Raw genomic sequence first — 141,057 nt, 5'->3', positions numbered from 1 at the left:
GTGACATCACGCCTCCTCCATTCATGTCTATACCCTTTAAGTGCTTCACTCCCCAGCTTCTCTGGAAGTCTATGGACTATCATTACCTTTTCTTTTTATTTCTATACTTTACATGGGATAGCACCTCCTCTTTCTGTATAGCCACTCCCCCTTCCAGTACGGGAACTGTTTTATATATATACAACCAGTATATAATTTCTAGATTTTAGAGATTTATTATATAATTTTTGTGAAATCATCTTCTTTTTAGTTCTTCTGTGTTCTGAGAATTATACTTTTACATTATTTTGTTTTTTTTAGTAGAACAATTTTAGTTGTGCTTCTGTAGAACTGTGAATTGGATATAAAACGGCAAAAAAAAAAAAAAAGCATTAGTGTCCGGCCTATAGGACTGGAGGATTATAACATAAGTGTATAAAGCAAAGTGGACTTAACCAGTATATATATCTCTTATTTTATTATCGAAATCTGGTAAATTTTGTTTATGGGGTAATTAATTGCTCCCTTTCACTTTAAAAAAAATACAAAAAATTTGGGAGGATTTATCATTTTGCATGAACATTTGTGAAATTTTTCATTTCATTTGCCCCTCCCCTAAAATTTTACATAAAATTTGAGTAACTTTGCAAATTATCAGCTGTATTGTATTTGTACCGGTTTTGAGTTATTTTAAGTAGATTTTTCTCCGGAGCTGTCTTCAAAATTCTGCTAGTTGCTCTGTAGTTTGGCTCCACCCCTTTGTCAGACATGTGATCGAATCTTATCCCTGATTTGTCATCAAGGCTCCCACAATGCACTTCTCTCTGGTCTCAGGAAACTCCAAATTTGAATTTTTTTTGCTTTGAAAATAACTGTAAAATTCAGAATTTTTGCTTTGAAAATAAAACTCTTATTTCCAAATCAAAAATTTTGAATTTGAGTTTTATTTTCAAAGCAAAAATTCAGATTTTTACATTTTATTTCCAAATCAAAAATAACTGTAAAATTCAACATTTTTTGCTTTAGAAATAACTCTATAAATCAAAATTTTGATTTGGAAATAAATATAAAATTCAAAACTTTTGCTTTGGAAACTACTGTAGAATTCAAAATTTTGCTTTGAAAATAACTAGAATTCTAAATTTTTTTCTTTGGAAATAACTGTAAAATTAAACATTTTTGCTTTGGAAATAACGGTAGAAATCGAAATTTTGCTTTGAAAATAAATTTAAAAATTTTTGCTTTGGAAACTACTGTAGAATTTCTAAATATTTGTTTTAGTATTAAACGAAGGAGAAATAAAACGTAATTGTAGCTCTGAATCGGTACAAAATTTGTAAAGCAAAAAGTTTACGTCACTGTTTTTTTTTTTCCATTTAGCTTTTTACTTGTGAAAATAAATTTTACTTGTGAAAATTGTTATTCTTAAGCTCTGTCCCGGTTTCTTGGAATTTTTGGATCACCCAGTGGGTGGAGTCTATACAAGAAAGTGGGGCTTCCTGGATAGTTCAGCCATGGCTTAAGTGGGAGGTATGGAGTTCCCCTTTAATGCCTTTTGTCCATATATTTTTTTGTTGTAAATAAAGCTTATTGAAACAAGCACTCAACTTTGATTCAGTCTCTAAGACCGTGGTCTTCGAACTGTGGACCTCTAGCCATTACAAAACTACAACCCCCATCATGCCCGGACAGCCAACGGCTGTCCGGGCATGCTGGGGGTTGTAGTTTTGCAACAGCTGGACGTCCGCAGTTTGGACAGCACTGCCCTAAGGGGATATTCCGGGGAGTACCGCTACATAGACGACTATTTTCTTATTTCAATAAACTTTATTGAAAAGTAAATGGACAATACTCTCAATTGAATTCCCAGGAAGGGGCAGGGAGGGTTTTAGCGTTCCTCATAGGCCAAAATGCTGTATATATTGTTTGTTGACCTACGTTGTTCCACCGTTACCTTATAATTCACGTGTTGCATCTGGTGCTGTGTTTTCGGGTTTTTTTGGTTTGTGGTACAAACCTGTGAAAATTCAGACGGATTTGTGTATTACTCTCGAGTTGCTGCGAAAACAAAAAGTTCTGTTCACGCCCTCAGGCAACTTTAACTGTATCATCCGCAACCTGTGAAGTCATTCATCTGCTGTGCCCGTCAAAAACTGCGCCAACCCTGCGTTACAGGTTGTGAATGGTATTGCGGCTTAGCCACATTCACTTCAGGGGGGCGGAGCTGGGCTGCGGTACCTTGCACAACCTGTCCCGTATTTTGCTGGGACAGTTCTGGGATTTAGGACACTGTCTTGGGCTATTTAGGTGTTCCGGCACAGTTACAAATGTACTGCACCCACGTCCGTAACATGGCGTCCTATGGAGGAGCATGTGACAATACACGTCGCCCTGCCTCTTCCACTCTGTTGGTCCTATTTACAAGGGAGTTACTACTTAAAGGGGCTTACTACATACAGGGGGCCAGCTACATACAGGGGTCAAAGAACCTACAGAGGGGTCCTACATATTGGGGTGTCATACCTACAGGGGATTTTACATTCAGGGGGTTAACTATATATAAGGGGGTGTTACATACATGCAAACTATATCCAAGGGGGATACTACATACAGGGGAGTCCTACGTACAAGGGGCAAGCCACCTACAGGGGGATTCTACTTACAGGGGAGTTCTGCATAAAGGGGGTCTTTCATACAGTGGGCATACTACTTACAGGGGTGGCCTACAACTTAAAGGGGGGTCCTACATATAGGGAGTCCTACCTACAAGGGGCAAACAGCATACATGAGGGTTCTGCATAAAAGGAGGTCCTACATACAGGGGGGGGGGGCAAACTACATACAGGTAGGTTTTACATATAGGGGCCAACTACATGTAAGGGGGGGGGTTCCTACATATGGGGCAAACTACATGTAAGGGGAAGGGGGGTCCTACATACAGGGGCAAACTACCTACAGGGGGGTCCAACAAACGGTGCAGACTATATACAAAATGGGTCCTATATACAGGGGACAAACTACATGTAAGAGGGGGTCCTACATACGGGGCAAACTACATGTAAGGGGGAGGGGGGTCCTACATACGGGGGCAAACTACCTACTTCTATTCTGGTTTTCTCGATGAGATAACACTGTGATGTGATGTCATACTGTACGTGGAATTGTATGACGTCACTTTCTGAGGTGACATTAGTCCTGGAGGGCAGGGGTAAGGTGGGCTCCTCAGTGTAGAGCGGTGAGGGCAGCTTCTTGTCGGCTGCTTGGCGTCCTGTCGCGGGTGGGAGACGTTCCGTGATCTGGATACTAAGGTTTCAGAGAGGTGCAAATATATAAGCTATAATAAGCTCCATAAATCCCTCGCCTTAAGTAATTGTCTCTTATTAGATTACGCAGAAGTTCTGGGTTTAGCCGACAGCTGACGGACTTTACTACAGCCGGTGGGCAAATGTCCCTCACCCGCTCGTGTGCCCGCTGTCCTCACTTACCATCAGCAGTCGCCTTATTGCACCTCAGGTTGTTTACCGCTTAGCAGTGGTCTCAAAGTGCGACCCTGCAGATGCTGCAAAACTACAACTCTGCATGACCAGTCAGCCAAAGCCCATTCTGCCTCCTCCAGAGGATCCACACTGTCCATGAAAGGTAAATTAAGGCTTCCCTCTCATCTCATCCCTTTGTGCAGTGGTCTCAAACTGTGGCCCTCCAGAGGTTGCAAAACTTCAACTCCCAGCATGCCCGGACAGCCTTTGGCTGTCCGGGCATGCTGGGAGTTGAAGTTTTGCAACCTCTGGAGGGCCACAGTTTGAGTCCACTGGCTCAGGGTGACTTGGAACGCCTGGGCCCCAATGCAGTATCTATAACAAGTGCAGTATCTACAACGGTGTTATTTATAGCAGTGGTCCTCAACCCAGTCCTGGACTATTGGTGTCCTCGAGGACTAAGTTGGGGACCTCCTGATTTATAATGGTCTCCTTCTAGGAAGTAGTGGGGCCTTTTTGACCTGGATATGACAACAACCTCGTCACTTGCTGTAGTTGCGCCCCCTGGCTGTGGAGTCATTCCGACTACATACCGGATTAATACGATTGGTAGATTTTTTAAAGTGGCACCCAACCTAATAAGAGGCTGCCCTAGCCCAGGCCCTCCCATCACCACATAGTATTACCTTGTCCTGAAGGCAGCACCCTCTAAATCTGCATATTATGACATCACATCCTGTCGTAGATCATTGACAGGAAATCTGCTTTACACCTGTTGGCATGAGGAGGTTTTTCACAAATATTTTTTGGGGAAAAAATTTGATGAATAAAGTCGGCTGAGACGTAGAGATGTACGGCGTCCAGCTGCTTATCTCTTCTTTGGTGGTAGAACGAGACAATCCAGCTTTGAAATAAACATCTAAGTCATGTCTGACAATCTGGTTGCTATGGGTACGCTGCCTAACAACCACAGTCACAGTGCCTGTCCCTAGCAACCAGTCTATCCTAGGGTACTCTTTATTAAAGCTGAACATCTAAGTGATGTCTGACAGTCTGGTTGCTATGGGAACACTGCCTAACAACCACAGTCACAGTGTTTTAAGTAGCTTGTAGAAACCAGTCTATCTTAGATTACCCACCGTTGGTGCTAAACTGGGTAGAAAAAGGAAAAGTCCCTAGCAACCAGTCTGTCTTAGAGTACTCCGAATTAGAGCTGAATATTTGAGTCATGTCTGACAGTCTGGTTGCTATGGGTACACTGCCTAACAACCACAGTCACAGTGTTTTAAGTAGCTTGTCCCTAGCAACCAGTCTCTCTTAGATTACCCACCGTTGGTGCTAAACTGGGTAGAAAAAAGTAAGTAGCTTGTCCCTAGCAACCAGTCTATCCTAGGGTTCTCTTTATAAAAGCTGAAAATCTGAGTCATGTCTGACAATCTGGTTGCTATGGGTACGCTGCCTAACAATCACAGTCACAGTCTTAAGTAGCTTGTCCCTAGCAACCAGTCTATCCTAGGGTGCTCTTTATAAAAGCTGAACATCTGAGTCATGTCTGACAATCTGGTTGCTATGGGTACGCTGCCTAACAACCACAGACACAGTCTTAAGTAGCTTGTCCCTAGCAACCAGAGTACTCCCTATTGGAGCTAAACATCTCAGTCATGTCTGATAGCCTGGTTGCTATGGGTACACTGCCTAGCAACCGTGGTCACAGTCTTTGTTAAGTAGATTGTCCCTAGCAACCAGCCTCAGATTAGTGCTAACTTGGGTAGAGACAGGATAAAACCCTAGCAACCAGTCTGTCTCAGACTAGAGGTGAACCAGGATAGAGAAAGTGTAAGGGGGCCTGGTGTGGTGGTCCCATTACACTTCCCAATGTCTCAATTTGCCTTATTAATCAGATTTTTTTAAATTTTTTATAGATGATATTGAGCCTCTTCATTGGGTGCGGCGTGGGTTCTAGATGGGAAGCAATGGCCTTATGTCTTCGGTCCTTCATGCAGTCCTGTGATTTATACTGTATAACCTTCTCAGGGTCACTATTTGGTCACTTAAATGCCAACTTAAGGCTGACCTGTCCATGTCAGTCCCATCCATGATGGAGGGCCGTGCTCTGACTCAAAGGTCTGGTCTCCAAAATCCAAAACTCCACATCCGTTCTATCTGTGCGATTCCTTGAAGAGTCTATATTGCTGAGAGAGTCAAAAACCCTAACTCCACGGCAGTATCCATATAATCCGGTAATCTCCAAAGTGTAGACCCCCAGATGTTGAAAAACTACAACTCCCAGTAGGCCCGGACAGCCGATGGCTGTCCGGGCCTACTGGGAGTTGTAGTTTTGCAATATCCAGAGGTCCTGAGTTTGCGGACCACTGATATAGTCATACTAACATTAGTGCCCCCCCATATCTTTTTCATGATATGATGCTTTGGGTGTCCCAACAAACTCTTGACTTCCTGTTGGAGTGACCACCATTTGTGATGACAGGAAGTTCTATCCGCCGTACAATAGGCTGCCTCTACATGCTGCACAGACTTCTTTAGGTTCCTTCTACTCAGGCAACATGAAGACAGATACAGATGGCACCAGAGCTTATCTGTGAGAGTTTCTCAGGGGCCAGGGCATCAACATGGCGGTCATCATCTGTATTAACGAAAGCAATGGTTCCTCTACATGGCCTCTCTGGGTGTCAATCGAAGGGCTGAATTTCACTTTGTCCCAAAAGACCATTCTTGTGTTTAAGGGCTGCGAGGAAGTGCATCCCTCTGATGTCCCCACCGACAAAATGTCCGCCTCCACTGTTCCCAAGAAACTTTATTTTAAGGGGATATATAAGATAGAAAAACATGGCTGCTCTTTGACTTTGTTCATAGGCTGTGTGTGGTATTATTGTATTCCAGCCAACGGGGTTGCGCCGCAACCATACTTGACAAGTTTTGAGACCTGACATCAGGGAGATCCCACCGAGCGATGTATTAGGTCTTGTAACTAAACAAAAATAGACACAAGACCAAACCAAACAAATTAATACAGACTCCAGACCAGACCCATAAACTAATATCGGCTCTAGATCAAATTTCCTAAACAAATACAGACCCCGGAGCAGACCCCTTCACTACTACAGGCCCCCAAACTAATATAGACACCAAACTCACTAAATGAATACAGACTTCAGACCAGGCCCCCAAACTAATATAGGTCTCTGACTAGACACTTGAACTTCAACGTTTCCCAAAGAAATACAGACCCCAGACCAGACCCTTAACTGTTAAAGGCCTCCTAAACTAATATGCACACGAGACTTCACCCACTTAATGAATAGAGACTTCTTACCAGACCCCTAAACTAATAAAGGCCCCAGACCAAATGTTCTAAACAGATACAGACCCCAGATCAGACCCCTAAACTAATAATATACACAATACCAAACCCACTGAAAAGAGACTCCAGACCAGGCCCCTAAACTAATAAAGACACCTAACCCACTAAATGAATACAGACTTCAGACCAGGCCCCTAAACTAATATAGACACAAGATCAAACCCACTGAAAAGAGACTCCAGACCAGGCTTCTAAACTAATAAAGACACCTAACCCACTAAATGAATACAGACTTCAGACCAGGCCCCTAAACTAATAAAGACACAAGACCAAACCCACTAAATACATACAAACCCCAGTTCAGACCCCCTAAACTAAGATAGGTCTTTGACTAAACTCTTGAACATCTAAGTTTCCCAAAGAAATACAGACCCCAGACCAGACCCTTAACTATTAAAGGCCTCCTAAACTAATATGCACACGAGACTTCACCGACTTAATGAATAGAGACTTCTTACCAGACCCCTAAACTAATAAAGGCACCAGACCAAATGTTCTATACTGATACAGACCCCAGACCAGACATCTAAACTAATAATATACACAATACCAAACCCACTGAATAGAGACTCCAGACCAGACCTCTAAACGAATTAAGGCCCCAGACCAAATGTCCTAAACAAATACGGAACCTAGACCAGACCCCTAAACTAATATAAGCCCCCCTAAACTAATGTTACACATGACCAAAACCACTCAATAAAGACTCCAGACCAGACCCATAAACTAATATAGGTCCCAGACCAAATTTCTAAAACAATTACAGACCCAAGACCAGATCTCTAAACTAATATAAGCCCAAAAGTGTTCTAAACAAATCCACACCCCCAGACCAGACCCCCTAATCTAGTGTAGATACAAGACAACCCCCCAATGAACACAGACCCCATTCTCATACGGACCCCAGACCTGACCCCCTAAACTAATATAGATAACAGACTACCCCGTTTCAATTAATAAAGACCCCAGACCAGACCCCCTAAGCAAAAATAGATAGAAGTCCCCCCACCCCTCAATAAATACAGGCTCCAGATCCCATTTTAATACAGATTGTTCTAAAAAAAATAATATACAGACCCCTTAAACGACAGCTCTTCCATAGTCTGCCCTTTTTTGAGGAGCCTCATGGACGTTTCTGGAGAGTTTACAAATATGGCTGCAATACCAGACCCAGCCCATGGACAGGGGGGGCACTGTTTCTGTGGGAGAGCAGCCATGTTCTTGAAGCCTTACTCGCTCCGTTTCATCAGTTATTCTTGACATTCCAGGCTGTATGTTGGAGGGTACAGATGACATCATCATTTGGGGTGCACCCGCTTTATAATGGGGATCATCTGGGGTGGTGGCGGGGGGGGGGGGGGGGGGGTTAAGACCGTGCAGGGATCGGGGACATCCAGGGCAATACTGTTTATATGAAAATGTTAGAAAATAATGCAATGACAATGCAACGTGTCACCGGCCGGACGTGAACTCATGATTGTGATTTATCAATTATCTAATAAAGATTCCTGCTGCCTGATCCTCTGCATCCAGTGGTTTATAATGTATTCATACAACATACTGCCACCAAGCTTTTCTAGAAGCCTGAACAGCAAATCTGCCCAGTGGTTCCACAACTCCGACATTACTGCATTTGTAAGCCGATGTACCGTTTCGGAGTCTGGAAAAGCTTAGTAAATCCCTCCTATGGTTGTCATCCAGCTTTCCCAGAAGATCTTGTTCTTTAGTGTCATTGTCACTGGTATTGAAACCTATTATGGGGCTTATCATAAAACTCTGGAAGATTTGCCATTCAGGGCTTTTAAAAAGTAAACACAGTTCCTTCCATTGTGTCTACCTAACTGCATATTTTGATGGATATGCCTTCCAAGAATCTGGGAAAGCTTGGTGACAGCCTGTCTATGACATCTATACAATAACATAGATAGCTATGAGATAGATAGATAGATAGATAGATATGAGATAGATAGATATGAGATAGATAGATATGAGATAGATAGATATGAGAGCGATAGATAGATATGAGATAGATAGATATGAGTTAGATAGGAGATAGATAGATATGAGATAGATAGATATGAGATAGATAGATAGATAGATAGATAGATTTTAGATAGATATATATGAGATAGATAGATAGATAGATAGGAGATAGATAGATAGATATGAGATAGATAGATAGATATGAGATAGATAGATAGATAGATATGAGATAGATAGATGATAGATAGATAGATATGAGATAGATAGATAGATAGATATGAGATAGATAGATAGATAGATATGAGATAGATAGATAGATATGAGATGGATATAAGATAGATAGATAGATGAGTTAGATAGATATGAGATAGATAGATATGAGATAGATAGATATGAGTTAGATAGATAGATATGAGATAGATGGGAGATAGATAGAGATAGATATGAGATAGATAGACATGAGATAGATAGATATAAGATAGATAGATAGATATGAGTTAGATAGATATGAGATAGAGATATATGTGAGATAGATAGATAGATAGATAGATATGAGATAGATAGATAGATATGAGATAGATGGATAGATATGAGATAGATAGATATGATATAGATAGATATATCTCATATCTATCTATCTATCTCATATCTATCTATCTATCTCATATCTATCTATCTATCTAACTCATATCTATCTATCTATCTCATATCTATCTATCTATCTCATATCTATCTATCTCATATCTATCTATCTCATATATATCTGAGATAGATAGATAGATATGAGATAGATATATATGAGATAGATAGATAGATAGATAGATAGATAGATATATATGAGATAGATAGATATGAGATAGATAGATATGAGATAGATATGAGATAGATAGATATGAGATAGATATATATGAGATAGATAGATATGAGATAGATATATATGAGATAGATAGATAGATATGAGATAGATATGAGAGATAGATAGATATGAGATAGATATATATGAGATAGATATGATATAGATAGATATGAGAGAGATAGATATGAGATAGATAGATATGAGATAGATATATATGAGATAGATAGATAGATATATATGAGATAGATAGATATGAGATAGATAGATATGAGATAGATAGATATGAGATAGATATATATGAGATAGATAGATAGATAGATATGAGATAGATAGATATGAGATAGATAGATAGATGTGAGATAGATAGATATGAGATAGATATGAGAGATAGATAGATATGAGATAGATATATATGAGATAGATATGATATAGATAGATATGAGAGAGATAGATATGATATAGATAGATAGATATGATATAGATAGATAGATATGAGATAGATAGATATGAGATAGATAGATATGATATAGATAGATAGATATGAGAGAGATAGATATGCCTTTTTTTTTTTTTTTTTAAAGAACGAGTCATGTGACAGCAAAGGTGGCTCTAGACTTTGTGAGGCTTTAGGAGAAAGCCGAACTTGAGGCCATCACTGACCCTCGTAATTAAGATATGCCTCCAATAGTAAGATAGGGAATTCACCCCTATTAGGTAGAAGCCCCCAGTGGGTAGGTAGGGAATCCCCCCTATTAGGTAGAAGCCCCCAGTAGGTAGGTAGGGAATCCCCCCTATTAGGTAGAAGCCCCTAGTAGGTAGGTAGGGAATCCTCCCTATTAGGTAGAAGCACCCAGCAGGTAGGTAGGGAATCTGCCCTATTAGGTAGAAGCCCCCAGTAGCTAGGAAATCCTCCCTATTCCGTAGAAGCCCCCAGTAGGTAGGGAATCCCCCCTATTAGGTAGACGCCACCAGTAGGTAGGGAATCCCCCCTATTATGTAGAAGCCCCCAGTAGGTAGGAAATCCCCCTGTTCAGTATAATCCCCCAGTTGGTAGGGAATCCCCCCTAATAGGTAGAGGCCCCCAGTAGGTAGGGAATCCCCCCTATTAGGTAGAAGCCCCCAGTAGGAAGGGAATCCCCCCTATTAGGTAGAAGTCCCTGGAAGGTAGTTAGGGAATCCCCCCTATTAGGTAGAAGCCCCCAGTAGGAAGGGAATCCCTTCTATTAGGTAGAAGTCCCTGGAAGGTAGTTAGGGAATACCCCCTATTAGGTAGAAGCCCCCAGTAATTTGGCATTGCCCCCTATTAGGCTGAAGCCCACAGTAGGTATGTAGGTAGGGAATCCCCCCCTACGTAGAAGCTCCCAGTAGATAGGAAATCCCCTTTATTATGTAGAAGCCCCCAGTAGTTAGGTAGTCATGTAGATAGGGAACCTTCTATTAGGTAGATGCCCCCATTAAAAAGTTTCCCCCAATAAGTCCTCTCCACTCACCTTCCCTCCACTCCTGCACTGAGGCCTCTGCATCCTCCGTTCTTTTAGTGGTGCAGGACCTCCTGGGAAATGCATAAGTGGGAAGGTTTGACGTTGAGGACTCTCAGAAAGCTGGGTGACAACTCCTATAACAACTTTCACTAAGCTTTCTCAGATACAGAATTAAAGGGGTTATCCAGGAAGAGAGAGCTGCTTTTTGTTTTCCAGAAACAGCGCCACTCTTGTCTTCAGGTTGTGTGTGGCATTGCAGCTCAGTTTCATTGAAGTGAATGAACCACATAGAACCTGAGGACAGTTGTGGCGCTGTTTTTGGGAAGAAAACAGTGTGGTCTTTCTAACTCTGGATAAACCCCTTTAAGAATTATGGAAAAAAAATGGAAAAATGTCATCAGCAATGACACAAGGGGACATCGGGAAGTGCGCAATCTCAGCATCTGCCAAGACCGTATAACCCACAACCACAGAGACCCTGAAAAATATTCGCTGTTGCTTGGATCGGTCAGCGCGCCCTTGAATCATGGAGATAAGGACAGAATTGCGCAGCCCAATGAGCGATTCTTAAAGAAACACACACCAAGAGCCTTTCTTCACATAGGGTGTGTATATTTTTGCAAAAGACGACTCTATAGCAGTATTTTACCCAACCAGGATGCCTCCAGCTGTTGCAAAACTACAATTCCCAGCATGCCCGGACAGCCGAAGGCTGTCCGGGCATGCTGGGAGTTGTAGTTTTGCAACAGCTGGAGGTTGGGACACCATGCTCTAAGGGGTATGTAAACTTTTGCAATGCACTTATTGTATAAATGTATCTGCAACAGAAAATACCACCAAGGTGTCTATGGTTTTGATTAAATAAATAAAACAATCAATCCCTGTTTTGTGTCCACAGCTTCTATGCAGACCTATGTGTCTCCATGGTAACAGACTACAAGCAAACTGTGTGTAGTCAGAGTCCGTTGTTTTCCTTCCCTTCTAGAGTGATCAGACTACACACAGGCGACATCCGCGTCCTCAAAGATGTATACGCGTCTGCCGCTGTTTACACCGTTACAACAGGGTCAGACGAAGGCAATATGGCCGCATATTGTCACGTCCATATTGTACCTGCAAGGCCCGGTTGTGGCTAGAAAGACCCATTAGTGCTTTCATTTCGGGTCTCTAGATGGTCAGGGTGGAACCTGGGGCCATATTGCGGGCACAAAAATTCTACCATATCGTCTCAAACCAGCGCTAAGATATAAACATCTCATCTAGATGGTGATTCGGAACCAATGTTTCCATGGCAACACCGCAGGCCCAGAAGGGGGACGAGGTGCTGTCATCAGAGTCTCTCAGTAGTGCAGCCTCAGGCGGCTTCGGGCCTGTGGCGCTATCTGAAAATGTCTGAAAAAAAAAAAAAAAAAAAGTTGTGCCGAAACCCAGGATCTCAATTGATCAAGGATTTAAAGTGTTGACGGTGACCCCGGGTTTCGGCACCACATTCAACCATGCAACACGTCAGGACATTAACCAGCCGCTCCTTGTCACCCGCCGCTCCTTGTCACCCGCCGCTCCTTGTCACCCGCCGCTCCTTGTCACCCGCCGCTCCTTGTCACCCGCCGCTCCTTGTCACCCTCCGCTCCTTGTCACCCGCCGCTCCTTGTCACCCGCCGCTCCTTGTCACCCGCCGCTCCTTATCACCCGCCGCTCCTTGTCACCCGCCGCTCCTTGTCACCCGCCGCTCCTTGTCACTCGCCGCTCCTTGTCACCCTCCGCTCCTTGTCACCCGCCGCTCCTTGTCACCCTCCGCTCCTTGTCACCCGCCGCTCCTTGTCACCCGCCGCTCCTTGTCACCCGCCGCTCCTTGTCACCCGCCGCTCCTTGTCACCCTCCGCTCCTTGTCACCCTCCGCTCCTTGTCACCCGCCGCTCCTTGTCACCCGCCGCTCCTTGTCACCCGCCGTTCCTTGTCACCCGCCGCTCCTTGTCACCCGCCGCGCGCAGTGTTTTTTTTTTTTTTTTTTCTTTCCACATTTAGACTGACATTGCATCAATAATTAAATCTGTAAAATTTACCAGAAGTCTGACTTGGGAGAAGGGGCGGGGGGGGGGGGGGTTGTGTTTTTCTTTCGGCGCAGCTGTCGCATGTCGATACAAGTGGGCGTCGTGCAGATGGTGTGTGAATTGTGACTCCTTTTTTTTTGGGGGGGGGGGATCTGTTCCGCGCTGTCTGTTTGGAAGCAGAGTCTGATCCCTGCCCTGTCTGTACGGGATCAGCCGTAACATTTGAATATCCGAGTGAAGGGGACAATGCGGATTATCTGGTCACAATAGCGCCTCTCGGTGGCCGCAACCTTTGACTGGACCGTTGTCTTTCACAGTGTTTCCCAACTAACAGCTGAACCCTATTGGAATGAATCAAACCTGCATCCAAAACTGCAGTATAGAGAGACAGATTGGACCAAGCTGCGGCTCCATCCACCATGCTTTATACTGCAGCTTTGCATATTAACTCCTGCGCAAGAAATCAGTGCAGGGAGCTTATGGAAAATGGCAGAAAACTGCACTAGGTGGGGGTGGGGGCTCAAAAAGAGGCGGAGACATTCTGAACTTAGGGGAGGAGCCTCCACCTTCCTTCATTTAGGCAAAGAGCCTTAATTAGGGGAGACGCCTTCCTGTAATCAAGAGAGAATTCTTACTGCACTCAGGGGAGGAGCCATAATAAGGGGAGGGGCCTAGATAAGGGGAGGGGTCTTTCCGTTCTTAGTGAAGGAGTCTGATAAAGGGGAGGGCCCTTCCTGCACCCAGGAGAGATACCTAAATAAATGAAGGGGACTTTGTGCACTCAAGAAGGAAAGGAGCATCCATAAAGGGATAAGTCTTCCTGCTCTCAAAGATGGGGCCTCAATAAGGGGAGGAGCCTTGCTGCACTGAGGTGAGGAGCTGCAATAAGGGGAGGAGCTGAAATAAGGGGAGGAGCTGCAATAAGGGGAGGAGCCTTTCTCCACTGAGGTGAGGTGCTGCAATAAGGGGAGGAGCCTTTCTGTACTGAGGTGAGGAGCTGCAATAAGGGGAGGAGCCTTTCTGCACTGAGGTGAGGAGCTGCAATAAGGGGAGGAGCCTTTCTGCACTGAGGTGAGGAGCTGCAATAAGGGGAGGAGCCTTTCTGCACTGAGGTGAGGAGCTGCAATAAGGGGAGGAGCCTTTCTGCACTGAGGTGAGGAGCTGCAATAAGGGGAGGAGCCTTCCTGCACTGAGGTGAGGAGCTGCAATAAGGGGAGGAGCCTTTCTGCACTGAGGTGGGGAGCTGCAATAAGGGGAGGAGCCTTTCTGCACTGAGGTGAGGAGCTGCAGTAAGGGGAGGAGCCTTCCTGCACTGAGGTGAGGTGCTGCAATAATGGGAGGAGCCTTCCTGCACTGAGGTGAGGCGCTGCAATAAGGGGAGGAGCCTTTATGCACTGAGGTGAGGCGCTGCAATAAGGGGAGGAGCCTTCCTGCACTGAAGTGAGGAGCTGCAATAAGGGGAGGAGCCTTTCTGCACTGAGGGGAGGAGCTGCAATAAGGGGAGGGGCCTTGCTGCACTGAGGGGAGGAGCTGCAATAAGGGGAGGAGGCTTCTTTTACCCAAGCGTGGAGCTACAATAAGAAGAGCCTTACCCTTTCACCACTCAGGGAGGAGCCTAAATAGGGGAAGGGGTCTTCCTGCACCCAGGGGATTCTTAATAAGAGGAGGAGCCTTAATAAAGGGGAGGGAATTTACTTAGGGAAGGAGCCTTGATAAGGGGAGGGACCCCCTTGAACTTGGAGGAGGAGCATAAATAAAGGGAGGGGCCTTAAGCTTCAATCACATATTATATCATCAGCCTCTGTGTCTAAAACCTGGCATAAGAGGCTCCTGGAAAGGCTATGATCACACAAAGGAATTTCTGTGGGGAATTCCGCATGGAGATTCCCCAGCAGCAGGCTCCCATTGATTTTACATGGTAGAATTTCCGCACAGGAAAACATCTGGTGCAGAAAGAATAGACGTGTCTATTCTTTCTCCGGACAATGCACGGAATGCACTGCAGTCTAAGAGACGGCGCATTCCCATAATTTCACTGAAATCAATCATTTTCTTTTCTTTTTCTTTTTTTAAACGCCAGTAAAACTGTTCCATGGACGTTATTCACACCGACCGCCAAGTGTCCTGCACGTTATCCCTATTATTGTGCACTTATGTGAAAAAGCGAATGTTATTTTATTTATATTTTTTGAAACATAAATAGTTATATAAAAAAGGACTGTGATAGCTGAGACTTTAGTCTGGTATGAATATAGTTCAGTACTTTGGCTCCATCTAGTGGTGGAATTTGATCACTGCAGATATATTGAGTATTAAATCAACAAAAAAGGTTAAAGAAATTATTCAAAGTGAATTGGGACAATTGCTCTTGGAACCTACACGATCTATAGATTAACCACAGCCTGATTCGGGGGTGCAAAGGCCAGCGAGTCCAGACTGTATCAATAGACTTCAGCGCAGACTGTGCCAGTTGTCAGGTCATGGCCATAATAAGCGCGGGCACCGTACGGTGATGTTCTACAGATTTTGCTGCAGATACGGCACCATATTTGTTCTAATATGTATTATCAACACACGGGGCGGCACGTCACACTGTGGCGGCGTTTTGAATTTGAACACAACCGGTATGAAAAGTTGTGGACTGGGGACCAGCTCAAGAGAAATCAATCTTTTTGGTCAGAATAGAAAAATGGGTTTTATTCTCCTGTTTTCACTTTTTGGGAGATGCCTGGATTTTGGACGACCCCATTTAAGATCAACAGTGATGAAAATGTCTGCCTTACAGGCACTGCTGTACATGGATGGATACTGCTAGTAAAGGAAGTTTCTGTAAAGATCTGTGTAGAGAGCTCCCCTTGTGGTGGTGATGAGCAAACCCTGTGATTGTATAAAGCAGTGTTGCATAACTACAACTCCCAGCATGCACTCTCCATCTCCGTATACACCAGCACATGTATTCTACAGGGGGACACTTGTCCGACCCTTCTCTCCTCTGACAAGAGTTGAGAGGCCATCGTACACATAGATCAGTGTATCCCAACCATAGTGCCTCCAGCTGTTGCAAAACTACAACTCTCAGCCTTTACCTGTCCAGGCCAAATATCATGGTGGGACAACATGCAGCAAAGGTTTCCCTACACTATACATTACACCATGTGCTACACTAACATTCCAGCAAACGTAAAAAGGTTATCCCAATATTACAAGTCATCACGTACCCACAGGATAGTTGATAAGTGTCTTGTGATTGGGGGGGGGGGGTCCTATTTCTGACCCCCACCAATCGAGAAAACAGGACTCCCATGCCTTTTCATGTCAATGGAGTGGCAGCCGAGCATGGTGCTGTTGCTCCATTACTTTTTATGGCGCTGACAGAGATAGCTGAGTACAGCGCTTGGCTATCTTTAGCAACCTCATAGTAAGTGACCCCCAAGTTCGTCGATTTCTTGACCGATGAGGGTCTGAACACTGGATCCCCCACTAATAATAATAAAAGGGGTCCTGTGTCATTTGAAAGAGTGTGTGTGTGTGTGTGGGTGGGGGGGGGGGGGGGGGGGGGGGGGCAGGGGCGTAGCTTAGGGCTTATGGCCCCTGGAGCAAATGTTTAGGTTGCCGTCCCCCCCATGCTCCTAATGATCTGTAGATCAGAGGGGAGGGGCTAACTAGTAAAGGGGAGGAGCTGTTCTAGGCTTTAGCAGCAGGGGGCAACGCCCAGTGGGCATCAAAGCCTAATATGCTAATCTTTTTACACTATGATATCTCGGCGCAAGAAGGGTTAATCAACTAATAAGAGGTCAGTATGGATTCAGGGTCAAATGCCCTATACAGCCATGTTCTTATTTGGTCTGAATTGGGACTGATGGAGATAGCGGAGTACAGTGCTTGGCTGTCTTTTGCAGTCCCATAGCAATGGATAAAGCGGTAAGCCATACTTGAACGTCACTTCATTCAAACAGCATAATTTGGGACCCCCATTTTGGGATCCAGTGGTTGGACCCCCACCTATGAGACATGATGAAAAGTTATAATGAAAAGGTAATCTTTGGATAACCCCATAAAGCATTACAGACAGAGATGGTGGGTGGGGAGGATGAAGAAAAGGATAGGACGGGTAAATCACAGGGCCCGAAGCTGTATTGCACAACATGGGATCGGGGGAAGCACATGGGTCTTTGTCCTCTTCCTCATCAACGTCCGAGATGAAATGATCTCTGATCAGACTGTAGCTCCGGACATACTCCTACTTCTTAACAGAAGGTGATTCCAGGCTAGCCATATAGTGATTCCGGGCCTCGTCAGTCGCCTTTACAGTGTGGACCCCAAATGGCTGCTCCTGCTTTCAAATGTAGTGTCCCAGTACTAATGGTCCAGCTACTACACCAAGAAGTTGTTGTGAGGCTGAAAGAAAAGGTTTTGGCATATTGCCTAAATGTGTATGAGGAATGCTGAGGTATTACAGAGTGTAAAGGGTTAACATTTGTACATTACTGTATAACAGGTGAATGATGCCTTGGTCACGTGAGCTTCCCAACCGACGGTTGTGGCAGATGTCTCCTAGCCCTGCTCTTACTAGGCATACCTCCCCCTAGTGGTATGAAGAAATATGTTCTGGATCCAGCACTTCCAAAGCATTAAAAACCTTGCAAGATAGCACTCACGACATACCACCTAGCCAGTGACGCGTTTTGAGTGCATGTGCGCGCTTGATCACCATTCCACCTGTGCACACCTTCCCCTCTATGTACGCAACTCAGAGGGAGGAGCCACCAGTTGTGAATTAAAATATACTCCTATATAAAAATGTATTTAATTCTCAACTGGTGACTCCTCCCTCTGAGTTGCGTACATAGAGGGGAAAGGTGTGCACAGGTGGAATGGTGATGAAGAAGCGCGCATGTACTCGAAACACATCCATGTTGCAGTATATCACTGGCACTTTGCATACGGGAACAACCTGTGGGTCTTCAGCTGTTGCAGAACTACAACTCCCATCATGCCATGACAGCCTTCGGCTGTCATAGCATGATAGGAGTTGCAGTTTTGCAACAGTTCGAAAGCCACAGGTTGTTCCCGTATTCAAAGTGCAGGAATGAGACCTCTGGACACTAGGATTCCTTGAAACAACTTGGATTTTTGGTCACTGTCCCTTAAAGGAGATATGCGGGGTCTGAGCACGGGAAGTCCAACCGTTGGGACCCCCGTGATCTCCCATACAGGGCCCCGGCTCTGCTCCTGAAATGACGTGTCACTCCCAGTACAGAAGCTGGTCGAAACACGCCCCCCTCCATTCATCATTATGGAACGCTGTGTTTCCTCCTCTCCCATAGAGATAAATGGAGGGGGCGTGTTTTGACCAATTTCCATGCTGGGTACGACACACGCATTAGAGGAGGAGAGCCCTGTATGGGAGAGTCAGGGCCCTGTACGGGGGGTCGGACCCCCAGTGATCCTGCGGATAGGGGATACGGTTTTTCCGCCGCATATCTCCTTTAAAGGGGTGCTCCGGGGGAGTTAAGTAAAATAAATATGCCCCAAAGCCACCACAATACCTCTTCTGTGTCCCCTGTAGTTATCCATGGGATTTTGCCAGCTCCTGTGGCCCCTGTTGTTTCCTAAATATTCCTTTTCCTTGTTTGCAGACCTGACTATAACTCCTAGAAGTCAGAGCAGCTCTGTGTAATGGCTGCCAGCCAATTGCTTTCACTATCTGTGTGCATGCTGTGTTGTTGTAAACACAGTGAGCAGCATCCAGCAATAAATCATTCTATGGTCTGAATGTCAGCAGTCAGTGATTAGATCTACAGCAGGCAAAGAGCAGCGTTATGTGCTGAGTTGTGACTGAGAATCTTGACGTCTTTCTCTCACTCCCAGCATGTAAGTGACAGCTGAAAGAGGGAAACTGCTCTATATAGATAATTAATGATATTTAGACAAATACATAGGTTGGTGAGAGTGAAAGGATGGGCTATGGGTTTAGTTCCCTGGAGTACCCCTTTAATGTCTTATAATGACTACTGTGTAGAGAGCCTTGGAAAGTCTGCAAACTATTACATATAAACTATAATTCCAATCCAATTTGTCCACAGATTCTGACAAGGAGACACAATATATATAAAAAAAGAAGAAGCAGGATTTCTGAAATCTGCCTTTATTTGATGCAAAAAAAAAAATCACATCTGTTTACAGCAATAAAAATGACAGTGGAAACATCTCGGAGGTGATAGATCTATCACATTCATACAAATGCTAAAAATGCCCATGCTATGCTGTAGGTTGTAATTGAAATTTGTTTCAAAAATTATAAACCCCTCCCCCCCCCCCCCCCCCCTCCTTCTCGGCTGCCGGCGATACATATCAGATCGGGCGGCTGTGCTGGCAGCAAATCCCCCGCCCCCTATTTACATACATATCTTGTTGGAGGTCATGACGGAACAATCACTCACCATCCTTTCCTGGTCTGATGCACATGGGTGGACTTGGGTGAGATGCACATGGGTGGACTTGGGTGTGATGCACATGGGTGGACTTGGGTGTGATGCACATGGGTGGACTTGGGTGTGATGTAAATAGGTGGACTTGGGTGTGATACACATGGGTGGACTTGGGTGTGATGTAAATAGGTGGACTTGGGTGAGATGCACATGGGTGGACTTGTACTAGAATATCCTGGTCACTAGAGGCTGAGGGAGAGGGCAGGCAGAGGATATATAGATACATTGCACATCTGCATGTCTAGTTTGGAGCCGCCCCTATTAGGGGTTTTAGGTCCCTTTTTGCTGGTATGAAAATATTTACCCCGGAGGCTTCTCCTGATCTCCATGTGTGGACCTGTGACTGTCCATCCCTGTAAGTGGCTTGTTTTTCTACTCATTGTACAGGGCGCACATCTGCTTGAGATGGGCCCTGTACAACAATGGTCCCCATTCCAAATCCATCCAGTCTTCAAATCTAATTTGTTTTTGAAATGTTTCAAATCTGGCCCTAAATGGCTTCACAACTCTGGCCTAGTCCATAATATTCCATACATGATGCAACTATTACCAACCCTGGTGCTGGTACTAATGGCCCTAAATGGCTTTACATTCTGCCTTGTCCATCAAGTTCTATAGTTGTTGCAACTACTACTGGCCCTGATGACGCTACTACTAAATGATATAACATCTCCAGCCTTGTCTATCATGTTCCATTGATAATATAGCTACTACAACCTCTGGTAACGCTACTTTTAACCGTAAATGACTTCACATCTTCTGCCTTGTCCACCAGGTTAATAGGGTTGAAGGTGCAGGTTTTAGGGCACATTGCTGCCGGGCCCTGAGAGGATGGAAGACGCCTCCAAGACCTTCTAAGACCAGACTTACCAGTGGGGATCTGACCCAAACCAGGAGGTCGATGGGACGAACAGCTCAGAAAACAAGAAATCTATAACCGTCAAGAAGTTTAGTGGGTTGTTGGCCTAAACTCCCCATCTCCTGCACTTTGTTCTCTGTTAATGTGCACCATCACCATCTACCAGGGACAGTAATGCCAGATATGTCCTATTTATTCTCTATTTGGAATGGGAGGTCCAGTCTTTAGGGGCCTATTGACAGAGCAGTGGTGACCAATGTGTGAGGAGAATTGGCCCCATCTTTAGCCTATCTTTCCGCCAGACTCGGCATACCACCTATATACAAAAATATTTACAAACTACATATTTATATAACTGCCTCCTATGTACAAGAATATAACTACTATAATACTGCTCCTATATACAAGAATATAACTACTATAATACTGCTCCTATATACAAGAATATAACTATTATAATACTGCTCCTATATACAAGAATATAACTACTATAATACTGCTCCTATATACAAGAATATAACTACTATAATACTGCCTCCTATATACAAGAATATAACTACTATAATACTGCCCCTATATACAAGAATATAACTACTATAATACTGCTCCTATATACAAGAATATAACTACTATAATACTGCCCCTATATACAAGAATATAACAACTATAATACTGCCCCCATATACAAGAATATAACTACTATAATACTGCTCCTATATACAAGAATATAACTACTATAATACTGCCCCTATATACAAGAATATGTCTCCTATATACAAAAATATAACTACTATAAATCTGCTCCTAAATACAAGAATATAACTACTATAATACTGCTCCTATATACAAGAATATATCTACTATAATACTGCTCCTATATACAAGAATATATCTACTATAATACTGCTCCTATATACAAGAATATAACTACTATAATACTGCTCCTATATACAAGAATATAACTACTATAATACTGCTCCTATATACAAGAATATAACTACTATAATACTGCTCCTATATACAAGAATATAACTACTATAATACTGCTCCTATATACAAGAATATGACTACTATAATACTGCTCCTATATACAAGAATATAACTACTATAATACTGCTCCTATATACAAGAATACAACGACTATAATACTGCTCCTATATACAAGAATATAACTACTATAATACTGCTCCTATATACAAGAATATAACTACTATAATACTGCCCCTATATACAAGAATATAACTACTATACTACTGCCCCTATATACAAGAATATAACTACTATAATACTGCTCCTATATACAAGAATATATCTACTATAATACTGCTCCTATATACAAGAATATAACTACTATAATACTGCTCCTAAATACAAGAATATAACTACAATAATACTGCCTCCTATATACAAGAATATAACTACTATAATACTGACCTATATGTCCAAGAATAAAACTGCTATAATACTGCTCCTATATACAAGAATATATCTACTATAATCCTGCCTCCTATATACAAGAATATATCTACTATAATACTGCTTCTATATACAAGAATATAACTACTATAATACTGCTCCTATATACAAGAATATAACTACTATAATACTGCCCCTATATACAAGAATATAACTACTATAATACTGCTCATATATACAAGAATATAACTACTATAATACTGCTCCTATGTACAAGCATATAAGAATATAATTATTAAAATACTGTCTCAGATGTACAATAATGCAACTACTATAATACTGCTTCTATGTAAAAGAATAAACCTACTATAGTACTGTCCCTATGTACAAGAATATAACTAAAATAATTCTGCCTCCTATTTACAAAAAATAACTACTATAATACTGCTCCTATATCCAAGAATATAACTACTATAATCCTGCCTCCTATATACAAGAATATAACTACTATAATACTGCTCCTATATACAAGAATATAACTACTATAATACTGCTCCTATATACAAGAATATAACTACTATAATACTGTCTCCTATATACAAGAATATAACTACTATAATACTGACCCCCTATGTCCAAGAATAAAACTGCTATAATACTGCTCCTATATACAAGAATATAACTACTATAATACTGCTTCTATGTACAAAAATATAACTACTATAATACTGACCCATGTCCAAGAATAAAACTGCTATTATACTGCTCCTATATACAAGAATATAACTACTATAATACTGCTTCTATGTACAAAAATATAACTACTATAATACTGACCCCTATGTCCAAGAATATAACTACTATAATACTGCTCCTATATACAAGAATATAACTACTATAATACTGCTCCTATATACAAGAATATAACTACTATAATACTGCTCCTATATACAGGAATATAACTACTATAATACTGCTCCTATATACAAGAATATAACTACTATAATACTGCCTCCTATATACAAGAATATAACTACTATAATACTGCTCCTATATACAAGAATATAACTACTATAATACTGCTCCTATATACAAGAATATAACTACTATAATACTGCCTCCTATATACAAGAATATAACTACTATAATACTGCTCCTATATACCAGAATGTAACTACTATAATACTGCTCCTATATACAAGAATATAACTACTATAATACCGCATCCTATATACAAGAATATAACTACTATAATACTGCTTCCTATATACAAGAATATAACTACTATAATACTGCTCCTATATACAAGAATATAACTACTATAATACTGCTTCTATATACAAGAATATAACTACTATAATACTGCCTCCTATATACAAGAATATAACTACTATAATACCGCCTCCTATATACAAGAATATCACTACTATAATACTGCCCCTATATACAGGAATATAACTACTATAATACTGCTCCTATATACAAGAATATAACTACTATAATACTGCTCCTATATACAAGATATATATGCGTTTCAGCTCACCCTGCAGCAGGCGCACGGAGCTGACGTGGACTGCGTCCCAGGCAATTGCACAAGAAACAGGGACGTCTAGCGCCAAACTCAGGAATGGTCCTTTATTAAATAGCCATAGAAGACATCACAGGAACTCAGTTAACGACGTGACGCGTTTCGGCTTCACTTGAAAGCCTTAGTCATACAAGGGTTAAACACACATGGATCTCCTTATATATGGGGGGGGGGGGGGGACCGGTGGCGCAATCCAAGGAAATCAGGTTGCGTCACTGGGACCGCCCACATACAATCACATGAGTAATAAATACACTGATTAAAATACAAGTGGGAACAACACAATGTGCAAAAATAAAATAAAAACAGTGACATAAAAAACAGATACATAAAAGTCATACTGCTAATATTGTCCAGTTGTGCCCAAAAAGGTATAAATAAATCAAATTATATATAAAATAAATGGGAACAAAAGAAACACATAGCAGGACGGCCAGGAAGTAGTTGTACGCGCGACTAAACATATGAATGAACGTGGACATGCGATACCAAAAACGCCATAAATAACCGAAAAACACCTAATAATGTACATTATTAGGTGTTTTTTTCTTTTATTTATGGAGTTTTTGTACAGTAGGGAGACATTACAGGACAGGAGGCTGTCATGCCCTCCCCCCCCATAGACATAAATGGAGAGGGGGCGTGTCGTGATGTCACAAGGGGGCGTGACATGCCATCACAACTACGGCCCCCCAAACCAGCATTCTGAACTTAAAGGGGTTCTCCAGGAAAAAAATATTTTTTTTATATATATATATCAACTGGCTCCAGAAAGTTAAACAGATTTGTAAATTACTTCTATTAAAAAAAATCTTAATCCTTTCAGTACTTATTAGCTTCTGAAGTTGAGTTGTTTTTTTCTGTCTAAGTGCTCTCTGATGACACGTGTCTCGGGAACCGCTCAGTTTAGAAGAAAATCCCCCATAGCAAACCTCTTCTAAACTGGGCGGTTCCCAAGACAGGTGTCATCAGAGAGGACTTAGACAGAAAAGAACAACTCAACTTCAGAAGCTCATAAGTACTGAAAGGATTAAGATTTTTTTTTATAGAAGTAATTTACAAATCTGTTTAACTTTCTGGAGCCAGTTGATATATATATATATATATATATATATATATATAAGTTTTTTCCTGGATGACCCCTTTAATATTCACAACACTGGTTGTCTGCACAGAGATTGCGGAGTCCTATTGGCGGGACCCCCGTGATCAGACATCTTATCCCCTATCCCAGTGGTCTCCAACCTGCGGACCTCCAGATGTTGCAAAACTACAACTCCCAGCAGGCCCGGACAGCCGTTGGCTGTCCGAGCATGCTGGGAGTTGTAGTTTTGCAACATCTGGAGGTCCGCAGGTTGGAGACCACTGCCCTATCCTATGGATAGGGGACAAGATGTCTAGGGGTGGAGTTCTGTTTAACTTTCTGGCACCACTTGATTTAAAAAAAAAAGGCTGTAATTGGCAAAGGCGGGGCTTCTGCGGGCGCTGACGTCAGCGCCGGTTAGCCTGCAGAAGCCCCGCCTCTGCCAGTTACAGCAGGATATACACAGAGATTAAAACTACAATTGCGGGCAAACGGCGGCACGGATCAGACCAAGGTAGGGCTCGTTTTAATCAGCGTCTCCTGCACTATCCACCAATACCTGTGGATAGTGCGGGAGAAAATATGTGACAGTTTTCCTTTAATCCTTCCAATGGTTATCAGCTGCCGAAGTTGAGTTGTTCTTTTCTGTCCGGCAACAGTGCTCTCTGCTGACATCTCTGCTTGTCTCAGGAACTGTCCCGGAGCATAAGAGGTTTGCTATGGGGATTCGCTCCTACTCTGGACAGCTTTCCCGAGACAATTGTCATCAGAGAGCAGTTAGACAGAAAAGAACAACTCAACTTCAGCAGCTGATAAGTACTGAAAGGATTAAGATTTTTTTTTTTTAATATAAGTAATTTACAAATCTGTTTAACTTTCTACAGCCAGTTGATACATAAAAAAAAAAAAGTTTTTTTTCCGGGATAACCCTGTAAGACTACTGGAAAAGTACTAATTGTAGTGCCCTTCGACTATATTCTGATACCTGTCCGCCATATCCTCAGCCTCTGGTACCACGGAGTGACCGGGCGTTTCTTGATGGTTGATAACATGATATATGGTGCGTGGTATGGTCTACAAACTGGTACCAATCATATGTATAGAGGTCATTATAAAGATGAGCAACTATGAACTCCTTCCCCTTCCCCCAAGACCACACAGTTTCCCCTTCCCCGACCATCTTGGTTCCATGTGCTGAAGAGATTCACAGCCTGCAGTACTGTGGTCGTGGCCATTTGTGGCTTCCCCTGTGGCACATAATAATCAAGCTTCAGATTATTCGATATGGGGGGGGGGAGGGAATCTGCAGTCTCTGCCTCAGGTTTGCCCTCTGGAGGTCAAGGACGCATAACCATACCGGTCTGCCCGCAACAAGACTGTCCCACCCCTGGATTTAGGCGATACCCTGGCACATGACCCCGTGTCCTAAATCTTACTACAAGTCATCTAAATCTCGTACAATGTGCATTAGATCAACATTAAAGAGGTTCCCCACATTATGATCACTGGGATCGGCTCTTATCTCTAACAATAAGTGTTCAATATCCCTGCAGCTCCTCCACAGGAGAAATGAAGCATTACATGGTTGCCCATTTAAAAACAATGAAGCGTTACATGGTTGCCCATTGAAAAGTTAAAACAATTGTCTGGTTACTAATATTTTATTGGTGGGGGCTGGTCCTACATTGTGGATCCCCATCTATTAGCCAAAGTAGAGAGCAGTTTGTAAGAGTGTCTTAAGGCTGGGTCCTCCAGAGAGACACTCTTACAAAGTGCTCTCTACTTTGGCTAATAGATGGGAATCCACAATGTAGGACCACCCCCGCTTTACGAATTTAGAATTTACCAATAGATAGTAGAGAGCAGTTTGTAAGAGTGTCTCTCTGGAGGACCCAGCATTTAATGCTGGGTCCTCCAGAAAGACACTCTTACAAACTGCTCTCTACTTTGGCTAATAGATGGGGGTCCACAATGTAGGACCACCCCCCGCTTTACGAATTTAGAATTTACCAATAGAGAGCAGTAGATAGTAGAGAGCAGTATGTAAGAGTGTCTCTCTGGAGGACCGAGCATTTAATGCTGGGTCCTCCAGAAAGACACTCTTACAAACTGCTCTCTACTTTGGCTAATAGATGGGGGTCCACAATGTAGGACCACCCCCCGCTTTACAAATTTAGAATTTACCAATAGAGAGCAGTAGATAGTAGAGAGCAGTTTGTAAGAGTGTCTCTCTGAAGGACCCAGCATTAAATACTGGGTCCTCCAGAGAGACACTCTTACAAAGTGCTCTCTACTTTGGCTAATAGATGGGGATCCAGAATGTAGGACCACCCCCGCTTTAGGAATTTAGAATTTACCAATAGATAGTAGAGAGCAGTTTGTAAGAGTGTCTCTCTGGAGGACCCAGCATTTAATGCTGGGTCCTCCAGAAAGACACTCTTACAAACTGCTCTCTACTTTGGTTAATAGATGGGGGTCCACAATGTAGGACCACCCCCGCTTTACGAATTTAGAATTTTCCAATAGAAAGCTGTAGATAGTAGAGAGCAGTTTGTAAGAGTGTCTCTCTGGAGGACCCAGCATTAAATGTTGGGTCCTCCAGAGAGACACTCTTACAAACTGCTCTCTACTTTGGCTAATAGATGGGGATCCACAATGTAGGACCAGCCCCCACTTTGCGAATTTAGAATTAACCAATAATATATTTGTATCCAGACAATTCTTGTAACTTTTCATTACTTTTCAGTTACTCATCACGTTGAAGACTTCAGCCTATGTGGACAACCCCTTTATACCGTAACATTGTATTTGAGATGTTTCCGCCTCACGAACCCCCGACCCCACCCTGCCCCCCATTTTAAAAGCTCATAAAAAATATTCTGTAAACAACTTAAAGTATAATATATTCTGCTTTAAACATATCACCCCTCCGGCACTTGAGGGGTTAAAGGTGCAACTCCATAGCGGAGCCATGTAATACCTGTCCGTAACCCCCCCCCCCACTATGTTTGTCTACAAGATGAGGTATTAAAGCGTAATGCTGTATGAAAACTTTCAAACTTTACAGAGGTTTGACGCGTTCATGAGTCATGTGACACAGTATTCGGTAGATAAAAATGTAAAAACAGTTCAGGAAAAAAAAAAAAAGGAAAAAAAATTACTTGTCGGCATCAATACGATACAGAATTCTGCGTGACGTCGTATTTTTTTTTGTTTTGTTTTTTTTTTGTTTGTTTTTTTAACACTGCAGTCAGAAGTGATTTATTATTCTTACCCCCAGAAAAAATAGTAAAACTTAAAAACACAAATGTAGTTATCTTCATATAATAATCTTGTTACAAACCGTTGCGACCGCTTCTATATACAATAGAAATTCTGGGATTTTTTTTTTTTTTTTTTTTGGTGAGTATCATCCCATTTTGTCCTATGCCAGGTCCCATTTGCTTACATCAATGGCTGCAAAATCCCATTGACCTTCCACTGGGACAGGAAACGTTTCCCCTGAAGTCGGGTGATAAGCGGCACCGCTGATCTTTTTCCTTTAAGTGAAATGTTTTCTTGTCGGGGTTCAGAGACCCTCCCGAAATTCACCGAGTGGTTATTCCTCAACAGTGCTGGAATTCTGTTTGACGAACAAGCTCAGTACATGGTGTACGAACTGGTACTGCTCGCTGGTTTGGATCATTCCTCCCCTACAATAACAAATACTAATAAGTATAAGATATAATACAATAGTAGATTATGTTTAGTTTCTGGTGAATTTTTTTATTTTTTTTATTTGTTATGTAACATATCCAAAAATCCTGCAAAATTCCAGTTTGCATACAGGCTTCTGGAGGAAACAAAATTTGCTAATTAAATTTATGAGCTTTTCTGTGTAGATTGGGGCAGTTCTGACAGAGGTAACAATATACCTGTGGTCATTAACATTATAATCCAGAGTCAACAGAGTCATCTTATTGTTATTAGAGGGCAGAGTAAGTTTCATCTCATCATTAGGTGGTATAAGCTTGGTTGTGTAGACCGGGACAGGAATGACAGAGTCACTTCATTAAAACCAGGCCAGGGGCCAGAATCAGTAGAGTCATCTTATTGTTATAAGAGGGTAGGGTCAGAAGAGTAATTTCATTGTTACTGGAGGGCACAGTCAGCAGAGTCATCTCCTTAGCATTAGAGAATGGGGTCAGTAGAATCATCTCATTATCATTAGAGGGCGGGTCAACAGAGTCATCTCATTGTAGTGTCTCAGCACTAAGGTCTGTCCTGTGGGCTGCGGATCTCCTAGGGCATGCCTGCTGCTCCTGTGTTGGGCCCACTGTGAAAATGTTGGCTATGCTTAGTATGTCCATGCACTTTATAATGTTTCCTATATTTAATATATATTATGTTATTTATGTACTGTACCTTTAAGATAGAGAGATGCAGTGATAGTCAGGTGACCCTGTCTGCCCTGTCTCCAGTGTATAGTGTAGGGGAGGGAGGAGTTGCCCCAGTTTAGTGTGTGCTGAGCTACAGTGTGGAAAGGAGTAGGAAGATGTGTGTGGTGAATACTGAGGGAAGCCTAGGAAAATCTCTAATTCATGCCAGCACCGCCATTCTGCAAGTGTTCCCCGCACAGTGGTGAGTCAAGCCCTGGTGGTGATAGTAATTGGACCTTGTCAGAACCCTGATCACTGTGGGAAATCTTACAGTCTCAAGTCTTTATATATTCCAAGTGGGTGAAAAGCACCATAAGTCCCAGCAAGGCAAAAGGGCTCCCAAGGGTTACACTGCATCCCTCCTACTCTGCTCCGAACTGTGTGTAATACCATCTGCACCTGCTCAGTAAAGACAGTTATCCGTAACCCGACGTCGGTGTGTTTCTTACTCCCGTGTCTGGCCCAGGAGAAGCTGTCTCCACCTCGGACCTTGTATAGGCTAATGGTGTCCTGGCGTCACAGAGTGATAACTATACCTTGCACCCCCGTTGCAACACATCATTAGCATTAGAAGGTGGGGTCAGCAGAATGATCTCATTATTATTAGAGGGTGGGGTCAGTAGAGTCATCTCATTATCATTAGAGGGCGGGGTCATTAGCGTCATCTCATTATCATTACAAGTCACAGTCATTTTATTAATATTAGAGGGAGGGGTCAGCAGTGTTATCTTATTATCATTGGAGGTAAGTTATTACCTTTTCTGGCATAATGGTTTTTGGTTGCTATTATGGGAGCAAATAACAGGAATATTCGGAGACATTTGAGCTGAGTTTTATAATTTGCTATTTTCTTGGCTGAATCTTTGGAGTCCATAAATAGCTCATTTGGCTTCACAGCTATATATGTAACCAATGATTCATTCCTATCCCTGATTATTGTACATTGGCATCAAGTCACTGTTGTGAAGTGCAGTATGATATACTATACCCGCTGCTCATGGAGGAGGGGATACGGCACTGTTCCCCCAATGATGTCCACATCCAGGTCTCCAGCCAACTTCACCCATATCTGAATCCTATCCAAATGCAGAAGATTTGGGCACATGATCCCAATTATTTGGCCATTGGCTTACCTGTCTAACCTCAGCTGGCAGGTTGTCCTCAGAATATCCACCGTCCCTTCATTATTAAGCTGTTTACACAGAATTGTGGTGGCAATAAAACAGCCGGTTCTCCCAATCCCTGCACTGCAAGACAGAAGACATCTGCTATAGCGAAGCCTCATGTACTGGCTTGGCCAACGTGGTTGTAGACACTCATATTAGAAAATCCCATCGGAACAACCACAGAGGTTGTCAAACAGTTCCAACAGACATCCACAAATGGGGTATATTGGGAATACATTGACTACAGATATGTTCAGGAGAACATGGCTCCAATGACACCAGCGTCTGACTCTCAGAGTGTGTAATGAAGTTAACTATCCTCCTGTGTCTGGGTTCAGAGAGCCATCCTCTTTCTACATCTCCTCGTTGGCCTCTACTACATGGTGGTCACAGATGTGAAAGTCCCAGAGGTGGGACCAACAAATGTGACACACGGATATGCCATGAATGTTTATGTTTGGCATACCCATTGATAGGTAAAGAGATTGGCCAATGAGAAGTCTTTGAGATCTAGCCATACCTATAGGGGCAGTAATGGTGGCCATATTGTTGTCATTCAACCTTTCCATTAACACATGCATCATAAAATTACTGACAATTTTGTCCTTTTATAACCTTATTTAGTGGTCTCCTATTTAGGCACTAGAACTAGCCTAACCACCACGGATCCTAGTCCTCACCACCGTGGATCCAAGGACTTACCGCTATAAATCCCACACCTCACCACTGTATATCCTAGGTCTCACCATCACAGATCACAGGCCTCACTACCGTGTATTCTAGGCATCACCACAGCGGATCTCAGGTCTTATAAATCACCGTGGATCCCAGGCCTCGACACAGTGGATCCCAGACCTTATCACCGTTGATCCCAAGCCTTATCACCATGGATCCTAGGCCTCAACACTATGCATTCCATGCCTTATCACCAAGGATTCCAGGCCTCATTAACTAGTATCCCAAGCCTCATCACCATGGATCCCAGGCTCACCACTGTAGATCCCAGGCCTCACCACTGTAGATCCCAGGCCTCACCACTGTAGATCCCAGGCCTCACCACTGTAGATCACAGGCCTCACCCCTATAGATCCCAAGCCTTATGAGCATGGATTACCACAGTTGAACCTTGGTCTCATGACTGTAGTTCCTAGGTCTCACCACTATGGATCCCAAGCCTTACCAGTATGGATACCAATCCTTACTACCATGGATCCCAGGCCTTACCACCATGGATCCCAGGCCTCACCAAAATGGATCCCAAGCCTTACCACCATGGATCCTAGGCCTCACCAAAATGGATCCCAAGCCTTACCACCATGGATATCAGGCCTCACCATAGTGTATTCCAGGCCTCACCATAGTGTATTCCAGGCCTCACCACAGTGTATTCCAGACCTCACCACAATGGATTTCAGGCCTCACCAAGATGGATCCCAAGCCTTACCACCATGGATCCCAGTACTCATGAAGCTGTCATGTGCTTACCTGCAGTGTACAACAATAGGTCCGTTATTATTCTTGGCCTTATTCATGGCTTCCTCCACATCCTGCACAAGCTTTAGGAGTGCTGGAGCCTGATCCGGGGTCTTCTGGTCCGGCCATGACGTGTACCAAAAATGCTTCAGACGCCTTTCTTCCTCACCTTTCTAGACCATTAGCCAAAAATTCAATGAACAGGAAAACAAAATTTCTTGTCAGGGTCAACATATTATGGTGTATTAGTTAGGGTTACATAGTGTCAGAACATGGAGGATCTCAGGCTATTAGTTATATGTTCAATTAAAAACCCCAAAAAAGGCACAACAGAATGTAAATGTATGGGAATGTTAAAATAAACTGGCCCAGGTCAGGGCTGATGCTGGATGTTTCCTCTCAGGTTGGGCAGGACCAGACATCTTCTATAAACCATCTGGGGCCGGGATTTCTTACCTTTAAAGTCATAAGTCTTAATACGTAGTCGTCCTCCTGAATGATGTGATTCACGGTCACCTCGATGTCCTCATAGACGCCATGTTTCTCTGGCCAATACTCTGTACATTTCTGTGTAAAGAAGAACAGAACTGCATAGATATAGATAGTATATAGAGCATGCAGTGAGGCTGCAATGACATATATATATAGGTATAGGGTTGCAGAGGTAGCAGTTGCACCTGGGCCCTTCAGACAAATAAGAAGACGCTGTATTATAAATGGCGCATGGCAGGTTAGGCGTTGAGGCTCAGGAGCTTTAAAGGGGCATTCCGGGCAAAAACATTTTAGCCCCTATCCAAAGGATAGGGGGGATAAGATGTCTGATCGCGGGGGGCCCGCTGCTGAATCTCCAGTTTCGGAAACCTCTGGGTTTCCGGGACTGGGGATGTGACGTCACGCCACGCCCCCTCCATTCATGTCTATGGGAGGGGGCGTGGCGGCTGTCACGCCCCCTTCCATAGACATGAATGGAGGGGGCGTGGCGTGACATCACGTCCCCAGTCCCGGAAACCCGGAGGTTTCCGAAACTGGAGATTCAGCACCCGCATAGAATGTTTCGCTACACCCAATTTCCAACATTCTTTATTAGCATATAAAAGATCCCACTCACTGCAGGGGATTATGCGTTTCACAGTTTTAAACACCCCCTTTGAGCCCCTCAGGACGCCCACACTGGTGAATAGTGAGGTGGATGTAGGCGAGCAGCCACTAAAGGCCTGGGGTGTCCCTTCTCTTCAGGATGCATGCACGTAGGATGATGTGTGCGCCCCAGGACGAGGACGACGCTACAGGCCTCGTAACTAAATATAGAAGGGAACTACCAACTGATGGCTTATATACAGAGGGGAACTACCAACTGATGGCTTATATACAGAGGGGAACTACCAACTGATGGCTTATATACAGAGGGGAACTACCAACTGATGGCTTATATACAGAGGGGAACTACCAACTGATGGCTTATATACAGAGGAGAACTACCAACTGATGGCTTATATACAGAGGGGAACTACCAACTGATGGCTTATATACAGAGGGGAACTACCAACTGATGGCCTATATACAGAGGGGAACTACCAACTGATGGCTTATATACAGAGGGGAACTACCAACTGATGGCTTATATACAGAGGGGAACTACCAACTGATGGCTTATATACAGAGGGGAACTACCAACTGATGGCTTATATACAGAGGGGAACTACCAACTGATGGTTTATATACAGAGGGGAACTACCAACTGATGGCTTATATACAGAGGGTAATTATCTACTGATGGCTTATATACAGAGGGGAACTACCAACTGATGGCTTATATACAGAGGGGAACTACCAACTGATGGCTTATATACAGAGGGGAACTACTAACTGATGGCTTATATACAGAGGGGAATTATCTACTGATGGCTTATATACAGAGGGGAACTACCAACTGATGGCTTATATACAGAGGGGAACTACCAACTGATGGCCTATATACAGAGGGGAACTACCAACTGATGGCCTATATACAGAGGGGAACTACCAACTGATGGCTTATATACAGAGGGGAACTACCAACTGATGGCCTATATACAGAGGGGAACTACCAACTGATGGCTTATATACAGAGGGGAACTACCAACTGATGGCTTATATACAGAGGGGAATTATCTACTGATGGCTTATATACAGAGGGGAACTACCAACTGATGGCTTATATACAGAGGGAAACTACCAACTGATGGCTTATATACAGAGGGGAACTACCAACTGATGGCCTATATACAGAGGGGAACTACCAACTGATGGCTTATATACAGAGGGGAACTACCAACTGATGGCTTATATACAGAGGGGAACTACCAACTGATGGCTTATATACAGAGGGGAACTACCAACTGATGGCTTATATACAGAGGGGAACTACCAACTGATGGCTTATATACAGAGGGGAACTACCAACTGATGGCTTATATACAGAGGAGAACTACCAACTGATGGCCTATATACAGAGGGGAACTACCAACTGATGGCTTATATACAGAGGGGAACTACCAACTGATGGCTTATATACAGAGGGGAACTACCAACTGATGGCTTATATACAGAGGGGAACTACCAACTGATGGCTTATATACAGAGGGGAACTACCAACTGATGGTTTATATACAGAGGGGAACTACCAACTGATGGCTTATATACAGAGGGGAATTATCTACTGATGGTTACAGAGGGGAACTACCAACTGATGGCTTATATACAGAGGGGAACTACTAACTGATGGCTTATATACAGAGGGGAATTATCTACTGATGGCTTATATACAGAGGGGAACTACCAACTGATGGCTTATATACAGAGGGGAACTACCAACTGATGGCTTATATACAGAGGGGAACTACCAACTGATGGCCTATATACAGAGGGGAACTACCAACTGATGGCTTATATACAGAGGGGAACTACCAACTGATGGCCTATATACAGAGGGGAACTACCAACTGATGGCTTATATACAGAGGGGAACTACCAACTGATGGCTTATATACAGAGGGGACTACCAACTGATGGCCTATATACAGAGGGGAACTACCAACTGATGGCTTATATACAGAGGGGAACTACCAACTGATGGCTTATATACAGAGGGGAACTACCAACTGATGGCCTATATACAGAGGGGAATTATCTACTGATGGCTTATATACAGAGGGGAACTACCAACTGATGGCCTATATACAGAGGGGAACTATCTACTGGGGCACCTATATACTGGGGACACTACCAACTGGGGCACCTAGAGACCTGGACAAATTGTTGGTACCCTTCCGTTAAAGACAGAAAAACCCACAATAACTGAAATAACTTGAAACTGACAAAAGTCAAATAAAAATTTACAGAAAATTGGCTGATGAGGACCAACTATTTTGTCCGCGACTGTATCTACTGTGGACACTAGGTACTGGGGGCCTATATACTAGGGAAAATATCTACTGAGGGCCTATATAGTAGAGAAACTATTTACTGTGGCACCTCTATACTGGATAAACTCCCTATTTGGGGGGACCTGTCAACCTACAGGACCTTTATATTGGGAAAACCTACCTAACCCAGTTACCTACCCACTTTATTGTGCAGGACACTTAGGGGGCATTATTACTAGGGGTCAAGTCCTGGGCGAAAAAAAAGTGTGGGAACTCACCCAAGATTTTCACTCAAGGGCTGGTCCTGCAGGACTCCTGCTTATGGAAAAGGTGTTCCTGCTGTGAAAAAAGTGCAGGAACTCAGTTCCCATGCGTTCCCGCAGGAGTTGAACCCTGATTATTACTATTTGGGCCACTATAGATGGGGGAAATATGAGAAGACTGCTGGAAAAGATGTTTCTCTGGCAGGTTCTGCGGAGACGGTTGTGGCTGGAAAAAAAATCACCCTGGCGGTCTGTCCTGGCTCCGATCAGAAAAGACGTCACCTGTGAGTCACTAGATGTAACTGCACTGTAATCACTTATCTGGTCTTGTACTGTGTAGAGCTGGCACCTACCACTGTATGGGCACTATAGTATGGGACTCATAATATGTTGTCATGGTGAGATGGAATTATTTTTACTACCCAACCCCCCCCCCCCCCCCCCATCCTGCCTTCTCTCCCTGCTTACCTCATTGACTTCTTCAATGTTGGTGATCATGACTATAATAGGCGAATGCTGCTGCCAGACCATCTTCCAGAAATCCGCTACGGTGTTCACGGTGGGTCCCTGAGTTGCAATGTAAACTTTTTCTTCTTCTCCGTAACCCTGTGACACAGAACCGAGCAAGATGGAGCTATAGGTAAGACTGTAACTGGAACCATTACTATGGGGGCACTAGGGTTGGCTGTGTGGGGGACTGGTTGAAACCTTTTTGTCGTTGTAATTGCTATGAGGTCCCCGGGTCGGCTTCTTTGGGAGCCAACTTCTGTTTTGCCATTAGTATGGGGGGTAGTAAAGCTGGCTCTGTTATGTGGCCATTGTGGATGTAACCATAACTGATATGGGGTTACCAAGGCCGGCACTGTTACGGGGGAATAGTGGTTGTTGCAGATGGAGGTTTGGGTCCAACCACTAGTAACAATTCACTGGAGTCATTTTTAATATCCCCGGTGAAGAGTTTCCTTATGGGGGCGCCATATTCTCTGTGCCAGGGTAAAGCAATATTATGTTTGCCCTTCATGACCAAAAATTTCTTAATTTGTAGTCAAAAGAAGATTTAGTGACATCACAATCTCCGGCTTCACTCACCCGTATATAGTTGGCGTTTATATAAGAACTCAGAGGGTCGTCCTCCTGGTCTGGTGAGGTAAGGCACACTCTGCTGTGAGGGTCTGCAAAATACAGAGACAAGTTATTATAATCCTTGTGTATAATAGCTACATGAGCTCAGCCCTAAATTTCTGCCTATAATTTACTGCCTGGGTGTAGTTCCCCTCACTGCTGACAGATGGCAGTGACGAGCAGCCCTGTGTCCATTATAAAAATAGATCAGTTACTGCAGGAATTATAGAACTTTCTCTGTCTATTCTGAATCATTGTGGATCTACCTGATCTGTGATGGTTTATTATCAATAACACGGTTTTGTACTGCAAAGGTTCATGGGTAACATTAGATATAAAGTACATATCCTTTAAATCGGTGATCAGTGGCCAGATATGGGCCCAAGGCATCCATATAGATACAATTACCCTTGTGTTACTGGCCCGAGGACTCACTTGGGAGGATGGTTTTGTATCTGTTTTTCCGCACTAGGCCCAGGATTTCATATTCTTTTGGATCAACAAAGTTCATTGGGATTTCCTAGAAAAAGAAAATGCAAAAACAAATTTGAAATGGTTCAATTTCTATAAAATATGTCTAAAAGAACATATAGGATACTATGGTTTTAGGTGGTATAAGGCCTTATGGGCTCTGTTATGGGGGGTCTGTAATGTGAACCCCTCCCCTTTATCTTGACGCTGCTGCCCATAAAATACCCAACAACTTACAAAGAACTCTTTCTGAAGCTCAAAAGAATCCAGGGCTTTCTCATGCAGCTCTTCTGGGGTCAGGACATTGCTGGCGGTCTGAAGATATTCTCGGGTGGACTGTTCCCTCGGGGACATGATGTGGCCATAAGGCTCGGTGCACCCCGGGGTACACATATCCAGAGTGAGAGACACATTGGAGCCCCTCCTGTAGAAACAGACAGGCCATCATACTTCATACTGATCCTGAATTATATCCTGTATTATACCCCAGAGCTGTACTCACTATTCTGCTGGTGAGGTCACTGTGTACATCCATTACATTACTTATCCTGTACTGATCCTGAGTTATATCCTGTATTATACTCCAGAGCTGTACTCACTATTCTGCTGGTGAGGTCACTGTATACATTACATTACATTACTTATCCTGTACTGATCCTGAGTTATATCCTGTATTATACCCCAGAGCTGTACTCACTATTCTGCTGGTGAGGTCACTGTGTACATACATTACATTACTTATCCTGTACTGATCCTGAGTTATATCCTGTATTATACTCCAGAGCTGTACTCACTATTCTGCTGGTGGGGTCACTGTGTACATACATTACATTACTTATCCTGTACTGATCCTGAGTTATATCCTGTATTATACTCCAGAGCTGTACTCACTATTCTGCTGGTGGGGTCACTGTGTACATACATTACATTACTTATCCTGTACTGATCCTGAGTTATATCCTGTATTATACTCCAGAGCTGCACGCACTATTCTGCTGGTGGGGTCACTGTGTACATACATTACATTACTTATCCTGTACTGATCCTGAGTTATATCCTGTATTATACTCCAGAGCTGTACTCACTATTCTGCTGGTGAGATCACTGTGTACATACATTACATTACTTATCCTGTACTGATCCTGAGTTATATCCTGTATTATACTCCAGAGCTGTACTCACTATTCTGCTGGTGAGGTCACTGTGTACATACATTACATTATATAGAGATCATCACCTTTCCTGGAGCCCGACAGGTTTCACGGATAGAGTTCCTAAGTCTGTGTCCCCTCTAATATCCATCAAACAGTCAAAGACGGGGGTGTCGGGCACAGGGTCCAGGTCCAGGAATTCGTCCACCTTCTCATCCGTCCATTCTGAGTAGGTGAAGGAGGGCTGGCGGCTGACGGATTGGCGCCTATCCTCCGACAGAACAGGTTCAGTGTGAGACTTGAGGTACCATATCTGAAATTAGAGGTGGGGGAGGGAGGGGGGAACAAGCTGGAGTTTATTGCGCCATATTCTAGTGTCGCTCCCTGTTCATCTTGGCCCAATGTGCCGCGTTCTCCTGTGTACACGCCGCCCTATTGTGCTCCACTGTTTAGCCTTGTAGATTCTGACTTTTATTCCATTTACTGAAAGCGTTGCAGTAGAACAGTGTGGAAACACACAGCGCTCTGGAACATAACGTGGCAACATGAAGCCCTATTGTTGAGGGGCGAACAGCACAAACAGCAGAGGAAAACATGTGAAATGCTCTGCAGAATGCGATGTGTCCTTGTCTCCAGCCCCGCGCCGGTGAACCCGCTCTGTTCTGCATTATACATACACAGCTCCCTCATGACTGTAATGTTATACTCAAGAGACAACAACACTGTATAAAAGAGCGAACATATAAGAAAAAGCTGTACACGTTATCAGGGCATGGGAACAGAGTCAATAAATCCTGTGTAGAGTTAGTCCAGTCTAGACAATGCTCTGTGAGCTAAACATCCTGGACTCCAGACAGACACATTGTACATATCTAGTCCTGCTCTCAGCTGAGAAGTGATACAATTGTATCCAGTCTAGACAATACTCTGTGAGCTAAACATCCTGGACTCCAGACTGATACATTGTATATAGCTCGTCCTGCTCTCAGCTGAGAAGTGATACAATTGTATCCAGTCTAGACAATGCTCTGTGAGCTAAACATCCTGGACTCCAGACTGATACATTGTACATAGCTCGTCCTGCTCTCAGCTGAGAAGTGATACAATTGTATCCAGTCTAGACAATGCTCTGTGACCTAAACAGCCTGGACTCCAGACTGATACATTGTACATAGCTAGTCCTGCTCTCAGCTGAGAAGTGATACAATTGTATCCAGTCTAGACAATGCTCTGTGAGCTAAACATCCTGGACTCCAGACTCCAGCTGAGAGCAGGACTAGCTATGTACAATGTATTAGTCTGGAGTCCAGGATGTTTAGCTCAAAGAGCATTGTCTAGACTGGACACAATTGTATCCCTTCTCAGCTGAGAGCAAATGTCTTTTCAGCTCTAGCCACAGCCCAGTCTGTGATACAAAAGGGGGGGGGTGGGGTGGGGGGTGCTAAGCAGCAAGAAAAGGGGTTCACAAGCAGAAGCCTATATAACGCGGACGGGAGAGAGAGGCAGGCTATATGAATGAGGGGACCATAAGAGGAGTTTATATGAGAAAAGGCCAAGAGCAGAATCTATGTGAGAGGGGGGCCATAAACAGAAAATTTTGTGAGAGGGGGGGCCATAAACAGAAGACTTTGTGAGAGGGGGGCCATAAACAGAAGACTTTGTGAGAGGGGGGCCATAAACAGAAGACTTTGTGAGAGGGGGGCCATAAGCAGAAGACTGTGAGAGGGGGGCCATAAACAGAAGACTGTGAGAGGGGGGCCATAAGCAGAAGACTTTGTGAGAGGGGGGCCATAAACAGAAGACTTTGTGAGAGGGTGGGCCATAAACAGAAGACTTTGTGAGAGGGTGGGCCATAAACAGAAGACTTTGTGAGAGGGGGGCCATAAACAGAAGACTTTGTGAGAGGGTGGGCCATAAACAGAAGACTTTGTGAGAGGGGGGCCATATGCAGAAGACTTTATGAGAGGGGGGGCCATAAACAGAAGACTTTGTGAGAGGGTGGGCCATAAACAGAAGTCTTTGTGAGAGGGGGGCCATAAACAGAAGACTTTGTGAGAGGGGGGCCATAAACAGAAGACTTTGTGAGAGGGGGGCCATAAACAGAAGACTTTGTGGAGAGGGGGGCCATAAACAGAAGACTTTGTGAGAGGGTGGGCCATAAACAGAAGACTTTGTGAGAGGGTGGGCCATAAACAGAAGACTTTGTGAGAGGGTGGGCCATAAACAGAAGACTTTGTGAGAGGGGGGGGGCCATAAACAGAAGACTTTGTGAGAGGGGGGCCATAAATAGAAGACTTTGTGAGAGGGGGGCCATAAACAGAAGACTTTGTGAGAGGGGGGCCATATGCAGAAGACTTTGTGAGAGGGGGGGCCATAAACAGAAGACTTTGTGAGAGGGTGGGCCAATAAACAGAAGACTTTGTGAGAGGATGGGCCATAAACAGAAGACTTTGTGAGAGGGGGGGGCATAAACAGAAGACTTTGTGAGAGGGGGGGCCATAAACAGAAGACTTTGTGAGAGGGTGGGCCATAAACAGAACACTTTGTGAGAGGGGGGGGGGCATAAACAGAAGACTTTGTGAGAGGGGGGGGCCATAAACAGAAGACTTTGTGAGAGGGCGGGGGCCATAAACAGAAGACTTTGTGTGAGAGGGGGGCCATAAGCAGAAGACTTTGTGAGAGGGGGGGCCATAAATAGAAGACTTTGTGAGAGGGGGGCCATAAACAGAAGACTTTGTGAGAGGGGGGCCATAAACAGAAGACTTTGTGAGAGGGGGGCCATAAGCAGAAGACTTTGTGAGAGGGGGCCATAAATAGAAGACTTCGTGAGAGGGGGGGGCCATAAGCAGAATACTTTGTGAGAGGGGGCCATAAACAGAAGACTTTGTGAGAGGGGGGGGGGGCATAAGCAGAAGACTTTGTGAGAGGGGGACCATATGCAGAAGACTTTGTGAGAGGGGGGCCATAAGCAGAAGACTTTGTGAGAGGGGGGGCAATAAATAGAAGACTTTGTGAGAGGGGGGCCATAAGCAGAAGACTTTGTGAGAGGGGGGGGGGCATAAACAGAAGACTTTGTGAGAGGGGGGCCATAAGCAGAAGACTTTGTGAGAGGGGGCCATAAACGGAAGACTTTGTGCGAGGGGGGGGGGCCATAAGCAGAAGACTTTGTGAGAGGGGGGCCATAAACAGAAGACTTTGTGAGAGGGGGGCCATAAGCAGAAGACTTTGTGAGAGGGGGGCCATAAGCAGAAGACTTTGTGAGAGGGGGGCCATATGCAGAAGACTTTGTGAGAGGGGGGGCCATAAACAGAAGACTTTGTGAGAGGGGGGCTATAAACAGAAGACTTTGTGAGAGGGGGGGGGGCCATAAGCATCAGTCTATGTTCGAGAAAAGGAAAAGGAAGATCTACAGTCAGAGAAGACGTCACCTGTGAGTCACCGCATGAGTTAGATATATGTTGTGTTACCGTGTCTGATTAGTATAACAAGTTCATATTTACTGTCGTCAGAGATCTCGGAAATAATACTGATATTTTATTCTAAATTTAACCCCGGCCAAGGGATGCCCCAAAAACAGACCAGAAGCCGACTTTCTCTTTATGACATGTCTATACATACCATGGTGCCGATCATTGCCACGACAAAGAAAACGATCACCAAGGCAGTGCCGGGCATCTCCACCGTCCAGAATCCACTCTGCAAGGCGGTCAAATCCTAGGGAGAGGAAGAAGTTGTAAAGCCTCAGATTCATACAGAAAAGATGTATATAAAGGTAGTGAGGCTCCCAAAACACCAGTAGATTACACCCAATGTGCCTAAATGTGGACAGGAAATCAATGTAAAGTGACAGTCCAATAGGTAGAATCTGTCCTGTGTACTGGTATAGAAAATGTAGTCCAGTTGTCTCCAACCTGCGGACCTCCAGATGTTGCAAAACTACAACTCCCAGCATGCCCGGACAGCCGTTGGCTGTCCGGGCATGCTGAGAGTTGTAGTTTTGCAACATCTGGAGGTCCGCAGGTTGGAGACCACTGATGTAGTCAATCAATCTAAATATGTAACATAAGATACATTTATTACAAATAAAAAAGATACAAAAGAAATTGTTACCAGGCAGCTGCACTTTCTTATCCCTGTGAGCTCGGCTCCTTTAAAGGGGTACTCCGGTGGAAAAAATTGGTCTTCGTGCTGCTGTTTTGTTCAGTTACGCTCTCTAACAAACTCTGAGGCCTTCGTGGAACAATAGTATTTGTGCTAAGATTAAAGGGGTACTCTGGAATATATATATATTTCTTTTAATCAACTGGTGTCAGAAAGTTAAACAGATTTGTAAATTACTTCTGTATAAAAATCTTAATCCTTCCAGTACTTATCAGCTGCTGTATGCTCCACAGGAAGTTCTTTTCTTTTTGAATGTCTTTTCTGTCTGACCACAGTGCTCTCTGCTGACACCACTGTCCAAGTCCATTTGCTATGGGGATTTGCTCCTGCTCTGGACAGTTCCTGATATGGACAAAGGTGTCAGCAGAGAGAACTGTGGTCAGACAGAAAAGAAATTCAAAAAGAAAACAACTTCCTCTGTAGTATACAGCAGCTGACAAGTACTGGAAGGATTAAGGCTTTTAATTAACTTTCTGGCACCAGCTGATTAAATAAAAAAAATAAAAAAATGTTCAACTGTTGCCAGAAAGTTAAACAGATTTGTAATCTGACAGATTAAAAAAATCTTCATCCTTCCAGTACTTATCAGCTATTGTATGGTCCACAGGAAGTTATTTTCTTTTTGAATTTCCTTTCTGTCTGACCACAGTGCTCTCTACTGACACCTCTGTCCATTTTAGGAACTGTCCAGAGTAGGAGAAAATCCCATAGCAAACCTATACTTCTTCGGACAGTTCCCAAAATGGACAGAGGTGTCAGCAGAGAGCACTGTGGTCAGACAGAAAGGAAATTCGAAAAGAAAAGAACTTCCTGTGGACCATACAATAGCTGATAAGTACTGGAAGGATGAAGAGTTTTTAATCTGTCAGATTACAAATCTGTTTAACTTTCTGGCAACAGTTGAACATTTATTATTATTTTTTTTAATCAGCTGGTGAAAAAGAAAAGAACTTCCTAACTTCCTGTGGAGCATGCAACAGCTGATAAGTACAGGAAGGATTAAGATTTTTTTTTAATAGAAGTAATTTACAAATTTGCTTTAACTTTCTGGCACCAGTTGATTTAAAAAAAAAAAAAATTTACCCCTATAATGATGCCTTGGTCACATGATGCTTCCTAGCCCATGACTATGAGAGAAGGCAAAAATCAACCCCCTTTCCCAGTAGAAGGGGGGACCCATACCAGTTAGTGGGAGTCCGGCTCAGACCTACCTACAACTAGGTCAAAGCAGAATCCTGTTAAGTGCTGGTTCACATCACGTTTTCTCCCATACGGGAGCGCATACGGCAGGGGAGAGCTAAAACCTTGCGCTCCCGTATGCCTTTCTATGCGCTCCCGTACGTAATTCATTTCAATGAATTTACAGCAAAAGCAACCTTTAAAGCAGGGTTTCCCAACCACGGTGCCTCCAGCTGTTGCAAAACTACCACTCCCAGTATGCCCAGACAGCCTTCGGCTGTCTGGGCATGCTGGGAGTTGTAGTTTTGCAACAGCTGTAGGCACCCTGGTTGGGAAACCCTGCTTTAAAGGGGTACTCCGGTGGAAATTTTTTTTTTATTTTTTTTTTATCAATTGTTGCAAGAAAGTTAAACTGATTTGTAAATTACTTCTATAAAAAAAAATCTTAATCCTTCCCATACTTATTAGCTGCTGAATACTAAAGAGGAAATTATTTTCCTTTTGGAACACAGTGCTCTCTGCTGACATCACTGTCCATTTTAGGAACTGTCCAGAGCAGCACATGTTTGCTATGGGGATGTTCTCCTACTCTGGACAGTTCTTAAAATGGACAGAGATGTCACCAGAGAGTACTATGCTCGTGATGTCAGCAGAGAGCTCTGTGTTTCAAAAAGAAAATAATTTCCGCTGTAGTATTCAGCAGCTAATAAGTACGGGAAGGATTAAGATTTTTTTTTATGAGAAGTAATTTACAAATCTGTTTAACTTTCTGGCACCAGTTGATTTAAAAAAAAAAAAACAAAGTTTTCCACCGGAGTACCCCTTTAAAGGGACAGTGACCAAATACTCATCTGCACCGAAGACAGTTATATTTTACGCAACTTCAGCTGGTGCAAAACTACAAATACCAGCATGCCCGGTCAGCTAGAAGCAACAACTCAATTGACAAAAGATACTTGGGCTCACTGGGAACATCACTGCCTTGCCAGGTGACATATCATCTAAAGGACTACTACTCCCAGCTGACCTGCACTGCCATTGTCTCTGTGCGCAACACGGAAGCACTCTGTGCTGCTGGGCACACCATTCACAAGATCCCAGCACAAGGCTGGCATGCGCGGTTATCCTGCATTGGTAAGGTGCCAGCATGTGCCATGTGATGACCTACATTCACAATAAGCTCAGATCTGTGCACTTAATGCAGTCTCACATATATATCGTCATATAAGGTCAATGGAAATAAAGTGCTCTTTACCAACCAGGGTTCCCCCAGCTGTTGTAGAACTACAACTCCCATCAAGACTGGACAGCCAAAGGCTGTCCAGGCATGCTGGAAGTTGTAGTTTTGCAACAGCTGGAGGCCACCTGGTTGGGAAACACTGGCCTAGAGATAAGGAATACTGCTTCGGTTAACTGCATTCAGTGCCCAGATAATGGCTATTGAATCCATTTACTGTATACAGTCCCCAGATAATGTATATATATTCCATTTACTGTATACAGTGCCCAGATAATGACTATTGAACCCATTTACTGTATACAGTGCCCAGATAATGACTATTGAATCCATTTACTGTATACAGTGCCCAGATAATGTATATATATTCCATTTACTGTATACAGTGCCCAGATAATGACTATTGAATCCATTTACTGTATACAGTGCCCAGATAATGTATATATATTCCATTTACTGTATACAGTGCCCAGATAATGTATATAGAACCCATTTACTGTATACAGTGCCCAGATAATGTATATAGAACCCATTTACTGCATACAGTGCCCAGATAATGTATATAGAACCCATTTACTGTATACAGTGCCCAGATAATGTATATAGAACCCATTTACTGTATACAGTGCCCAGATAATGTATATAGAACCCATTTACTGTATACAGTGCCCAGATAATGTATATAGAACCCATTTACTGTATACAGTGCCCAGATAATATATATAGAACCCATTTACTGCATACAGTGCCAAGATAATATATAGAACCCATTTACTGTATACAGTGCCCAGATAATATATAGAACCCATTTACTGTATACAGTGCACAGATAATATATAGAACCCATTTACTGTATACAGTGCCCAGATAATGTACAGTATATAGAACCCATTTACTGTATACAGTGCCCAGATAATGTATAAAGAACCCATTTACTGTATACAGTGCCCAGATAATGTATAAAGAACCCATTTACTGTATACAGTGCCCAGAAAATGTATAAAGAACCCATTTACTGTATACAGTGCCCAGATAATGACTATTGAATCCATTTACTGTATACAGTGCCCAGATAATGTATATATAATCCATTTATTGTATACAGTGCCCATATAATGTATATAGAACCCATTTACTGTATACAGTGCCCAGATAATGTATATAAAACCCATTTACTGTATACAGTGCCCAGATAATGTATATAGAACCCATTTACTGCATACAGTGTCCAGATAATATATATATAACCCATTTACTGCATACAGTGCCCAGATAATGTATATAGAACCCATTTACTGCATACAGTGCCCAGATAATATATATAACCCATTTACTGCATACAGTGCCCAGATAATGTATATAGAACCCATTTACTGTATACAGTGCCCAGATAATGTATATAGAACCCATTTACTGTATACAGTGCCCAGATAATGTATATAGAACCCATTTACTGCATACAGTGCCCAGATAATGTATATAGAACCCATTTACTGCATACAGTGCCCAGATAATGTATATAGAGCCCATTTAGTGTATACAGTGCCCAGATAATGTATATAGAACCCATTTACTGCATACAGTGCCCAGATAATATATATAGAACCCATTTACTGCATACAGTGCCCAGATAATGTATATAGAACCCATTTATTGTATACAGTGCCCAGATAATGTATATAGAACCCATTTATTGTATACAGTGCCCAGATAATGTATATAGAACCCATTTACTGGATACAGTGCCCAGATAATGTATATAGAACCCATTTACTGGATACAGTGCCCAGATAATGTATATAGAACCCATTTACTGCATACAGTGCCCAGATAATATATATAGAACCCATTTACTGCATACAGTGCCCAGATAATGTATATAGCACCCATTTACTGTATACAGTGCCCAGATAATATATATAGAACCCATTTACTGTATACAGTGCCCAGATAATGTATATAGAGCCCATTTACTGCATACAGTGCCCAGATAATGTATATAGAACCCATTTACTGGATACAGTGCCCAGATAATGTATATAGAACCCATTACTGTATACAGTGCCCAGATAATGTATATAGAGGCCATTTACTGCATACAGTGCCCAGATAATGTATATAGAACCCATTTACTAGATACAGTGCCCAGATAATGTATATAGAACCCATTTACTGTATACAGTGCCCAGATAATGTATACAGAACCCATTTACTGTATACAGTGCCCAGATAATGAATGTAGAACCCATTTACTGCATACAATGCCCAGATAATATATTTAGAACCCATTTACTGTATACAGTGTTCAGATAATGTATATAGAACCCATTTACTGCATACAGTGCCCAGATAATATATATAGAACCCATTTACTGTATACAGTGCCCAGATAATGTATATAGAACCCATTTACTGTATACAGTGCCCAGATAATATATATAGAACCCATTTACTGCCTACAGTGCCCAGATAATATATATAGTACCCATTTACTGTATACAGTGCCCAGATAATGTATATAGAACCTATTTTCTGCATACAGTGCCCAGATAATATATAGAACCCATTTACTGTATACAGTGCCCAGATAATGTATATAGAACCCATTTACTGCATACAGTGCCCAGATAATGTATATAGAACCCATTTACTGTATACAGTGCCCAGATAATGTATATAGAGCCCATTTACTGCATACAGTGCCCAGATAATGTATATAGAACCCATTTACTGCATACAGTGCCCAGATAATGTATAAAGAACCCATTTACTGTATTCAGTGCCCAGATAATGTATAAAGAACCCATTTACTGTATTCAGTGCCCAGATAATATATACAGAACCCATTTACTGTATACAATGCCCAGATAATGTATATAGAGCCCATTTACTGCATACAGTGCCCAGATAATGTATATAGAACCCATTTACTGTATACAGTGCCCAGATAATGAATGTAGAACCCATTTACTGCATACAGTGCCCAGATAATATATTTAGAACCCATTTACTGTATACAGTGCCCAGATAATGTATATAGAACCCATTTACTGCATACAGTGCCCAGATAATATATATAGAGCCCATTTACTGTATACAGTGCCCAGATAATGTATATAGAACCCATTTACTGTATACAGTGCCCAAATATATATAGAACCCATTTACTGCATACAGTGCCCAGATAATATATATAGAACCCATTTACTGTATACAGTGCTCAGATAATGTATATAGAACCTATTTACTGCATACAGTGCCCAGATAATGTTTAAAGAACCCATTTACTGTATACAGTGCCCAGATAATGAATGTAGAACCCATTTACTGCATACAGTGCCCAGATAATATATTTAGAACCCATTTACTGTATACAGTGCCCAGATAATGTATATAGAACCCATTTACTGCATACAGTGCCAAGATAATATATATAGAGCCCATTTACTGTATACAGTGCCCAGATAATGTATATAGAACCCATTTACTGTATACAGTGCCCAAATATATATAGAACCCATTTACTGCATACAGTGCCCAGATAATATATATAGAACCCATTTACTGTATACAGTGCTCAGATAATGTATATAGAACCTATTTACTGCATACAGTGCCCAGATAATATATAGAACCCATTTACTGTATACAGTGCCCAGATAATGTATATAGAACCCATTTACTGCATACAGTGCCCAGATAATGTATATAGAACCCATTTACTGTATACAGTGCCCAGATGATATATATAGAACCCATTTACTGCATACAGTGCCCAGATAACATATAGAACCCATTTACTGTATACGGTGCCCAGATAATGTATATAGAACCCATTTACTGCATACAGTGCCCAGATAATGTATATAGAACCCATTTATTGTATACAGTGCCCAGATAATGTATATAGAACCCATTTACTGCATACAGTGCCCAAATATATAGAACCCATTTACTGTATACGGTGCCCAGATAATGTATATAGAACCCATTTACTGCATACAGTGCCCAGATAATGTATATAGAACCCATTTATTGTATACAGTGCCCAGATAATATATAGAACCCATTTACTGTATACGGTGCCCAGATAATGTATATAGAACCCATTTACTGCATACAGTGCCCAGATAATGTATATAAAACCCATTTACTGTATACAGTGCCCAGATAATGTATATAGAGCCCATTTACTGCATACAGTGCCCAGATAATGTATATAGAACCCATTTACTGCATACAGTGCCCAGATAATGTATAAAGAACCCATTTACTGTATTCAGTGCCCAGATAATGTATAAAGAACCCATTTACTGTATTCAGTGCCCAGATAATATATACAGAACCCATTTACTGTATACAATGCCCAGATAATGTATATAGAGCCCATTTACTGCATACAGTGCCCAGATAATGTATATAGAACCCATTTACTGGATACAGTGCCCAGATAATGTATATAGAACCCATTTACTGTATACAGTGCCCAGATAATGTATATAGAACCCATTTACTGGATACAGTGCCCAGATAATGTTTAAAGAACCCATTTACTGTATACAGTGCCCAGATAATGAATGTAGAACCCATTTACTGCATACAGTGCCCAGATAATGTATATAGAACCCATTTACTGTATACAGTGCCCAGATAATGTATATAGAACCCATTTACTGCATACAGTGCCCAGATAATATATATAGAGCCCATTTACTGTATACAGTGCCCAGATAATGTATATAGAACCCATTTACTGTATACAGTGCCCAAATATATATAGAACCCATTTACTGCATACAGTGCCCAGATAATATATATAGAACCCATTTACTGTATACAGTGCTCAGATAATGTATATAGAACCTATTTACTGCATACAGTGCCCAGATAATATATAGAACCCATTTACTGTATACAGTGCCCAGATAATGTATATAGAACCCATTTACTGCATACAGTGCCCAGATAATGTATATAGAACCCATTTATTGTATACAGTGCCCAGATAATGTATATAGAACCCATTTACTGCATACAGTGCCCAGATAATATATAGAACCCATTTACTGTATACGGTGCCCAGATAATGTATATAGAACCCATTTACTGCATACAGTGCCCAGATAATGTATATAGAACCCATTTATTGTATACAGTGCCCAGATAATATATAGAACCCATTTACTGTATACGGTGCCCAGATAATGTATATAGAACCCATTTACTGCATACAGTGCCCAGATAATGTATATAGAACCCATTTACTGTATACAGTGCCCCGATAATATATAGAACCCATTTACTGTATACAGTGCCCAGATAATATATAGAACCCATTTACTGTATACAGTGCCCAGATAATGTATATAGAACCCATTTACTGCATACAGTGCCCAGATAATGTATATAGAACCCATTTACTGTATACAGTGCCCAGATAATGTATATAGAACCCATTTACTGTATACAGTGCCCAGATAATATATAGAACCCATTTACTGTATTCAGTGCCCAGATAATGTATATAGAACCCATTTACTGTATACAGTGCCCAGATAATATATATATAAAACCTCAAAAATTCCCCCATTCCATTTCCTGAATATATTAGTGTTATTTTACAATACCCTTCTGGATGTATGAGGCGGAGCAGCCGGACACAAGGTGGGCGCCTCCAGATCAATAGGATTAATCAGAGGCGATGACTCAGGGACTGATCACATTTGGGTCCCCGGGCCGGCATGCAGGCTCCAGATGGTCTGTATGAAAATCTCATTTCGGATCCATCTGGAGATGATAAGGTTTGCAGCCCGGCCCCACTATTACATTAGGGATACAACTCTACGATTGTATTCTTACACCACAAACTGAATAACAGGAGTGTGGGAAATAATCTTCTGCATCCATCACGGTAATATCCCCAAATCTGGGCGGCAGTGCCATAGTGAGCCGGGTGAGGGTACAGACTGGCACCTATCAGCTAGAATAGAAAGAAAATGTGTCTGTTACCCTGCTTCGGAGTGTGTCCTTGTATTATCTGGGCATTGTATACAGTAAATGGGTTCTATATACATTATCTGGGCACTGTATGCAGTAAATGGGTTCTATATACATTATCTGGGCACTGTATACAGTAAATGGGTTCTATATATTATCTGGGCACTGTGTGCAGTAAATGGGTTCCATATACATTATCTGGGCACTGTTTACAGTAAATGGGTTCTATATACATTATCTGGGCACTGTATGCAGTAAATGGGCTCTATATACATTATCTGGGCACTGAATACAGTAAATGGGTTCTATATACATTATCTGGGCACTGAATACAGTAACTGGGTCCTATATACATTATCTGGGCACTGTATGCAGTAAATGGGTTCTATATACATTATCTGGGCACTGTATGCAGTAAATGGGTTCTATATACATTATCTGGGCACTGTATACAGTAATGGGTTATATATACATTATCTGGGCACTGTATACAATAAATGGGTTCTATATACATTATCTGGGCACTGTATACAGTAAATGGGTTCTATATACATTATCTGGGCACTGTATACAGTAAATGGGTTCTATATACATTATCTGGGCACTGTATGCAGTAAATGGTTCTATATACATTATCTGGGCACTGTATGCAGTAAATGGTTCTATATACATTATCTGGGCACTGTATGCAGTAAATGGGTTCTATATACATTATCTGGGCACTGTATACAGTAAATGGGTTCTATATATATTATCTGGGCACTGTATACAGTAAATGGGTTCTATATATATTATCTGGGCACTGTATACAGTAAATGGATTCTATATACATTATCTGGGCACTGTATACAGTAAATGGGTTCTATATACATTATCTGGGCACTGTATACAGTAAATGGGTTCTATATACATTATCTGGGCACTGTATACAGTAAATGGGTTCTAGATATTATCTGGGCACTGTATACAGTAAATGGGTTCTAGATATTATCTGGGCACTGTATACAGTAAATGGGTTCTAGATATGATCTGGGCACTGTATGCAGTACATTTGTTCTATATACATTATCTTATTAGTGTTGTATGCATTATCTGGGCCCTGTATATAGTACATGAGTGTAGTGTGCATTATCTGGGCCCTGTATATAGTACATGGGTATTGTGTGCAATATCTGGGCCCTGTATATAGTACATGGGTGTTGTGTGCAATATCTGGGCCCTGTATATAGTACATGGGTGTTGTGTGCATTATCTGGGCCCTGTATATAGTACATGAGTGTAGTGTGCATTATCTGGGCCCTGTATATAGTACATGGGTGTTGTGTGCATTATCTGGGCCCTGTATATAGTACATGGGTGTTGTGTGCATTATCTGGGCCCTGTATATAGTACATGGGTGTGGTGTGCATTATCTGGGCCCTGTATATAGTACATGGGTGTTGTTTGCTTTATCTGGGCCCTGTATATAGTACATGAGTATTGTGTGAATTATCTGGGCCCTGTATATAGTTCATGAGTTTTGTATGAATTATCTGGGCCCTGTATATAGTACGTGAGTATTGTGTGAATTATCTGGGCCCTGTATATAGTACATGAGTATTGTGTGAATTATCTGGGCCCTGTATATAGTACATGAGTATTGTGTGCATTATCTGGGCCCTGTATATAGTACATGAGTATTGTGTGCATTATCTGGGCCCTGTATATAGTACATGAGTATTGTGTGAATTATCTGGGCCCTGTATATAGTTCATGAGTTTTGTATGAATTATCTGGGCCCTGTATATAGTACATGAGTATTGTGTGAATTATCTGGGCCCTGTATATAGTACATGGGTGTTGTGTGCATTATCTGGGCCCTGTATATAGTACATGGGTGTTGTGTGCATTATCTGGGCACTGTATATAGTACATGGGTGTTGTGTGGATTATCTGGGCCCTGTATATAGTACATGAGTATTGTGTGCATTATCTGGGCCCTGTATATAGTACATGAGTATTGTGTGAATTATCTGGGCCCTGTATATAGTACATGAGTATTGTGTGAATTATCTGGGCCCTGTATATAGTACATAAGTATTGTGTGAATTATCTGGGCCCTGTATATAGTACATGAGTATTGTGTGAATTATCTGGGCCCTGTATATAGTACATAAGTATTGTGTGAAATATCTGGGCCCTGTATATAGTACATAAGTATTGTGTGAATTATCTGGGCCCTGTATATAGTACATGAGTATTGTGTGAATTATCTGGGTGCTTCACTGAGAATAGGGATTTGCCTGTATTATCTGGGCACCGCATACTGTATATAGGTGCGTCACGCATATCTGGCCACTTTATTGACAGAAACTGATTTTGTATGTTTTATCTGGGCACCCTAAGCAATAAGTGGGATCTGTATGCCTTGTCTAAGCACGTTATGGGGGAAAATAAATATATTATCTGGTCATAGTGTCTCAACGTTATTAAACCAAGAAAGTGGGTGATATATTCATTATCTGGTTACATGTATGTAGTAAATGATACTGTATCTTGTACTATATCTGGACACTACATACAGTATAAGGGTCCTGGATAATCTGAGCACTGTTTGAAGTAATTTGCTGTTTTTTGTTTTTTTTACTTTATGACTTTATGCAGTAAGTGCTATGTACGCTCTCTCGGAAGGGGGCTGCATGACACTCTCTTAGGAATGTGTGCACCGTTTATCTGGGCACTGTTTATCTTTATTTGTATATGAGACCTATTTGGCAAATACTCTCTTCCCCTGACACTGTAGAAGTATATACTTCAATGTAGCTGCTGTAGGTGACTTACCAATATTTGGGAGAGGACAAGAAGACAGATACTGCCCCCGATAGTCAGGATGTTCCACAGGGCGGCCCAGCTGTACTGAGCGTCTCTTTCCACCTCCTGCGACTGATCCATCCCGACCGGCAGATTGTGCTGCTCATCTGCATCGCCCAGGGAGCCCATGTCGGCGGAGGACGTCTGTCATGGATGGACCTGGTGGGGTCAAGAAGGAAAAGACAAGAATCAATAAACCTGCAGATGTACCGCCATATGGTGCCAATAAAAAAAAAAATCAACCATGAACACCATCTTAGAAGTTCAAGGAATTGGAAAGTTGTGTATAATATGGTTTAGGCCAGTGTTTCCCAAACAGGGTGCCTCCAGATGTTGCAAAACTACAATTCCCAGCATGCCCGGACAGCCGAAGGCTGTCCGGGCATGCTGGGAGTTGTAGTTTTGCGGAGGCACACTGGTTGGGAAACACTGGGTAAGGCTCTGTCTCTTATTATCTTCACCAGAAGAGGGGCAGCTGCTATATCTGTTACTCTTGTTGTTACAACTAGAGATGAGCGAACTTACAGTAAATTCGATTCGTCACGAACTTCTCGGCTCGGTAGTTGATGACTTATCCTGCATAAATTAGTTCAGTTTTCAGGTGCTCCGCTGGGCTGGAAAAGGTGGATACAGTCCTAGGAAAGAGTCTCCTAGGACTGTATCCACCTTTTCCAGCCCACGGGAGCACCTGAAAGCTGAACTAATTTATGCAGGATAAGTCATCAACTGCCGAGCCGAGGAGTTCGTGACGAATCGAATTTACTGTAAGTTCGCTCATCTCTAGTTACAACCAATGGATAATAGGCTTAGATACACTAGTGTAGCAGACAGTATCAAACAAGACAGGCTTAGATACAGTAGCTCAGTAGATAGTATGACACTACGTCAGGAACTCTTGGCTTTCACTGGGTTAAAGGGGTACTCCGGTGGAAAACTTTTTTTTTTTTTTTTTAATCAATTGGTGCCAGAAAGTTAAACAGATTTGTAAATGACTTCTATTAAAAAATCTTAATCCTTCCAGTACTTATTAGCTGCTGAATACTACAGAGAAAATTATTTTCTTTTTGGAACACAGAGCTCTCTGCTGACATCATGACCACAGTGCTCTCTGCTGACATCTCTGTCCATTTTTAGGAACTGTCCAGAGCAGCATATGTTTTCTATGGGGATTTTCTCCTACTCTGGACAGTTCTTAAAATGGACAGAGGTGTCAGCAGAGAGCACTGTGCTCATGATGTCAGCAGAGAGCTCTGTGTTCCAAAAAGAAAAGAATTTCCTCTGTAGTATTCAGCAGCTAACAAGTACTGGAAGGATTAAGATTTTTTAATAGAAGTAATTTACAAATCTGTTTAACTTTCTGGCACCAGTTGATTTAAAAAAAAGAAAAAAAAAATGTTTTCCACCGGAGTATCCCTTTAAGGTGGTCTATGGAGAAGAGCTGTGTGAAAAGAGTCGTAGATGCATAAGCTCAGCAGGGCTGTATCACACATGCTAGGATTAGATACGCCATGTTATATTACATTAAAAACACTGACCCTATCAGACAGTATAGGCTTAGATACATCAATGAAGTAGACAGTATTATAAATGATGGGCTTTGATCCGGCAGCTTAGCAATGGTAGAACCTGTGATAGGATTAGATACACCTCAACAGATGCTATCACTCGATACAGCCACTAAGAAGACAGTACCACACACAATATGCTTAGATACAGCAGCTCAGCTGACAGTATCACACATAATAACACTCAATACAGCCACTCAAAAGACGGTAATACACACATTAGGCTTAGATACACAGCTAAGCAGACAGTATCACACATGATAGATTTAGATACAGCAGCTCAGCAGACAGTATCACACATGATAGATTTAGATACAGCAGCTCAGCCGACAGTATCACACATGATAGATTTAGATACAGCAGCTCAGCCGACAGTATCACACATGATAGATTTAGATACAGCAGCTCAGCCGACAGTATCACACATGATAGATTTAGATACAGCAGCTCAGCCGACAGTATCACACATGATAGATTTAGATACAGCAGCTCAGCTGACAGTATCACACATGATAGATTTAGATACAGCAGCTCAGCCGACAGTATCACACATGATAGATTTAGATACAGCAGCTCAGCTGACAGTATCACACATGATAGATTTAGATACAGCAGCTCAGCCGACAGTATCACACATGATAGATTTAGATACAGCAGCTCAGCCGACAGTATCACACATGATAGGTTTAGATACATCAACTCAGAAGACGGTATCACACATGATAGATTTAGATACAGCAGCTCAGCCGACAGTATCACACATGATAGATTTAGATACATCAACTCAGAAGACAGTATCACACATGATAGATTTAGATACAGCAGCTCAGCTGACAGTATCACACATGATAGATTTAGATACAGCAGCTCAGCCGACAGTATCACACATGATAGATTTAGATACAGCAGCTCAGCCGACAGTATCACACATGATAGATTTAGATACAGCAGCTCAGCCGACAGTATCACACATGATAGATTTAGATACAGCAGCTCAGCCGACAGTATCACACATGATAGATTTAGATACAGCAGCTCAGCTGACAGTATCACACATGATAGATTTAGATACAGCAGCTCAGCTGACAGTATCACACATGATAGATTTAGATACAGCAGCTCAGCTGACAGTATCACACATGATAGATTTAGATACAGCAGCTCAGCTGACAGTTTCACACATGATAAGGCTAGACACAGAAGCTCAGAAGACGTGGGGAAGATTTATCAAAACATGTCGTGCAGTTGCCCATAGCAACCAATCAGATCGCTTGTTTCATTTTTAAAGAGACCTGTCCGAAATGAAAGAAGCGACCTGATTGGTTGCTATGGGCAACTGCACCTCTGCTCTTCCTCTACACAGGTTTTGGATAAATCTCCCAAATCCCAGGCAATAGGCTTAGATACAGCAGCTGAGCAGGCAGTATCACACATAATAACACTAGATACAGCCACTCAGAAGACAGTATCACACACACAATAGGCTTAGATAAAACAGCTAGGCAGACAGTATCACACAACAGGCTTAGATACAGATGCTAGTAGCACAGGTAGCACAGGTAGCACACTAGATACAGCAGCTCAGCCGACAGTATCACACATGATAAGGCTAGATACAGCTGCCCAGAAGACATCCCAGACAATAGGCTTAGATACAGCAGCTAAGTAGACAGTATCACACATAAGGCTGAAAACAGCCACTCAGACAGCAGTATCCCAATAGGCTTAGATACAGCAGCTAAGCAAACATGATAAAGCTAGATACAGCCGCTCAGGAAACAGTATCACACAGAACAGGTTTAGATACATAAACTATACAGGCAGTATCACACATAACGCTAGAAACAGCCATTCAGAAGATTGTATCACACAGAACAGGCTTAGATAAACCAGCTACGCAGACAGTAACACGTATAACAAGGCTAGATACAGCTGCTCAGCAGACAGTATCCCACGCAATAGGCTTAGATACAACAGCTAGGCAGACAGTGTCACACATAAGGCTTAAAGCAGCCGCTCAGGAGACAGTATCCCAATAGGCTTAGATACAGCAACTAAGCAGACATGATAAGGATAGATACAGCCGCTCAGTAGACAGTATCACACAGAACGGGCTTAGATACATAAGCTTTACAGACAGTATGACACAACAGGCTTAGATACAGCAGCATGCTGTCCTAGGAGATTATTAGGCGTTGCGGTGGGCACGGCTGATGTGTTGGGAGATATACGGTGAGTCTGGGGGTGACAGCAGCTACAGGCAGGAATAGATGGCCTAAAATAGATGTACTTTTCCCCGAGCCCCGGCGGCATCTCCAATGCTGCTCACATATCTGTCTAATTGCACACGCAGAGCCGCGGCTGGATCCGCTCTCCTCCGTGCCGGTGACTCATACGTATAGATCTGAATTCTGGACATGTGTGTAGTCTGCGCCGGGAACATACAGTGTGGGCTGAGAAGGGAAGAGGACGCACAGATCTACCGCCATCTGACTCCACACCGACATATCAGTCATCATCATCATCGCCTCTAATACTACAAGATCATTAATCACAGCCTTCCAACCAGGGTGCCTCCAGCTGTGGCAAAACTACAACTCCCAGCAAGTACTCCACATCCCCGTATGCACTAGCACATGTATTCTGCAGGGGGACACTTGCCCGACCTTCTCTCTTCTGACATCCAGAATCAGAGTTGAGAGGCCATTGTACACATAGATCAGTGTTTCCAAACCAGTGTACCTTCAGCTATGGCAAAACTACAACTCCCAGCATGCAATAGCACTTGTATTCTGCAGGGGACACTTGCAAAACCTTCTCTCCTCTGACATCCAGAATCAGAGTCGAGAGGACATTGTACACATAGATCAGTGTTTCCCAACCAGTGTACCTCCAGCTGTTGCAAAACTACAACTCCCAGCATGCACTCCCCATACCCCCATACATTAGCACATGTATTCTGCAGGGGGACACTTGCCCAACCTTCTCTCCTCTGACATCCAGAATCAGAGTTGAGAGGCCATCGTACACATAGATCAGTGTTTCCCAACCAGTGTACCTCCAGATGTGGCAAAACCACAACTCCCAGCATGCCCAGACAGCGAGAGGCCATCGTACATATAGATCAGGGCTTCTCAACCAGCATGCCTCCTATTGTGGCATAACTACAACTCCCAGCATGCACCAGTGTACCTCCAGCTGTGGCAAACCTACAACTCCCAACATGCCCGGACAGCCGAAGGAGTTGTAGTTTTGCCACAGATGGAGGCACAGTGATTGGGAAACACTGATCTATGTGTACAATGGCCTCTCAACTCGGATTCTGTATGTCAGAGGAGAGAAGGTCGGGCAAGTGTCCCCCTGCAGAATACATGTGCTAGTGTATACGAGTATGGGGAGTGCATGCTGGGAGTTGTAGTTTTGCCACACCTGGAAGTACACTCGTTTGGAAACACTGATCTATGTGTACAATGGCCTCTCAACTCTGATTCTGGATGTCAGAGGAGAGAAGGTCGGGCAAGTGTCCCCCTACAGAATACAAGTCCTAGTGTATGTGGGTATGGGGAGTGCATGCTGGGAGTTGTAGTTTTGCCACAGCTGGAGGCACACTGATTGGGAAACACTGCTTTCGATTCTGCAGTTGACGATAAGGTCCTAGGGTAAAGCTATGGGGGCTCTTGTACAAGTCTGGGCTTGCTAGGGGTTATAGTTTTGCCACAGCTGGAGGTACCTCACTTGGGAAGCACTGTACTATAACATAAACACCCTCTGCTATATAGTCACATGGACCATGCTGTGTTGTGCATAAGTATTCAGCCCCCTCTGACTTTTCTAATTAATTTCCAAATTTGTTGCATTGGGACGCAAGATAAAAATAAAACAATCATATTTACAAATAAAATAGTGTTCAGTGTATATATATATATATATATATATATATATATATATATATATACTGCCCCCCCCCCCCTTTACTGTGAAATCACCACTAACAAAGATCTGGGTCAACCATTGGTCACCTAATGAGCCAATAGGATCCACCTGACAGCCATTTAAAGGGGTACTCCTCTGGAAAACATTATTTTCTAAATCAACTGGTGCCAGAAAGTTAAACAAATTTGTAAAATACTTCTATTTAAAAAATGTAATCCTTCCAGTACTTATCAGCTGCTATCTGTTGCACAGGAAGTTCTTTCCTTTTTGAATTTCCTTTTCTGTCTGACCACAGTGCTCTCTGCTGACACCTCTGTCCATTTTAGGAACTGTCCAGAGCAGGATAGGTTTGCTATGGGGGTTTGCTCCTGCTCCGGACAGTTCCTAAAATGGACAGAGGTGTCAGCAGAGAGCACTGTGGTCAGACAGAAAGGAAATTCAAAAAGAAAAGAACTTCCTGTGCAACATACAGAAGCTGATAAGTACTAGAAGGATAAATATTTTTAAATAAAAGTAATTTACAAATCTGTTTAACTTTCTGGCAACAGCTGATTTAAAAAAAAAAAAAATATATATATATTTACACACACACATATATACATATCTATATATATTTATTCCAGAGGAGTACACCTCTAATATTAGCACAAATACTATTGTTCCATGAAGGCCTCAGAGTTTGTAAGAGAGCGTAACTGAACAAAAGAGCAGCACGAAGACCAAGGAGCTCACCAAACAGGTCAGGAAGAAAGTTGTGGGGAAAAACAACAAAGCAGGGTTAGGTTTTAAATATAAACATATATATATATATATATATATATATATATATAACACATGGGAAAAGGTGGTGGGAGGGGCTATCCATATTTATTACATTATTATATTTTTTTTTCATCCCAATAGGGAACTTTTCCAAGCCCTTTTTACATTGCCAATACTGTTCATTGCTTCAATGCTATGTTATAGACATAGCACTGATCAGTGTAATTGGAGCTCTGCTTCTCCAGCCCGTGGCATCTAAAGGGTCAATAGCTATTAGCTGTGGCCCCTGGCTACTGATACCAGCTGGGGCCGCCCATAATGGAGAATAATCATGGAAGGATCCCGCCCCAAAGTCACTACTACACTTCCTAGCGCCCCCAGGACGTACCCATACATCCTAGGAAGGGAAAGGGTTAAGACTATTTGAATTCCAGTTTGTAGCAGTAACCAAGTGGGCAAAAACTTCTAAGGGCGTGAACACTTATGCAAGGCACTGTATATAGGTCTGAACCCTTCTTGCCTATATGTACCACATAATCTGGAGAAAATTGTAATGTTATTATGTATATTGTGTGGGAATAAGGTAGAATGTGCCGCTCCCCGCGCGGATGCGATGTGTAATGCCGCCGTCATCCGAATACTATTTAATTAGATACAATTAGTCATTCTGCGGGCGAAGCTATGAATCATCCCGTCCCCGCGCCCGTCTCCTCCTCATCCGCACTCGGTTATTTGCAATGAAGAGGTTTGTATAATTTAGTAACAGATAAAGTGTAAATTGACAAGACAAAGTAACAAATCTAATTGGGGCAGGCCAAACAATGGCGCAATGTGATTGGTTACCGGGGGGAGGGGGGGGGGGTGTCTGTACAGTGCAATGACTGAGACCCTAAGGAAACAGCAATAAACCCGCCCACCAGGACACGATTTGGGAAGACACAGCCCCGTCTATATAAGGTCTCACAGCTGACAATGTATATCAGAGCAAACACCAAGCCATGAGGGGAAAGAGCTGCTTGTAGAGCTCAGACACAGCCCTGTCTATATAAGATCTCATAGCTGACCATGTATATCAGAGCAAACACCATGAGGAGGGAAAGAACTGCCTGTAGAGCTCAGACACAGCCCTGTCTATATAAGATCTCATAGCTGACCATGTATATCAGAGCAAACACCATGAGGGGGGAAAGAACTGCCTGTAGAGCTCAGACACAGACCTGTCTATATAAGGTCTCACAGCTGACAATGTATATCAGAGCAAACACCAAACCATGAGGCGGGAAAGAACTGCCTGTAGAGCTCAGACACAGCCCTGTCTATATAAGGTCTCACAGCTGACAATGTATATCAGAGAAAATACCAAGCCATGAGGGGGGAAGAACTGCCTGTAGAGCTCAGACACAGTCCTGTGTATACAAGGTCTCACAGCTGACAATGTATATCCGAGCAAACACTGAGCCATGAGGTGGGAAAGAACTGCCTGTAGAGCTCAGACACAGCCCTTTCTATATAAGGTCTCACAGCTGACAATGTATATCAGAACAAACACCAAGCCATGAGAGGGAAAGAACTGCCTGTAGAGCTCAGAGACAGCCCTGTCTATATAAGGTCTCACAGCTGACAATGTATATCAGAGCAAACACCAAGTCATGAGGTGGGAAATAACTGCCTGTAGAGCTCAGACACAGCCCTATCTATATAAGGTCTCACAGCTGAATGTATATCACAGCAAAAACCATGAGGAGGAAAGAACTACCTGTAGAGCTCAGACACAGCTCTGTCTATATAAGGTCTCACAGCTGACAATGTATATCAGAGCAAACACCAAGCCATGAGGTAGAAAGAACTGCCTGTAGAGCTCAGACACAGCCCTGTCTATATAAGGTCTCACAGCTGACAATGTATATCAGAGCAAACACCAAGTCATGAGAGGGAAAGAACTGCCTGTAGAGCTCAGAAACAGCTCAGTCTACATAAGGTCTCACAGCTGACAATGTATATCAGAGCAAACACCAAGCCATGAGAGGGAAAGAACTGCCTGTAGAGCTCAGACACAGCCCTGTGTATATAAGGTCTCACAGCTGACAATGTATATCAGAGCAAACACCAAGTCATTAGGGGGAAAGAACTCCTGTGCTGGGGCTTCCGCAGGGGAGTGCAGCGGGGGCCTGGCCCCATTACTGGGGTATTGGCTGTAGCCCCTGATGGCGGCCCTGTGTACAAGGTTGGGCCAGCACATAAGCCTGGTTGTCCCCTATTGGGAGTGTTTTGTCCCCTATTGGGTGTGTCCGCATCCACTATTGGGAATGTACCCTATTCGGAGGGTGAAAATACATTAAGTCTTATGGGACTCTGCCGGGGAAATAAAAACTGTCCGCTACTGGGAGGAATCCCCTTTTGGGAGGAGTCTGCTAAGGGAGATTTTACTGTATATACCATTTATTACAAAGATTTATGTCTTTACCTTAATGTGCTTTGCTAATTGCAGGAAAGTGTTAATTTATTGTGTCCTCACTGTTTTCTCTGCTTATTGTTCCATGGACTCCAAAATTAATTGAAGCCAAAAATACTTAGTAGCATTTGTCCCGGCACAACTCGTCCCAGCGCCGTCACTTCGCAGGCTTTGTGTCTTGTGTTGACACTGGACACAATGTTTTCTTTTCCATTCTCTACAGATGAGGACTCTTCACTGTGAGGTGCGGATGAATGGCCCAGGTGGGGCGGTGGAGGAACAGGCCGCTCCAGCACTCATGCAGATGTCTCTTGTTACAGAGTGTTGTGTCACCATGAGGGGAGAATTTTAATAGTTTAAGTGATGACAACTGGCAAATATATAACATTGCTACAATCTGCATGTAATGTTAATGAATAGTGTCGCTTGTCACATACAACAGTCACAAAATATCCATCTTTGACAGATTTTTGGTCGCAGGCTGCGAGCCGCACACAAGCAGGGCCAGACTGGCCATTGGACATACCGGGTATTTGTCCAGTGGGCTGGGTTGTCCACAGGGCCGGTTGGTCTTTATGTCATGCCTATACTTAAATAAGGTGCCTGGCTGTTTGACAGCGTGAAGAACCATTGGCTCCTCGCATTATGCAGGCAGCCACAAGAGGAAGAGCGTCTCTGTCTCTGCGCTCCAGCACATGTGTGACGTCATCATCATGTGTCAGAGCACAGAGCGTCGAGGAAGACAGGAGAAAAGGCCATGATATAGACTGGAGCCAGGAAAGTATGTTTTTTTTTCTGATTTCTTGGCTACTACTACCTTAAGGAGGCTGCTACTACTCCTACTTAAAAAGGGTTGTTACTACTACTACTACCTTAAGGAGGCTGCTACTACTCCTACTTAAAAGGGGTTGTTACTACTACTACTACCTAAAGGGGCTGCTACTACTCCTTCTTAAAAGGGGTTGTTACTACTACTACTACTACTAATACCACAAAAAGGGGCTGCTGCCATTACTACCTAAGGGGAAATGCTGCTGTTATTACCTAAAGTAGGCTGGTGCTACTACTACCTAAAGGGGGGGGGGGGGGGGGTTACTAGTACTACTTCGTAAAGTAGGCTGCTGCTACTACTACTAATACCTAAAAGGGGGGTACCAGTACTACTACCTAAAGGGTACTGCTGTTATTTCTACTTAAAGGAGGCTATCACTACTACAACCTACAGAGGGCAGCTGCTACTACTACCTAAAGGGGACTGCTGCTATTACTACCTAACGGGGCTACTACTACTACTACCGAAAGGGGGCTGCTGCTAATTCTACCTTAAAGGACAACTGCAGCAGTATGACACTTATCCCTTATCCACAGGATAGGGGATAAGTGTTTGATTGTGGAGGGTCCGACCGCTGGGACCCCCCTCGATTTCCCTAATGGGGTGCCGCCATTAGCGCTCATGGTGACGTAGCGTCGGCCTAGAGGTCGACGGTGACGCCCCGTCTCCTCCCCGTCCCCATACAGTTCTATGAGGGAGGCACGAACGCTGCCTCCCCGCCTCTCCCATAGAGATGTATGGAGGAGGCGTGCCGGCTGCAACGTCATGCTGCGGCTGGCACGCCTCCCTGCACGGGACCGCCGAGGCCCCGTACAGGAGATCACAGGGGGTCCCAGCGGTCGGACCCACCGCGATCAAACACTTATCCTCTATCCTGTGGATAGGTGATAAGTGTTAATCATGCTGCAGATGTCCTTTAAGAAAGCTGCTGCTATTACTACCTAAAGGGGCAGTTATTGCTATTACTACCTAAAGAATGCTATTGCTATTACTTCCTAATGGGCACTACTACTACTGACTAAATGGGATTGCTGCTGCTACTAATACTACTACCTAAAGTGGGCTGCTGCTATTACTACCTAAAGGGGGCTACTGCTATTACTACCCAAAGGGGGCTACTACTACTACTACTACTGACTAAAGGAGGCTGTGACTAGTACTACCTAAAGAGGGCTGCTGCGCACAGGTACTTCCTCCCTTAGTTGTCTAGCTAAACACAGCATAGATCAATGGTTTGTTCTTACTGCTATGCTGTGATGTAGTGGTGGTAAATGCACAAGGAGCAGGCTGACTCTGTGCTAGGAGATAAATTACACAGTACACTTCAATAGATGAGAGGGAAAAGGGTTCCTGGTGCAGTGGATTTGCAAGGTGATGTTTGAACAAAAATACAAGAAACAGCAGCAGCAATGATGGGGTTACACTAAGCATTGAGCTGCTTCTGTAGCTGGTGAGAAGCTTTAAGTGAGGGGAGAGGTGGAGATTACACTGCAGCACTGTAGATATACAGCAGTGCTTTCTTCACAATAGACAGATGCCCTGACCTTTATATTGGTGGTCAGAAATGAGAGGGAAGCCTTGATTTACCTGGTGGATCATCTCTAGCAGCATGACTAGCTTAGCTTGCAGGTACAAAGCCCACACTTTCTCAGGCTCTCCCTTCTCTCCAGCACATAGCAGATGATAAGCCCCCGCCACCAACTTCCCGTCTTTTGTCCTGAATCTGTCTGTTACTAGAGACAAAATTTCCCTGACATCAGGCAGTGGACAGAATATTGCAAAGAAGGGAGACACCTAGTGGCAAAGACTTCAGAGCTAATTTTTTTTCCGGAGTAAGGAGTCATTTTTTTGGTCAATGAAGTCATTTATAAATATGTGAAAGAATCACATTGGCCCCCACTGAAAATGGACATGTGCAATAGGGCCCCACTCCATGTTTGACTATAGGGCCATAGGCATTACCTCTGGACTCCAATGCAGCACCTCTAGCTCAATGATTTCCAACCAGTGTGCCTCCAGCTGTTGCAAAACTACAACTCCCAGCATGCCTGAATAGCCAAAGGCTTTTTACAGGAGCCTCATAAATTTGTCCTGGGACCTTATTGGGCTTCCGGACAGGCCTAGGACAAAGTTAAATTGAAGAATATAAGGCAGTGTTTCCCAAACAGTGTGCCTCCAGATGTTGCAAAACTACAACTCCCAGCATGCCCAGACAGCCTAAGATACAGGAGACCCATAACTTCATCCTAGGACCTTACTGGGCTTTCGGCCAGGCCTAGGGCCAAGTCCCTCTGCAGAATCTAAAGCAGCGTTTCCTAACCAGTGTGCCTCCAGCTGTTGCAAAACTACAACTCCAAGCATGCCTGAATAGCAAAAGGCTTTTTACAGGAGCCTCATAAATTTGTCCTAGGACCTTATTGGGCTTCCAGCCAGGCCTAGGACAAAGTCAAATATCAGAATCTAAAGCAGTGTTTCCCAACCAATGTGCCTCCAGCTGTTGCAAAACTACAATCCCAGCATGCCCAGACAGCCTTCGGCTGTCTGGGCATGCTGGGAGTTGTAGTTTTGCAACAGCTGGAGGCACACTGGTTGGGAAACACCTGTCTAGGGGAAGCTTTACATAGGCTCACACTTGAGTTCTCAATGGTTAAACGTGATGTAGATAATGTGTTATTTCCTGACATTACATTAATTGTATCCAATAAGGAGTCATTATGATTACACCTCGGCTCCTTCTACATAACTTACACTTCATTATCACATACTCTGCAATTTTGCTAAGAGATCACTTGTGAAGGCAGCTCCGACGCTATCTGCCACCGCCGCCAACCTGAGTATATATTAATAATTTATCTTCATTAGGAAGGTTCCCGGAGCCGAGAAATAAGACATTTATTTTTATTTATTTATGTTTAAAATGATGGAAATTCAAAACATCACTAAAGTGATGTTATGTCAGTTATATCCTGTATTATACTCCAGAGCTGTACTCACTATTCTGCTGGTGAGGTCACTGTGTACATACATTACATTACTTATCCTGTACTGATCCTGAGTTATATCCTGTATTATACTCCAGAGCTGTACTCACTATTCTGCTGGTGAGGTCACTGTGTACATACATTACATTACTGATCCTGTACTGATCCTGAGTTATATCCTGTATTATACTCCAGAGCTGTACTCACTATTCTGCTGGTGAGGTCACTGTGTACATACATTACATTCCTTATCCTGTACTGATCCTGAGTTATATCCTGTATTATACTCCAGAGCTGTACTCACTATTCTGCTGGTGAGATCACTGTGTACATACATTACATTACTTATCCTGTACTGATCCTGAGTTATATCCTGTATTATACTCCAGAGCTGTACTCACTATTCTGCTGGTGAGGTCACTGTGTACATACATTACATTACTTATCTTGCACTGATCCTGAGTTATATCCTGTATTATACTCCAGAGCTGTACTCACTATTCTGCTGGTGAGGTCACTGTGTACATACATTACATTACTTATCCTGTACTGATCCTGAGTTATATCCTGTATTTTACTCCAGAACTGTACTCACTATTCTGCTGGTGGGGTCACTGTGTACATACATTACATTACTTATCCTGTACTGATCCTGAGTTATATCCTGTATTATACTCCAGAGCTGCACTCACTATTCTGCTGGTGAGGTCACTGTGTACATACATTACATTACTTATCCTGTACTGATCCTGAGTTATATCCTGTATTTTACTCCAGAACTGTACTCACTATTCTGCTGGTGGAAGCCAGGAAGGAGATATTACCCACCTGTAGACAGTAGTTTGGGGTTATTGCTCTTTAGAGGCCTATTGTTGTAGAACCAATAGGGTGATGTTTCTCCTTGAGGAGAGCACAAAGATGTGCCGAGACGTACAGGCCATTCATGCACCATTGGAAATTCTAGGGAGAAGGAGATGCATAGCATTGTGTCGGAGAGCTGCTTTGCATATGCTTTTTCCTAAAATTCCCAGGAGAGCATGACTGGCTTATAAGTCTGTATGTGCATTATAGTGCTCTCCTCAAGGAGAAACATTACCATTTGTCCCAAAGTAGGAATAGTTAAAGGGTTACTCCGGTGGAAAACTTTTTTTTTTTTTTTAATCAACTGGTGCCAGAAAGTTGAACAGATTTGTAAATGACTTCTATTAACGCCTTAACGACATTATATTGCGTCGGTCCCGGCGCTCATCAACGGCCGGGACCCGCGGCTAATACCACACATCGCCGATCGCGGTGATGTGTGGTATTAACCCTTTGACCGCCGCTTCTAAAGCAAAAGTGACCCGGCTGCTCAGTCGGGCTGTTCGGGACCGCCGCGGTGAAATCGCGGCGTCCCGAACAGCTGGCAGGACACCGGGAGGGCCCTTACCTGCGTCCTCGGTGTCTGATCGGCGAATGACTGCTCCGTGCCTGAGATCCAGGCAGGAGCACTCAAGTGACGATAACACTGATCACAGGCATGTTAATACACGCCAGTGATCAGCATGAGAGATCAGTGTGTGCAGTGTTATAGGTCCCTATGGGACCTATAACACTGCAAAAAAAAAAGTTAAAAAAAAGTGTTAATAAAGGTCATTTAATTCCCATAAAAAAAATTAAAGTGTAAAAAAAATAAATAAAAAAAAAATAAACATATGTGGTATCGCCGTGTGCGTAAATGTCCGAACTATAAAAATATATAATTAATTAAACCGTACGGTCAATGGCGTACGCGCAAAAAAATTCCAAAGTCAAAAAAAGCGCATTTTTGGTCGCTTTTTATACCATTAAAAAATGAATAAAAAGTGATCAAAAAAGTCCGATCAAAACAAAAATCATACCGATAAAAACTTCTTTTAGGTGGAAAATTGAAAGGGTTATGATTTTTAAAAGGTAAGGAGGAAAAAACGAAAGTGCAAAAACGGAAAAACCCTGAGTCCTTAAGGGGTTAAAAAATCTTAATCCTTCCAGTACTTATTAGCTGCTGAATACTACAGAGGAAATTGTTTACTTTTTGGAACACAGAGCTCTCTACTGACATCACGAGCACATTGCTCTCTGCTGACATCTCTGTCCATTTTAGGAACTGTCCAGAGTAGGAGAAAATCCCCATAGCAAACATATGCTGCTCTGGACAGTTCCTAAAATGGACAGAGATGTCAGCAGAGAGCACTGTGCTTGTGATGTCAGCAGAGAGCTCTGTGTTCCAAAAAGAAAATAATTTCCTCTGTAGTATTCATCAGCTAATAAGTACTGGAAGGATTAAGATTTTTTTAATAGAAGTAATTTACAAATCTGTTTACATTTCTGGCACCAGTTGATTTAAAAAAAAAAAATAATAATAAAAAAAAAACTTTTCTGCCGGAGTACCCCTTTAATTTGGTATTTCAACTGACCCCCTTTTAACATTCTGATATGAGAGGAGGGTCCTGCAGTCAAAAAAGGACAAAGTCAAACTGCAGAATCTGAAGCAATGTCTCCCAACCAAGGTGCCTCCAGCTGTTGCAAAACTACAACTCCCAGCATGCCCAGACAGCCAATGGCTTAGTACAGGAGCCCCATAGCTTCACCCTAGGACTTTATTGGGCTTCCGGCCAGGCCTAGGACAAAGTCAGACTGCAGAATCTAAAGAAGTGTTTCCCAACCAAGGTGCCTCCAGCTGTTGCAAAACTTAAACTCCCAGCATGCCCGGACAGCCAGCGGCTTAGTACAGGAGCTCCATAACTTGACCCTAGGACCTTATTGGGCTTCCGACCAGGCCTAGGACAAAGTCAAACTGCAGAATCTAAAGCAGTGTTTCCTAACCAGTGTGCCTCCAGCTGTTGCAAAACTATAACTCCCAGCATGCCCGGACAGCTAACGGCTTTGTACAGGAGCCTCATAGCTTCACCCTAGGACCTTATTGGGCTTCCGGCCAGGCCTAGGACCAAGTCACTCAGCAGAATCTAAAGCAGTGTTTCCTAACCAGTGTGCCTCCAGCTGTTGCAAAACTTCAACTCCCAGCATGCCCGGACAGCCGTTGGCTGTCCGGGCATGCTGGGAGTTGAAGTTTTGCAGCATCTGGAGGGCCACAGTTTGAGACCACTGCTGTACTCTCCACCAGCCCACCTTCCTGGTGACACCTCCGTCCTGGTAACACCGGCGGCTTTTGATATATCCGCAAAGCTGTTCATGACATAAGCAGGTATTTTTATCGGCAATGAGGTAAATAAAAGATGGTATCTGTTTTGTGCATAACCAGCGCACAGCGATGGCAGCATATTCTCAGCCTACACGTCATGTGTGGGCGCCGGGTTAGTCATCTAATAGGCATGTGTGATTGACAGAGTGCATTTCGTTTTTCATGTCAGCAAAGAAGACAGTCCCCAATTTAGTGTGTTTTCCATACACAGTGTATAATCAGCAGCCGGCACTGCCTGGTTCTCTTTGGTTCAAGCTGTCTTTTGCAGCCTTCTGCTAGGACTCTCTTGGCAGATCTGTGCGAGCTCTTGGCAGCAGGACAGATAATGGCTCCACAACTGGTGCTCAGCATGACCCTCAGCCCAATAGGATCCTTCTATACAATAAAGGGGCAAAGCTGCACCCCAAAAACACCCCCTCTTAACCTGGAATCTGTGAAACGTCCCCCCACTCTGCCCAAGACATTGTGCTGCGTGAGTCCAAGAGTGAAATGCTGCACCCCCCAAAGAAAAAGAGAGAAAAAAAAAGTACTATGCCATAAAATTGCACTGCAACTTACATTTATCTGCAGCATTAGGAAGGCAGCAGTTCCCCCACAATAGGTAGGCAGCATAGTTCCCACACATTAGATAGGCAGCATAGTTTCCCCACATAAGGTAGCAGTTTCCCCACATTAGGTAGCATAGTTTTCCCCACATTAGGTAGCATAGTTTCCCCACATTACGTAGCATAGTTTCCCCACATTAGGTAGCATAGTTCCCCACATTAGGAAACAGTTTCCCCACATTAGGAAACAGTTTCCCCACATTAGGTAGCATAGTTTCCCCACATTAGGTTGCATAGTTTCCCCACATTAGGTTGCATAGTTTCCCCACATTAGGTTGCATAGTTTCCCCACATTAGGTTGCATAGTTTCCCCACATTAGGTTGCATAGTTTCCCCACATTAGGTTGCATAGTTTCCCCACATTAGGTTGCATAGTTTCCCCACATTAGGTAGCATAGTTTCCCCACATTAGGTAGCAGTTTCCCCACATTAGGTAGCAGTTTCCCCACATTAGGTAGCAGTTTCCCCACATTAGGTAGCAGTTTCCCCACATTAGGTAGCAGTTTGCCCACATTAGGTAGCATAGTTTCCCCACATTAGGTAGCATAGTTTCCACACATTAGGTAGCATAGTTTCCCCACATTAGGTAGCATAGTTTTCCCACATTAGGTAGCATAGTTTCCCCACATTAGGTAGCATAGTTTCCCCACATTAGGCAGCAGTTTCCCCACATTAGGTAGCATAGTTCCCCACATTAGGTAGTATAGTTCCCCCACATTAGGTAGCATAGTTCCCCCACATTAGGTAGAATAGTTTCCCCACATTAGGTAGGCAGCATAGTTTCCCACATTAGGTAGGCAGCATAGTTTCCCCACATTAGGTAGCATAGTTTCCCCACATTAGGTAGCATAGTTTCCCCACATTAGGTAGCTAATTTTGCCACCCCTTGACCCCACCTTCCTACTGGGGTGACACACTGTAAATCCCCCTCTGTAACACCCCCCTCCCTGTGACGGTGGTGCTGGCTTGGTGGGTGCTTCAGATGCTGGCTTCTAACTTTCTTGCAGCTGGCAGAGCAGCACCCCCATTAAGAGGGCGCTCTAGGTGGCTGCCTATTTTGCTTATAGTCAGAACCAGCCCTGGATGGAACATATGTTTCATCTGAGTTTGGCAAGACCAAATGGCTGATAACAGGGAACAACAGACAGGGGGAATCACTTGTTGGTCAAGCTGGCAACAGCTGCAGGAATCAGTACTCAACGCGCCATTTCTTGCTGCCCCCTACAGGAGACAAAATGCAAAGAGAAAAAAGCCAAGGTAGAGACAGTAGAGACAGGAGGACTAGGAGATACGAACTTCAAATGAAAGCCGACAAGCCCTCGTAATCAGTGCCAGAGTGCCCAATATACAGCGTTAGAGTGCTCCATAAACAGTGTTAGAGTGCTCCATATACAGTGTTAGAGTGCTCCATATACAGTGTTAGAGTGCTCCATAGGGACTGTCACTCCGAGTGTCCCCAAAAAATAGAGCTAGGGTGACCCAGAGCGGCCCCTATACACAGTGCCCAATAGAGATTGTCAACCAGAGAGTGCCCCCATATACAATGGCAGCAGTATGGAATGCCAACTAGAGGGTGCCCTCAAAAACAATGCAAGCTGACCCCATTCAAATTTAAAGCAAGAGTGCTCCCATATGCAGTGACTGTCAACATGAAAATGCTCCCGTATACAGTATCAGCCAGAGTACCCTTATATACAGCATCAACCAGTGCTGTCATTTACAGTGCAAACAGGGTGCTCTCATATATGGTTTTAGCCAGAGTTCCCAACAGAGATTGCCAACAAGAGAGTGCCATATGCACAGTATAATGTCAGCCAGAGTGCCCCATATATAGTGTCAGCCAGAGTGTCAGCCAGCACGAGCCTATATACAGTGTCAGTGAGAGAATCCCCATAAAGAGTGTCATCCAAAGTGCCCCATATAGAATGTCAGCTGGGGTGACCCCCATATGCAGTGTCAGCCAGTTTACCCCATACAGAATGTCAGTCAGAGAGTTCCCCACATATACAGTAGTGCCAACCAGAGTGAGCACATATACAGTGTCAGCCAGAGAATGCCCCATATATAGTGTCAGCTAGAGTGAGCCCCATATACAGTGTCAGACAGAGTGCCCAATATATAATGCCAGCTGGTGTGACCCCCATATACAGTGTCAGCCCCACATATACAGTGTTAGAGTTCTCCATAGGACTAGGATTCAGAGAGTGTCCCCAAAAACCGAGCTAGAGTGACCCAGAGTGGCCCCTATATACAGTGCCCAATAGAGATTGTCAACCAGAGGGTGATTAAGGACAGCTAAATGTCTGAAATGCATCAGCTCTACCAATGATGTGTTTTTACAAGATGTTTAATAAAGTTTGAGAATTTTACAAATCTTTGAGCTGGAAGTCTTTCTGTGTTTAGGTGGATGCCCACAGTATTTGTCCTTTTTGGGCACCGCTAGCAAGCCATGATTAAGGACAGTAAACTATCCAAAATGCGTCGGCTCTACAGGATGTGTTCTACAAAATATTTAATAAAGTTTGAGAATTTTACGAATTTTGGAGCTGGAAGTCTTCCTGTATTCCTGTTTTTCCTTTTCACTCCTCATGGAGTATCAGTCCTGGTGGTGAGGGGCGCCCGTCTTACCGCGTTTCATAATTAACTCTAATGATCAGCGTTGTTGTTTTACAGTAAGAGTAATTCTCTCCATAATCCTGGGGGAGATATCCGGGGCTCAGAGGAGTCACCATATTGGTTCAGAACAGGAATAAGCAATAAGCCGAATGATTATGAATTAAACATGAGGGAACCATGTTCATGTGCTCTGGAATCTGCAGGACGTAAGGTGACTACTGCAGCAGGACAGCACGAGATGGCGGTAAGTGCCCACCGTAACTATGTGTCTAATATCTCCAAGATAAGAGACTGATACCAGAGCTGGTATGGCAATGGCCTATTCCTATATGTGGTATCCTTTCAACACAGTATGGTATTATTATTTGGGCACTCTGTGGCGGTAATACTTAGATACTATGCGTCGCCATATTTTATTAAATATGGTTTGGATATGGTTATGTTATTGAAGGGGTTATCCAGGAAAAAACCTATTTTTATATATATCAACTGGCTCCAGGAAGTTAAACAGATTTGTAAATGACTTCTATTAAAAAATCTTAATCCTTTCCTTTCAGTACTTATAAGCTGCTGAAGTTGAGTTGTTCTTCTGTCTAAGTGCTCTCTGATGACACCTGTCTCGGGAACCGCCCAGTTATGAAGCAAATCCCCATAGCAAACCTCTTCTACTCTGTGCAGTTCCCGAGACAAGCAGAGATGTCAGCAGAGAGCACCGTTGCCAGACAGAAAACAACAACTCAACTTCAGCAGCTGATATTTATTGGAAGGATTAAGATTTTTTAATAGAAGTAATTTACAAATCTGTTTAACTTTCTGGAGCCAATTGATATATAAGTTTTTCCTGGTATACCCCTTTAAGGCATTTGAACACTGTAAGGCATTTTAACTTGTTATTTGGACACTAATGATATTAATTGCTCTCTATGTGGCACTATTACTTAGAAAATATGGCGGTATTATTTAGACACCACTGATATTTGGACCGCTGAATATGTGGACTACCTATAGCAATGTTACTTGGCACTATGGTAGTTTTATTTGGAGAGTGTATTGTAATATTTTTTTTCTATTGTATGGCACTGTTACTTGAACAGTATGGTAGTATTATTTAGACATCAATGATATTTTTTGGTCTTTATGTGGCACTATAATTTTGCCGTATGGTGGTATTATTTAGACACTGGTGATATTATTTCGACTTCATGTGGCATGTTACTTGGCACTATGGCAGTATTATTTGTACGCTGTATTGTAATATTAGTTGAAAATATTATGGCTGTTACTTGAACAATATGGTGGTATTATTTATACACCGGTGATATTATTTGGACTATATATGGTACTATAACTTGGCACTATGGGGATATTATTTGCACTGTACATGGCAATGTTACTTTGCAAAATAATATGGTATTATTAAGGCACTGTATTGTAAAAGTATTTTAAAAAAAAGGTATGGCACTGTTACTTGGACAGGTTACTGCGTGGTATTATTTGTACACCGGTTAAATTATTTGGGCTTTTTATGTCAACATGGTGATATTATCTGGACTTTATGTGGCACTGTTACATGGCACTATGGCAGTATTATTTGGACACTGCATAGTAAAAGTATTTAAACATAGTATAGCACTGTCACATAGACAATATGGTGGTATTATTTTAAGGCCGGTGATATAATTTGGACTTTATATGAAACGGTTACCCGGCACTAAGGTGATATTATAGATCCTGTTCGTGACGCCAGAAAAAGAGATAATTGAAGTGTACTGTGCAGGCTAGATGGTAGTATTAGTCCATCAGAAATTTCACATGGCAGGGTGACGTATAGAATCTAACGTTCCCTTGTGAACCCAACCAATCGTTTGTTTATGAAAGGGGTACTCCGGTAGAAAACTTTTTTTTTCTTTTTTTCTTTATTTTTTAATAAACTGGTGCGAGAAAGTTAAACAGATTTGTAAATTTCTTCTATTTAAAAAATCTTAATCCTTCCCGTACTTATTAGCTGCTGGATACTACAGAGGAAATTATTTTCTTTTTGGAGCACAGAGCTCTCTGATGACATCACGAGCACAGTGCTCTCTGCTGACATCTCTGCCCATTTTAGGAACTGTCTAGAGCAGCATATGTTTGCTATGGGGATTTTCTCCTACTCTGGACAGTTCCTAAAATGGACAGAGATGTCAGCAGAGAGCACTGTGCTCGTGATGTCAGCAGAGAGCTCTGTGTTCCAAAAAGAAAAGAATTTCCTCTGTAGTATTCAGCAGCTAATAAGTACTGGAAGGATTAAGATTTTTTTTAATAGAAGTCATTTACAAATCGGTTTAAAGGGGTACTCGGGTATAAAGCATTTAAAAAAAAAAAATCAACTGGTGCCAGAAAATTAAACAGATTTGTAAATGACTTCTATTAAAAAAAATCTTTACCCTTACAGTACTTTTTAGCAGCTGTATGCTACAGAGGAAATTTTTTATATTTTTTTTATTTATTTTTTGTCTTGTCCACAGTGCTCTCTGCTGACACCTGATGCCCGTATCAGGAACTGTCCAGAGCAGGAGAAAAACCCCATAGCAAACCTATGCTGCTCTGGACAGTTCCTGAGATGGACAGAGGTGTCAGCCGAGAGCACTGTGGACAAGACAAAAAAGAAATTAAAAAAGAAAATAATTTTCTTCGTAGCATACAGCTGCTAATAAGTACTGGAAGGGTTAAGATTTTTTTAATAGAAGTAATTTACAAATATGTTTAACTTTCTGGCACCAGTTGATTTAAGTTGTTCCTATAGTTCAAAGTGCAGTAAGGATAACTCTGGCCAAACTATGCCAAACTGTGGACCTCTAGATGTTGCAAAACTACAACTCCCAGCATTTCCGGACAGCCAACGGCTGTCCGGGCATGCTGGGAGTTGAAGTTTTGCAACAATATCCATTGCACCATAATCCATCCCTACAGAGAAAACTCTGACTATTCTGGGGCCCCGTGTTAAATTCGTATCAGGGCCCCCCTCCACCGCTACCTCTGACCCCCCTCCCCCCTAGCTGCGCCCGCGCATGCATAACCAGGATGACGTATGAGTTCACATCGCTGCCATTGTGGTCAGTCATCACACTCATCAGGCTCCAACCTCAACCCCCAGGAACATTTCCAGCTTCAATTCTAAAAACAAAAAAAAAGAAATTGTGGTTTGGATTTCTGGAAACGCCGCGCCAAAGCTCTCAGAGTGCGTCCAGGTGTAGGATAAACCGCACAAAAGAGCAATGCCGGGGTACTGTATGTTATCTATGCTGCAGGTACATGATCATCTTACGTTCCTTAAAGGGGTTATCCATTTGTTTTAATGAGACATACGGTTTACAATGTTAAGTCAATGCATACGGTTTTCCATACGGTTCCGTACAGTTTTTAACTTGAAACCGTATACGGGAACTGTATAGCAAAAACTTGGTGTGCATGCAGCCTTAAAGGAGTACTCCGCTGCCCTGCTTCCGGAGCTCCGCTTCTCAGTTCCGAACGCTGTGTGCGGGCTTCCGTGTTCAGGGCCGCCCCTCGTGACGACCATTGTGCCCCCTTCCCATAGACTTGCATTGAGGGGGTTAAAATTTGTACACACGTTTTTATACAGTTTAGTCAGGTTTTGAGGAATCCGTTTTTCATCAAAAACCTGATACAGGAACTGTATTGCAAAAACGTGGTGTGAATGCAGCCTAAGAAGCTATTGAGATAAGAGGCGGATTTCAGAGCAGTGCTGTAATGAAAAGCATGGAGGAAAAGGAGAGACAGAGAAGCAGAGGTGGATTCCAGAGAACCACAGGCTCCAAAAGACAATGCTGGTGCCCGAAAGTTAAACAGATTTGTAAATTACTTCTAATCAAAAATCTTAGCCCTTCCAGTACTACAATGTCTGACCACAGTGCTCTGCGCTGACACCTCTGTCAATTTTAGGAACTGTCCAGAGTAGGAGCAAATCCCCATAGAAAACCTATTCTGCTCTCGACAGTTCCTGACATGGACAGAGGTGTCAGCAGAGAGCACTGTGGTCAGACAGAAAGGAAATTCAAAAAGAAAAAAACTTCCTGTGGATCATACAGCAGCTGATAAGTACTGAAAGGATTAAGATTTTTAAATACAGTGGTCCCTCAACATACGATGGTAATTCGTTCCAAATTAACCATTGTTAGTTGAAACCATCGTATGTTGAGGGATCCGTGCAATGTAAAGTATAGGAAGGTATACTCACCTGTCCCCACCACTCCGGACCGTCACCGCTGCCCTGGATGTCATCCTCCATCGCTGTCGCCACATCCCCGGGGTGTACCCGCCGCTCCGGACCGTCTCTGCTGCCCGGGATAGTCGCTCTTCATCGCCGTCATCACGTCGCTGCACACGCCGCTCCTATTGGATGACGGGACGGCGTGCGTGGCGATGTGATGACGACGAAGGAGAGCGACGGCGAAGCAGTGGAGCTCGAAGAGGGCGGTCCGAAACGTCGGGGACAGGCGTGTGACCATCACCGGAGCACACGGGGTACCTTAAATGGCTATCCGGTGGCGGCCGAAGCAGCCTGCGCTGCCGGATAGCCGTTTATGCGATGGCGCCGACATACAAAAGCATCGTATGTTGATGCTGCCTCAGAGAGGCCATCGTATGTTGAAATGATCGTATGTCGGGGCCATCGTAGGTCGGGGGGGTCACTGTATAAGTAATTTACAAATCTGTTTAACTTTCTGCAACCAGTTGCTTATAAAAAATGTTTTCCACCGGAGTACCCCTTTAAGTCATTGATCACAGCACCTTCCTGATAGAGCAGAGCTGTAATGTAAAGCATGGAGGAGAAGGAGGTACAGATCAGCAGCACCGACAGCCTTTGGATAAATGAGGTGAATACAAGGTTTTTGATTTGCAGCGTTTTTACGCTTGAACAAATAATTATTAATTTGCAGCTTTTTTTCCCTCTGACTTCCCATGATGCCATGCGGCGGCTCAGAGGTCGAGGTCTATTTCTGTCCATGCGTGTGTAGTATATGTGAGGCAGACAGGAGGCTGACTCAGCCCCGGAGCGGGGTCCCATTTAAGTCATGAGTCAACAGTTTAAATTTAAAGCGACCCCCCGCAGAGATGAAAATCAACACCGGATAAATGAAGCCCCTGCGTCATTCATATAGGACTATTTATTTCATGTCAATACAATGTAGGCGGAATTTAAAGGGGAGCTCTCCAATAAAACCAGTCAAGTATTCCTTATTGCTGCAGTAACCGCTCAGGCAAACAGGTGGCGCTACACTACACGCTACATCACATTTTGTTCAATGGGAGGGGGGTACTATACAGAAACTTCTAGAAAAGCTGTGGAAAGTTCCTAGGCCACCCCTTTCTCTAGGTAAGTAAGTAAGTCTAGGTCTGACTAAGTCTCACTCTGCTCCTGCTAGGCAGACATACGCCTAGGCCGGAGTGTTATTTCTAGGCCTGCTACAAACAAATCACTGTCCTGTCCAGTTGCCGTTTTCATCACCTCAGACAGGTTGAAGGATTTTGGCCAAGAAGGTCTTCTCTTCTCCTGTCTATGCTGTGAGGGCAAAGTGCTCAAGTTTTCAGCTCCAAGAATGAGTAACGTTCAGCCAGAGGAGGAAAGAGCTGAACAAGGAACCTTCTGCCTACATTAATCTCTTCAGTGACCTACGGTCAGAATTAACACCCCCTCCATTCATGTCTATGGGAGGGGGTGTGACGGCCGTCACACCCCCTCCCATAGACGTGAATGGAGGGGGCCTGGCATGATGTCACGAGGGGCATGGCGTTACGTTACCCCGGAAACAAAGAGCTTTCCGAGACTGGAGACGCAGCCCCGCATAGAATGCAGGTGCTGCTATTTGGTCGGATAACCCATTTAATTTATTTACTCTAAAGACTGTAACGTTCCATTCTGTGCTGAAAAGAGTTGTATTTAGATTTGCACGGAAAATTCTGTAAAGTTTTTTTTTTTTATGTTTTCCAACTGCATTTTGCACTATGGGAACAACTTGGTGAACAAAAGAATGGATCATGAAGGACTAATACTCCCAGTTAGCCTGCACAGTGCACTGCAACTATCTTTTTCTGGCGTCACGAACAGGACCTGGCTGGGAGCTGATCCAAAGAGACTGTATTTATTGTTCAATAACTGCTCACTACTGCGAAAAGACTTTTTCTGGCTAAAGTGTTTGCTGCAAGTAACTGTGATATTGTGGGCTTAACAAAAGATTGATTAGGTTCAAAAGGGAACATTGGGTTAGCTTTGCCACCCTGCCACGTGACATTTCTGGAGGACAAGTAGTCCCAGGTAGCCTGCATTGTAACTATCTTTTTTGGCGTCACGAACGGAATCCAGCTGTGTGCCAACCCAAAGAGACTATACTTATTCAGGAACCACTCAATACTGCTAAAAGACTTTTTCCGACTAAAGTGCTTGACACAAGTGACTGTTATTGTGGGCCGATTGGACAACTTACTTGACAAAAGTTTGGTGAGGATCAAAAGTCAACATTGGGTGAGCTACGCCATTGTGCTACATGACATTTATGAAGGTCAACTACTCCCAGCTAAAATTCATTGTAACCATCTTTTTTTCTGGCGTCACGAACGGGATGTGTCTGTGCGCAGACCTAAAGAGACAGTACATATTGTTCTGAAACCCCTCAATACTGTAAAAAAAAAAAAGCCTTTTTCTATCTAAAGTGTTGTTTGCTACAAGTGACTGTGTTATTGTGGGCCAAGAGACTTTATCTGCTAAAGAAAGTCACCAACTTACTTGACAGAGAACTGAACTGAAGAACTACTACTCCCAGCTAGCCTGTATTGTAATGATCTTTTTCTGGCGTCACGAACGGGATGTGTCTGTGCGCAGACCTAAAGAGACAGTACATATTGTTCTGAAACCCCTCAATACTGTAAAAAAAAAAAAGCCTTTTTCTATCTAAAGTGTTGTTTGCTACAAGTGACTGTGTTATTGTGGGCCAAGAGACTTTATCTGCTAAAGAAAGTCACCAACTTACTTGACAGAGAACTGAACTGAAGAACTACTACTCCCAGCTAGCCTGTATTGTAATGATCTTTTTCTGGCGTCACGAACGGGATGTGTCTGTGCGCAGACCTAAAGAGACTGTACCATATTGCTCTGAAACCCCTCAATACTGTGAAAAAAAGGCTTTTTCTATCTAAAGTGTTGTTTGCTACAAGTGACTGTGTTATTGTGGGCCAAGAGACTTTATCTGCTGCAGACTGTCACCAACTTACTTGACAGAGAACTACTGAACTAAAGAACTACTACTCCCAGCTAGTCTGTATGGTAATGATCTTTTTATGGCATCACAAACGGGATCCGGCTGTGCGTCAACCCAAAGAGACTGTACTTATTGCTCAAAAAACCCTTTAAAGGAGAATTGCAGTGTTAGACACTTATCCCCTATAATAAGTGTCTGATCGCAGTGGGTCTGACCCGCAATCTCCAGTATGGGGACCCGGCATTGCCGCGGCTTTGTGTGGCTAATGCGCGTGTCCTCGACTTCACTGAGGTCAACAACACGCCGCCTCCCATACAGCTCTATGTTAGAGGCAGGGATGCACGAACGCTTTATTCCTCCTCTCCCATAGAGATTCATGGAGGGGGTGTGTTGGCCCCAGCATGACACCGCGGCAGAAATGGGGCCCCATACAGGAGATTGCAAAGGGTCCCAGCATTCGCCCCCCCCCCCTCGATCAGACACTTATCACTCTGCAGATCTCCTTAAATACTGCAATTATTAATATATTTATATATTTTACTACTTATTTTATTATTTGTGCCAAAATTCCTAAATCCACATAGATATGAAGCTACGCGGCTGTCAGACAATATTCCTGGAGGATGGGGGGCATCTATAATTGGGGCTGTTTAAATAAAGTGTCTGCTCCCCACCCCCCCCCGACCGCGCTCGGTACGGACATGTCTGATATTGTTTGTGTCCTCATCAGGGATGAAATGTCATAGTTTGTGAGACGTCTCCTGAAGCTCGGCCCTCGGGACGTCTGCAGATTGGTTCATCATGGAGGAAACCAAACTGCATTAGACAGAAGATAAACAGAACAGTTTAGACTGGAGCAGATCCCCCCCACAGCAAGACGTGTGATGGGAGACCCCTATGTGACAACCTGAAGGGAAGAATGAGGAGTAGGTCAGGGAATGTGAGAGGAGCTGCCGAGACTTGTTATGGGGATGTCAGAAGATCCCATGGACTTCACGAGGATATTTGACCATGTACTGTATACGGGAATGGAAGACCCCAATGATCAATCCATATGGGATCAGCCATGTTTACCCCAATATGGAAATGGTAGACCTCAATGATCAATCGATATGGGATTAGCCATGTTTACCCCAATATGGGAATGGTAGACCCCAATGATCATTCGATATGGGATCAGCCATGTTAACCCCAATATGGGAATGGTAGAACCCAATGATCAATCGATATGGGATCAGCCATGTTTACCCCAATATGGAAATGGTAGACCTCAATGATCAATCGATATGGAATCAGCCATGTTTACCCCAATATTTAAATGGTAGACCTCAATGATCAATCGATATGGAATCAGCCATGTTTACCCCAATATGGAAATGGTAGACCTCAATGATCAATCGATATGGAATCAGCCATGTTTACCCCAATATGGAAATGGTAGACCTCAATGATCAATCGATATGGGATCAGCCTCGTTTACTCAAAGTTGGGAATGGTAGACCCCAATAATCATTCGATATGGGATCAGCCATGTTTACCCCAATATGGGAATGGTAGACCCCAATGATCATTCGATATGGGATCAGCCATGTTTACCCCAATATGGGAATGGTTGATCCCATATCGAATGATCATTGGGGTCTACCATTCCCATATTTGGGTAAACAAGGCTGATCCCATATCGAATGATCATTGGGGTCTGCCTTGTTTACCCCAAGTTGGGAATGGTAGACCCCAATAATCATTTTATATGGGATCAGCCATGTTTACCTCAATATGGGAATGGTAGACCCAAATGATCATCCAAAATGGGATCAAGGATCACCCATGTTCACCCCTCCTTAGACACCAATGTGCGTATCAATGGTTACACTTTAAGAAATACTGTAGTGGAAAATAACTTCCGTTGGACCCCTCGCAATCTCCTGTACAGGGCCCCGGAAGGTGATGAGAGTATATTCAGAACGGACTTCAAGTGGTATAGCCGGCTCAGCGTGGCACTGACGAGACCAGATGGACACGGTATAAGGGATAAAACGTAGTTTAATGACCAAGAAGTAACGAGTTTCGCTGCGCATGCGCAGCAAAACGCGTTGGATCTTGGTCATTAAACTACATTTTGTCCCTTATACCGTGTCCATCTGGTCTCGTCAGCACCACGCTGAGTCGGCTATACCACTTGAAGTCCGTTCTGAATATACTCTCATCGCAACAGCTGGAGGGCAGCAGACGATTGATCATTACATTATACTACTACCATTGTTGTGAATGAGTTTACACAACTTTTCTCACCGTATGTGGTTGGTTTTACCCCATGGAGCGATTTTTCTCATACTCCCAGCAGGTGATGGGCAGTGCCTGGTTTCCTCCAGACATGATGCTGCCCCCACCATGATCACTGTAGGGATGGTATTGGGCAGGTGATGGGCAGTGCCTGGTTTCCTCCAGACATGATGCTGCCCCCACCATGATCACTGTATGGATGGTATTGGGCAGGTGATGGGTAGTGCCTGGTTTCCCCCAGACATGATGCTGCCCCCACCATGATCACTGTAGGGATGGTATTGGGCAGGTGGTGGGCAGTGCCTAGTTTCCTCCAGACATGATGCTGCCCCCACCATGATCACTGTAGGGATGGTATTAGGCAGGTGATGGGCAGTGCCTGGTCTCCCCAGACATGATGCTGCCCCACCATGATCACTGTAGGGATGGTATTGGGCAGTTGATGGGCAGTGCCTGGTTTCCTCCAGACATGATGCTGCCCCCACCATGATAACTGTAGGGATGGTATTGGGCAGGTGATGGGCAGTGCCTGGTTTCCCCCAGACATGATGCTGCCACCAACATGATCACTGTAAGGATGGTATTGGGCAGGTGATGGGCAGTGCCTGGTTTCCTCCAGACATGATGCTGTCCCCACCATGATCACTGTAGGGATGGTATTGGGCAGGTGATGGGCAGTGCCTGGTTTCCTCCAGATATGATGTTGCCCCACCATGATCACTGTAGGGATGGTATTGGGCAGGCAATGGGCAGTGCCTGGTTTCCCCCAGATATGATGCTGCCCCCACCATGATCACTGTAGGGATGGTATTGGGCAGGTGATGGGCAGTGCCTGGTTCCCCCCAGACATGATGCTGCCCCCACCATGATCACTGTAGGGATGGTATTGGGCAGGTGATGGGCAGTGCCTGGTTTCCTCCAGACATGATGCTGCCCCCACCAAGATCACTGTAGAGATGGTATTGGGCAGGTGATGGGCAGTGCCTGGTTTTCCCCAGACATGATGCCCCCCACCATGATCACTGCAGTGATGGTATTGGGCAGGTAATGGGCAGTGCCTGGTTTCCTCTATACATGATGCTGCCCCCACCATGATCACTGTAGGGATGCAATTGGGCAGGTGATGGGCAGTGCCTGGTTTCCTCCACACATGATGCTGCCCCCATCATGATAACTGTAGGGATGGTATTGGGCAGGTGATGGGCAGTGCCTGGTTTCCCCCAGACATGATGCTGCCACCACCATGATCACTGTAAGGATGGTATTGGGCAGGTGATGGGCAGTGCCTGGTTTCCTCCAGACATGATGCTGCCCCCACCATGATCACTGTAGGGATGGTATTGTGCAGTTGATGGGCAGTGCATGGTATCCTCCAGACATGTTGCTGCCCCCACCATGATAACTGTAGGGATGATATTGGGCAGGTGATGGGCAGTGCCTGGTTTCCCACAGACATGATGCTGCCCCCACCATGATCACTGTAGGGATGGTATTGGGCAGGTCATGGGCAGAGCCTGGTTTCCCCAGACATGATGCTGCCCCCACCATGATCACTGTAGGGATGTTATTGGGTAGGTGATGGGCAGTGCCTGGTTTTCCCCCAGACATGATGCGGCCCCCCACCATGATCACTGTAGGGATGGTATTGGGCAGGTGATGGGCAGTGCCTGGTTTCCCCCAGACATGATGCTGCCCCTACCATGATCACTGTAGGGATGGTATTGGACAGGTGATGGGCAGCGCCTGGTTTCCCCCAGACATTATGCTGCCCCCACCATGATCACTGTAGGAATGGTATTGGGCAAGTGATGGGCAGTGCCTGGTTTCCTCCAGACATGATACTGCCCCCACCATGATCACTGTAGGGATGGTATTGGGCAAGTGATGGGCAGTGCCTGGTTTCCTCCAGACATGATGCGGCCCCCACCATGATCACTGTAGGGATGGTATTGGGCAGGTAATGGGCAGTACCTGGTTTCCTCCAGACATGATGCGGCCCCCACCATGATCACTGTAGGAATGGTAGTGGGCAGGTGATGGGCAGTGCCTGGTTTCCTCTATACATGATGATGCCCCCACCATGATCACTGTAGGGATGGTATTGGGCAGGTGATGGGCAGTGCCTGGTTTCCTCCAGACATGATGCTGCCCCCACCATGATCGCTGTAGGGATGGTATTGGGCAGGGGATGGGCAGTGCCTGGTTTCCTCCAGACATGATGCTGCCCCCACCATGATCACTGTAGGGATGGTATTGGGCGTGATGGGTAGTGCCTGGTTTTCTCCAAACATGATGCTGTCCCCACCATGATCACTGTAGGGATGGTATTGGGCAGGTGATGGGCAGTGCCTGGTTTCCTCCAGACATGATGCTGCCCCCACCATGATCACTGTAGGGATGGTATTGGGCAGGTGATGGGCAGTGCCTGATTTCCCCCAGACATGATGCTGCCCCCACCATGATCACTGTAGGGATGGTATTGGGCAGGTGATGGGCAGTGCCTGGTTTCCTCTATACATGATGTTGCCCCCACCATGATCACTGTAGGGATGGTATTGGGCAGGTGATGGGCAGTGCCTTGTTTCCTCCAGACATGATGCTGCCCCCACCATGATCACTGTAGGGATGGTATTGGGCAGGTAATGGGCAGTGCCTTGTTTCCTCCAGACATGATGCTGCCCCCACCATGATCACTGTAGGGATGGTATTGGGCAGGTGATGGGCAGTTCCTGGTTTCCCCCAGACATGATGCTGCCCCCCCCCCCATGATCACTGTAGAGATGGTATTGGGCAGTTGATGGGCAGTGCCTGGTTTCCTCCAGACATGATGCTGCCCCCACCATGATCACTGTAGGGATGGTATTGGGCGTGATGGGTATTGCCCGTTTTTTTCCAGACATGATGCTGCCCTCACCATGATCACTGTAGGGATGGTATTGGGCAGGTGATGGGCAGTACCTGGTTTCCCCAAGACATGATGCTGCCCCCACCATGATCACTGTAGGGATGGTATTGGGCAGGTGATGGCCAGTGCCTGGTTTCCCCCAGACATGATGCTGCCCCCACCATGATCACTGTAGGGATGGTATTGGGCAGGTGATGGGCAGTACCAGGTTTCCCCCAGACATGATGCTGCCCCCACGATGACCACTGTAGGGATGGTATTGGGCAGGTGATGGGCAGTGCCTGGTTTCCCCCAGACATGATGCTGCCCCCACCATGATCACTGTAGGGATGGTATTGAGCAGGTGATGGGCAGTGCCTGGTTTCCTCTATACATGATGCTGCCCCCACCATGATCACTGTAGGGATGGTATTGGGCAGGTGATGGGCAGTGCCTGGTTTCCCCCAGACATGATGCTGCCCCCACCATGATCACTGTAGGGATGGTATAGGGCAGGTGATGGGCAGTGCCTGGTTTCCCCCAGACATGATGCTGCCCCCACCATGATCACTGTAGGGATGGTATTGGGCAGGTGATGGGCAGTGCCTGGTTTCCCCCAGACATGATGCTGCCCCCACCATGATCACTGTAGGGATGGTATTGGGCAGGTGATGGGCAGTACCTGGTTTCCCCCAGACATGATGCTGCCCCCACCATGATCACTGTAGGGATGGTATTGGGCAGGTGATGGGCAGTGCCTGGTTTCCTCCAGACATGATGCTGCCCCCACCATGATCACTGTAGGGATGGTATTGGGCAGGTGATGGGCAGTGCCTGGTTTCCCCCAGACATGATGCTGCCCCCACCATGATCACTGTAGGGATGGTATTGGGCAGGGAATTGGCAGTGCCTGGTTTCCCCCAGACATGATGCTGCCCCCACCATGATCACTGTAGGGATGGTATTGGGCAGGGAATGGGCAGTGCCTGGTTTCCTCCAGACATGATGCTGCCCCCACCATGATCACTGTAGGGATGGTATTGGGCAGGTGATGGGCAGTGCAATGATAAATTCTGTTTGACATCACTTTTATGAATTATTGAGGGCAGAACGATGGGGACATGTGAGTTTTTTTTTTTTACTTTAGAACAAGGAACATAACAAAATGTGAAAAAAGTGAGAGTCTGTATTCTGACAGTACTATATGGAACTAGGGAAGTGGTACTGTGCAGTGATCTGTTCTGAATGTATTATATAGACCTAGGGAAGTGGTACTGTGCAGTGACCTATTCTGAATGTATTATGTAGCCCTAGGGAAGTATTACTGTGCAGGGATCTGTTCTTGCTGAAACGTGCAGGAAAACAATATAGCAATGCTGGCGTTATGTCACCTATAACAAATCACACTAATAATAATGTGGTGATACTGAGCAATAACCCCTGATAGTACACAGTAATTCACATCATATCCGGCCGAGCTGAGATCTGCAGCCAAATCTGAGATTAGGATACTGAGGAACTTGTTATCACAATGGTATATGTACACATGGAAGTGATACTGAGCAATCACCTACACACACTCAGTGGAAGTGATACTGAGCAGCTGCCATAACAGCTGATATAGATTATGGAAGTGATGTGGTCAGTCACCTATATACAATGAATTCTACAGACTGTGGTAGTGATACTGAGCAGTCACCTATATACAATGAATTCTACAGACTGTGGAAGTGATACTGAGCAGTCACCTATATACAATGAATTCTACAGACTGTGGGAGTGATACTGAGCAGTCACCACTATACAATGGATTATCAATACTGTGGGAGTGATACTGAGCAGTCACCTATATACAATGGATTATCAAGACTGTGGGAGTGATACTGAGCAGTCACCACTATACAATGGATTATCAAGACTGTGGGAGCGATACTGAGCAGTCACTTATATACAATGGATTATCAAGACTGTGGGAGTGATACTGAGCAGTCACCTATATACAATGGATTATCAAGACTGTGGGAGTGATACTGAGCAGTCACCTATATACAATGGATTATCAAGACTGTGGGAGTGTTACTGAGCAGTCACCTGTATACAATGGATTATGAAGATCATGGAAGTGATACTGAGCAATCACCTTTACATATTAAATGATAAAGACTTTGGAAGTGATACTTTCACCTATAAGAAATTATATTGACAGTGGAAGTGATACTGTGCAATCATCTATCTATAATGGATTATAGACTGTGGAAGTAATACTGAGCAGTCACCTATATACAATGGATTATCAAAACTATGGAAGTGATACTGAGCAGTCACTTATTCACAATCAATTATACAGTTAGTGGAAGTTATACTGAACAGCTGCCTATATACAATACCATGGATTGTAGAGATCATGGAAGTGATACTGAGCAGTCATATATTCTCAATAAATTATATAGACTGTGGAAGTGATACTGAGCAGTCACTTATTCTCAATAAATAATATAGACTGTGGAAGTGATACTGAGCAGTCACTTATTCTCAATAAATAATATAGACTGTGGAAGTGATACTGAGCAGTCACTTATTCTCAATAAATAATATAGGCTGTGGAAGTGATACTGAGCAGTCACTTATTCTCAATAAATAATATAGGCTGTGGAAGTGATACTGAGCAGTCACTTATTCTCAATAAATAATATAGACTGTGGAAGTGATACTGAGCAGTCACTTATTCTCAATAAATAATATAGACTGTGGAAGTGATACTGAGCAGTCACTTATTCTCAATAAATAACAGACTGTGGAAGTGATACTGAGCAGCGGTCTCTACATGCAGAATAGGTTGTCCATTGATAAATGTGTAGGGTTGAGGAGAGGAGGGAGGTTGTACTGTGCACTTGTGAGCTGAACATCTGGAGGATGGAGGAGAACGTTCTCCCTTGGGGGAATCATGTGTCATTATTATAGGCAGGAGAGACGCTGCTCTTCTATTGACTGTGCATTAGGATCCCCCCATCATATAGGAGGAAGCCTGTACACATAAGTATTCACACCCCCTCCCTTACATCAAACACTGCAGCCATACACACTCACCCCTATACATCCACGTCCATCTGTGTCTTCCATCAATTCCTCTCATCCAGAGCCTGCTGGTTCACGAACGCAATTCCAGAACAACAGTAAACACCGACACACAACAGTAAAAAAAAAAACAGAAAAACAAAACAAATGCAATCGTAATTGCCATTACACACACATTTTGCAACAAAATCCAATTGCCAAAATCCTGTTCGTGACGCCAAAAAAAGCCTTGTGGTGACCTAGGAGGGAAGGTGCTGGGACCTGTAGTGTTTTTTGGTTGTAGTACCCTTGACATAACCCCTAGTCACAACCGAACAGCACTACAGGTCCCAGCACCTTCCCTCCTAGGTCACCACAAGGCTGTTTTTTTTGGCGTCACGAACAGGATTATGGCTATTGGACTTTGTTGCAAAATATTTAGTTTTTTTTTTTACATAACAATGCAGATTTTAGAAGAAATCCTATATGTCAGTGGTCTCCGACAGTTGCAAAACTACAACTCCCAGCATGCCCGGACAGCCGTTGGCTGTCCGGGCATGCTGGGAGTTGTAGTTTTGCAATAGCTGGAGGTGCACAGTTTGGAGACCGCTGCTATATGTCAGAGCCATGGAATAACTGCACCATATTCCCATCTCCCGGTTCACAAACGCAGTGCCGGAACGACGGTAAACACTGACACACGTAACGAAAAGCCACGCTCATAGCACTGTTGACATAATCACTAGCTGGACAGCACTACAGATCCCAGAAACCACCCCCCAGGTCTCCACAATGCTTTTTATGGCGTCACGAACAGGATTACAAAATATTCTGGATTTTACATCACCACCTATATGCCTGTGGTCTCCGGCTGCTGCAAAACTGCAACCCTTGGCTGTCCGGGCATCCTGGGAGTTGTAGTTTTGCAACAGCCGGAGGTGCACAGATTGGAGACCACTGCTATATGGATTAACTGTACCATATTCTCACCTCTTGGTTCACGAACGCAATGCCAGAATGACCGTAAATACTGACACATGGCAGTAAAAAATAAAAAGCAATAGAGCCTGGGATTACACACCGTGCTTATAGCACCGTTGACATTACCACTAGCCACAATCGAACAGCACTACAGGTCCCAGCACCTACCCCCCCCCCCCCCCCAGGTCACCCAAATCCTTTTTTTGGCGTCACGAACAGGATTGTGACTTTTACAAAATGAAGCAGATTTTATGAGGAATCCTTTATGTCAGTGGTCTCCGGCTGTTGCAAAACTACAACTCCCAGCATGCTTGCTCAAAGCATTGTCGACTTACCACTAGCCATAACTGAACAGCACTACAGGTCCCAGCACCTACCCCCCCCCCCCCAGGTCGCCCAAATCCCTTTTTTGGCGTCACGAACAGGATTATGACTTTTACATAATGAAGCAGATTTTATGAGGAATCCTTTATGTCAGTGGTCTCCGGCTGTTGCAAAACTACAACTCCCAGCATGCCCGCTCAAAGCATTGTCGACTTACCACTAGCCACAACTGAACAGCACTACAGGTCCCAGCACCTACCCCCCCTGGTCGCCCAAATCCTTTTTTTGGCGTCATGAACAGGATTGTGACTTTTACATAATGAAGCAGATTTTATTAGGAATCCTTTATGTCAGTGGTCTCCGGCTGTTGCAAAACTACAACTCCCAGCATGCCCGCTCAAAGCACTGTCAACTTACCACTAGTCACAACTGATCTGAACAGCACTACAGGTCCCAGCACCTACCCCCCAAAAGCATTTTTTTGGCGTTACGAACAGGATTATGACTTTTACATAACAATGCAGATTTTATAAGGAATCCTTTATGTCAGTGGTGTCCGGCTGTTGCAAAACTACAACTCCCAGCATGCCCGCTCATTGCATTGTCGACTTACCACTAGTCACAACTGAACAGCACACTACAGGTCCCAGCACCTACCCCCCCCCCCCCCCCCCCCCCCAGGTCGCCAAAAGCCTTTTTTGGCGTTACGAACAGGATTATGACTTTTACATAACGATGCAGATTTAATAAGGATTCCTTTAGGTCAGTGGTGTCCGGCTGTTGCAAAACTACAACTCCCAGCATGCATGGACAGCCGTAGGCATCCTGGGAGTTGTAGTTTTGCAACAGCCGCAGGTTCACAGATTGGAGACCACTGCTATATGGATTAGCTGCACCATATTCTCACCTCTATGATGGCAAGAAGAAGCCGCGTACCAGCAGAAGACAACACTGCGGAGGTGCCTCTGTGGAAGGAATACTCAATGAGCTGCCTGTGGATATATATATATATATATATATATATATACACACATATATAGCAGATAAACAACCCATATACCATCAATCCCAATGATCCCTATGGATTAAGAATCCATGCCAACGAGCGAGCCTGTGACCTTATATATTAAGATCCATATAAGATCCCACTGCCCAGACATAGAGAGAGAGCGCCGTACAGATGGCATCTCTGGGGGCATTGTGCCACAGGTAACAGGGTAGCGGGCATGGCGTATGACTGCGGTCGCAATGGTCGTTACTGGATAGTGGGGTGGGGGGGTAGGATGGGATCAGATCGGCGACGTTACCTCGTGAGAAGTTGGCGTTCTCTTCCCCCCCGGAGATCCTCATATGCCAGCGCTGGGATTCATCCTTTAAGGAAATGAGGGACTGCAGTGAGCGAGGATGCTCTATCCTATACTACACCCTCCGAGTTCCTATCGCCTGCCCTCCTCCCCACCATCATCATCATCATCATCATTCCCCCCACCACCACCATTACACACCCACCTCTCCGCTATCTCCCCCCACCGTGTCTTCCCTTCTATCCCTCTGCTTCTCCTCAGATCACTGACTTGATTGATAGGAAAGGCTGGCAGAGCCCACCCACTAGGGTGTTTTTTTCGTGAATAGGAGGGGAAAAAAAAAAGCTATAGGGAGAAGAAGAAGAAGAAGAAGAGAAGGAGGAAGAGGGGGAGGTAGAGGAGGAGGAGAAGGGGGGCGAGAGATAGAGAAGCATGAATGAAAACTGTAGCCAGCACTGCAGACATGATCCGCCACCGGCTGCATCCCCTACACAATTTATAGGATATCCTAGAAATAACATCAGCCACCTAGGTGCCCATCACTGTGCCACGGAGGAAGCTGCTGGGTGACATGTTCTCTTACAGCCATCATGATCCCCAGGCCATTGATTATGTGCAGGTAGCTGTCAATCATTCCAAGGATGCAGCACGGGCCAGCGGTCGTCTGCAGTACAATGGTAATAATGATTATAGCGATTCCGTTATTCGTATAGCGCCAACGTATTCCATAGCAGGGTGCAGGAAATCGCAGCTAGTGGTCAGAGGTGCGATAGAGACTAAGGTGAAATCGTAAGGTGTGAGGTCGTGGTGTGGAGTTATGTACTGAGATATTTATATTAATAAAAATAATAAAAAATTATAATAATAATAAAATCATCAGGTGTGAGGTCGTGGTGTGGAGTTATGTACTGAGATATTTATATTAATAAAAATAATAATAATAATAATAAAATCATCAGGTGTGAGGTCGTGGTGTGGAGTTATGTACTGAGATATTTATATTAATAAAAATAATAAAAAAAATAATAATAAAATCATCAGGTGTGAGGTCGGGGTGTGGAGTTATGTACTGAGATATTTATATTAATAAAAATAATAAAAAATAATAATAATAAAATCATCAGGTGTGAGGTCGTGGTGTGGAGTTATGTACTGAGATATTTATATTAATAAAAAAATAATAATAATAAAATCATCAGGTGTGAGGTCGTGGTGTGGAGTTATGTACTGAGATATTTATATTAATAAAAATAATAAAAAATAATAATAAAATCATCAGGTGTGAGGTCGTGGTGTGGAGTTATGTACTGAGATATTTATATTAATGAAAATAAATGTAAAAAATTATAATAAAATCATCAGGTGTGAGGTCGTGGTGTGGAGTTATGTACTGAGATATTTATATTAATAAAAATAATAAAAAATTATAATAATAATAATAAATTGATCGGGTGTGAGGTGGTGGTTTGGTGTTATGTACTGAGATATTTATATTAATAAAAATAATAAAAAATTATAATAATAAAATCATCAGGTGTGAGGTCGTGGTGTGGAGTTATGTACTGAGATATTTATATTAATAAAAATAATAAATAATAATAAAATCATGTGTGAGGTCGTGGTTTAGCGCTATCATAATTTTTTTTAATAATGAAAATTATAATACAATTAATAATAATAAATAATAATAAAATGATCGGGTGTGAGGTGGTGGTTTGGTGTTATGTACTGAGATATTTATAATAAAAGTAATAATAGGAAAAAAAATTATAATAAAATAATCAAGTGTGAGGTCATGGTTTAGCACTATGTACTGAGCTATTTAAAATAATAAAAATAATACAATTAATAAATAATAATAAAATTATTGGGTGTGAGGTCGTGGTTTGGCGCTATGTACTGAGATATTTATAATATTAAAAATAATTTAAAAAAAATCATAAAATTATCAGGTGTAAGGTCGTGGTTTGGCGCTATGTACTGAGATAATAATAATAATAAAATAATTGGGTGTGAGGTCATGGTTTGGCGCTATGTACTGAGATATTTATAATAATAAAAATAATAATACAAAAAAATAATAATAATAAAATCATCAGGTGTGAGGTCATGGTTTAGCACTATGTACTGAGATATTTAAAATAATAAAAATAATAATACAATTAATAATAATAATAAAATAATTGGGTGTGAGGTCGTGGTTTGGCGCTATGTACTGAGATATAATATTAAAAATAATTTAAAAAAATTAATAATAATGATAAAATGATCAGGTGTAAGGTCGTGGTTTGGCGCTATGTACTGAGATAATAATAGTAATAAACGATTACTGTTGATGATAATAATAATAATTCCTTTATTCATATAGCGCCAACGTATTCTGTAGCAGGGTGTAGGAAATGGCAGCTAATGGTCTAAGGTGCGATAGAGCCAAAGGCAAGGGGGCAGGTGAAATCATCAGGTGGGAGGTCATGGTTTGGCGCTATGTACTAACATAATAATAAATACAGTAATATTATTAATACGGCTTTGTTCACACAGAGGAATCTGAGAACGGAATTCTGCAAAAATATTCACCAACAACGGCTAATAATATAAAGTTATTTTATTTTTAATACTAGTAATAATAATAGTATGCCCACTATAGCACTGTCAGGTGGGAGGTCGTTGTTTAGTGATATATATCGAGATAATAACAATAAAATTAATTAAAATATAATAATAATAATAATAGTATGCCCACTATAGCACTGTCAGGTGGGAGGTCGTTGTTTAGTGATATATATCGAGATAATAACAATAAAATTAATTAAAATATAATAATAATTATTGTCCAGGATGAAAAAGACAGAGCAGATTTCTTAAAAGACAGCACCCCTCTTGGTTGTTTGTGGTATTGCAGCTCAGCTCTATTGAAGTGAATGGAGCCAAGTTGTAATACCACACCCAACCTGAGGACAGGGGTAGTGCTGTTTATTTGGGAGAAATTAGCTCTGTTTTTCTATTGCTGGATAACCCCTTTATTAATAATAATAGTTACTCCCCTATTTACATAGAACCAACATATTCCGCAGCAGGGTCTATGGAAGAGACAGAAACAAGATCGTAGCTAATGGTCTACGGCAGTGATGTCCAAACTGTGGCCCTCCAGATGTTGCAACTCTCAGCATGACTCCAGCATGCCTAGACAGACGATTGCTGTCTGGGCATGCTGGGATTTGTAGTCTTGCAACATCTGGAGGGCCACAGTTTGGTCATCACTGGTCTACGGTCTATGATAGAGCCTAAGGGTCAGCTGACATCACCAGGTGTGGTAGCACTGAGGTTGTCATCTGGCGCTTCATACTGTGATATCCCAATAAATTATCATAAGATCTCAGCATTACCTACAAACATCCAGTATTCCCAGTGTGAACTGAAACAACACATTCGGCTCTGCTGCATCTCCCAATATATTATCATAGGATCTTAGCCTTAAAGGGGTTATCCAGTAAAAAACTTTTTTTTATATATCAACTGGCTCCAGAAAGTTAAACAGATTTGTAAATTACTTCTATTAAAAAATCTTAATCCTTTCAGTACTTATGAGCTTCTGAAGTTGAGTTATTCTTTTCTGTCTAAGTGCTCTCTGATGACACGTGTCTCGGGAACCGCGCAGTTTAGAAGAGGTTTGCTATGGGGATTTGCTTGTAAACTGGGCGGTTCCCGAGACACGTGTCATCAGAGAGCACTTAGACAGAAAAGAACAACTCAACTTCAGAAGCTCGTAAGTACTGAAAGGATTAAGATTTTTTTTATAGAAGTAATTTACAAATCTGTTTAACTTTCTGGAGCCAGTTGATATATATATGTATAAAAAAGTTTTTTCCTGGATAACCCCTTTAACTGCAAACATCCAGTATTCACAGAGCAAACTACAACAACAAATTCAGCTCTGCTGCATCCCTTAAAAGACCACCCCCTTATCCCAGACCAAAATACACTAGTAGTGCCCCTTTAAAGGGGTACTCTGGTGAAAAGCTTTTTTTTTTTTAAATCAACTGGTCCAGAAAGTTAAACAGATTTGTAAATTACTTCTATTAAAAAATCTTAATCCTTCCGGTACTTATTAGCTGAAGAGTACTACAGAGGAAATTCTTCTCTTTTTGGAACACAGAGCTCTCTGCTGACATCACGAGCACAGTGCTCTCTGCTGACATCATGAGCACAGTGCTCTATGCCGACATCTCTGTCCATTTTAGGAACTGCCCAGAGCAGCATATGTTTGTTATGGGGATTATCTCCTACTCTGGACAGTTCTTAAAATGGACAGGGGTGTCAGCAGAGAGCACTGTGCTCGTGATGGGCATGCTGGGAATTGTAGTTTCGCAACAGCCAGAGGATTGCATTTCTATTCTACTTTCTTACTTCACACAACGGTGGCACTGGGCGCTTGCTGGTTACATGTCACAGGATGGGCACAATAAGCTTGCTGGTTACAATACACCTTAGGTGGCGCTATACTTTAAAGTGTATTAAAAAAAAAACCTTGACGTGTCGCATAGACGTGTAATGGGGCCCTTAGGGTTCTAAAATATTCAATTTTTTCCCCACCGCACATTTAAAATGATTTATATTCTGGAAAATGGATTAGATCACGACAGCGCGGCCTTCTGGGACGCATGGGCTCCGGCCTCAACAAACTTTATTTGCTTCTCACACAAGAAAATCCCAAACATAATACCGAAGAAAATCCTGGACCAGCTCGCCACTCACTACACATGTACTGTACACAAACAAAATGTACTATAGAATAATATTACCAATATTAACATACAAATCCTAAATAATACCGCCACACCATGATCACTACCATTAACATTACAAAAAACATAACCACTATATAAAGATGAATATTAACAAAAATACCACTATCCAAGGCTTAAATAATACCGCCACACCATGATCACTAACATTAACATTACAAAAAACAAAGCCACTATATAAAGATGAATATTAACAAAAATACCACTATCCAAGGCTTAAATAATACCGCCACACCTTTCATATCATCCATTACCAATCAAGAGTAACTCAAAAATATAACCACACTGTTGCTACATAAAAACCACTATAGAATAAATATTAAAATAAAAATAAATTTTAAAAAAACAATATCCAAGTCCTAAATAATACTGCCACACCATGATCGGTACCATTAGCATTACACAAAACATGACTCAGTAATTGAGTAATATTACCATATTGCTACTAAACAAAAAACACTATAATGAGATCCATATTTCCAATAATACCACTATCCAAGGCCTAAATAATACTGCCACACCATAATCACTACCAATATAACACTACATGATAACTTGATAATATTATCATACCATTACTTAAAGGGGTACTCCAGCTCACTGGCTCCTCCCTCTCTCCTGACAGGAAGTTGTGTAGCCCTCTCATTGTCAGTGTGGTGTTGTCTCACCAACTCTGCTTCTCCCTCTCTCCTGAAGTAGTGTAGTCCTCTGATTGTCGGTGTGGTGTTCTTACCGGCTCCTTGGCTCCTCCCTCTCTCCTGACAGGAAGTTATTTAGTCCTCTCATGGTCAGTGTGGTGTTGTCTCACCAGCTCCCCCCTCTCTCCTGACAGTAAGTTGTGCAGTCCTCTCATTATCAGTGTGGTGTTGTCTCACCAGCTCCCCGGCTCCTCCCTCTCTTCTGACAGGAAGTTGTGTAGCCCTCTCATTGTCAGTGTGGTGTTGTCTCAACAGCTTGCTGGCTTCTCCCTCTCTCCTGAAGTAGTGTAGTTCTCTAATGGTTAGTGTGGTGTTGTCTCACCGGTTCCCTGGCTCCTCCCTCTCTCCTGACAGGAAGTTGTGTAGTCCTCTAATAGTTAGTGTGGTGTTGTCTCAACAGCTTTCTGGCTCCTCTCTCTCTCCTGACAGGAAGTTGTGTAGTCCTCTCATTGTTAGTGTGGTGTTGTCTCAACAGCTTGCTGGCTCCTCTCTCTCTCCTGACAGGAAGTTGTGTATTCCTCTAATGGTTAGTGTGGTGTTGTCTCAACTGCTTGCTGGTTCCTCTCTCTCTCTCCTGACAGGAAGTTGTGTAGTCCTCTCATTGTTAGTGTGGTGTTGTCTCAACAACTTGCTGGCTCCTCTCTCTCTCCTGACAGGAAGTTGTGTAGTCCTCTCATTGTTAGTGTAGTGTTGTCTGGGGCAGACAGGTAAGCAGTGCTATTTGCTTCTACGGCTTCTACAACTGCAGCGTTATTACACTCATCCCCTATACACAGGATATTCACAGGTTGATTGTGATCTCCTAAACGGGGCCCCCGCGATCAACCACTTATCCCCTATTCTGTGGATAGGGGATACATGTAATAATGCTGCAGATCTCCTTTAATGTTTCCCCTGACATCAGAATACCCCTTTAAGGCCCCTTTATATCAATTTAAATAAAATAAAATGATGGTGACGTTAACCCGTTCACTGCCACCGGGAATGTAGCATTAGTTAATACTGATTACGGAGCCAACTACAACCGCTACACATACATGTGAGATTTCAGGACCATGGACAGTGATGGGATATGTTACCAAAGTAGATGACACATCAGGCTCCAAAATATAAAACTGCTCCAATTCTGGTCTGAATTACAAAAAGAGTCAGTCTGTAGAGGATGTGATTCACCCGAGCACTGACAGCTCTTCATATACACAGTGTAATACTTTGTTTCCCCCTACTATCTGTATACTGCTGCTATCTCTATGGGATCAGGATATATAGTATTCATACACCTCCCCTCCAGCTCTACCTGTATACTGCTGCTATCTCTATGAGATCAGGATATTTAGTAGTTATATACCTCCCCTCCAGCTCTATATACTGCTGCTGCTATCTCTATGGGATCAGGATATATAGTAGTTATACACCTCCTCTCCAGCTCTATCTGTATACTGCTGCTATCTCTATGGGATCAGGATATATAGTAGTTATACACCTCCCCTCCAGCTCTATCTGTATACTGCTGCTATCTCTATGAGATCAGGATATATAGTATTTATACACCTCCCCTCCAGCTCTACCTGTATACTGCTGCTATCTCTATGAGATCAGGATATATAGTATTTATACACCTCCCCTCCAGCTCTACCTGTATACTGCTGCTATCTCTATGGGATCAGGATATATAGTATTTATACACCTCTCCTCCAGCTCTACCTGTATACTGCTGCTAGCTCTATGGGATCAGGATATATAGTATTTATACACCTCTCCTCCAGCTCTATATACTGCTGCTGATATCTCTATGGGACCAGGATATATAGTAGTTATACACCTCTCCTCCAGCTCTATCTGTATACTGCTACTATCTCTATGGGACCAGGATATATAGTAGTTATACACCTCTCCTCCAGCTCTATCTTTATGGGATCAGGATATATAGTGGTTATACACCTCCCCTCCAGCTCTATCTGTGTACTGCTGCTGCTATCTCTATGGGATCAGGATATATAGTAGTTATACCCCTCTCCTCCAGATCTGTCTCTATACTGCTTCTATGTTTATGGGATCAGGATATATAGTAGTTATACACCTCTCCTCCAGCTCTATCTGTATACTGCTGCTATCGCTATGGGATCAGGGTATATAGTAGTTATACACCTCCTCTCTAGCTCTATCTGTATACTGCTACACTAACAACATGACCAAAAGGCCATCAAAAACGTGCGAAAAGTACAGGAAAAACTTAAGTGTGAACACAGCCTAAAAAGCTTCAAATCTTTATAATACGCCTCAAATTGTGACAAACATACTTTGAATAAGAAAATTCATCAAAACTGCACATAATGTGAATGGACCCCAACCCCTTTTATGAGTCTAATCAGTTCACCTAGGTGACCTCCAGCACCAGCAGCCTAATAAGAGGGCAAGGTGCAGTGATCAGACTCCTTCCCCTCTCTCTGCAAAGTCAGAGGATTCATGGGGAAATCTAGGCGGCCTTAGGAAATAATTTCAGGGTGGAAATAGAATCAATATGGCTGCCACCTCAGCTATGATGTATATAATCGATGATTTGCGCCAAGGACAACATCGCGCTAAGGACGACATGCGTGACATTTGCTTTCCCTTTAACAAAAATAAAACCTGCAATGGTCCCGCAGAGAAGTCCTCGTCGTGTAGGGGCCCCCCGGTCATCTATATATAGCTCCTTTTATTCTTTGATGGTTACGTGATGAATACGTGTGACCCTGCGGTTCTGCCATAACAGAACAAGTGTCCTTGAAGAAGAGCCGGCGAGTGAGATGCTGATTGTGCTTGTCGGATTTAAAAAAAAAAAAAGATGGAAAATTACTGAAATGCCATTAGTTACTGTGCGGCAAGAATGTTGGGGACATCTATTGTGGGTGCGCGCGGCCGTGAAAAGCGTCTGTTTACAGCATCTGTGCGGGAAGAACAAGTACCCTTCTCCTTAATGGGTCGATCCAAGGGGCAATGTCTACCGGGTCAGGATGCCGAATAATGATTTTGTCGTGGTAAAGGTGTGTTTCCCAACCATGGCACCTCTAGCTGTTGCAAAACTACAACAGGTGACCTAGGTGACCTCCAGCAGCGCGACCCCGCTTCATATCGCGGGAGCCGGCGCAGGACATAAATATACGTCCTGCGTCGTTAAGGGGTACTCCCGTGGAAAACTTTTTATTTTATTTTTTTTTTTTTTTAAATCAACAGGTGCCAGAAAGTTAAACAGATTTGTAAATTACTTCTATAAAAAAAATCATAATCCTTCCAGTACTTTTTAGGGGCTGTATACTACAGAGGAAATGCTTATCTTTTTGGATTTCTCTGTCACGACCACAGTGCTCTCTGCTGACCATTTTAGGAACTGTCCAGAGCAGCATATGTTTGCTTAGGGGATTTTTTTCTCCTGCTGTGTGACTTGTGCTTATCTGATGTGGAAGGCAATGTTTTTTTTTAGCCATATTGATTCCAATTCCATCACTGAAATTCTTTCCTAATGCTGCCTACATTTCCCATGACTCCTCTGGTGTGCAGAGAGAGGGGGTGGAGTCTGATCACTGCACCTGGTCATCTAATTAGGCTGCTGGTGCTGGAGGTCACTCAGGTGAACTGATTAAACTCATAAGTGGGTTGGGGTCAGTTCACATTGTGTGTCATTTTGATGCCTTTTTTTGACAGGTGATGATGTCATCCTGAAGTTCACAGGAAGTCCGTTGACCCAACTCTGACCACTTCCTCTGACACATAAAACCAGTGTTTCCCAACCAGGGTGCCTCCAGCTGTTGCAAAACTACAACTCCTAGCATGCCCCGACAGCCAAAGGCTGTCGGAGCATGCTGGGAGTTGTAGTTTTGCAACAGCTGGAGGCACCCTGGTTGGGAAACACTGAATTATGCATCGTCATTTTCTTTGGGTCAGGATAGTGATCACATGACCCACTTACAGTAATGAAATGAATGGATGCTGCTGTGCTGGAATAAAACAGATGGCGCTGTAGGACTAGTGATGAGTGTGAGTATAACATGGGCAACAAAAATATTTTGAACCCAGTAATAAATCTATATGCAGGAGGCTCCCCCTATTGACAGAATGGTATTACCTGTTTCCAGCACCACTTCCCTGCTTGTGTCTGCAGCTCTCCCCAGTGTCCACATCTGGTTCGCTTCTTCTCCTCCTTACCTTGGCTTTGGGCTTCAGCGCTCCCCCATTATGCCACCCAGTTGTCCAATTACCTGTTTAAAAGGGGCCATGTGCATCCATACATTACTTGGTTGTTAAAGCAGATACCTACCTTGGCTCCTGTCCTGGTGCATTTACCTTTGACTTCTGTTTGCTCTTGATCCTAATCTTGGCCTTGTTCCTGACCTTGGTCTTGTTTCTGACCCTGTCTCTAGATAGGGAGGAGAGCGTACATGGAGGGCAGCTCATACAGGTTCTATGTAGGGAAAAAGTACATATGGAGGGAAGCTTACATGGGATGTAGATATGGAGGAGAGTATACATGGAGGGCAGCTCACACAGGCTGGAGATGGGAGGAGAGCATACATGGAGGGCAGCTCATACAGACTGAAGATAGGGAGGAGAGCATACATGGAGGGCAGCTTACACAGTCTGGATATGGGGAGGAGAGCATACATGGAAGGCAGATCACACAGGCTGGAGATGGGGAGAAGAGCATACATGGAAGGCAGATCACACAGGCTGGAGATGGGGAGGAGAGCATACATGGAGGGCAGATCACACAGGCTGGAGATGGGGAGGAGAGCATACATGGAGGGCAGATCACACAGGCTGGAGATGGGGAGGAGAGCATACATGGAGGGCAGATCACACAGGCTGGAGATGGGGAGGAGAGCATACATGGAGGGCAGATCACACAGACTGGAGATACAGAGGAGAGCATGCATGGAGAACAGCTAAGAGAGGCTATAGATAGGAAGGAGATCATTTGTGGAGGGCCGCTGACACAGACTGTAGATAGGGCAGGGGGCATACATGCCTCTTGATGAAAGTAGGGAAACACGTATCTAGGTGGTGGTGGGGGTCTGCCTACAGGGTCCATCATACTGAAAATCAAGGGTCCATCTTGTCCGCATTAGTTATATACACTGACTGAATGATAATGGTGGTACAGATCATTAGGGGCATGGTGGTACAGATCATTAGGGGCATGGTGGTACAGATCATTAGGGGCATGGTGGTACAGATCATTAAGGCATGGTGGTACAGATCATTAGGGGCATGGTGGTACAGATCATTAGGGGCACGGTGGTACAGATCATTAGGGGTATGGTGGTACAGATCATTAGGGACATGGTGGTACAGATCATTAGGGGCATGGTGGTACAGATCATTAGGGACATGGTGGTACAGATCATTAGAGGCATGGTGGCACAGATCATTAGATGCATGATGGCACAGATCATTAGGGGCATGGTGGTACAGATCATTAGGGGCATGGTGGTACAGATCATTAGGGGCATGGTGGTACAGATCATTAGGGGCATGGTGGTACAGATCATTAGGGGCATGGTGGTACAGATCATTAGGGGCATGGTGGTACAGATCATTAGGGGCATGGTGGTACAGATCATTAGGGACATGGTGGTACAGATCATTAGGGGCATGGTGGTACAGATCATTAGGGGCATGGTGGTACAGATCATTAGGGGCATGGTGGTACAGATCATTAGGGGCATGGTGGTACAGATCATTAGGGACATGGTGGTACAGATCATTAGGACATGGTGGTACAGATCATTAGGGACATGGTGGTACAGATCATTAGGGGCATGATGGCACAGATTATTAGAGGAATGGTGGCACAGATTATTGGGACATGGTGGCACATGATCATTGGATGGCACCGATCATTATAGGATTGTGGTAGAGACCATCAGGGCATCGTGGCACAGATCATTAGGATCATGGGAGGGCAAAAGCTAAACTTTTACTCCAGGGCCCACGAGCCCTCAGCTACACCCCGGGTTAACCCTGATGTCCAGACTCCTAAGATCCAGTGCCCCAGGAATCCATGTGCCCATAGGCTTCTCTCCCGATAGATTTCTACCTGCGTCTTGTGTGCAGAGAATCACAAGGGCTTTGTTGTGAAGTCCATCTCTATTTGATCAATCATATTTTCGCAGCCGGCATTGTGTTTTTAAAGAGGAGCCATTAAGGTAAATCACCACCCACAAAGACAGCTGCGTGACACAAACACAAGACAGGATGCACGGGCAACGCGGGGAAGAAAAGGCACGGATGGGGCTCCTAACAAAAGAATATATTATTTGCTGCCACACATGAAGAATGGAGAGGTAGATGCGTTCAATAGCGCCATTCACATCACACACTCGGCATCTCAGCGCCGGACAGATGTTGCAGCGCACTTTCTGCCTCCAATGTCACTGGGGAAAGTATCAAGGGTTTATTTTGTTAAGAAAGGGTTTTGTTTTAGGGAAAATTAGGTTTTGTTGTGTATGAAAGAGAAAACACAATATGGGGTGTCGGGGGGGGAGCGGATAGGGATCTGTGTTCCGGTGTGGGCTGAAAAGACATAATTTTTTTTTAGTATTTCCACTATACGTGATTGTATAGCGTTCTGTGCGAGCGCAGCTATCTCCCGAGTTACAGCCACCCACCTTCTTTCTATTATGTGCTTACATCACACAGTGTTATGTCACTCCGGATGGTAATGAACCTAAGTAACCTAAAAGTTCACTCCAAACCCACAGGATTTTAGAAATCTGAAAGGGGCGACTAACCCATAGTGGAGGGGCGGTCGGCACCTGTCACATTCCCCCAAAATTGTTTTATTTATCCTGTGTTATCTACAGAAATAGCCTTGGATCATGTCTTCTGCTCTTATAGGTGATGATTGGACTAAAGCTGCATCCACATCTCGTTTTTGCAATACGGTTCTCAGATCAGGTTTTTTGTAAAAAAAAAAAAAAAACGTACGTCTCAAAACCGGAACGAACCGTAGAACCGTATACAATCGTGTACATCCGTATAGACCTCTGTACGGTTTTAAACCATGTACGGTTTGAAAAAACGGATGTCCGGTTGAATACGGTTTAAAAAGTTTTTTGAAGAAGAAAAAAAACGAATACGGTTTTATGTTTGTCCTTAATTAAATAAAGTTCTTCTTGTTCTATTTGTGGGAAGAACTTTCGGCATGCACTGCGCGCATGTTCAAACTGCAAAACCGAATGGTGCAAACCGGATGGAACCGTACTAACAAACGGTTCAGTACGGTTCCCATAGACCACCATTTAAAAAAAAAAAAAAAGGATACAGGTTGTATCCGGTTTTTCACCCAGACATAAAACCATAGTAGACTACGGTTTTGTGTACGGTAGAAAATGGATAAAACCGTAAATTATGCAAAACGTACACAACCGGATGTACGGTTTTCTATTAAATGTCTATACATATTGTTTGCATTTCTATTGCTGTATCAGATGAGTGATGCCTTGGTCACATGACCTTTCCTACGCCAAAGGTAGTGGGAGAAGTCCCTAGTCTAGCCTCTCTTCCTAGGAGAAGGGGTGCACCCAAAACTTGATGGTCTCAGTAGGGCCAGTGTTTCCCAACTGGGGTGCCTCCAGATGTTGCAAAACTACAGCTCTTAGCATGCCCGGACAGCCTTTGGCTGTCCGGGCATGCTGGGAGTTGTAGTTTTGCAACAATTGGAGGCACCCCAGTTGGGAAACACTGACCCTACTGAGACCCACTACCATTGGCTTAGGAAAGGTAACGTGACCAAGGCATCATTCATCTGATACAGCAATAGAAATTTTAACCAGCCTTAAGGCTGCATTCACATCTTGTTATTTGCAATATGGTTCCCGTATCCGGTTTCAGTGAAAAAACGGATAAAAAAATGGATAAAACCGTAAATGATGCAAAACGTACACAACCGGATGCTACGGTTGACATACGGTTTGCAATATGGTCCCATACGTTTTTTTCACTGAAACCGGATACGGGAACCGTATTGCAAAAACGAGATGTGAATGCAGCCTAAGGCTGGTTAAAATTTCTATTACTGTATCAGATGAGTGAGGCCTTGGTCACATGACCTTTCCCTAAGCCAATGGTAGTGGGAGAAGTCCCTAGTCTAGCCTCTCTTCCTAGGAGAAGGGGTGCACCCAAAACCTGATGGCCTCAGTCTGGGTCAGGCTCTAGCCCTGTGTTTCCCAACTGGGGTGCCTCCAGATGTTGCAAAACTACAGCTCCCAGCATGCCCGGACAGCCGTTGGCTGCCGGGCATGCTGGGAGTTGTAGTTTTGCAACATTTGGAGGCACCCTGGTCGGGAAACACTGCTCTAGCCAGAATAAAATCTCCTATCCCTGCTCTTGCTAAGCATTTCCTACACCTAGACCACATGTGTCTTCTCTAGGTGAAATCCTGTATACGATCAAGTCTCTGTTCCTGTTCACAATTGGGTTTGTCTAAGAAGTTTATAGCGTCCCTGCCATATCACAGAAAACAATAATTATTTTATGTTACTAGGTCATGCAGATTATTTTTGCGTCTTTTTATGTGTTTAGCGTCTGTATTTGGCTAACAAATACCTCTGTTCTGCTGCTCACTCATTCTGACATCCACTGCTCAGTGTGGTAGCCCAGTACAGGAGTTATACCCCTGAACCCTTGCTGCCCTGTCAGGCAGGTTCCTTGCAGTGTCCCCTGGGCCCCCGACACCTGTCCCCTTATGTATATATATTTTCTGCCATACTGTGTTATACTGTAAAATATATATATGAGAGTGTTATTGCTTTAAGAAATGTTAACATGTGATCACCAGTTGTCATGTGAGTGTAACCCTGTGAGGTATCAGTGACCATGTGACCTATGGGGGACACCACCAGAGTCTCCCCTATATAAGCCCTGGGAGGAGTCTCTTCTCGCTTTGCTGAGGTCCAGTGCAGTCAAGTCCCAGAGAGTCTGTCTGGAGTCCATAGGAGGCCTCAAGTCTACAAGTAACTGCAACCACAGCATTGTCAGTCTCAAGTCAAGTCACAGTCATCTATTGTCAAGTCAGAGTGGCCTGCACTAAAATTATCCAAAACTACTGCAAGTCCCAGTAAGCCCTTAAAGGGGTATTCCAGGAAAAAACTATATATATATATATATATATATATATATATATATATATATATATATATATATATATCTATCTATATATATATATATGTGTGTGTGTGTGAAAGAAGAAACAAGGTCCGGCACTAGGTTGCAGGTAAAAACTTCTTATTCTTTTATTTCAAGATTCTGCGGTACAGGGTAGAAAGTCTGACGCGTTTCGCTGAAAAGCTTAATCGTAGACTACTTAGAAAGTCTACGATTACGCTTTTCAGCGAAACGCGTCAGACTTTCTACCCTGTACCGCAGAATCTTGAAAGAATAAGAAGTTTTTACCTGCAACCTAGTGCCGGACCTTGTTTCTTCTTTCACAAGTGAGTAGCCGGAGGCGGGTACCGGCCGGTCTACGGCACAGGAGGCGAGCTGGGCGTGCACTGGGTGAGCGACTCACAAACCAGCCTTGAGATATATATATATATATATATATATATATATATATATATATATATATATATATATATCTCAACTGGCTCCAGAAAGTTAAACAGATTTGTAAATGACTTCTATTAAAAAATCTTCATCCTTTCAGTACTTATGAGCTTCTGAAGTTGAGTTGTTCTTTTCTGTCTAAGTGCTCTCTGGCCTGTCTCGGGAACTGTCCAGAGTAGAAGCAAATCCCCATAGCAAACCTCTTCTACTCTGTGCAGTTTCCGAGACAAGCAGAGATGTCAGCAGAGAGCACTGTTTCCAGACAGAAAACAACAACTCAACTTCAGCAGCTGATAATTATTGAAAGGATTAAGATTTTTTTAATAGAAGTAATTTACAAATCCGTTTAACTTTCTGGAGCCAGTTGATATGTTTTTCCCTGGAATACCCCTTTAACCAAGCTGATAGATCAGTCGGCTTTTGTATTGAAGCTTGTAAAATATACTGACTGGGTCCCCTAGAAGAATTATTGGAGACGTATTTTCTGTTCACAACAGGGGCTCAGAAGCTTTATGGTTACAGGACAAACAAAATGGTACAATGAGCTTGGTGGTTATAGAACACACATAGTGATACAATAAGCTTGGTGGTTATAGAACACATAGTGGTACAATAAGCTTGGTGGTTATAGAACACACATAATGGTACAATAAGCTTGGTGGTTATAGAACACACATAGTGGTACAATAAGCTTGGTGGTTATAGAACACACATAGTGGTACAATAAGCTTGGTGGTTATAGAACACACATAGTGGTACAATAAGCTTGGTGGTTATAGAACACACAGTGATACAATAAGCTTGGTGGTTATAGAACACACAGTGATACAATAAGCTTGGTGGTTATAGAACACACATAGTGGTACAATAAGCTTGGTGGTTATAGAACACACATAGTGGTACAATAAGCTTGGTGGTTATAGAACACACATAGTGGTACAATAAGCTTGGTGGTTATAGAACACACATAGTGGTACAATAAGCTTGGTGGTTATAGAACACAGTGGTACAATAAGCTTGGTGGTTATAGAACACACAGAGTGGTACAATAAGCTTGGTGGTTATAGAACACACATAGTGGTACAATATGCTTGGTGGTTATAGAACACACAGTGGTACAATAAGCTTGATGGTTATAGAACACACATAGTGGTACAATAAGCTTGGTGGTTATAGAACACACAGTGGTACAATAAGCTTGATGGTTATAGAACACACATAGTGGTACAATACGCTTGGTGGTTATAGAACACACAGAGTGGTACAATAAGCTTGATGGTTATAGAACACAGTGGTACAATAAGCTTGGTGGTTATAGAACACACAGAGGTACAATGAGCTTGGTGGTTATAGAACACACATAGTGGTACAATACGCTTGGTGGTTATAGAACACACATAGTGATACAATAAGCTTGGTGGTTATAGAACACACATAGTGGTACAATAAGCTTGGTGGTTATAGAACACACATAGTGGTACAATAAGCTTGGTGGTTATAGAACACACAGTGGTACAATAAGCTTGGTGGTTATAGAACACACATAGTGGTACAATAAGCTTGGTGGTTATAGAACACACATAGTGGTACAATAAGCTTGGTGGTTATAGAACACACATAGTGGTACAATAAGCTTGATGGTTATAGAACACAGTGGTACAATAAGCTTGGTGGTTATAGAACACAGTGGTACAATAAGCTTGGTGGTTATAGAACACAGTGGTACAATAAGCTTGGTGGTTATAGAACACAGTGGTACAATAAGCTTGATGGTTATAGAACACACATAGTGGTACAATAAGCTTGGTGGTTATAGAACACATAGTGGTACAATAAGCTTGATGGTTATAGAACACACATAGTGGTACAATAAGCTTGGTGGTTATAGAACACACAGTGGTACAATAAGCTTGGTGGTTATAGAACACACATAGTGGTACCATAAGCTTGGTGGTTATAGAACACACATAGTGGTACAATAAGCTTGGTGGTTATAGAACACACATAGTGGTACAATAAGCTCGATGGTTATAGAACACATAGTGGTACAATAAGCTTGGTGGTTATAGAACACACATAGTGGTACAATACGCTTGGTGGTTATAGAACACACAGTGGCACAATAAGCTTGGTGGTTATAGAACACACATAGTGGTACAATAAGCTTGGTGGTTATAGAACACACATAGTGGTACAATAAGCTTGGTGGTTATAGAACACACATAGTGGTACAATAAGCTCGATGGTTATAGAACACATAGTGGTACAATAAGCTTGGTGGTTATAGAACACACATAGTGGTACAATAAGCTTGGTGGTTATAGAACACATAGTGGTACAATGAGCTTGGTGGTTATAGAACACACATAATGGTACAATAAGCTTGGTGGTTATAGAACACACATAGTGGTACAATGAGCTTGGTGGTTATAGAACACACACAGTGGTACAATAAGCTTGATGGTTATAGAACACATAGTGGGTACAATAAGCTTGATGGTTATAGAACACAGTGGTACAATAAGCTTGGTGGTTATAGAACACACATAGTGGTACAATAAGCTTGATGGTTATAGAACACACATAGTGGTACAATAAGCTTGATGGTTATAGAACACAGTGGTACAATAAGCTTGGTGGTTATAGAACACACATAGAGGTACAATGAGCTTGGTGGTTATAGAACACACATAGTGGTACAATAAGCTTGGTGGTTATAGAACACACATAGTGGTACAATAAGCTTGGTGGTTATAGAACACACATAGTGGTACAATAAGCTTGGTGGTTATAGAACACACATAGTGGTACAATAAGCTTGGTGGTTATAGAACACACAGTGGTACAATAAGCTTGATGGTTATAGAACACAGTGGTACAATAAGCTTGGTGGTTATAGAACACAGTGGTACAATAAGCTTGATGGTTATAGAACACACATAGTGGTACAATAAGCTTGGTGGTTATAGAACACATAGTGGTACAATAAGCTTGATGGTTATAGAACACACATAGTGGTACAATAAGCTTGGTGGTTATAGAACACACATAGTGGCACAATAAGCTTGGTGGTTATAGAACACACATAGTGGTACAATAAGCTTGGTGGTTATAGAACACACATAGTGGTACAATAAGCTTGGTGGTTATAGAACACACATAGTGGTACAATAAGCTCGATGGTTATAGAACACATAGTGGTACAATAAGCTTGGTGGTTACAGAACACACATAATGGTACAATAAGCTTGGTGGTTATAGAACACATAGTGGTACAATGAGCTTGGTGGTTATAGAACACACACAGTGGTACAATAAGCTTGATGGTTATAGAACACATAGTGGTACAATAAGCTTGATGGTTATAGAACACAGTGGTACAATAAGCTTGGTGGTTATAGAACACACATAGTGGTACAATAAGCTTGGTGGTTATAGAACACACATAGTGGTACAATAAGCTTGGTGGTTATAGAACACACATAGTGGTACAATAAGCTTGGTGGTTATAGAACACACATAGTGATACAATAAGCTTGGTGGTTATAGAACACACAGTGGTACAATAAGCTTGGTGGTTATAGAACACACATAGAGGTACAATGAGCTTGGTGGTTATAGAACACACATAGTGGTACAATAAGCTTGGTGGTTATAGAACACACATAGTGGTACAATAAGCTTGGTGGTTATAGAACACACATAGTGGTACAATAAGCTTGGTGGTTATAGAACACACATAGTGGTACAATAAGCTTGGTGGTTATAGAACACACATAGTGGTACAATAAGCTTGGTGGTTATAGAACACACAGTGGTACAATAAGCTTGATGGTTATAGAACACAGTGGTACAATAAGCTTGGTGGTTATAGAACACACATAGTGGTACAATAAGCTTGGTGGTTATAGAACACATAGTGGTACAATAAGCTTGATGGTTATAGAACACACATAGTGGTACAATAAGCTTGGTGGTTATAGAACACACATAGTGGTACAATAAGCTTGGTGGTTATAGAACACACATAGTGGTACAATGAGCTTGGTGGTTATAGAACACACATAGTGGTACAATGAGCTTGGTGGTTATAGAACACACATAGTGGTACAATAAGCTTGGTGGTTATAGAACACACATAGTGGTACAATAAGCTTGGTGGTTATAGAACACACATAGTGGTACAATAAGCTTGGTGGTTATAGAACACACATAGTGGTACAATAAGCTTGGTGGTTATAGAACACACATAGTGGTACAATGAGCTTGGTGGTTATAGAACACATAGTGGTACAATAAGCTTGATGGTTATAGAACACACATAGTGGTACAATAAGCTTGGTGGTTATAGAACACACATAGTGGTACAATAAGCTTGGTGGTTATAGAACACACATAGTGATACAATAAGCTTGGTGGTTATAGAACACACATAGTGATACAATAAGCTTGGTGGTTATAGAACACACATAGTGGTACAATAAGCTTGGTGGTTATAGAACACACATAGTGATACAATAAGCTTGGTGGTTATAGAACACACATAGTGATACAATAAGCTTGGTGGTTATAGAACACACATAGTGATACAATAAGCTTGGTGGTTATAGAACACACATAGTGGTACAATAAGCTTGGTGGTTATAGAACACACATAGTGGTACAATAAGCTTGATGGTTATAGAACACAGTGGTACAATAAGCTTGGTGGTTATAGAACACAGTGGTACAATAAGCTTGGTGGTTATAGAACACAGTGGTACAATAAGCTTGATGGTTATAGAACACACATAGTGGTACAATAAGCTTGGTGGTTATAGAACACATAGTGGTACAATAAGCTTGGTGGTTATAGAACACACATAGTGGTACAATAAGCTTGGTGGTTATAGAACACACATAGTGGTACAATAAGCTTGGTGGTTATAGAACACACATAATGGTACAATAAGCTTGGTGGTTATAGAACACACAGTGGTACAATACGCTTGGTGGTTATAGAACACACATAGTGGTACAATAAGCTTGGTGGTTATAGAACACAGTGGTACAATAAGCTTGGTGGTTATAGAACACAGTGGTACAATAAGCTTGGTGGTTATAGAACACATAGTGGTACAATAAGCTTGATGGTTATAGAACACACATAGTGGTACAATAAGCTTGGTGGTTATAGAACACACATAGTGGTACAATAAGCTTGGTGGTTATAGAACACACATAGTGGTACAATGAGCTTGGTGGTTATAGAACACACATAGTGGTACAATGAGCTTGGTGGTTATAGAACACACATAGTGGTACAATAAGCTTGGTGGTTATAGAACACACATAGTGGTACAATAAGCTTGGTGGTTATAGAACACACATAGTGGTACAATAAGCTTGGTGGTTATAGAACACACATAGTGGTACAATAAGCTTGGTGGTTATAGAACACACATAGTGGTACAATAAGCTTGGTGGTTATAGAACACACATAGTGGTACAATAAGCTTGATGGTTATAGAACACAGTGGTACAATAAGCTTGGTGGTTATAGAACACAGTGGTACAATAAGCTTGGTGGTTATAGAACACAGTGGTACAATAAGCTTGATGGTTATAGAACACACATAGTGGTACAATAAGCTTGGTGGTTATAGAACACATAGTGGTACAATAAGCTTGGTGGTTATAGAACACACATAGTGGTACAATAAGCTTGGTGGTTATAGAACACACATAATGGTACAATAAGCTTGGTGGTTATAGAACACACAGTGGTACAATACGCTTGGTGGTTATAGAACACACATAGTGGTACAATAAGCTTGGTGGTTATAGAACACACATAGTGGTACAATAAGCTTGGTGGTTATAGAACACACATAGTGGTACAATAAGCTTGGTGGTTATAGAACACACATAGTGGTACAATAAGCTTGGTGGTTATAGAACACACATAGTGGTACAATAAGCTTGGTGGTTATAGAACACATAGTGGTACAATAAGCTTGATGGTTATAGAACACACATAGTGGTACAATAAGCTTGGTGGTTATAGAACACAGTGGTACAATAAGCTTGGTGGTTATAGAACACACATAGTGGTACAATAAGCTTGATGGTTATAGAACACACATAGAGGTACAATGAGCTTGGTGGTTATAGAACACACATAGTGGTACAATAAGCTTGGTGGTTATAGAACACACATAGTGGTACAATAAGCTTGGTGGTTATAGAACACACATAGTGGTACAATAAGCTTGGTGGTTATAGAACACACATAGTGGTACAATAAGCTTGGTGGTTATAGAACACATAGTGGTACAATAAGCTTGATGGTTATAGAACACACATAGTGGTACAATAAGCTTGGTGGTTATAGAACACACATAGTGGTACAATAAGCTTGGTGGTTATAGAACACACATAGTGGTACAATAAGCTTGGTGGTTATAGAACACAGTGGTACAATAAGCTTGATGGTTATAGAACACACATAGTGGTACAATGAGCTTGGTGGTTATAGAACACACAGTGGTACAATGAGCTTGGTGGTTATAGAACACACATAGTGGTACAATACGCTTGGTGGTTATAGAACACACATAGTGGTACAATAAGCTTGGTGGTTATAGAACACACATAGTGGTACAATAAGCTTGGTGGTTATAGAACACACATAGTGGTACCATAAGCTTGATGGTTATAGAACACACATAGTGGTACAATAAGCTTGGTGGTTATAGAACACACATAGTGGTACAATACGCTTGGTGGTTATAGAACACACATAGTGGCACAATAAGCTTGGTGGTTATAGAACACATAGTGGTACAATAAGCTTGGTGGTTATAGAACACACAGTGGTACAATGAGCTTGGTGGTTATAGAACACACATAGTGGTACAATAAGCTTGGTGGTTATAGAACACACATAGTGGTACAATAAGCTTGGTGGTTATAGAACAAATAGTGGTACAATAAGCTTGATGGTTATAGAACACACATAGTGGTACAATAAGCTTGGTGGTTATAGAACACACATAGTGATACAATAAGCTTGGTGGTTATAGAACAAATAGTGGTACAATAAGCTTGATGGTTATAGAACACACATAGTGGTACAATAAGCTTGGTGGTTATAGAACAAATAGTGGTACAATAAGCTTGATGGTTATAGAACACACATAGTGGTACAATAAGCTTGGTGGTTATAGAACACACATAGTGGTACAATAAGCTTGGTGGTTATAGAACACACATAGTGGTACAATACGCTTGGTGGTTATAGAACACACATAGTGGCACAATAAGCTTGGTGGTTATAGAACACATAGTGGTACAATAAGCTTGGTGGTTATAGAACACACAGTGGTACAATGAGCTTGGTGGTTATAGAACACACATAGTGGTACAATAAGCTTGGTGGTTATAGAACACACATAGTGGTACAATAAGCTTGGTGGTTATAGAACAAATAGTGGTACAATAAGCTTGATGGTTATAGAACACACAGTGGTACAATAAGCTTGGTGGTTATAGAACACATAGTGGTACAATAAGCTTGGTGGTTATAGAACACACAGTGGTACAATAAGCTTGGTGGTTATAGAACACACATAGTGGTACAATAAGCTTGGTGGTTATAGAACACACATAGTGGTACAATACGCTTGGTGGTTATAGAACACATAGTGGTACAATAAGCTTGGTGGTTATAGAACACACATAGTGGTACAATAAGCTTGGTGGTTATAGAACACACAGTGGTACAATAAGCTTGGTGGTTATAGAACACACATAGTGATACAATAAGCTTGGTGGTTATAGAACACACATAGTGATACAATAAGCTTGGTGGTTATAGAACACACATAGTGGTACAATAAGCTTGGTGGTTATAGAACACACATAGTGATACAATAAGCTTGGTGGTTATAGAACACACATAGTGATACAATAAGCTTGGTGGTTATAGAACACACATAGTGATACAATAAGCTTGGGTGGTTATAGAACACACATAGTGGTACAATAAGCTTGGTGGTTATAGAACACAATGGTACAATAAGCTTGGTGGTTATAGAACACACATAGTGGTACAATGAGCTTGGTGGTTATAGAACACACATAGTGGTACAATGAGCTTGGTGGTTATAGAACACACACAGTGGTACAATAAGCTTGATGGTTATAGGACACACATAGTGGTACAATAAGCTTGGTGGTTATAAGGGTATTATGCTCACAGACATCTTATCCCCTATCCAAAGATGGGACCCCTCGTGATCTCTGTGCAGCACCCGGCATTCTAAACTGTATGGCGGAAACGTGATGTCACAAGGGGGCACTCATGTCTATGGGAGGTGGCGTGACGTCTCTGGCCACCAAACCCATTGCACATTGCCCTTTTTCTCAGAATAATCCTCCCTAATCCATCTGATATTTTCTCAGCAAGGAAATAATAATACAGGATTTATAGGTTCTGTGCAGGAGTCGTAGTAGTTAGAGTTGAGTGAACTTACAGTAAATTGTCCCGTAGCGAACCTCGCAGCTCGGCTGTTGATTACTTTAGTCTGCATAAATTAGTTCAGTTTTCCAAGGGCTCCAGTTGCCCTGAAAAGGTGGATACAGACCTAGGACTGTCACCCCAGTCTTTTCCAGGCAACCAGAGTCCTTGGGAAGCTGAACTAATTTATGCAGACTAAAGTAATCAACAGCCGAGCTGCAAGGTTCGATTCGAGCCAATTTACTGTAAGTTCACTCAACTCTAGCAGTAGTAACCCCAAGTGTTCTAGGGTAGTGTGGCCTAGCTAATAAAATGAGATGCTCCTCCCACATGTCAGAACATTCTGCAAAGTAATGTCTGTTTGTCAATGTTAGAAACGCAAATTCACCACTAGGTGACAGCATAATACCAAATGGCATAGAATAAGCACAATGGAATGCATTAGCAGTAACATTTTAGTTTGTCTACAACCTACTTGTTCCTTGTAACAGGACCCTGTAGTGGGACACTGCAGAGTCAGATATTTAGGACCACACAATATTTAGGCATATAGTATTAAACAGCATTCATGTCTAGCAATTTCTAGGTTTATTGCCTAAATCCTTGCTTGTCTAGAAAACTAAAGAATAAGGTTAATGTCTGTATTACCAATAGTCCAGGATAGTGAAGAGTTAATGTTAGCATTCCTGTTTGTCTAATATCACTGAAGGGGGTGATAATAGAAGTAACTGATGGTCTAGGGAGGTGATGAGCTAATGTATGGAACTATATGACCACACAGTTCTCTCTATGGTCATAGAGATGAGTGCGGGGAGGGGATAGAGAGGACTGTGCAGCTGTAACTATATGACCACACAGTTCTCTCTATGATCATAGAGATGAGTGCAGGGAGGGGATAGAGAGGACTGTGCAGCTGTAACTGTATGACCACACAGTTCTCTCTATGATCATAGAGATGGGTGCAGGGAGGGGATAGAGAGGACTGTGTGGCTGTAACTGTATGACCACACAGTTCTCTCTATGATCATAGAGATGGGTGCAGGGAGGGGATAGAGAGGACTGTGCAGCTGTAACTGTATAACCACACAGTTCTCTCTATGATCATAGAGATGAGTGAGGGAGGGGATAGAGAGGACTGTGCAGCTGTAACTGTATGACTACACAGTTCTCTCTATGATCATAGAGATGGGTGCAGGGAGGGGATAGAGAGGACTGTGCAGCTGTAACTGTATGACCACACAGATCTCTCTATGATCATAGAGATGAGCGAAGGGAAGGGATAGAGAGGACTGTGCAGCTGTATCTGTATGACCACACAGTTCTCTCTATGATCATAGAGATGAGTGCAGGGAGGTGATAGAGGGGACTGTGCGGCTGTAACTGTATGACCACACAGTTCTCTCTATGATCATAGAGATGAGTGCAGGGAGGGGGTAGAAAGGACTGTGCAGCTGTAACTATATGACCACACAGTTCTCTCTATGATCATAGAGATGGGTGCAGGGAGGGGATAGAGAGGACTGTGTGGCTGTAACTGTATGACCACACAGTTCTCTCTATGATCATAGAGATGGGTGCAGGGAGGGGATAGAGAGGACTGTGCAGCTGTAACTGTATGACCACACAGTTCTCTCTATGATCATAGAGATGAGTGAGGGAGGGGATAGAGAGGACTGTGCAGCTGTAACTGTATGACCACACAGTTCTCTCTATGATCATAGAGATGAGTGAGGGAGGGGATAGAGAGGACTGTGCAGCTGTAACTGTATGACCACACAGTTCTCTCTATGATCATAGAGATGAGCGCAGGGAAGGGATAGAGAGGACTGTGCAGCTGTAACTGTATGACCACACAGTTCTCTCTATGATCATAGAGATGAGCGCAGGGAAGGGATAGAGAGGACTGTGCAGCTGTAACTGTATGACCACACAGTTCACTCTATGATCATAGAGATGAGCGCAGGGAAGGGATAGAGAGGACTGTGCAGCTGTAATTGCATGACCACACAGTTCTCTCTATGATCATAGAGATGAGCGCAGGGAAGGGATAGAGAGGACTGTGCAGCTGTAATTGCATGACCACACAGTTCTCTCTATGATCATAGAGATGAGTGCAGGGAGGGGATAGAGAGGACTGTGCAGCTGTAACTGTATGACCACACAGTTCTCTCTATGATCCTAGAGATGAGCGCAGGGAAGGGATAGAGAGGACTGTGCAGCTGTAACTGTATGACCACACAGTTCACTCTATGATCATAGAGATGAGCGCAGGGAAGGGATAGAGAGGACTGTGCAGCTGTAACTGTATGGCCACACAGTTCACTCTATGATCATAGAGATGAGTGCAGGGAGGGGATAGAGAGGACTGTGTAGCTGTAACTGTATGACCACACAGTTCTTTCTGTGATCTAGCAATCTATTTTATTTAATATATAATATCTATCTATCTCATATCTATTTACAGCCATGGGAGAAGCAGAAGAGGTCAGAAAAGGAAGCCCGGAGCAGAGAATGTGGTAAACTTTTGTGTAATCTCAGACTACAAATTTAATGCAAAAATTACATATTCTCTATAATCATAAGAATATTTCTGTATATGTCGGTTGATGAAACAAAACAAAGCTTTACACAGGCTTTCATTTACTGACTTCTTTTCTATCAAAATGTGTTAAACATCGAATGAAACTTTAGAGACAATGGTGCCCTCTGCTGGACGCCTTGTAGTAATACAGGACTATGAAGGCTAATGAACAATCCTTACACCTGCCTTTAGTGCTCTGAATATCAATGTTCATAAGGCTAAAATGTAGTCTGATAGTATTTTTTTAATGGCTTTTAATTGAGATTTAGCATTGAGCATTTAAATGGGCACTGTCACCAACTTTTTTTTTTTTTTTTTATATGTTGTAGTACTTATGTACTACAACATATCTCTAATATAGTTTCATAATTTTATTTATTTTTTTTATTAACATGGTGTATTTTACATTTGAAAACCGGCCACTAGGGGTCTCCCTCCTAGTGGCCGGCTGCAGTCGCGCCTGAGTTCGGACCGATGCTGGCCAGGCAATCGGTCCTAATTCATTCAGGCTGCGCTCGCTTCCTGCCTGCCTGGGCGTGAGCGATGTGAACGTCGTGGCTGCACTGATTGGCTGCCTGCCCTCGGCATGTACAGTCTGGAGGCAGCGCGGCACTGAATCTCAGTACTGCGCTTATGCTCCAGGACTATACAAGTCCTGTACGGGTAAGTGAGATCTTATTTCACTTACCCATACTTTATTTCGGTCCCGGGTCTCGGCGGTGAGCACGGCAGGTGAGCGATGCTCCTATACTCCTCCTCCCTGGATAACACTACACTGCTAAACAGGGAGGAGGAGACCCCGAAGCAGCCTACCGTGCGATTCGCTGATCATCTATGCGCGCTCCCAATAGGAGCGCAGCACAGATGAAGTGAGGGCGGAAGTCGGCGCCCAGCAGCCGTCAGTGACGTCGCGCCTGCTGGGAAAGTCGGCTTCCGGCAGAGCTAGGGAGAAGAGCAGAAGATGAGATATTTAAAAGGTAGCAAACATTTTTTTAAAGGCAGGGAGGGGTTTAGGGATAGTTTAGCAATAGGTAGGGACATAAAAAAAAAAATACAGATGATGGGAGCTACTCTTTAAAGCATTTGTGGTGCAAACTTTGTGGTGGGCCAGTACGGAATGGTGTTTCCCCATACCTTTCCTGCCCTGTCAGGCAGTGTCCCTCAGTGTCCCCAGGGCCCCCTGCAGTTGTTTCCCCCATGTAAATATGTTGTGTATTATATTGTGTGTACCATGTGATTGTTACCCAGGAGGTACTAGTGACCTGCTCACCCCAAAGGTGACCTATGGGCTCCCTGATAGTCTTCCCCATATAAACCCTGGGTGGAGCTTCTCTCTCTTGTTCCTGAAGTCCAGTGCAGTCAAGTCGTCTTAGTGTGTGTGTCCAGAACATTGGAGGCTTTAAGTTAAGTCCTGCAGCCTCAAATCAAGTGCAAAGTAAGCTAAAGTCACAGTCCTGTCAGTCAAGTCTTCTGTGTATCCAGCATGGCCTGCACTAAATTCTCCTGTCTACTACAAGTCCCAGCAAACCTGCAAAGTCTCTGTGTCACTGGTCACCTCCTTGGGCCCTGGCTGAACTGTATAGACTTTACCATCGGTCTACCCTCAGTAAAGCTACCGTTGTCCATAACTTGGCGTCGGTGTCTTCATTGCCCCCCGTGCCTAGCCCAGGATCCAGCATTATACCTTCAGGTGGTTAAGGCTAAACCACGCCCTGGTGTCCCGAACACAAGGGGTTAATACCATCTGCCCCTAGGGCAATAACATCTGCCCTGCACCACACACACCGCCGCCATTATCACAACTTTTGGCGTCACAAACAGGATATGGGTGTGTGCCTTATGCCACAAGTCCTCCTTCCTAGTTTGAACTGTGTCCAAAATTGTCTACAAGTAAATTGCATGCCATCTCACGTGGATAAAGTTTGCGCCAGAAAGTGTACGGGCCTTTGTTTATGAAAAGTTTTTTACTCATGGCGCTTGTGAAATAGAGGGAGAGGTGAAGAAAACCCTGAAGTCGTGAACATCATCTGCAAAATTCCCACTGAAGTAATGTTACGTCCCAAGATGTCACCATACCTGAAAGGGTTAATGTGTTGGAAGAAAAGTGCGCAAAAGGATCCCGCCATGGCCAGCAGAAGAAGAAGACGCATCGCTGAGTCACTTCCGGTCCCAGGCCCTGCTGATGACGAAGTTCCAGCCGGCAGCCATTTTGATGGAGACCGATATAAGAAGCGGAGCTCGACCTCTTCAGTCTTGCAGAAGTTCCGGGTGAAAGCAAGAAGATGGCAGATGCGCAGCAGACTACCCATGCAGAGAGTCCCAAGATGGCACCGGAGACTGGAGAGTCACTGCGGCACACACGTTCTAGGAGTTGGCGGACCATCTCCAGAACATCTCCATTGGGGCCAAGGAGGCCTGCTATCAAGTCCCGAGGACAACAGAGAATGGCCTGCAACGAGAGGGGGAGCCACCCCTAGAATGGCAAAGAGGTACAGTCGTCAAGTTTGACAGAGGGGGTATGGCACATTAATGGACTGCCACCACGGTGGACTAATCTAACAGGAGTGCAGTGAAGAGAGATTCTCTCTCTACACCTCTACTCTCCCTAGAATACACCCCTCTACAGAGCCTGCAAGGGGAATGGGCAGCAGCAGTCACCAGGCCCAAGAATCCTACGCAAATCCCCTTCGCCTATTTCCCCTCTAAAGATTAGGACTCATATCCATTTGGTCTCCTGCCACCGAGCATCAAGGGGAAGGTCATCCAAGAAGAATGGTATCCTGAGTCACTTGCTATGGACCCCAAGTATTTATGTCAAGGGTCCATTACAGATGGGCCCAGGCCTATTCCTGTGGTCGAAGAGGTTTGGCCTAACCAATGAGCACCAACTAAAGTGCCTTGGCCTACTCCTGCTGAGGAGGAGGTTTGGCCGGCCCAACAGGCACCTACACATGATCTTCCAGTGGCGTAAGCTGCTGCTGTCCAGGTGGTGGTCACCGTGAGCCCAACAATCACCAAATCAAGTTTGTCCCATGTGTCGTGGGACACTCATGTCAGCCCCATTGAGGGGGCACAGTCTCGTGGTCCTAGGTACATGTCCCAGCCTAGAAAGCAAGGTTGTGATGGGAAGTTGCCAGGGCACAGTATTTGAAGAATTATTACTGTTGAGTCGTGAGACTGACTGAGTACAGAAATCATAGTTGTTTTCGGTTTTGCAACATTTAAGAAAAGTGCCTGACGAACTTGTCAAGAAGTTTACCGATAACCATATGTGTAAGTGTTCCTGCCCAGCTTTTTAGCCGTGAACCTTTACTGAGAACTCCAAACTGTCATGAACATGGAGTTAATATCATCTGCCCCTAGGGAACAACATCTTCCCTGCACCGCACACCCCGCCGCCATTACCACAACTTCATGTCCAGTTGTTCCTAAAGTAAAGCCTTTACATGGAAGCAGTGGTGGCGCTCCATGATCTATCAGTCGGATCTGGATATGTGTTGTACCTCATATCAGCCAACTATGTGCCCACTACTGATCATTGCCAGGCTGCATTATTATAGGTATGAGCTGGCAACCTGAAGTCCACGACAGGACATCCTAAACCCTTGTTTCCCAAGCGGTATGCCTCTAGTTGTTGCAAATCTACAACTCCTAGCATGGCCGCACAGCTTTTGCCACCCTGGTTGGGAAACACTGGTCTATACTAATGCATTGTAGATAAGTCTGTTCAGGTTTTCATTTACTGACTGCAAGCAGAGATCCTAAACATTAAAACAAAGTAAATAAAAATGCTGCATATATTTTCATTACTGTGCTCCTCCTTCTCTCTTACTGCTGTACACTAAAATGTCAAAGAGATAACGTACCTTATTGTGTGGACCTAATAGTGTACAATGATAGTCAGTGCCATATCCATGTCCGTGTAGCCTTCTAGCCGGCCGTCTATTTGGACAGAATCAACATCTCTGGGTAATACATGTCTTAGGAATAGAACATAATACTGCCCATATAATACTGCCATACAGTGCCACCACATACTGTGAAATTGGAGTGCCTTAATGGAGCCATGTCATTAATACATAATGGAATTAAACAGTTTCCACATAATGCCACCATATGCTACTAAATTACAATGCCCTAGCAATCTTATTTGGTGAATTCATGTCAATACTAAATAGTGATCACATAATTCTGATATAAATATATATATATATATATATATATATATATATATATATATATATATATATGTGTGGTGTCCCGGTACCGCATCCTATACGGTACCTATGTATGTGTGAGTCCCCATAGCCAGAGTACCTAGGAATCCCTGTAATGTAGTTTACCCCTTGTCGCCTCTATTTCTACCAATAGACCAGTGGTCTATAGAAGGGTAAATAAATGGTTAATTACCTGTACCATAGCGTTGCAGGACCTGCAGGTCATGTGACTAGGTGAACTCTATGGTTATAGGCTTAAGGACCTTTGGAGGCCCTGTGACGTAAGCAATCCCATTACTCTTTTTAATGGCGAATGGCAGATGTTCGGACCAATCAGATTCGCCCCGCCCCCTGCCCATATAAGGGAGCGGCGGCCATCTTCTCGCTCTCTTGTTCCTGGGCAAGCAAGCAAGCAAGACCTGCACAGCAACTAACGCAGTGAGTTAGGCCTGAGCCTTGCGGCAACGGCTGAACAATTCTAAATATAGAGTGTATCAATTCCCAGACACTCTGCAGCATCACCGGACCTAATAATATCCCTAAATCCGGACGGATCTGCAAATATCTACCCTAAATTCAGAAACTGTTTAAATATCAAGGTCCGCAACAACTGTCAGTCACTAAGCAAGCTAAAGACTGTTTATATGAGACTTTTACTGTGCCTTGGATACTGCAAGCACTTAAGTAAAGTGGTTCAAGTTCAAGTTAAATCTTCTTGTGGACCTTCAGTCATTTCATGCACCTATCGTTACTGGGAAGGGCGGCGATAGGCCGGAGGATTGACTCAGCATACCAGCCCTCAGCCTGGCGTCACAAACTATAGGGTTAACATTAACCCCTCATATACCGATACCATACCACCACTACCATACACCCCCCAAGGGCTACCACATATATATATAAAGAACAACTCAACGTCAGCAGCTGATAATTATTGGAAGGGTTAAGATTTTTTTTGATAGAAGTAATTTACAAACCTGTTTAACTTTCTGGAGCCAGCTGTTGCAAAACTACAACCCCCAGCATGCCCTGACAGCCGAAGGCATGCTGGGGGTTGTAGTTTTGCAACAGCTGCAGAGTCACAGGTTGGAGACCACTGCTATAGTCCCTTTCACTCCAATTAAGAACCTATATACTGTAACATATAGAATATCGCCATATAGTGCCCGTATACATTATTATAACTGTTCCTGAATAATTTCCCTCCACATCCCCTCCCCCCCCCTTCTCATCCTTCATCCTGAACGTCTCAACGATTCCTGATGTTGTAAACAAGCGACTTGTTTTTCTGGTGTTTTCCATCTTTTGAAGCTTTTATTAGACTGACATGAAATAGGAATAAGATGTCACGATCTGCGGAGGGTCTATTATCTAGCACCGCCGTTTTATGCGCTTTAGGAGAATTCGTATTTTGCATTTCAATTCAGCAAACGCATCCGTTACCACTTACCTTCTGAGCCATCGCATATAATGCTGAGGTTCCTATAGTAATTCTATATCCCCCATATCCTATTCTATCCTATCTACGGAGATATCACCTGATATGTCTTTCCATCTCATCCCGCCATCTCTCTGCCCCGTTTAACATGGCGAGTTTTCTTATAACCAAGTCCATTGAAGATGGCGGACATCACATCATAGATTAAGACATCAGAAGGACCACTCGCCATTAAAAAAAAAAAAAAAATAAATAAAATATATATATATATATACTGGCATTACAGTATATGAGGGGATATAGTTAGTGTCGTGAGCAGCAGTAACTATAGGATACGGGATAATATACAATCCTAATGTAAAAACAACCGCTATCCCTATGTCTTTTTAAAGGGATTGTATGGTCTAGATTTTTTTTCACTTATTAGAGCCAGATACTAAAAAAAAAAACATGGACATAGGCAACAATAGACTGAAGCTGTCCCATTTACATGAATGGGAAATATTACTGGGCATTCTCTGTGACCTGTGCAAAGGCCATTCCACAGGGAGGGGAGGCTGAGCTCCAATTATCTTCTTTATCTAGCGTACAGGTATGCCCTTTCTGGGACCTCCTGCGAGTGGCCATCCCGCCGCTTACCATCATGAACCCTTTAGATGTAATGATCAATGCCAATTTCGGCATCTAAAAGCTTAAATGATACATCCCGGCTGGCTCAGGGGTCATGTTGCTCCGATTAGCTTAAAGGGGTACTCCGCCACTAGACATCTTATCCCCTATCCAAAGGATAGGGGATAAGATGTCAGATCGCCACGGTGCCGCTGCTGGGGAGCCCCGGGATCGCTGCTGCAGCACCCCGTTATCATTATAGCACAGAGCGAGTTCGCTCTGCACGTAATGACGCGCAATACAGGGGCCGGAGCATCGTTACGTCACGGCCCGCCCCTTTCAATACAAGTCTATGGGAGGGGGCGCGGCGGTCGTCACGCCCCCTGCCATAGACTTGCATTTAGGGGACGGGCCATGATGTCACGCGGCTCCGTCCCCTGGATCGCCCGTCATTACGCACAGAGCGAACTCGCTCTGTGCTGTAATGATAGCGGGGTGCCGCAGCGGGGATCCCGGGGCTCCCCAGCAGCGGCACCGCGGCGATCTGACATTTTATCCCCTATCCTTTGGATAGGGGATAAGATGTCTAGGGGCAGAGTACCCCTTTAAGTGGCGATGAAGGGTCCTCTTACCTGCCTTCGGCCGCCAGATCAACGATTCCCTGATGCAGCCTGGCTTAGGGTGCATGCACACCACGTTTTTGTTATACAGTTCCCGTATACAGTTTCAAGTTAAAAACCGTATGGAACTGTATATAAAACTGTATGCATTGACTTAACATTGTAAACTGTATGTCAAACGATGCATCAGGTTGTGTCCGTTTTGCATCTCATACGGTTTTGTCCAGTTTTTTACCCGTACCCAAAACTTTAGTCTACCATGCTTCTTGGTCCGGGTGAAAAACTGTATTAAACCGTATACATTTTTTTTTAACATGGGAGTCAATGGGAACCATACAGACCTGTATGTGCGTACTGTTCCATCCGGTTTTCACCATACGGTTTTTGACTTTGCACAGTTTTTTTTCTTGGAATTTCAATCAAACAAGTGAAAATTTATTCAAAATGGAGAGAAAAGTTAAAAACGTATACGTTTTTTTCCTTAAAAAACGGATGCAACCGGACATTTTTCAAACCGTACACGGTTTTCAACCGTATATGGGTTTAAATTTGTACACACGTTTTTATACAGTTTAGTCAGGTTTTGAGGAATCCGTTTTTCAACAAAAACCTGATACAGGAACTGTACTGCAAAAACGTGGTGTGCATGCACCCTTAGTGTGGGTTCACACCACGTTTTTGCAGTACAGTTTCCGTATAAGGTTTTTGATTAAAAAACGGATTCCTCAAAATCAGACTAAACTGTATCAAAACGTGTGTACAAATTTTTATCTGTATACGGTTTGAAAAATGATGTCCGGTTGCACCTGTTTTTTAAGAAAAAAACGTATACGTTTTTATCTTTTCACTCCATTATGAATAAAGTTTCACGTGTTTGATTGAAATTCCAAGGAAAAAACTGTGCTAATATGGTGAAAACCATATGGAACCGTACGCACATACGGTTCTGTACGGTTCCCATTGACTCCTATGTTTTAAAAAAAAAGGAAAAAGTTTAATACGGTTTTTAACCCGGACCAAAAACCGTGGTAGGCCACGGTTTTCTGACCGGAAAAAAAAAAGTTAAAAACCGTATGGTTTGAAAAACGGAGACAACCGTGTACATTATGGTGCATACAGTTTTGAATGGGAAGTCTATGGGCACGGTTTTCTGTACAGTTGCATAAGTTTTTTTTATGAAACCGTATGCCGAAACCGTATGCCGAAACCGTATAGCAAAATCGTGGTGTGAACCCACCCTTAGCTGATCACACTGTGTAATACTTTACTATAGGCATAATCTAATAATTGCATATAAACATATAAAAGTCCCCTATGGGGACTTAAAAAGTGTTTAAAAAAATACTTTTTTTGTTTAAATTATATAAAACACCTCCCCTAATTAAAATATATAATCACCCTACTTTTCCCATTTTACAACCCCCCCCCCTCAAAAAAAAAAAAAAAACCACAAAAATAATAAACATATTTGGTATCGCCCCATACGTAATTGTCCATATAATATTTATGATCCCACAGGTAAACGGCAAAAAACAAAAAGTCCCATCAAAACAAAAATGGTACTGATAAAAACTACAGATTTCAGTGAAAAAAATTAACCCTTATACAGCCCTGTAAACAGAAAAATAAAAAATGACAGGGGTCAGAGGAGGGCTATTTTAGGCATACTTATTTTTTTAAACTAAAGTTTGACTTTTTTTTTAGTAGTACAATAATAGAAAAACTATAAAGTTTGGGTAGTGTTTTAATCGTATCCACCAACATGAGTACGGAGAACATGTCATTTTTACCATAAAGTGCACTGTGTACAAACCAAACCCCCCCCCCCCCAAAAGTTGCAAAATTGCAGGTTTCTTATCAATTTCTTTCCACAAATATTATTTTTTGTTTTGCTGCATATTTTATGCTAAAATAAAAGGTGTCTTACAAAGTACAATTGGTCGTGCAAAAAACAAGCCTCATATGGGTCTGAGGATGGAAAAAATAGCTCTTAAAAGGCGAGGAGGAAAAAACGAAACTGCAAAAAAAAATTAATAATTAGGTGTGTCCTCCAGGCCAAAATGGGCTGTGTCCTTACAGGATTAAAGGGGTTATCCAGGAAACAATTTTTTTATGTATATCAACTGGCTCCAGAAAGTTAAACAGATTTGTAAATTACTTGTATTAAAAAATCTTAATCCTTTCAGTACTTATGAGCTGCTGAAGTTGAGTTGTTCTTTTCTGTCTAAGTGCTCTCTGATGACACGTGTCTCGGGAACCGCCCAGTTTAGAAGCAAATCCCCATAGCAAACCTCTTCTACTCTGTGCAGTTCCCGAGACAAGCAGAGATGTCAGCAGAGAGCACTGTTGCCAGACAGAAAACAACAACTCAACTTCGGCAGCTGATAATTATTGAAAGGATTCAGATTTTTTAATAGAAGTAATTTACAAATCTGTTTAACTTTCTGGAGCCAGTTGATATATATAAGATTTTTTCCGGGAATACCCCTTTAAACCTAGTGGCCAAACTGAAAACTGCAACATTTCATGATTATTTTATGATATGGACCAGTGTTTTCCAACCAGGGGGGCTTTGGCTGTTCGGGCATTGTGAGAGTTGTGGTTTTACTATATCTGAAGGCACACTGATTGGGAAACACTGATAAAGAAAGTAACCTGGAAATTTAGGGGGAAAAAAAACATCGCACAAAATTCTTACAAAATATGCTTCATTTAAAACTTGATTTTTTTCTGATGTCATATTCCCTTTAACGTTCACAACATTAGGAAAAAAAGTCATAAAGGACAAATACATTCGATATCCCCATAATTGTAAAGCATGACATAGATAAGTGCCATATGTGTTTACAAACATATATTATTACACAAAAGGCACATAACAATATGTAAATTATAAAAAATATACAAAGATTGAATATAACTGTTTTTCAAAGAAATCAGCCCTGTTTTTCTATACAGTAAAACTCCCAATAGGGGACAGTTTTTAAAGGGGTACTCCTAAGACATCTTATCCCCTAGCCAAAGGATAGTGGATAAGATGTCTGACCGCGGGGGTCCTGCCGCTAGGGACCCCCACAATCTTGCATTCAGCACCCACCTCGGGGAGCTGCACGCTGCGCTGCCAGTTCAGAATCTGCAGTGTGACGACCACGGGGCCGGAGTATCGTGATGTCACGACTCCGCCCCTGTGTGACGTCATGCCCTGCCCCCCGCTATGCAAGTCTATGGGAGGGGGCGTGACGGACGTCACGCCCCCTCCCATAGACTTGCATAGCGGGGGCGGAGCATGACCCTTCCCATAGACTTGCATAACGGGGCGGGGCATGATGTCACACAGGGGCGGAGTCGTGACATCACGATACTCCGGCCCCGTGGATGTCACACGGCAGGTTGTGAACTGGCAGCGCGGCGTGCAACTCCCCGAGGTGGGTGCTGAATGCAAGATTGCAGGGGTCCCTAGCGGCAGGACCCCCGCGGTCAGACATCTTATCCCCTTATCCTTAGGATAGGGGATAAGATGTCTTAGGGCCAGAGTACCCCTTTAATTCCCCGGCAGGGTCCCATAAGACTTAATGTATTTGAACCCTCGGAATAGGAGAAATTCCAAATAGCAGATGTGGACACATCAAATAGGGAACAAAATACTCCCAATAGGGGACAAAACACTCCCAATAAAGGACAACCAGGCTTACATTCCGGTGATGTAAAGTCTTTTCCAATCTGTGAAAACTGCCATATGCATGCGCGACTCTACGCTATTAGCGTAGACCTAGCGTAGGCTATGTTAGTAGCGTAAACCTGCGCATGCACAGTAGTAAATTTAGCTTATTGGAAAATACTTTAGATCAAAGGCTTACGTTAATAGCTTATCTCTTAGCTAATTTCGTAACTCATGCTAAAAAACCCTGCGCATGCGCGCTAGGTTTTTCCACGGCTACGCTAAGAGATAAGCTATTAACGTAAGCCTATGATCTAAAGTATTTTCCAATAAGCTAAATTGACTACTGCGCATGTGCAGGTTTACGCTACTAACGTAGCCTAAGCTAGGTCTACACTAATAGCGTAGACTCGCGCATGCGTATGGCACTTTTCACAGATTGGAAAATACTTTACATCACCGGCCCTACCTTGTACACAGGGCCACCGTCAGGGGGTACAGCCAATACCCCAGTAAGGGGCCCAGGCCCCCGCTGCACCCCCCTGCAGAAGACTGATGTTTAAACAGTGGTCTCCTGCTTCTGTACGTCCGACAGCCACATCATTCATCCCCCTCCTACCTTGATCCCCTCATGCTACTTTATTTCTCCTGTGCCAAATCATCCCCCCACTTTACTACCCCCTGTGCCGCATCATTCCTCTTAATCCCCCCCCCTTGCTATTTCATTCCTCCTTTATTGCCCTCTGTGCAAATTCATCACCCCCTCTTTACCACCCCCTGTGCCATTTTATTCCCCTTTATCACTTCATAAAGAGGGGGTGATTAAATTACACAGAGGGTAATAAAGGGAGAATGAAATGGCTCAGGGGGTGGGGGTCAAGGGGAAATGATGTGGCACAGGGGGTAAGGGGGGATAATTTGGGGTATAAATGGGAGATACGATCATACAGGGAAGGTATAAGGGAAGATTAAACAATACTGGGAGATTGTACTGTATTATTGCTTTTATCATGTTTTATAGGTACTTACCCTCTGGAGTGAGTACAGGACAGAATTCTGGCATTTAGAAATGCTTTTGAGCCTTTTTTCCCAATAGGGGACATCTGTCAATAGTGGACACTTTTTTTTTATTCCTCGTGAGTGTCCGCTATCTGGAGATTCTACTGTACCTGGATAACCTATTAAATAACCTTTACAATATTATTTAGGCTCATCAAAGCATTTGGCCCTTATAGGTCAAATTCACATTTTGAGAATTTATTATACATTTTTTTAGTCCTTATTTGCAGATGGAAAATTCAGCAGCGGATACAGGAGCAGAAAACCTCATCTACTTTACTGCATTTTTCAGCAGCGGGTTTTCCATCTTTATATCTGTAGCAGCAAAGTATAGTAGAAATGTCGCAGCGCTGCCAATACAAGCGCAGAATAGTGGTTCATTTATCTGTCACATGTTTCAGTTCACTCTTTGGACCATGATAAAGGTCGCCCTGTGTTACCAGAAATGTGATCAGGTCAGTCATTTTCCCCTCATACATCCCTTGTCATCCCTGTTATTTGGCCATAAATCTCCTCACTGGGATTTACTTACATCCTGGATAAGGCAGGTTTAGTGGGTGCATCTCAGCAAATGTGATGTTTGCCAACACTTTATGCCCGCTTCCTGTTTGCCCATACTACCCATAAGACTTTGTGTCCGTATCAGGCGTGAGCATACAGAGACAGCCTGTCTGCACTTACGCTCTCTATTGGGGTACGTTCACACATCGGGGGACATATATCAATGCTGGTGTGAGGTAGTAAACATTTTAACCCTGTTTGCTCAATGTATTTTTGGCACAACTGCTCAAATTTGTATGTGTCCTACTAGCTGTTGTAGGTCTGCGCAAAAAAGTAGACTTTGCGCAAAAGTTGTGTGCAAAAAATATAAATAACAAATTTGTCACACATGATAACTTCATGCCCACTGCGTGGAGGTGGCCCAAACAATACACTGGTCAGAAAAATGGTCTATAAAAAAAAAAAAAAAATGCACATAAAAAAGCCGCAACAACGCAACTGCACAAAATTTGGCACTTAAAATACACTAGGAATACTGTGTGTTGACACATTTCACCCATAGTGTATGCACTGTAGATTTTATTCTCCTGATGTTATTTTGTTTATTTTATTTTTTTTTATTATTCTTATTGGTTTATACAGTATAAAATGTGCAACATAAAATCTGCAACATGTACACTATGTGTGAAAAATCAGTTTGCTGACTGGATACCACTGCAGCCAGGCATCTCATCTCAGGCAGCAGAAAGGCCAAGGGGATGCTACTATTACTATTTAATGGGGGCTCCTGCTTCTTCTATCAGTGCCTTAAGGGGGCTGTTACTATTACTACCTAAATGGGTTTTCTGCTGCTATTATTTCTACCTAAAGGGGGCTGCTGATTTTACTGCCTAAAGGGGGGCTGCTGCTAACACATACGTAATGGGGCTGCTACTACTATATAAAGGTAGGTTGCAACTAGGGATGTAAGAAAAAATCGATTCTCGCGATTTTTTCATTTGCCGATACTGAATCGATTCAAAATATTCTTGAATCGATTCTTTTAGGGATGTGGAATTTTTATCTCCTGACGCCCGAAACAGCATGTCATGTCCTGGGCATCAGGAGATAAAAGTTCAACATTTGTGGAGCCGGGCAGGCCGGATCTGACACGGCGTCGCTCTGGGTGTATGGAGCGGACTCCGACTCGTGCCCGCTCCGTACTATGCGACCCCCGGCTGATTTCAGTAGCCGGGGGCCGCCGCTAATAGCCAGCATGCGGCGATCACCGCGGCTGGCTATTAAAGGAGTACTCCGGTGCACACTTTTCTCATGTTATCCCGTCCGGGCTGCAAAATTAAAGAAAACGCACTTTATCTTACCTGCCAACGAGCCCCCGGAGCTCCGGTACAGGTGTTTGGTCCCCGGGCTGTATTCTTCTTACTTCCTGTAAGCCCGACACGTCACACAGAGCTTCAGCCTATCACTGGCCGCAGCGATGTCCCGCCTCCGCTGGTGATAGGCTGAAGCTCCATGTGACGTGCCGGACTAACAGGAAGTAAGAAGAATACAGCCCGGCGACCCAACACCTGTACCGGAGCTCCGGGGGCTCGTTGGCAGGTAAGATAAAGTGCATTTTCTTTTATTTTGCAGCCCGGACGGGATAACATGAGAAAAGTGAGCACCGGACTACTAGATCGCCGCTGTCAAAGCTGACAGCGGCGTCTATTGGGATCTATGAATGCTCCCAGGTGGGCGATGTATCGGGATATATCGCGATGTATCGTCACCTAGACGGTATCGCGATATATCGGGATATATCGAATCGCCACACTGGTATCGCGATTCGAATCGAATCGCCAAATTCTTGGCGATTCACACCCCTAGTTGCAACTATATGCAGATGGCTACTATCTACAGGGGGACCTACCTACAGGGCAAACCAGAGTGGGGCAAACCAGGCAATTGCCTAGGGCCCCCATCCCCCAGGGGGCCCCCTGCCGGCTTCTCAGTAGCGGATCAGCAGCCCGGCCGCGGCCACTTTAAAACAGTGACCAGCGGCAGGCCCGGAAACTTCTCCTGCTTTTTCTATTTTTCATATTTCCTTACCTGGCCGTACTCAGCAGGCTCAGGTAATGCGACGGGTCTTGTGGGCTGTGTGGATAATATGACGAGTGACGTCTCCTGCCGGCCATCGCACCATGAGAGGCCATCGCATGTTGAAATTATCGTATGTTGGGGCCATGGTAGGTCGAGGGGTCACTGTATATGACAATTATCCATAAGATTGCTTAAGGAGAAGTTTAGGCAAAAGTTAAATATAAGTTGAGGTAGACTGTAACTTCAGTTCATAGTTGTGCACATAACCTCTGTCTCCAATAATTCTGTAATGTGTGAACGGGGCTTTAGAGATATTGGAGCAGACTGATCAGCAATAGGAAATGTTGGATCTATGGCGGTTTTCATGTCGTGTTTTGTATCAGAAGTAAGAAGTGATCCTGTGGATCTCCTTGGTAAGAACTGATTCCTTCTATCAATTTACTTTAATCACCTAAGGAAAAAAAAAAAGAGAAGAACATTTCAGAACAGGAACTAAATAACATACATACACATACAGGAATTTTATTTGGCAATCTTTAGAATCTGACGTTTCGGTCCAATCCCTGGACCTTCCTCAGAGTTAGATTGCTGCGGAGGTGGGAGGTTAGAGAAATACGGCTTCCTGCCGGGAGAAAGGTATGTAGAACGCAGTCTATGACTGCGTTCTACATACCTTTCTCCCGGCAGGAAGACGTATTTCTCTAATCTCACACCTCCGCAGCAATCTAACTCTGAGGAAGGTCCAGGGATTGGACCGAAACGTCAGATTCTAAAGATTGCCAAATAAAATTCAAGTAATACTCAGTTCTGTCTGAGTGCCGAGTTTTTCTACCTAGTAATGATGGCTTGGGAGCCTACTTGTGCACCGATAAATCAGGAGAGTGCCATATTTCTCATTATACATACACATACAGTGACTTCAGGATGGCGTCATACAAAGAGCTTTTTGGAAAATCAGCTTCATAGATTTGTTTTGTCAGTTTTCATCCAAAGCCAGGAGTGGATCCAGCATAAAGAGGGGTATAAGTGCAGTGCCCTACTATAGGTGAATTTTGTATAATCTTTCTAAATGACGATCCTGAATGATGTGCTCCCTCCTAAAGTCTGTCAACTGGACAAAATGTCATGAAAAGCATTATAGAGGTTTTTCAGTCTAATTCACTATGTTTTGGATGCAGAAATGCATCAACAGCCACCTAAAACTACCTTGTGTAAATGGGGCTTAAAGGGGTATTTCGGGTCTAAACATCTTATCCCCTATCCTTTGGGGACCCCTGCAATCTCTGTGCAGCCCCCGGCATTCTGTGCTGGGCGCTGCTTCCGAGATGGCCATTTCCGAGACGGCCGACACGCCCTCTTCCATAGATATGAATGGAGGGGGCGTGGCTTCATGTCACGAGGGGGCATGACTGTGATGTCACATCCCTGTCTCGGAAGCAGCACCCGGCACAGAATGCTGGGGGCTGCACTGAGATAGCGGGGATCCCCAGTGGCGGGACCCCCTGCAATCATACATCTTATCCCCTATCCAAAGGATAAGATAAGATAATGAAATGTTTAAACCCGGAATACCCCTTTAAAGGACAGTTCAAACACAATGAGGCCTCAGCCAACAATTTCTCACCAGAAGTGATGGTGTAAAAATCTTTGTCTATGGGCATCTTTACTTACTTTGCCTTTGTAATGTCCATGTGACGCCTTCATCATTATCTGGTGTACCCAAGTGCTCAACTTTACACTTGTATATTTTCCCAAAGTCTTCCTCTATTACAGTGATCCTCACAGAGCTGGTGACATAGAACAAACCATCTCCATCTTCTTGAGCTTCTCTATTTGTTGAGGGTAAAGTTTCTTCTCCTTTGTACCAGATCACATTTATGTATCGTGGATGAAATGAGTGAATTTTGCACGTCAGCTCCAAGTGGTCCCCGACATTGTAGGATTCCTGGTTGGCCTCTATTGGATCCAGAACAGGTGCAGCTACAGATAGAAAGAATAAAGGAAACAGAGTCAGATCTGGGGAACCTGGACCGATGAGTCTAAAGGGGAATCATGGTAAAGACAACAACAGATCCAGTTATCAGCAAAAGGGCAATGGGTCACCATGTTTAGAAAACAGGCATTGGTCCCTTCTATCATGATTGGAGGTGCCTAGTGGTAAAGATGGCAGCTAGTAAAGCCCTTCAGATCCTCCAAGTACATTCTGCGTTTGGAGTAGTAATACTAATAGTATTGCAGTGCATTGTATATGCGACCAGGCAATTGGTAGTACAAGTCCCCTAGGGGATCTATGGATTCACCCAAAACCAAAAACATATAAGGATCCTGACAAATTAATGTAAGAAATATAAGGAAAGAATTAAATAAATGCTGACATTTTATAGTATTTAATAGTAAGACAATTCATTCCTACCTTTCACCCGCAACATCAGCTCTTTCTGGATCGGATCTTTCCGAGCTTTATGGTGAACTTTCAAAATAAGATGAACTCCATTATGTTTATGTAAATCAGGTGTTATAGATATAGAGCAGATACAGCTGAACACATTATTTTGTGATGTTATATAAGGGTCCAACATCAGGCCGGGATCCCTTAATAACTCATTATGCTCATCACCTTTTTCCTTTTCATTGGGCCAAGAGTCTACTAGATTCTCTTCATTGACTTCATTTAAATATAAGAAGAAACTAATATTTTTTGGACTGAAATTTATTACTGGATATACTAGCTTTGTCTTCTTCCCATGGGTCAATTCAGGTCCAACGATGTCCAAAACCTCAGGTGGCGCTGTAACAATAAGTAAATATGTCGTCTATTAGAACATGATATAATAACTGACTGCATGGAAATATTCCATACAAACAATGAAGATACTAGAAACTAAATGTTAAAACAAGAGAAATATAAGATCTGCAACACTTATGTGGTGACCCAGTACAGAATCTGTACAGAATATAGCATCCTTCCCCATCCTGTGTGGCAGATGTTGCCTTCAGTGTCCTACTTGATCCCAAACTACTCAGGACTCAATATCTACTACAATTATACTATGGTTAATGTATTGTCATTTTCTGTGTACTTGTTGCTTTAAGCCTGTAAAAACTGTTGTTAAGAACCCTGTTAGGGGTGTGTGCATGAGATGAACCATGTGACTTCTCTGCCCAATGAGAATGCGCAATATCTAATCCTTATATAGTGTGGTAGGAGTTCAGAGTTCAGTTCTGCAGATTAGTGCAGATGTAGCTGAGGTGATTCTGAGGAAGCCTCAAGTCTAATCCTGCAACCAGGCATCTGCTAAAGGATACCCCAGTGCCCAGCTTAATGTCAAGCCTAGCTGTATGCCAGTGGTCCCCAAACTGTGGCTCTCCAGATGTTGCAAAACTACAATTCCCAGCTTGCCTGGACAGTTTGAGGACCACTGCTGTAAGCACTTAAGTCTCAATTCAGGTCAAGTTAGTCAAGTCCAAGTCACTAAAGTTAAGTGTGGGTTGCCATACAGCAAGTCAGTAATATACAGCACAATCAACTATAAGTCCCAGCAAGCCAATAAGTTTCCAAGGTTCATCTTGCCCTTCTCTTTATACCAATCTGAGCTGTAATGGATTTTATAATCTATCCTGACTCAGTAAAGTCAGTTTCCCCATAACCTTGCGTCGGAGTACTTATTGCCCGTGCCTAGCCCAGGAGAAGCTGGATCAACCTCGGGTGGTGTATAGGTTAACCACGCCCTGGCGTCATGAAAAGGTTAATTGCACATTATCCCCACCCGACACCACACTTACCTTTTCTATGATAAATTCTGTAAAAGCCAAATGATATCACTAAGAGCAGAAAGACAAATATCCCACATACAATCCCAATTATTCCAGCAGCATTGTTATCTATAAGAATAGAATAAATCAGTACAATTAGTTAAATACACTGGTAAGATGATGGTAAGAACCTCTATTGATCTGTGTGTGTCCCCCAACAAACCACTCATGTCAAATGTACACATATCTAGGACCTAGGCTGCCATCCAATCCATCTTTTGCTACTTAGATGCCATGGTCACTAATAACAGACATCTAAGGGGGTTACATGGCCAGGACTGGAGTTATCACTAATTCTAGCCATTGCAGCAGAATGTCTGCTGATGACGGGCAGTACTACGCACCCATGCCGTAATTGTGTGTAAATGTGCGGTGTGTAGATTAAAGAAGGTGCACTGTTGTATCTCTCTGTATAGTCATAGAGTGGTATTTGTCAATCATTGGTCACAATGAAAAAAAAATTGTATCATGTAGTACACTTGCTTGAGGCGCAGCCCAATGTACAGGAAAATGTAGGCTGACGGTCTTTCCTTGCTACATCCAAGGATCTTTGATGATCTGAAATATGTCAGATCTTCGCTGCCTCCTGACTTTTCCATTCCATCTGTTTCCTATAATTCCTCAAACAGTTATATTGCCCCCCCCCCCCCCCCTCCTTAGTGTCCTGACCAATAAAATAGGTAGGTAAGTGGGTAGGTAGGATTATGTAGGTCCATCCAGTAGGTTCAGTAGGCAGACATGTTCTCCCATTAGGCAATTTCTCCTATTAGATAAGTACCCACAGCAGGTAGTCTCATTAGGTAGGTCCTCCCATTATGTAATTGCCCCCAACAGATAGTTTCCCCTATAAGGTAGCTCCCTCACTTGCAAGGCTGGAAAAACAACATTTTTAACTTTTCCTGGTCCATTGCAGTGCACCAGCATCCCTTCCCACAGATGCAGAAGGAAGAGATGCTCCCCGCCTCTAGTGGCTGCAGGCAGAAGGCTACCTGCAGCCCTACAAGTCTGCCTAATGTCTTGTCTTGCTCTGTGTGTACACCTTACCCCCTCAAAAAAATCCAACTGGGGATGGGGTTAACCAGGACGTCCTTGAAACAATACTTTGTTTAGGCTCTCTCTAAAAATTCGGGACAGTTGGCCACTATGTTGTATGGTCATACACCAACAGACTTGGGGGGAGATTTATCCAAACCTGTGTAGAGAAAAAGCGGTGCCACTGCCCATAGCAACCAATCAGATTGCTACTTTCATTTTTCACAGGCCTCTTCAAAAATGAAAGAAGCGATCTGATTGGTTGCTATGGGCAACTGTACCACTCTTCCCCTACACAAGTGTTGATAAATCTTACCTTTTGTGTCCGATATATAGTTACATAAGGGTTATCCGATAGCAATCTGGCTGTAATGTTAGGGCCTAGTCCCAAACTGAAATTTCTACCCTTGGCCTGAAAATGAATTGAGATCGTGTGCTACCGCACCCCTGGTCCAGGGGACAAGGATGGAGTTAAAGTGAGAGATTAGAACCACATAGAACCTCACGATTGTCAGGTATCATAATAAGGTGGTGTTTTAGGGTGGTCAGGTGACCTGGCAGGTTGCCTTCAAGATTATTCTAAAATTTTGGCATGAACTGCAACCAGCGGTGAGGCCACAATAGAAAAACATTAAGAAGTCATATATACCTATTCATCTACAACAGTGGTCTCAAACTGTGGCCCTCCCCAGATGTTGAAAAACTTCAACTCCCAGCCACAGTTTGAGACCGCTGATCTACAACATGAACATTGCTATATATTAGGGATCGACCGATTATTGGTATGGCCGATATTATCAGCCGATAATCCCGATTTTGGGCATTATCGGTATTGGCAATTACCTTCCTGATAAGTCGATAATGCCCCACACCCCGCACCGCCCCAAGCAAAGCCACCCCCCCTCCCCCCCGCGTCGCACCCCCCACCGTAGTGCTGGGTGGTATACCGGTATGAACCGGATATCGTTTTTTTTTTCTCCCACGGTATGGATTTTTGCCCATACCGCTATACCGGTAGGGCCCCTCCCCCACCCTCCGAGTCAATAAAAAAAATTAAACTTACCCGTAATGGGGGTGGTCCGGGCCATCCATCCTTCCTGTAGTGTCCGGCGGCATTCCGGGTGGAGGGTGAACCGGTCCGGGCTGTCTTCCTTCTCCGGGGGTCCTCTTCTCCACTCCAGGAAGGCTCCGGCCTAATACGCTGCATAGATGCCGCGACATCAGGTGCGTCGCTGCGCAGCGGCGTCTATGCAGTGTTACTAGGCCGGAGCCTGCCCGGAGTGGAGAAGAGGACCCCCGGAGAAGAAGGACAGCCCGGACCGGTTCACCCTCCACCCGGAATGCCGCCGGACACTACAGGAAGGATGGATGGCCCGGACCATCCTCCCCGGACGGTCCCTGCAGCAACTGGGAAGGTGAGTCAGGGTTCTGGGATGGACAGGGGTCTGTATAATATACTATTCCTACAGTAAGCCCTCCAGCTGTTGCAAAACTACAACTCCCAGCATGCCCGGACAGCCAACGGCTGTCCGGGCATGCTGGGAGTAGTAGTTTTGCAACAGCTGGAGGCACCCCTAGGCGCGGAGCGGCACGGCAGGGGGAGCAGTGGCGGTGATAGGTCTCAGGACCCCCGAACAGGCAGGGGGAGAGAAGCGGGTGGCGGCAGCCTACTGCACCACAAAAGCCACTGCAGTGCATTGATTTAAAGCGCCCGCTTTAAATCAATGATCTGCAGCGGTGTCGAAGGGGATAAATAGCCGATAACTTATACCGGAATATCGGTATAAGTTATCGGCTATCGGCCCTAACCTCCACCGATTATCTGTATCGGCCCTAAAAAAAACTATATCGGTCGATCCCTACCATATATATATATATATATCTAAATTGCACTAAATGAATATACCTTTTACAGATAAAGTAACATTACAGGTCAGACCATCATTTTCTAGTGACCTGTGGAGGATTACACAGGAATATATATCTTCTTCCTCATCTCTGCTCATAGGTCTCACAGACAGTAGATTTCTCACATTATACGTTCCATCAGGGTTCTGTACTGGTATACTGGTGCAGGTCTGGTTGTCCAGTTTAGATTTGTTGGAGGAAGATTTACTGTACTTCACCCAATGTATTGTCACATGTTCTGGATAGAAGCCATTCACATAACATGTAACCGATCCCTCAGTGTCTGGATACATCTCTAGTCTGGAGTTACTCAATGTACATGTTGGGATGGCTGAAGAGAAACAACCACATAGAAATAATAACAAAAATAAAATAAATTCTTAAAGTGGTATTCCTACCTAGACATTTATGGCATGTCCACAGGATCTCAAGATTAATAGCTTCCTGGCCCCTCCTGCCTGTTTTGGGCCACTAGAGATGGTCAGGAATCCGAGAACACTCTTACTCTTACTTGTAGGCTATGGTCATACTCTGTGCAGAAAATCTCCATACAGACTTTCCGGAGTCTGCGGGCGCAGGCCTAATATGCCAGCACTAGGACCACATTGGAATGCGTCGTCTCATGGCCGACTATGCATTCTGTGAGGTGTCCGCAGAAAGAGTGAACACGGTCCTTATTTCTGCGGACATGAAATTTTGAATTTCCGTGCCGGAAATATGTGGCACAGAAATTCTGCCGTGTGCACAGCGCAGCAGAATCCCATTGAATTCAACGTGACTCTTCTGCAGCAAAATCTCCGAGGTGTGAATATGGCCTTGGGGTCCACTCCATACATGCATAGATGTGTTATACTGGGATAGATATATTCTATGAGATATGACCTTCATTGTGTATATAGCAGCACTTACCTGAGACCTTTATATTGACTTTACTTATCGCGTTATCAGGAGTGACGATAACAGAACAAGTGTATTCTCCTTCATCATTAAGCTGAATGTTGGGTATATACAGGCTGCCATCTCCTCCCATAAGCGCACTGTGCGGTATATCTGACCCAGATCTATTTTGGATACGTTTTTCACCACTGGACAAATAGACAAGGTGTTCTTCTTTCAAAATATTTAGACTCCAGCGCACAGAAACCATAGAGAGATTCAGAGGTGTCTTGTAGCCATAAAAGTGACAAGGAATGGTCATATTATGACCCAGCAATGCCTCTATAGGGGAATCCATCGTCTGGATTTCTAATTCACCTGGAAGATAGACAAGGATCATTCAAGTTAGTTAAATCCTAGGAGGGGATAGAGAGGACTGTGCGGCTGTAACTGTATGACCACACAGTTCTCTCTATGATCATAGAGATGAGTGCAGGGAGGGGATAGAGAGGACTGTGCAGCTGTAACTGTATGACCACACAGTTCTCTCTATGATCATAGTGATGAGTGCAGGGAGGGGATAGAGAGGACTGTGCAGCTGTATCTGTATGACCACACAGTTCTCTCTATGATCATAGAGATGAGTGCAGGGAGGGGATAGAGAGGACTGTGCAGCTGTATCTGTATGACCACACAATTCTCTCTATGATCAGAGAGATGAGTGCAGGGAGGGGATAGAGAGGACTGTGCAGCTGTATCTGTATGACCACACAGTTCTCTCTATGATCATAGAGATGAGTGCAGGGAGGGGATAGAGAGGACTGTGCAGCTGTAACTGTATGACCACACAGTTCTTTCTATGATCATAGAGATGAGTGCCAGGAGGGGATAGAGAGGACTGTGCAGCTGTAACTAAAGGACCACACAGTTCTCTTTGATGTCCGTATAAGAGGATTTATTAAAAGGTGCCAGCTTGTGAAAGGGAAACAGAACACTTATCCCAATAGTCTTTTACCTTATCAGCATCACCTGCACTATTAGCCAGTATCAGCCGATAAGTTCGGGTGACAAGGCTGTCATTTTCCCTTTAAAGATATAATGGAGAAGGCTTCAGTGTGGGTGCAGGCTTCAAATGACACATGACATGAAATGCCAACAGGTAAGTTAAAAGTGGAGGAAGTTTATTCTCCCAACATGCAACATGTTTCACTGCTACAGCAGCTTCATCAGGCATAACAAGAGACACATGGGTGGTGCATTAATACAGGTAGTGGGAGGGCACATCAGAGTACGTGAACTCCGATGGTCCAATCACCACCAGGTAAATTACACCGGACAAATATATATGATAAAACATGTACTAAAAATGCAATAAAAGTAATAATGAATGACTAATGGAAATAAATAAAAAAAAAGTAAATGTAAAATATAAAAATGAAAAATACATAAATGAAAAAATAAATATAAAATATGTAAATGAAAAATACAATGATGTAAAACAGCAATGAAAATATGAAAAAAGAAAAGAAAGAACGACGAGAAAATAGAGGACGGTCGTATAATCAACGAGCGTTCTCTATAGTCTCGTTCAGACCATGCGGTATTAATGTAGAAAGGGTGAAAATCCAATATGATTCTCGGTTAATTAAATATTGAAAACGGTTAGGTTTAGTGGGGGGAATAGATTCTAAAATAATTAAACGTAGAGACGATATGTCATTTTTATGGACAAAAGTAAAGTGACGGGACACACTATGAAGTGGGAATTTGTTCTTAATGTTAGATCGATGTTTGGACATGCGACAATGCACCGTTTGAATCGTGCGTCCAACATATTGTAAATTACAACTACATGAAAGCAGGTACCGTATTTTTTGCCCTATAGGACGCACCCAAATTTAAAGGTGCAAAATCTAGAAAAAAAAAAGATTCTGAACCCAACAGTGATCATTAACCTGCGGACCTCCACATGTTGCAAAACTACAACTCTCAGCATGCCCGGACAGCCGTTGGCTGATATATGCAAATTAGATATATTAGTACACATTACAAGCTTGTTAATTGACTACATATAGTAGCATAATACATGTGAGTAGTAAGTAACTTGTTACAATAAAACAAAAGCTACTAGGTTAGGAATATCATATAAGAAAAAGGTTACATATCACTCTATCCAGAGGAACCTCATGATATTAAGATGGGCAATATCTAATCATAGACATCAATATGGAATGCTAAATACACTCCCCGTCCCCTTTCTAACCAACTACAAATCACATGACTCCATAAATGGGGAAATCATCTAAGGATATAAACATGGAAGAATTATGATATACTTCCACCCCATTCTGGACATATTTTCTATACATGATTTTGGTAATATTATTAAGACTGATAGCAGAGATATATCACCTTTGCTAGACTATATTTTAGGAGGAAGAACTTGAAACAAGTTTCCTGTGTGGGAAATATACTTATAACACTAAGT

General features: G+C 43.2%; 1 protein-coding gene and 1 gene segment (V, D, J or C); both read right to left on the bottom strand.

The window, feature by feature from the left end:
• Window positions 1–25,931: 25,931 nt before the first annotated feature.
• On the bottom strand, window positions 25,932–90,749 carry PTPN5 (protein tyrosine phosphatase non-receptor type 5). The gene is made up of 12 exons (XM_056527819.1): window positions 90,594–90,749; window positions 53,509–53,697; window positions 41,733–41,828; window positions 38,201–38,427; window positions 37,201–37,387; window positions 36,928–37,012; window positions 36,460–36,542; window positions 35,839–35,976; window positions 32,160–32,270; window positions 31,716–31,876; window positions 30,198–30,311; window positions 25,932–28,338 (listed from the first exon to the last, which is right to left on the bottom strand). The coding sequence occupies exons 2-12, from the start codon at window positions 53,665–53,667 to the stop codon at window positions 28,245–28,247; spliced, it is 1,455 nt and encodes a 484-aa protein (XP_056383794.1). The 5' UTR covers window positions 53,668–53,697; window positions 90,594–90,749; the 3' UTR covers window positions 25,932–28,244.
• A 39,741-nt stretch (window positions 90,750–130,490) lies between these two features.
• The window catches only part of LOC130277282 (tapasin-related protein-like), a 20,196-nt gene continuing 9,629 nt past the window's right edge, over window positions 130,491–141,057 (bottom strand). The window contains 7 exon segments of the C gene segment in view: window positions 130,491–131,391; window positions 132,612–132,920; window positions 133,354–133,410; window positions 133,558–133,728; window positions 134,724–134,822; window positions 137,692–138,024; window positions 138,603–138,947. Of these exon segments, the coding sequence occupies window positions 131,384–131,391; window positions 132,612–132,920; window positions 133,354–133,410; window positions 133,558–133,728; window positions 134,724–134,822; window positions 137,692–138,024; window positions 138,603–138,947 (1,322 nt within the window).

This window comes from Hyla sarda, chromosome 6, assembly GCF_029499605.1.
Source record: "Hyla sarda isolate aHylSar1 chromosome 6, aHylSar1.hap1, whole genome shotgun sequence".
NCBI classification, from domain to species: Eukaryota; Metazoa; Chordata; class Amphibia; order Anura; family Hylidae; genus Hyla; species Hyla sarda.
The sequence above is the reverse complement of the archived record's forward strand: the minus strand, read 5'-3'. Positions and strand labels throughout refer to the sequence as shown.

Bases quoted from the DNA above. Each gene is read 5' to 3' on its own strand.
- PTPN5 (XM_056527819.1), bottom strand. From the start codon at position 53,667: ATGGGCTCCCTGGGCGATGCAGATGAGCAGCACAATCTGCCGGTCGGG. The intron at 32,271-35,838 runs GTAAGCAGGGAG...TTCTTTACACAG, and splicing joins ACATTGAAGAAGTCAATGAG to AAATGTACAGAGTATTGGCC. The intron at 31,877-32,159 runs GTAAGAAATCCC...CTAATGGTCTAG, and splicing joins TAAGACTTATGACTTTAAAG to AAAGGTGAGGAAGAAAGGCG.